Source organism: Capricornis sumatraensis, chromosome 4, assembly GCF_032405125.1.
Source record: "Capricornis sumatraensis isolate serow.1 chromosome 4, serow.2, whole genome shotgun sequence".
NCBI classification, from domain to species: Eukaryota; Metazoa; Chordata; class Mammalia; order Artiodactyla; family Bovidae; genus Capricornis; species Capricornis sumatraensis.
Window position 1 is genome coordinate 144,668,830 of NC_091072.1, and position 121,896 is coordinate 144,790,725.

General features: G+C 41.6%; 3 protein-coding genes and 1 pseudogene across 18 annotated transcripts; 2 read left to right on the forward strand and 2 right to left on the reverse strand.

Moving 5' to 3' along the window:
• Nucleotides 1-55,754: 55,754 nt before the first annotated feature.
• KLRG1 (killer cell lectin like receptor G1) lies at nucleotides 55,755-72,202 on the reverse strand. The gene is made up of 5 exons (XM_068971515.1): nucleotides 72,121-72,202; nucleotides 69,084-69,188; nucleotides 66,938-67,107; nucleotides 56,216-56,316; nucleotides 55,755-55,869 (listed from the first exon to the last, which is right to left on the reverse strand). Exons 1-5 carry the CDS (start codon nucleotides 72,200-72,202, stop codon nucleotides 55,755-55,757), a joined length of 573 nt encoding a protein of 190 aa, XP_068827616.1.
• An 18,171-nt stretch (nucleotides 72,203-90,373) lies between these two features.
• M6PR (mannose-6-phosphate receptor, cation dependent) lies at nucleotides 90,374-104,041 on the forward strand. 2 transcript variants are annotated; one of them, XM_068970766.1, is made up of 7 exons: nucleotides 90,374-90,425; nucleotides 97,660-97,839; nucleotides 98,873-99,039; nucleotides 100,043-100,152; nucleotides 100,575-100,705; nucleotides 101,962-102,088; nucleotides 102,519-104,041. In XM_068970766.1, the coding sequence occupies exons 2-7, from the start codon at nucleotides 97,661-97,663 to the stop codon at nucleotides 102,639-102,641; spliced, it is 837 nt and encodes a 278-aa protein (XP_068826867.1). In that variant the 5' UTR covers nucleotides 90,374-90,425; nucleotide 97,660; the 3' UTR covers nucleotides 102,642-104,041. The 2 variants fall into 2 exon arrangements, with proteins under 2 accessions (XP_068826867.1, XP_068826866.1); XM_068970765.1 differs by lacking the exon at nucleotides 90,374-90,425 and adding an exon at nucleotides 90,605-90,840.
• On the forward strand, nucleotides 93,584-94,290 carry LOC138079280 (small ribosomal subunit protein eS6-like; annotated as a pseudogene).
• A 133-nt stretch (nucleotides 104,042-104,174) lies between the features above and the next one.
• PHC1 (polyhomeotic homolog 1) lies at nucleotides 104,175-121,330 on the reverse strand. 15 transcript variants are annotated; one of them, XM_068970095.1, is made up of 15 exons: nucleotides 121,191-121,307; nucleotides 119,935-120,045; nucleotides 118,767-118,847; nucleotides 118,039-118,188; nucleotides 116,985-117,140; nucleotides 112,571-113,066; nucleotides 110,078-110,314; nucleotides 109,542-109,660; nucleotides 108,848-108,995; nucleotides 108,385-108,596; nucleotides 107,519-107,633; nucleotides 106,731-106,839; nucleotides 106,382-106,532; nucleotides 105,710-105,941; nucleotides 104,175-105,114 (listed from the first exon to the last, which is right to left on the reverse strand). In XM_068970095.1, the coding sequence occupies exons 1-15, from the start codon at nucleotides 121,302-121,304 to the stop codon at nucleotides 104,960-104,962; spliced, it is 2,586 nt and encodes an 861-aa protein (XP_068826196.1). In that variant the 5' UTR covers nucleotides 121,305-121,307; the 3' UTR covers nucleotides 104,175-104,959. The 15 variants fall into 15 exon arrangements, with proteins under 15 accessions (XP_068826196.1, XP_068826197.1, XP_068826195.1 ...); XM_068970096.1 differs by having other exon boundaries at nucleotides 109,542-109,637; nucleotides 110,061-110,314; XM_068970094.1 differs by having other exon boundaries at nucleotides 109,542-109,685; nucleotides 110,061-110,314.
• Nucleotides 121,331-121,896: the final 566 nt, after the last annotated feature.

Genomic DNA, 121,896 nt, shown 5'->3' on the forward strand with positions numbered 1-121,896 from the left:
ATTGCAGACAGATGTTTTACCATCTGAGCCACCAAGGACGCCCATACAATACTATATAACAGATAAAATAATTAACTGGCTCTGAATTAAAACATACAGAAACTCTTCTTCCACTAGATAAAATTCTTAATAATTTACGGATAAATGGCAGATTTTACCTAGTTGGGTCAAGGAAGGAGAGAATTGTAGCAAAATCAATGGAAGTTTATACAACCCTTTAGGCAATAAAAAATTGATTTTCATTTAAGCAGTTCAATGAGTCAATTTGCTTTACAATTTAGAAAAAAACGGTTTAAAAAATAGTAAAGCCTGCATTTGGATTCCAGTTTATTTTTTTCTTTAATCCCTCTATACTGGCTTTATGTTTATGACTGACTGTCTTAAAAGATGTCCTTCATGTATCCGTTTTAAAAATGCAGGATGGCAGAGATATCAGAATCCCCACAGAAAGAAATTTAGCAGGAAAATAAATGAGCCATTATTTTCACTGGACAATGAACTGGAGACCTTTCTGGAACAACATTAAAGGAAAAAGATTTTAATTTTCAGATGTTGACACTTATTATCAATGTATTTTATTCTTTAGGTCATTTTTCAAAATGAAAAAAATTATCTAAACTATGAAGTTCAGTTTAAAATAAGAAACAAATTATAACTTTATGGATAGTGATAGTTTTTAAAGTGTTTTATTATGTTTTTCACTTTGTGTATTCTGATTAGCTTCTGTTTAAAAACTAGTAAAAAGAGTTATGTCAAAACATAGTTGGGCTCAGATTCTGAGAAGAAAAAATTGGTCATATCCAGTAATTGGGCTTCCTGTACTTGAAGCAGGTTAATGTTTAAGCAAAGGAAATGTCCTCAGCAGGTGTGGGACTCAGGCAAAGTGCAGCTAAATGTACTCTTGTGTAATTTATTTGGATAGAGTGCAAATACAAGAAGGAGACTTGTGGGATGCAAAGGGAAGACAGGTGAGTTCTTCAGTCATACAGTAACTGTTATGGGAAATTAACATTTTATAAAATTGGTTCAAGCCTTCAGTTCATCATCCCTATTTTGTCTCCAACTGAAAACACTTTTGCTTTCTGTTTCATGTCCATCAATCATTCAACCATTATTTATTGAGCAACTACACTCTGGCCCACTAGGAAGTAAAACAGACAAAAATCCCCACCTTCAGAGAGCTTAATTAAAACGCTTAAGCTATGACAAACCTAGACAACATATTAAAAAGAAGAGACATCACTTTGCAAGCAAAGGTCTGTCTAGTCAAAGCTATGGTTTTTCCAGTAGTCATGCCCGAATGTGAGAGTCAGACCATAAAGAATGCTGAGCACCAAAGAATTGATGCTTTCAAATGGTAGTGCTGAAGAAGACTCTTGAGAGTCCCTTGGACTGCAAGGAAATCAAACCAGTCAATCCTAAAGGAAATCAACGCTGAATATTCATTAGAAGGGCTGATGTTGAAGCTGACGCTCCAGTACTTTGGTCACCTGATGTAAGAGCAGACTCATCGGAAAGGATACAGATGCTGGGAAAGATTGAGGGCAGGAGAAGTGGGTGACAGAGGATGAGATGGTTAGATATGATCACTGTCTCAATGGACATGAATCTGAGCAAACTCTGAGAGATAGTGAAGGACAGGGAAGCCTGACATCACAGAGTCAGAGAGACTTAGCAACTGAACAACTGAACAACAGAGAGCTTATGCTCTAGAGTGAGGAGAAAGATAAAAAGCAAGATAAATGAAGAAGCTAAATTGCATATAAGAAATGTTTCCCACTATGGGAAACAAAGCAGGGGAAGCAGGTGTGAGTACAAGTGGAAAGTGATTACATCTCTAAACAGGAAAGCCTCCAGGAGAGGCTCACTTTTATGCAGCAACTTGTAAAAGGTGAAAAAAATATTGTGCATTTTCCTGTCTCTGGTTTCCCTGCCTTCTTGTCTTTGATTTCCCTTTCTTCTTTCCTTCTACCTTTTCTCTCTCTTCCTCTTAACTACAGAAAGTACATGATGAAATAAGTATTGAAAAGCTGTAGAATCTGTATTAAAGTCATAGCAGCTCTGTTCCTCACAGAATCTTTACAAAGATAATCTAATAGCTGTATTGTCTAAAGATTGATAAATTTTTTCCCTACATCATTTATATCAGTAGCAGACTTATAACTGTTTCCCTTAACATATCTTGGGAGCAGTGATTATTATCATTGTTATTGTTTTATTATTATTATTAGAGGTGGGGAAAAGGAAGGTGCTCTAGCACTTACCCTTGTTCACCTTGCATCCTGCCCTGTCATGAACATATTACACAGCTTTCTTTCTGCACTTTCAGGTAATCCTATGAGCAGATACTATTAGTATCCACATTTTAAGGATGTAAAAGTGAAGCTTTGCAATCTTAAGTAAACCAGAGAACTCAGGATTTGAACCCTGGCATTCTAAATCCAGACATTCTCAATCATCATGCGAGTCTTGAACTCTTCAGTGTTTTTTCTAAGGCTTCTTCTCATGAAAATCTCCTTATCCCAGTGTTAGTGCTCAGAAAGCTGTAGCTTAGGTTAGAAGCAAAGGTGACTTCATCAGAAGCACACGAAAGAGGCAATGGTGCCTCGTGGTGAAGAAGAGCTGGGGCCCTGAGCCCAGAACACCTGAGTTCAGATTTTCTTGCTGTGCTTAGCAGCTGTGAATCCCCAGGAGGTGACCTAACCTCTGGGTACTCCATCTCTAAAGTGGGGGCAATAATAAGACCCACTTGGTGAGGTAATTGGAAGTGTTAAATTAGGTAACACAGCCTAGCATACCATAAGAGTTCAATAAACATTAGAGTTCAATAAACTACCCAGTGTAAAAACAGGACTAGAACTCCATTTGGACTTCCAGTTCAGTGTGGTACTCAGAGCAGTGTGTATTCAGGATCTGACTTGGTAGAGCAATATTCCAAGCAAGGAAATTTCCTGTTTCAGGAAAGTTTATAGTATTTTACCAAAATAATAAATAATAATAATGAACACTAGAATTAAAAATTAAAAGAACTATGGTGGCTCAGAAGGTAAAGAATCCTCTTGCAATGCAGGAGACCCAATTCGCTCCCTGGGTCAGGAAGCTCCCCTGGAGAAGGGAATATTACCCACTCCAGTGTTCTAGCCTGGAGAATCCCATGGACAGTGGAGGACTGGCGAGCTACAATCCATGGGGTTGCCTGAGAGTCAAACACAACTGAGTGACACAGAACTATATACTAAAGGACTAAGTTTCTATATGTAAATAATCCTTCATTAAATCTGACCCAAACTGAAAAGATAACAAATTTTACAATTGCCCAATTTTGTAAAAATCTTTATTTATTTTTATACCTTTTAAATTTTCATGCCTTGTTTTTCCTTTAATTTTCATGATACCACATTATCCTGATTTTTCTCTTACTACTCTGGCTCCTTCCTCTGCTGCTGCTGCTGCTGCTAAGTCGCTTCAGTCATGTCTGACTCTGTGGGACCCCATAGACAGCAGCCCACCAGGCTTCCCCATCCCTGGGATTCTCCAGGCAAGAACACTGGAGTGGGTTGCCATTTCCTTCTCCAATGCATGAAAGTGAAAAATGAAAGTGAAGTCGCTCAGTCGTGTCCGACTCTTCACGACCCCATGGGCTGCAGCCCACCAGGCTCCTCCGTTCTTGGGATTTTCCAGGCAAGAGTGCTGGAGTGGGGTGCCATCGCCTTCTCCGGACTCCTTCCTCTAGGTCTCCTTAAATGTGCTTGCTTCTCAGAACCCCTTTCTACACCTCTTCTTGTTCTGTGTTCTCTACATAGGGACTTTCATCTATTCCCACTGCTAAAAAATCCTCAAAATATCATGAAAATTCCAAAATGTATGTCTCTAGCATGAGGTCTTTCCTGTGACTTAGAGTTTCATGTCCAACTCAATAGTAGATACCTATAGGCACACCGTGTCTAAGCCACATTCATAATCACACACATACACACACACACCACACACACACACACACACACACACAATCTCCTTGCTGTGTCTCTTATCAGCAAAAAATTTAATAACTCACCCAACTAACTAAAGCAGACACCTGGACCTCACCCTTAACTTCTCCCTTTCCATCCTAAACATGCAGTCAATCAACAGGCAACATTGTTTTGTTTTGTTTTGTTTTTCTTTTAAATATCTCATGAGTCCTTCATCTTCTCTGTTCTTACAACCCCTCTCTTACTTAGTTCAGGACACCATCACAACAGATCTAGATAATCACACCAGCCTTCTTCCAAATCATCATACGAGTAGTAGTTCTAAATGTAAACCTGATTACACCCTTGTGTTGCTTTAATTTCCTCAGAGCTCCTCATTTCTCCCGTGATATGATCTAAACTCCTTCTCATAAGCCTCTTTATGATCAAGTTCTAACTTCTCTCTGCATCTTTAGTTTCATGAAATACTTCCCCTTCTCAGACTATACCAAGCTTTCTCTTATCTTTAAGCCTGTTTGTGTGTTTTTCCTAAGCAAAGACCTGCAGCCCAACCATCTGAAAAATTTTAAGTCATTCATTATAGCCCAGCTTTTTCTAACGTCCTAAAAGAAGTCTTCCCTGAGTTTTGAAGCCTGGATTATACACCCAACTCAGTGTTTTTTAGGAAGCTCTACATGTCCTCTGTTTTTATTCACTACACTGTGCTGTTCAAGGCTTGGTATCCATCACTCCCTCCAAAAGCAGTCCCCAGCTCTTTTGGCACCAGGAACCGGTTTTGTGGAAGACAATTTTTCCATGGACCAGAGCAGGAGGGTCGTTTGGGAATTATTCAAGGGGCATTACATTTATTGTGCACTTTTGTTCTGTTATTATTACATCAGCTCCACCTCAGATCATCAGGCATTAGATCCCAGAAGCTGAGGGTCCCTACTTAGACTTAAACAATGTCCATACTGTTCATTGATGTATTTTCAATGTATACTGCAGTATATTGATCTTAGCAATGTCCAATAAGTATTTGTTGAATGAATGGGTGAACAAATATAATTAGCATAAGAGCTGAAAGTGAAAGTCACTCAGTCCTGTCCGACTCAGTCCATGTAATTCTCTAGGCCAGAATACTGGAGTGGGTACCCTTTCCCTTCTTTTGGGGATCTTCCCAACCCAGGGATCGAACCAAGGTCTCCCACATTGCAGGTGGATACTTTGCCAGCTAAGCCACAAGGGAAGCCCAAGAATATTGGAGTGGATAGCCTATCCCTTCTCCAGTGGATCTTCTCAACCCAGGAATCAAACCGGGGTCTCCTGCATTGCAAGCGGATTCTTTACCAACTGAGCTATCAGGGAAGCCCAAGTTAGAAACAAATGGCAAGTTCAGGAGTTGGTAAGACATTTCTTACCAATGAGAGATTGGAGCTTTTAGAGGCAAAACTATGAACAACAGAAATTTTTATTTACTCTTTCATCCTCTTGACTCCCACCATAGACTCCCCCAGCATTGTCTTTCTTTTACCAGTATTGCTTGATTAATACCTCAATATTACAGTTGATATTAGCTTATTTCTCCTCTCTCAGGAATATTTTCATAGATTCTCTGCAAAAATGAAGAGCCCACATTATCTAAAAGAAAAATACTGAGCCAGTACAGTAATGTGGCACAAAGAGAATTAAGGTATGTCCCAAATATTAATCCCCTCAGCCCTCAAGAGGTCACCTTTAGCTGCAAGAAATCTCTTTGACTTCCCAGTGTACTGTGCAAATATTATTTTCCATGGGTGCTGCAATGTGAAAAATTTTGAGGTTTACTGTTCTAATGAGGAAGTTGAAAGCAGTGCCATGTGGCTAGTAACAGTTTTGGAATCTGCGCAGGAAAGCTGAAAATCTCTTACCAGAACTTTATAAGCCACTAGTTCTCAACTAGGAGAGAGGAGACGTTCAGTTGTCACAACAAGAAAATGCCATTGGCATCAGTGGGTATAAGCAAGAATGTTGCATGCTAAGTCACTTCAGTCATGTCCCACTCTTTGTGACCTTATGGAGTGTAGCCCAGCAGGCCCCTCTGTCCATGGGATTCTCCAGGCAGGAATACCAGCATGGGTTGCCATGCCCTCCTCCAGGTGATTTTCCAACCCAGGGATCAAACTCTCATCTCCTGTGACTCCTGCAATGCAGGAGGGAGCCACCTGGGAAGCCCTCTATCACAAGACAACCCTCCACAATACGAATTTATTTGCTCCAAACTGGCAATGGTTTTGAAGTTCAGAGCCTCTGTTCCCAGGCAAAGGAAGTGGATTCTAACTATAATGTGGGCTTCCACTCATGTGTTGGTGGTAACGTATTCTTTGCCACCAACAACTACTCTGACACCACTTCTTTTCTGCAGGGGAAGGGAGAGCTTATGATTTATTGCGTTATCATTTTAAGTCATCATTTCTTAATTTGGGGGATATTTGCTTTACAATATTGTGTTGGTTTCTGCTGTACAAGGTGAATCAGCCATAAATATACATATATCTCCTCCCTCTTGAGCCTCCCTCCCCCCACCACCCATTCCACCCCTCTAGGTCATCACAGAGCACCAAGCTGAGCTTCCTGTGTTATATAGCAGCTTCCCTCTAGCTATCTGTTGTACTCATGATAGTGGATATAGGCCAACACTCCTCTCGCAATTCATCCCACCCTTTCCTCCCCATGCTGCTGACACCGTTTCTGAGCCTATTGAGATTTATCCTTGAAGTGACATGAGGCCGCCACTGAGAGCAATAACTCCTTTGAGGAATTCTTGCCAAATTCTACAGTGTTGGGAAGCCTTGGAGTAGGCATTGCTGTGTGCACAGAGCACTCTCATAAATAAATTCCTGTGGACTGGGGAGTTTTTGAGGCCAGGAAGAGTGCAAGGAGGAGGACACTGTATTCCCTGATCCCCTGCTCTTTCTCCTGACACCATGAGGAAGTCAGACCTGCTCCACTGGGTCTTGCTCTAATCCTTGCTGCTCTCCTGCCTGTCCTGTCTCTGTCCAGGGGATACCGTGAGTACCACCCAAGGCCCTATTTCATTTCATCATTTCTTTTTTCCATCTTTCTCTCTCTCATATTTTTCCATTACCATTTTTCCCCTAAAATCTCAACTCCTTTCAACTTTAATATTATATAATTCTATGTAATTTTTTCACTCTAAAGTAATCTTTAGGGCTTCCCTAGTGGCTCAGTGGTAAAGAATTCACCTGCCAATGCAAGAGACACGGGTTCAATCCTTGATCCAGGAAGATCCCACATGCCACAGAGCAGCTAAGCCTGTGCACCACAACTATTGAGCCTGTACTCTAGAGCCCGACAGCTGCAACTACTGAGCCCACATGCTGCGACTACAGAAGCCTGCACGCCCTAGAACCCATGCTCCAAATCAAGAGAAGCCATTTGTCTATCTACCTGCCATCTGGGCTTCCCTTGTAGCTCAGCTGGTAAAGAATCTGCCTGCAATGCAGGAGACCCTGGTTTGATTCCTGGGTCAGGAAGATCCCCTATGATATCACTGTTATGTTCATCATGGCTCAAATGTATATTTTAGTTACTTTTGCCCTTAAGATACTCAGCATAGAGCCTATCAGAGTAACACTGGTCTTTGAGTACCAAAGTAAACTCTTTATAAAAACAGATCCTTATAAATTTCAAGAGCTCCTAAACTAGGGAGAAAATGAAATTAACAAAATAAAAATAAAGGAGGTTCTCAAATTTTTTTCAAAATTTTCAAAGCACAAATAAAGTAATGAACTAATTGCAGTAGTCTTACCTAGGCTAATTAAAGGGCTTCCCAGGTGGCTTAGATGGTAAAGACCCTGCCTGCAATGCAGAAGACCTGAGTTCGATCCCTGGGTTCGGAAATCCCCTGGAGAAGGGAATGGCAATCCACTCCAGTATTCTTGTGTCAAGAATCCCATGGACAGAGGAGCCTGGCAGGCTACAGTCCATGGGGTCACAAAGAGTCGGACATGACTGAGCAACTAACACTTACTTACTTAAGCTAATTAAAACGTAAAGTCTGGAGAATTCCCTGGCAGGTCAGTGTTCAGGGGTTGGTGCATTCACTGTCATGGCCTGAATTTAATCCCTGGAGGAAGAATTAAGATCCCACAAACCGTGAGGCATAGCCAAAATCAAACAAGCAAAAATGTAAACTCTCTTGGCTTTTATATTTACTTTTCATATTGGGTTAAAACAACATTTATGAAAAATAGTTATATATGTGTGCTCAGTCACATCCAACTCTTTGTGATCCCATGAACTGTAGCCCACCAGGCTTCTCTACCCGTGGGATTTCCCAGACAAGAATACTGGCAAAGGTTGCCATTTCCTTCTACAGGGGATCTTCCCGACCCAGGGATCAAACCCAAGTCTCTTGTATCTTCTGCATTGGCAGGTGGATTCTTTACCACTGAGCCACCAGGGAACCCCAGTTGTATGACAGTTCTAATTTTAAAAGAAATTTAAGAATTATTATTATTTGGCAGCATGATTTAAAACAGACTGTGTGCATAAATTTTTAACTTTATTGCGTTTCATTTAATTATTTTACTTATTAAAAGCTGTTTAATTATTTACAGAATTATTTAGCTAGGATAAGGCTAGGAACTTATCACTGTTTAATTCAAATGATGTTTAAATTAAATTAGTGCTTAAACTACAGTTTAAACAATGAGAATTTGTTTCATATGTAACAAATTCTTTGAAAAAATATTGCTAAAACTTGCCATTTATATTTTCACTTCATTAAAATATCCGTATAACAAGATATCTCTTGAGCAATTATTTTTATCTGAGACATACATATAAGCACTTAGTTTAAAAGTATAGTTAGTGTTAGAAGAGTTACAACCAAAAAACAATAACAGTTTTCTGTCTCCACATCTCCTTTCTTCATTACTTTCCTTGGAGGCACATACTATCAACCATTCTGGTTTTTTCCTCTGATATTTACTTCCATATTTCCAAATAAGAAAAATTTCCAACCTTTGTTCATGCTTCGTCTTTTTTAACATTTTCTATTAATTTCTATAACTCTGGGAGATAGTGAAGGACAGCGAAGCCTAGCATGTTGCAGTCCATGGGATCGAAAACAGTCAGACCTACTGAGCAACTGAACAATAACAACATGGCTTCCCAGGTGGCACCGTGGTAACGAATCCACCTGCCACTGCAGGTGACTCAAGAGACTCGAGTTTAATCCCTGGGTCAGGAAGATCCTGTGGAGGAGGAAATGGGAACCCGCTCCAGTATTCTTGCTGGGGAAATCCCATGAACAGAGGAACCTAGCAGGCTACAGTCAACAGTGTCACAGAATCGGACAGGACTCAGCATGCATGGATTGATTCTTACTATAATAAAGTAGCATTTAACTCTTACTATTCATTTCCTCTCACCTCATCTTACCAATACAGTTACATGATAATTTATCTTAAATCCTTTGTCAAATTTCCTTATTGTAACTATATATATACATATATATGTAGTTCAATCACTAAACCAAATTGTGTATTATTATTATATTTCCCCTCTTGCTTATTTTTATTTTTCCCGGAGTTTAATCATTGCCTTATTTTCACATTTGCTTAGGGTTTTTGTTCTCCCATTTTCTGTCTGTCTTTACACCTCTAATGATTCTGTAAACACTGTTGAATTCAGTTCTATTAACTCTACTTCCTTTTCTAATAAAAAGATCATATAAAGAGAAATTTGTAGACATTGCAGTTTTCAAAAGTAAAATGCAAACAATTTCAACTATTCTTTTTTTTTTTTTTTTACTTTATTTTACTTTACAATACTGTATTGGTTTTGCCATACATTGACATGAATCCACCACGGGTGTACATGTGATCCCAAACATGAACCACCCTCCCACCTCCCTCCCAACAACATCCGTCTGGGTCATTCACATGCACCAGCCCCAAGCATGCTGTATCCTGCACCGGACATAGACTGGTGATTCGATTCTTACATGATAGTATACATGTTTCAATGCCATTCTCCCAAATCATCCCACCCTCTCCCTCTCCCACTGAGTCCAAAAGTCCGCTATACACATCTGTGTCTTTTTTGCTGTCTTGCATACAGGGTCATCATTGCCATCTTTCTAAATTCCATATATATGTGTTAGTATACTGTATAGGTGTTTTTCTTTCTGGCTTACTTCACTCTGTATAATCGGCTCCAGTTTCATCCGTCTCATCAGAACTGATTCAAATGTATTCTTTTTAATGGCTGAGTAATACTCCATTGTGTATATGTACCACAGCTTTCTTATCCATTCATCTGCTGATGGACATCTAGGTTGTTTCCATGTCCTGGCTATTATAAACAGTGCTGCGATGAACATTGGGGTACATGTGTCTCTTTCAATTCTGGTTTCCTCGGTGTGTATGCCCAGCAGTGGGATTGCTGGGTCATATGGCAGTTCTATTTGCAACTTTGTAAGGAATCTCCACACTTTTCTCCATAGTGGTGGTACTAGTTTGCATTCCCACCAACGGTGTAGGAGGGTTCCCTTTTCTCCACATCCTCTCCAGCATTTATTGCTTGCAGATTTCTGGATCGCAGCCATTCTGACTGGTGTGAAGTGGTACCTCATTGTGGTTTTGATTTGCATTTCTCTGATAATGAGTGATGTTGAGCATCTTTTCATGTGTTTGTTAGCCATCTGTATGTCTTCTTTGGAGAAATGTCTATTTAGTTCTTTGGCCCATTTTTTGATTGGGTCATTTATTTTTCTGGAGTTGAGCTGCATAAGTTGCTTGTATATTTTTGAGATTAGTTGTTTGTCAGTTGTTTCATTTGCTATTATTTTCTCCCATTCAGAAGGCTGTCTTTTCACCTTGCTTATATTTTCCTTTGTTGTGCAGAAGCTTTTAATTTTAATTAGATCCCATTTGTTTATTTTTGCTTTTATTTCCAGAATTCTGGGAGGTGGATCATAGAGGATCCTGCTGTGATTTATGTCGGAGAGTGTTTTGCCTATGTTCTCCTCTAGGAGTTTTATAGTTTCTGGTCTTACATTTAGATCTTTAATCCATTTTGTGTTTATTTTCGTGTGCGGTGTTAGAAAGTGATCTAGTTGCATTCTTTTACAAGTGGTTGACCAGTTTTCCCAGCACCACTTGTTAAAAAGATTGTCTTTACTCCATTGTATATTCTTGCCTCCTTTGTCAAAGATAAGGTGTCCACATGTGTGTGGATTTATCTCTGGGCTTTCTATTTTGTTCCATTGATCTATATTTCTGTCTTTGTGCCAGTACCATACTGTCTTGATGACTGTGGCTTTGTAGTAGAGCCTGAAGTCAGGCAAGTTGATTCCTCCAGTTCCATTCTTCTTTCTCAAGATTGCTTTGGCTATTCGAGGTTTTTTGTATTTCCATACAAATCTTGAAATTATTTGTTCTAGTTCTGTGAAAAATATCGCTGGTAGCTTGATAGGGATTGCATTGAATTTGTAAATTGCTTTGGGTAGTATACTCATTTTCACTATATTGGTTCTTCCGATCCATGAACATGGTATATTTCTCCATCTATTAGTGTCCTCTTTGATTTCTTTCATCAGTGTTTTATAGTTTTCTATATATAGGTCTTTAGTTTCTTTAGGTAGATATATTCCTAAGTATTTTATTCTTTTCATTGCAATGGTGAATGGAATTTTTTCCTTAATTTCTTTTTCTACTTTCTCATTATTAGTGTATAGGAATGCAAGGGATTTCTGAGTGTTGATTTTATATCCTGCAACTTTACTATATTCGTTGATTAGCTCTAGTAATTTTCTGGTGGAGTCTTTAGGGTTTTCTATGTAGAGGATCATGTCATCTGCAAACAGCGAGAGTTTTACTTCTTCTTTTCCAATTTGGATTCCTTTTATTTCTTATTCTGCTCTGATTGCTGTGGCCAAAACTTCCAGAACTATGTTGAATAGTAGCAGTGAAAGTGGGCACCCTTGTCTTGTTCCTGACTTTAGGGGAAATGCTTTCAATTTTTCACCATTGAGGATAATGTTTGCTGTGGGTTTGTCATATATAGCTTTTATGATGTTGAGGTATGTTCCTTCTACTCCTGCTTTCTGGAGAGTTTTTATCATAAATGGATGTTGAATTCTGTCAAAGGCCTTCTCTGCATCTATTGAGATAATCATATGGCTTTTATTTTTCAATTTGTTAATGTGGTGAATTACATTGATTGATTTGCGGATATTGAAGAATCCTTGCATCCCTGGGATAAAGCCCACTTGGTCATAGTGTATGATCTTTTTAATGTGTTGTTGGATTCTGATTGCTAGAATTTTGTTGAGGATTTTTGCATATGTTCATCAGTGATATTGGCCTGTAGTTTTCTTTCTTTTGTAGTATCTTTGTCAGGTTTTGGTATTAGGGTGATGGTGGCCTCATAGAATGAGTTTGGAAGTTTACCTTCCTCTGCAATTTTCAACTATTCTTTATACTTGGGAAGTTTATATAACACTACTGGATCACCAACTAGACTGTTTAGTGAAATATGTGAAAAGCAATAAACAATTTTTGGTTGGTGGGTTTGGTTTGCATAACTCAAAGTTATTCAACAAATAGCTACATGTTTGAAGGGACCTTGAGAAAATTACTGCTTTACATGAAAGGTAAAAGTAAGTGGAGATATAAACTCATTGAATAGTGGCAAGATTACACACGCCTATTTAGATTACAAATCCAACTGAATTGATCTGCACCTTGAGAGTGAGACCTACAAAACTAATTTTATTCTTTCATGTAGTAAAGTTTTATTATTGAGATTGCTACTATATTGTAAGCATATATTAAGTTTATTTAATATATATTCTATATCAAATTATAAATATTCTCTCAGCATAAAGTCTATAATTTGTCTTTGAGCTCTCTCCTTTCTTTTCAATTTTATTTATTTTTGGCTGCACTGGGTCTTTGTTGCTTTGCATATGCTTCCTCTAGTTGTGGTTGGCAGGGGCTACTCTTGGTTGTGGTATGTGGGCTTTTAACTGTGGTGGCTTCTCATTGCAGAACACAGGCACCAGGCACACAGGCTTCAGGAGTTGGAGCACGTGGGCTCAGTAGTTGTGGGGCACAGGCTTAGCTACTTCTCAGCATGTGGAATCTTCCAAGACCAGTGATCAAACTCATGTCCCCTACATTGGCAGGTGAAGTTTTATCCACTGTGCCATCAAGAAGTCCTGAGCTCTCTTTTAATGCTCCTGTTAGTCTTAGGTACTTGGAATATTTTTAGTCTTTTCTTGAATATACAGCTTTAGAACAAAACACTATTCAAAACAAAATGTCTACAAAATCTCTTTTATAGATCATGAACACTCAAAAAATGATTGGTGTTGATCACAAAGGTTCTTTTCTTTTTGATGGGTATCATTCAAAAAAGAATAAGTTTTTCTCCTTTTTCCCCCTTTTTTATAGATATATAATCTGATACCTGGGAGGGACATGACAGACTTCATTCAGAGCTTCACTCAGTGGGAAAAAGACTGAGAACACTGTATCAGCCCTGATCTGCACAATACCCCTACTGATGAATTCATGGGCTCTCCAGTATCACACAGACAAGCAGAGGATGTTTATAGCTTCATGATGGCAACCCTAACCCTAACTGTAAAGCCCATATATCCATTAATCGTCTGTCTTATGAATTATTTAGGATTAGAACACTATATGAATAAAAAATACTAGAAAGTACCCAGTCTGGATCATTGTTTTTCTCCAGAGGAAACAGGGACATAAAGAGGTTAGTTCAGTTCAGTTCAGTTCAGTCACTCAGTCATGTCTGACTCTTTGTGACCCCATGAATCGTAGCACGCCAGGCCTCCCTATCCATCACCAACTCCCGGAGTTCACTCAGACTCACATCCATCGAGTCAGTGATGGCATCCAGCCATCTCATCCTCTGTCATCCCCTTCTTCTCCTGCCCCCAATCCCTCCCAGCATCACAGTCTTTTCCAATGAGTCAACTCTTCTCATGAGGTGGCCAAAGTACCGGAGTTTCAGCTTTAGCATCATCCCTTCCAAAGAAATCCCAGGGCTGATCTCCTTCAGAATGGACGGGTTGGATCTCCTTGCAGTCCAAGGGACTCTCAAGAATCTTCTCCAACACCACACTTCAAAAGCATCAATTCTTCAGCACTCAGCCTTCTTCACAGTCCAACTCTCAATCCATACATGACCACAGGAAAAACCATAGCCTTGCCTAGACGGACCTTAGTCGGCAAAGTAATGTCTCTGCTTTTGAATATGCTATCTAGGTTGGTCATAACTTTTCTTCCAAGGAGTAAGCGTCTTTTAATTTCATGGCTGCAGTCACCATCTGCAGTGATTTTAGAGCCCCCAAAAATAAAGTTTGACACTGTTTCCACTGTTTCCCCATCTATTTCCCATTAAGTGATGGGACCAGATGCCATGCTCTTCCTTTTTCTGAATGTTGAGCTTTAAGCCAACTTTGTCACTTTCCACTTTCACTTTCATCAAGAGGCTTTTAAGGGACTTGCTTATGGAACATAGCTCATTGTATCAGAGCCAAAACAGGACATAAGGCTGATTGTGAGTGTGCATTCACACAGCTGTGTTCCTTTAAACATGCTCTGTGGCTTTACAACTTTAACTTTACAATACTCAGCTTTGCTATGCAAAAGAATACACGGGAGAAATTTTGGAAAAATGTTATTATTCCACTGCTGCACTGAGTATTTTGAACTCTTCTTGGTTATGTAAAACAATAATGAAACTCACTTATTAGGTATTATGATTTGTAACACAAAGTGGGGTTTTTATATAATATTTAAATATTTGTGTTTGATTTGGTAATTATTTTCTTTCCAGGACATAGACTAAAGGCTCACCAACTTGAAGCTCAAACATCCCAAATTCTGTCCTGATCCTATAAGTTTCTATCATCCAGATAAAATAAAAACAGCCACGGCAGGAGCCACTTTTTTTTTTTTACTGCATTGGTCATTATGCTGTCATTCAATAAGCAAAAAAATAAACAGTAAGATAAAATATAATTATTCCTAAAGCAGGTGGATGAAGTGTACATCAGAAGAGAATAATTCTGAGAAGTCTGGATGTTTTTACATATACAAGATGTATCATATGGAATGAAGAGCATTTTAGCAACTGTGTGAGAGATAGAACAAAAGAAAAAAGACCCTTTAAGCAAAGGGAATACTATCAAAGAAAGAGAAATAATTTCTAAGTCAAATGATGGTTGGAAGGCATCATTGACTCAATCAGACATGACTTTGAGCAAACTCTGGGAAATAGTGAAGGACAGGGAAGCTTGGCATGCTGCAATCCATGGGGTCACAAAGAGTCAGAGGCAACTTAGCAACTGAACGACAACACTATAGATGAAGTATGGTCACTCTATTTCCTATATGCTATTGTTGTTTAGTAGCTAAGTTGTGTCCAAATTATTTGCAACCCAGGGATCAAACCCAAGTCTCTTCCACTGGCAGGCGGATACTTTACCACTGAGTCACCAGGGAAGCTCTACTGTACCTGCTAGATAAACTGGCCATGCAGACTGGCAGATGCTGAGTAGAGAACTGAGACCTTAGAAAGCTCTGAGGAATGAATGTTAAAAAGAAAGTCAGAGGCCAAGTTAAGAAGTCAGTGGCCATGGCAGAGAAAAACCCAGAAAAAATGAAACTGTATAAGTGCAGAAAAAAATCCACGAGGGAAGGATAAACAATTTCTGTATAGTCTCCTCATTTTATCAGTTCTTTGACAGTTATTTCTGAAATTAAGTCCACTTAAGAAGGGAACACTTTGTTACAAGCCTTAACTCTGAATCTGTTTGTATTCATATTCTAAGAAAATGCAGACCAAGAACTTCTGCTACTAGTTGTAAGATTTTTATTTCCTGCCACTTTAACTCCAAGAAAAAGCTATGATTCTTGTGTCCTGATTTTCCTTTGCCCCATCCAAAAATATATATATACATACCAGAGAGGGAATGTTCCTTTTCATCCCTTTCTAGTTCAGAAGTTTATATTTTTCCGTTTCTTGCCTTTTTTCACAAATTAAAAACAGGTAAGTCAAAACATTAAGTTTGCTTTATGGATTTATAAAACCCTGGTCTAACTATATCAATTCATCAATTGTAGATATGTATTTATTTCTGGCACTTCTAGAAAATAAAAGAGGTGACTAATTATGGAATTCTCAGGGCCATAATACTGGAGTGTGCAGCCTTTCTCTTCTCCAGGGGATCTTCCCAACCCAGGGATTGAAGCTGGGTCTCCCCCATTGCAGGCAGAGTCTTTATCAGCTGAGCCGCAAGGGAAGCCCAGGAATACAGGATAGGGTAGCCCATCCCTGCTCCAGTGGATCTTCCTGGCCCAGGAATCAAACTCGTGTCTTCTGCATTGCAGGTGGATTCTTTACCAACTCAGCTATCAGGGAAGCCAACTATAATCAAGTTTTCTAATGTTTACCAAGCACAAATGCCATATTGAAGAGCAAACCTGAATCAATCCTACAAGCAAGTGGAATAAACCACTTTTAGAATTATAAAGTTGTCAGAGAATATTTTAGAGAGGGAAGCTCAATGACAATTTCAATTCTATAGTCAGATTTTTTTTTAATTTTATTTATTTGGCTGCCCCAGGTCTTAGTTGTAGCATATAAGATCTAGTTCCCTGACCACGGATCGAACCTGGGGCCCCTGCACTGGCAGTTCAGAGTCTTAACACTGGACCAACAGGGGAGTCCCTATAGTCAGATTTCTAATGATTGTACAGACATTTGGGAGGCATGACCATGTTGGGGGAAGTTGAGTCACTGAAATGCCTTTTATTTTTCCATCTTAGGCCTTGATTATACTGTTAATTTCTATAATTCTTTTGAAAGTGAAAGTTGTTTAGTCATGTCCGACTCTTTGAGACCCCATGGACTATAGAGTCCATGGGATTCTCCAGACCAGAATACTGGAATGGGTAGCCTTTCCCTTCTCCAAGGGATCTTCCCAACTCAGGGATCAAACCCAGGTCTTCCATATTGCAGGCAGATTCTTTGCCAGCAGAGCCACCTGGGAAGCCCCTAACTCTTTTGAGAGAACTCAAAAGTATGATATTGGGTCACACTCATCAGTTATCAGCTTGTGTGTGAGTGCTCAGTCACTCAGCTGGATTCTTTACCACTGAGCCACCTGGGAAGCCCAGTTCCCATCTTAGAAATAACCAGTTCACTTGCTTGTTTTTTGTTCATCACATGGCTGTCCTCTGCAGCTCCTTGGGTGTAACTGAAATAGGAGTGAGTAACAGTCTCTGATACCATCACTGAGTGGAAGGCAGGGGTCCTGTGTCTGTCCAGTGACACTGGACTTGGTCTCTCTCTCAACTGCCTCTCTCTGAGCCTTCCAGCCCTTCTTCTTGGAGGTCACGATGCCCTACTCTGTGATCCACAGAGAAGCCTTCACACTAAGGCCATGGTGTTAACTACCTTCCCAAGTGTATTTGGGTAAGGACATTCCCAAATTAAGTGTGAATTTAAAATTGTTTTTTGCCCATAAGATTTCTTCCAGATCACTGAAGTAACCCATGACTCCAATCACATATATTACCATGCCACTAATAATCATGTCCTAGGTTAAGGGGCATAAGTAGCCTTTTTTTTTTTTTTTTTTCAAAAATATATAAAACATTGGCTGTGAAACTATAGCTTACACATTCTAGGTCTTCTTTCATTTCTCAAGCTTACAAAAACTATTTTATTATAACCTAGGCCAAGTGTCCAAAAATGACATTAGTCAGTACTATTCAATCTCATTATTTGGATTTTCTAGTGTGGATCACAATAAACTGTGGAAAATTCTGAAAGACATGGGAATACCAGACCACCTGACCTGCCTCTTGGGAAATCTGTATGCAGGCCAGGAAGCAACAGTTAGAACTGGACATGAAAAAACAGACTGGCTCCAAATAGGAAAAGGAGGACATCAAGGCTGTATACTGTCACCCTTCTTATTTAACTTATATGCAGAGTACATCAAGAGAAATGCTGGGCTGGAAGAAACACAAGCTGGAATCAAGATTGCCGGGAGAAATATCAATAACCTCAGATATGCAGATGACACCACCCTTATGGCAGAAAGTGAAGAGGAACTAAAAAGCCTCTTGATGAAGGTGAAAGAGGAGAGCGAAAAAGTTGGCTTAAAGCTCAACATTCAGAAAACGAAGATCATGGCATCAGTCCCATCACTTCAAGGGAAATGGATGGGGAAACAGTAGAAACAGTGTCAAACTTTATTTTTGGGGCTCCAAAATCACTGCAGATGGTGACTGCAGCCATGAAATTAAAAGACGCTTACTCCTTGGAAGAAAAGTTATGACCAACCTAGATAGCATATTCAAAAGCAGAGACGTTACTTTGCCGACTAAGGTCCGTCTAGGCAAGGCTATGGTTTTTCCTGTGGTCATGTATGGATTGAGAGTTGGACTGTGAAGAAGGCTGAGCACCGAAGAATTGATGCTTTTGAACTGTGGTGTTGGAGAAGACTCTTGAGAGTCCCTTGGACAGCAAGGAGATCCAACCAGTCCATTCTGAAGATCAGCCCTGGAATTTCTTTGGAAGGAATGATGCTAAAGCTGAAGCTCCAGAACTTTGGCCACCTCATGAAAAGAGTTGACTCATTGGAAAAGACTGTGATGCTGGGAGGGATTGGGGGCAGGAGGAGAAGGGGATGACCAAGGATGCGATGGCTGATGGCATCACCAACTCCATGGACGTGAGTCTGAGTGAACTCCGGGAGATGGTGATGGACAGGGAGGCCTGGCGTGCTGTGATTCATGGGGTCGCAAAGAGTCAGACATGACTGAGCAACTGAACTGAACTGAAGTCTTCCTCTAAATTCCTATGACTTACTTTGTACCTTTCTTCTAGCACACATTGCATTTAACCCTATGTAATGTAACTCTTCTGCTGGCATCATTTACGTCCTGCAACCAAAACCATATTGAGGAAAGGAGGCACTTATGTCATAGAAGTGCTTATTTGCATAAGTTTACCATAAAGAAATAAATGTTTTTAATTGAATGTGTAGATTACAGTGAGGATTAAAAAAAAAAAAATGAAGGAAGGAAAAAATTGAAAGAGGGAGCGCCAAATGGACTATCGCTACAAAGTTAGCCAGGAGAAGTCTCATGAGTCTAAGCCAGTACCTAAATTTCCTCAGGACAACATACTATTTTCACTTTCCTGTTCCTTCACTCAGTTCAGTTCAGCTCAGTTCAGTTGCTCAGTCGTGTCCTACTATTTGCGATCCCATGAGTTGCAGCATGCCAGGCCTCCCTGTTCATCACCAGCTCCTGGAGTTCACTCAGACTCATGTCCTTTGAGTCAGTGATGCCATCCAGCCATCTCATCCTTTTGTCGTCCCCTTCTCCTCCTGCCCTCAATCCCTCCCAGCATCAGAGTCTTTTCCAATAAGTCAACTCTTCGCATGAGGTGGCCAAAGTACTGGAGTTTCAGCTGTAGCATCATTCCTTCCAAAGAACACCCAGGACTGATCTCCTTTAGAATGGACTGGTTGGATCTCCTTGCAGTCCAAGGGACTCTCAAGAGTCTTCTCCAACACCACATGCAAAAAAATTAATAAACATAATACATATTTATATTAAGCATATTTAGAAATACATATGTTCTATGATACAAATTTTTTATGTAAATATGTTGTTGTTCAGTTGCTGTGTCTGACTCTTTGCAACCCAAAGGACTGCAGCACACCAGGCTTCCCTGTCCTTCACTATCAGAGAGATAGTGAAGTCATGTCCACTGAGTGAGTGATGTGATCCACCATCTCATTCTCTGTCGCCCTCTTCTCCTCCTGCCCTCAATCATCTCTATGTTCACATATATCCCCTCCTCTCGAGCCTCCATCCCATCCCACCCACAATCCCACCCCTCTAGGTCAACACAGAGCACTGAGCTGAATGCCCTGTGCTATGCAGCAGCTTCCCACATAGTCATTTGGTCGCTCAATCGTATTTTACTCTTTGTGACCCCATAGACTGCAGCCCACCAGGCTTCCCTGTCGTTCACCACCTCCCAGAGTTTGCTCAAAATCATGTCCATTGAGTTGAGGATGCCATCCAACCATATCATTCTCTGTCGTCCTCTCCTCCTGCCTTCAATCTTTCCCAGCATCAGGGTCTTTTCAAAGGAGTCAGCTCTTCGCATCAGATAGCCAAAGTATTGGAACTTCAGCTTCAACATCAGTCCTTTCATTGAAGTATTCAGGATTGATTTACTTTAGGATTGACTGGTCTGATCTCCTTGCAGTCCAAGAGACTCCCAAGAGTCTTCTCCAACACCACCGTTTAAAAGCATCAATTCTTTGGTGCCCAGGCTTCTTTATGGTGCAACTGTCACATCTGTACATGACTACTGGAAAAACCATAGCTTTGACCATACGGACCTTTGTAGGCAAAGCTTTTAATTCTTCTTATACATGTTAGTCTGTTTATGTCAATGCTACTCTATCAAGTCCATCTGTCTCTTTTTAACAACTCCAGGCTCTCTCACTTGCCCATCCCATGTGTCATCTAATTACCTTTCTAACCGTCTCTCTCATGTTGCTTTGCCCCCTGGGGGGCTACAGGTGGCTGTGCAGCTGGAAGCCTCCTGACTTCATGGCTGTCCCTGTGGAGAAAGATCAATATTCCTCCTGCCTCTAAGAAGATGGGAGGCAATCAGTATTCTGATTGGTTACTGCCAAATCACTAGGTGAGTGAGAGTTCTCTGAAGAGACCATTTCACTCAAAGACGGTGGAAATAGGAAGGTTCCTCAAATTGAGTTTGCCTCTTTGGACCCCACAAGTCAAAGACTTCAGTTGATGCTATACATGTCCCTGAACTTGCCAGCTCCTTAAAATCAGGAGCAAACTTTTCTCCTTGGAAAAGACCCTGATGCTGGGAAAGATAGGAGGTAGGAGGAGATGGTTGGATGGCATCACTGACTCAATGGACATGGGTTTGAGAAAGCTCTGTGAGATGGTGAAGGATAGGGAAGCCTCCCATGCTGCAGTCCATGGGGTCACAAGGAGTTGGACACAACTGAGCAACTGAACAACAAGAAAAGCTTTTGAATTGCTCACAAAATCTAGGACACCTTGTGGATTCTGGGGATTTCAAGAGCACCAGATTGGACATGATGTGCAGAGGTCCCTGGGACCGCTAAGCTCACATCAACACACTCTTTCTTTGAGGGAATGTGAATTTCTCACTGTGTGCAGAAATTGTGCACTCCTCAAAGTTGTGTGATACTCAGGTGGCTACAGTTCCTGAAATTGGGAGGAAAGACAGTTGTCAAACTTCTTTTAGTTGAGCTGAGTAAGCCTGACTTGCTTGACAGCTCTACAGAGTCCAGAGAATGGTAACAATATTGGCTGCCTGTAGTCCTCAGGTTTAAAAAAAAAAAAAAGCATTTTTAAATTAATTTTTATTGCAGTATAATTGTTTTGCCTGGAGAAGAAAATGGCAACCCTCTCCAGTATTCTTGCTTGGAAAATTCCATGGACAGAGGAGTCTGGTGGGCTACAGTCCATGGGGTCGCAAAGAGTTGGACACAACTGAATGATAAATATTACTTATTTATACTTGCTTTATAATGTTGTATTAGTTTCTACTATACAGCAAAATCTGTATGCAAGCCAGGAAGCAACAGTTAGAACTGGATATGGAACAACAGACTGGTTCCAAATAGGAAAAGGAGTATGTCAAGGCTGTCTATTGTCACCCTGCTTATTTACCTTATATGCAGAGTACATCATGAGAAACGCTGGACTGGAAGAAACACAAGCTGGAATCAAGATTGCCGGGAGAAATATCAATAACCTCAGATATGCAGATGACACCACCCTTATGGCAGAAAGTGAAGAGGAGCTAAAAAGCCTCTTGATGAAAGTGAAACAGGAGAGCGAAAAAGTTGGCTTAAAACTCAACATTCAGAAAACGAAGATCATGGCATCCAGTCCCATCACTTTGTGGGAAATAGATGGGGAAACAGTGGAAACAGTGTCAGACTTTATTTTGGGGGGCTCCAAAATCACTGCAGATGGTGACTGCAGCCATGAAATTAAAAGACGCTTACTCCTTGGAAGAAAAGTTATGACCAACCTAGATAGCATATTCAAAAGCAGAGACATTACTTTGCCGACTAAGGTCCTTCTAGTCTAGGCTATGGCTTTTCCTGTGGTCGTGTATGGATGTGAGAGTTGGACTGTGAAGAAGGCTGAGCACCGAAGAATTGATGCTTTTGAACTGTGGTGTTGGAGAAGACTCTTGAGAGTCCCTTGGACTGCAAGGAGATCCAACCAGTCCATTCTGAAGGAGATCAGCCCTGGGATTTCTCTGGAAGGAATGATGCTAAAGCTGAAGCTCCAGAACTTTGGCCACCTCATGCGAAAAGTTGACTCATTGAAAAGACCCTGATGCTGGGAGGGATTGGGGGCAGGAGGAGAAGGGGACGACCGAGGATGAGATGGCTGGATGGCATCACTGACTTGATGGACATGAATCTGAGTGAATTCCTGGAGTTGGTGATGGACAGGGAGGCCTGGCATGCTGCGATTCATGGGATCGCAAAGAGTTGGACACGACTGAGCAACTGAACTGAACTGATACAGCGAAATGAATGAGCCACACGCACAAATATATATATTCACTCCCTTTTGGGTTTCCTGCCCACTCAGGTCACCACAGTGCATTAAGTTGAGCTCCCTGTGCTATACAGTATGTTCTTATTAGTTATCTATTTTATACATAATGTAGCAGTGTATATGTGTCAATCACAATCTCTCAATTCCTGCCATCTCTTAAAAAATGTGAAGAATAATACATCGACTTAGTATATTTGACAACAAATGACGTCTATGCATTAAAATAAAGTCAGTATTTTGTTTTGTTTTTCCACTTGCCTTTTGGCTATTTTCCCATTCATTGAAAGTTGGGCTAATATATTTTGTGCCAATTTCTTTTTCTTTATTCTGCATCCCTCCCCTCCTTTCCCATCACCTCTTTCTCCTTTTCTCCTTGATTATCCTTCTTTATTCCTGTCTGTCTCACTTGGTCTTCTCTAAATTTCTCATACTTTCCAGTTCCAGTTCAGTCACTCAGTCGTGTTCGACACTTTGTGACCCCATGAACCACAGCACTCCAGGCTTACCCTGTCCATCACCAACTCCTGGAGCCTACCAAAACTCATGTCCATTGAGGTAGTGATGCCATCCAGTCAACTCATCCTCTGTCCTCTCCTTCTGCTCCTGCCCTCAATCTTTCCCAGCATCAGGGTCTTTTCCAATGAGTCACCTCTTCACATGAGGTGGCCAAAGTATTGGAGTTTCAGCTTCAACATCAGTCCTTCTAATGAACACCCAGGACTGATCTCCTTTAGGATGGACTTGTTGGATCTCCTTGAGGTTCAAGGGACTCTCAAGAGTCTTCTCCAACACCACAGTTCAAAAGCATCAATTCTTCAGCACTCAGCTTTCTTTATAGTCCAACTCTCACATCCATACATGACTGCTGGAAAAACCATAGCTTTGACTAGACAGATCTCTGTTCGCAAAGTAATGTCTCTGCTTTTTTATATGCTGTCTGAGTTGGTCATAATCTTCCTGCCAAGGAGTAAGCATCTTTAATTTCATGGCTGCAGTCACCATCTGCAGTGATTTTGGAGCCCAAAAGAATAAAGTCTGACACTGTTTCCACTGTTTCTCCATCTATTTGCCATGAAATGATGGGACTGATGCCATGATCTTCATTTTCTGAATGTTGAGCTCTAAGCCAACTTTTTCACTCTCCTCTCTCACTTTCATCAAGAGGCTCTTTAGTTCCTCTTCCCTTTCTGCCATAAGGGTGGTGTCATGTACATATCTGAGGTTATTGATATTTCTCCCGGCTATCTTGATTCCAGCTTGTGCTTCTTCCAGCCCAGCACTCCTCATGATGTACTCTGCATAGAAGTTAAATAAGCAGGGTGACAATATATAGCCTTGACGTACTCCTTTTCCTATTTGGAACCAGTCTGTTGTTCCATGTCCAGTTCTAACTGTTAATTCCTGACCTGCATACAGATTTCTCAAGAGGCAGGTCAGGTGGTCTGGTATTCCCATCTCTTTCAGAATTTTCCACAGTTTATTGTGATCCACACAGTCATACTTTAGGCCTTTCCTAATGTAATGGAAAGAAGAAAGCATCTAACTGAAGTTCATCACTTCACAAGTAAGGAGGCTGTAGATACCCTCTCAAAACTCACACTATTTTTAAGTTGAATACTCAGTCCCTTCTTATCTCTAACTTTCTTTTTTCCACAGAAGCCTGAAGGAATCAAGAAGGAATATACTTTCAACTCCTTATTTGTATATCAGGTAAGAGTCACTCAAAACAGCAATAAGCAAATAACATTTTTAAATTACAACAAATTTTTCCCCGTAAGTCCTCTCTTTTGACTTTTATAATATTACTATGAGAAAGCCAGGACACAAAGTAATTAATGCCCATTAAACAGACAAGACTATTACTCCTTGGAAGAAAAGAAACTTCTACTGATTTCCAAATAGCTTTTCTAGAATATTTTGGAGAGATTTCATTTCATTATCCTCCTAACAAGCTATGAAATTTCTTCAGAAATACTGAATTTATTATTTCCCCCATCATCAGCTCACAGCCAATACCTCAAGCTGAAGTTTTCTATATAGATGGGACTAACCATGCTCAAGTCTCATTCTGGTCTCTCAAAGAATATAAAGGTTTTTACACTAAATTCCATTCTGCTCAACGAAACGAATTATATGCTCTTATTCACATCACACACTAAAATTGCAAATAAAAAATTAAAAAAGGAGGAATACCCTGGAACATTGCTATCTTTCCTTTCTAAAGCACACTCTACTAGATTCCGACATAAGATATTATCTAAACCTATAACTATTGTTAATACAGCTTTGTTTTAAATTTTTTAAACTTATCACAAGGAGATATCTTTTGACAAGAGCAGAAAAACATTTCAAGGAATTGAAGGACACTTCTCTTCCTTTGCCCATTTGGTATCAAGACAGGTTCAATAAACAATGGAAGTCTGGAAAATTAATCTTATAGGGAAAGGGATATGCTTGTATTTCCAAAGATGGATTCAACAAACTCATATGGTTTCCTCTTCAGAAGATTCAACCCAAGGGGACCCCTGACATTCAAACTGGAGATGAAACAACAAAAACCCCAGGAGGAAGAAATTCCAATACGGGCCATGTAGGCTCTAAAGATATCCAGGAAGCACCACCCTCGGCGACATCAACCTTATGAACTCCCCTAATGGGGACAGATAAAAACCTTTACTAATCAAGCTGAAAATCTGGGGAATGCCTTGGAGTCCTGAAAACCTTCTTATCGCTATGGCTATGTTGGCCCTCACAACTCCACCCCACCCACCCACCCCCCACCACCACCCCCACCACTCCCACCCCCCCACCCCACCCCCCCACCCAATGCCCCACTCAAGCCGGATTAACTAATCATACTTACTGGGCTTACTTACCTACCCACCCCCCCTTTATTGCATAGAATGGACAGAGAAAGGACCGACTGTATCAACAAATGACTCCACCCATATGCCCCCTCCCTGGAACAAGAAAGGGCCCTCACACCCTGGGGAGGAGGGAAAACTAATTAACATTTTTTTAAGCTAGAAGTCCTCCCCTTGTGCCTGGGCCCAGGGGAATTATGCATAAATGTCAGCTGACAAAGAGGCTTTTGTCCTGCCTTCAAAAGAATACTTTCAGACATTGCTTGGATTATTTACTGCCCTTTCTTTGTCTGTGAACCATGTTTATACTACTAAAACCTTAGGGAAAGAGTTAGGGAAAGAACAAAGAACATTATATAAAGGGTTTACTTATAAGAACTTTAAATATACTCCTGTTCATTGGCACAAATGTCAAGCCAAATCAGGAAAACTAATGTTTGTGGCTAGCCACACCATTGTCAATTGGGGACCCCATGGTATGTGGTTATCTAACTGTTCAGATGATATTAATAGCACTGTATGTGATTATGCTACTCAAGTGGCTTGGAAAGCTACTAACACTACGATGGAACATTACAATGACAAAGGACTTCTTGGCTAGCTTGACAGTGGAATGGCACCCCCTCATCCTTGGATCATCCTCAGTAAACAAATTGGGCCTGAACAGTGGGATGTATGGAAACTTGCTGCAAGCACTGAAGAACTTGGAACATTGGACCAGACATTTCACAAGAACCAGTCGTAGTCATAGTAATTATTTCTTTCACTATAATCAATCATATTTCATACAAGCTTGTATTCCCCTTCCTTTTGTTTTAGCCATAGGAATCTTGCAATTCAATAAGTGTCGGGAGCCGCGTTAGACATTACTGACAAAATGAAGGCACGGCCCCAACCCCTTCTCCTCATCTTGCAGGCACGGTCCCAGGATGAAGGGGTTAGCTCTTGTGATTCTGACTTGTTTCTTCCTTTCTTCAGTTGAGTTGGCTGTAAAGAATGTTAAGGTGCTTATTGTTTTTGAGAGGAGCATGAGAAAGCACAAAGCCTCCTGTACTTGTGCCCAGAAAATAATCCATAAAGTTAACCACTGACATTTGTTCAAGGATCTTTACAAAGAATGTTCCAGGATGAGCACATAGGCTGCAGCTTGAGGCCATGGGAAGGATTGTTATCTGAGACCTGTTTGTGAGGGGAATGTTTATGGCAAAAGAAGTTTGCTGAGCTTAGGGTTTAGGAATAATTAAGAATAGCTAGAAGCCTTTTTAGGAGATAGTGATCTTAAGATGCTAGGGGCAAACAGGATTTAGAAAGATAAGAAATAAACTGAGGAATGTAGCATGAGTTACAATGTAATCATAAGTTAAGTATAGGACACATAAGAGGAAGTAGATAATAGTAAAGCCAATTCTGAGAGAATTGCTGAAGCAAGAACTCTGTTTGAAGGGCAACAATGATTTCTGGAGACAATAAATCTGGGTGAGGGAAACTAAAAATGTCAAATCTCTGACCTAATGCTTTTGTCAAAGTATAAAAGAAAACCTGAAGCTTGAAATAAACATGTAGTCCCGTACTTTGAGTCAGAGGCTACATCATCCCCTGCCGACACCACTCATCCCTTCAGGCTGATTCCCTGGCTGCTGGAGCTGGACTCCAGTAAATAAGACTTTACGTTCTGTAACTTGTATAAACTGCAAATTATATACCTGTCTTAACTCTTCCATTTCCTTAAGAAATGAATCCTTTTAGTTTCTTTGATCTTGACATAACTTGTGGTTACCGGTAAATCTCCAACGGCCCTGGGAAGAAGGTCCCATGGCTGGGCTTGCTTCCCAGTTACTTACTAAATTACTCAGACGATCTAAACGATTCATTGGATGGCTGATTTTTGGCATTTTGGGATTAATAGCTATTTGCACCACTGCTGCCGTTGCTGGCATTGCTTTACAAACCTCAGTTCAAACACATAATTTTATCCAAAATTGGACTAAAGATGCTCATATTATGCGGGCCACTCAGGCCCAGATAGATGAGGATATTCAAGATGAAATACAGGAACTAACAACAGCCATCAAATGGGTTGGAGATCAATTAATAGATGTACAAAACCAAGTGATACTAAAATGTGGTTGGAATTCTACTCAATTTTGTGTTACTCCTGTTCAATTCAATCATAGTGCCTATAACTGGGAGCAAATCAAATTTCATTTACAAAATATACATGATAATGCCTCTCTGAATGTACAATTATTGCAAAAATAAATCTTTGAAACCTCTAAAAGTCTGCCCTCATCCACCAATCTGGAAATTTTAGCTGAACAACTAGCTGATCAATTATCTGGGCTAGACCCACAAGGATGGTTTCAAAGTATCACCCACAGCACTGGGTCTGGAACTGTAACTCTGGCAATTGTCTTGGCAATTATATTTGTTGTTTACCATTGCCTTTCTGCAAAAATTGTTAAAACTAAACAAACTCAAATGGTCAGGACCTTTTTAACACATATGATAAAATAGGGGGAATTGTCAGGGAATGTTTAATAGTAGGATTCTTGTGTGCTGTTTCCTATCTCTCTTGAACCCTCTGTTCCTTATCAGTTCTTGATAGGAGTGGCTTGCCACTCCCAGGACTGAGGTCAAAGAGATGGGATTCTTGCATAGGATTTCCTTCATTTGCTTTTCCATATGATGAAAGGAATTATCTACGACCTTCTTTTGATATGGATTGCCTTTTGGCCTTGTGGTCTCTATTCTTCCTTGTTTCCTTGGTAACTTGTAAAGCCTGATCTTTTGATCTTTTTCTGAAGAAGCTACCCTGTAATATGGTATATATACTCACACAGAATTCAATAAAGCACCAGACTTGGGTTCCCTGTGTCCTTCCTTATCTCTCTCTATATATATCTTTTTATTTCTGGCTAATTCCCTGGAGCACAAAGGCCTGCTGCATAACCCAGGGAATATTAGCCTCTTTCTTTCTTTCACTTTCTTATTGTCGACTCTGGACCACCAGGTTCCAGTCCATTAAAGGACCCTGACATCCTTAAGTTATTTTCCAGTATCCAGAGATACTAGCAACTGAAACTCGAAAAGCTGCTGCCATTCTGCACCCTGTATCAAAAAGCACTGTCCCTCTGAGACAAAACACACAGGCAAACAAGAAGTAATTAATGAAAATGAGGTTGGTGGAAAGACAGGCAAGGAAGCTCAGGGGGAAGGTATTTCATTTTTTGAAGATACAGACATCACCAAGAAGTTAGTCCATACAGCAGGGGCTGCCAAAGAGAAGGCTTGTCTCCTCTGCAGTAGAAAAACAGAGAAAGGGAGAAAACCTAGCCTGAGTACAAATATCTGAGTCAACCACCTAAATAATGAACATGAAGCCTGAATCCTTGAAGCAATGAGAAAGTGGACAAGGAAGTAAGAACCCCTTAAAACCACTTAGTCCTGGAGGAACAACTAGAGAATCCCCAACTCAAAATACTCAGAACCCCACATACTGATGGGTGAGTCTGGAGGGGACCCAGGAAGCCTGTGCATCAAAGGTGCTCACCAGCCCACTCTTTCTTCCTCCCAGGCTCACAGCTTTTGTTCTCAAGACCTTCTTTGTCCAGGTTCGAGCCTTCATCTTCATCGACACCCCCCACATTACTGAAGCCCTCACCTGGCTCTCGGAGAAGCAGCAGAACAATAGCTGTTTCAGGAGTTCTGGGTCACCACTCAACAATGCCATCAAGGGGATCACTTTTGTGAGCTAGTCTGAAGCTCTTGATCTCACTGTTCCATGGCAGTCTGTCCAAGGGTGAAGGCATCTAAGAAGAAAGCACAAAGGAATTCCTAAAGGAAAAGACTGGGAATTATGGGAGGGCTTAGGAAGGGAGGGCTTCCCTGGTGGCTCAGATGGTAAAAAATCTGCCTACAATGTAGGAGACCCAGTTCGATCCCCTGGAGAATGGAATGGCAACCCACTCCAGTATTCCTGCCTGGAGAATTCCATGGACAGAGGAGCCTGGCAGGCTACATTCCAGGGGGTCACAAAGAGTCGGACATGACTTAGCAGCTAACACACTAGGGAGGGAGAGTGAATCCACATACCCCTGAGCTAAAAAGAATGGAATTTGTTTAGAGTCACACTTTGTGCCACAGGGAGAGATGTAGATGAGAACTTTCCAGGAACTATGCAAAAGAAAGGACTGACCACGAGAGGAGACATCTCTAAAGGGTTTTATGAAGTGGAAATAATCTCTCTGTCCGACCCTTGTACCTGCAGGATGAGGCAGAAGATAAATTGACCCTCTCTGCCAACATCTCCATCGCCCTTCTGGAAATGCCTCTCCTGGTCACCATAGGTGACCATCACCTCCTCAGCCTCCCAGACCACCATGAAACCGCTGCCCTGCAGTTCTAATGACACTCCTCTCAAAGCCCAGTGACAGCTCTCCATCTGTGCAATGCTGAGACATCTGCCAAAATGATAAAGAAACCAACTAGTTCATCATGAAGGATTCACTTGTCCAGTAGAGACCTGGACTATGTGCCAAAGCCAATCCTAAAACACACAGCTTCTAGCCCAACACTTATCAGTTTATTTTAGTTAGAAAGTAATTTTTTGAAGACTGATTTCTATTATGTTGTGTGTTTTTGACAATCAAAAAAAAGTGATTTCTAAACACATGGTCAGTGGATAGATAGATAGCTCCATTTGATATAAGTTTTTTGATCTGAGAAGCACTGGTACACTGGTTACACTGTGCCAGGACCTCTCTGCACAAAACTCTGGAGACTACCGCTCTCCTTTTACAACACCCTGTTGTCGACAAGGCCCTGGGCTGCCTGGAGTCAGCCTGGAAGAGAACACCAGAAGAGGCCCAAGGCAGCCACTTCCACACCAGAGCACTACTGGCCTATGCTTTTGCCCTGCCCAGTGACCAGGCCAAAAGGAGAGAGATACTGAAATCACTTGATGAGAAAGTTATAACAGAAGATGAAAGCACACATCAAGCTGTTCTCCCCACCCCCTTCCAGTGGGGAGAAAGAAAAGTAGAAGAATGCAGAATCCCTGAAAACTACCTCCCACAAATGCAGACATCTTGATGTAGACTAATTCATTAAGTTGGCATCATCAACTCAATGGACACGAGTTTGAGCAAACTCTGGGAGATAGTGAAGGACAGGGAAGCCTGGTGGACTGCAGTCCATGAGGTCACAAAGAGTTGGACACCATGAAGTGGACACCACTAACCAACTGAACAACAACAACTCATTACAGGATTAATATTCCTTTTATACCCAAACCTTCTCTGCAATTTTTTGTAATAGAGACAACAAGATAGATAAATATAATAACACAGAGTGAGTTGGGACAGTGGAAGGGGGAGTTCCAATCTTCCTTTATTTATAAAACAAACATAGTTAACATTTATACTTTTCTTTATGGTATGTGTGTGCTCAGTCATGTCCAACTCTTTGTGACCCCTATGGACTCTAACCTGCCAGGCTCCTCTGTTTTTGGGATTTTCCAGGCAAGAATACTGCAGGGGGTTGCCATTTCCTACCACATTTCTTTACACAAATGTATATCAGGGTGTGTGGAAGCACTGTAGCAAAGACAACGTCATCCACAATAACACCTTCCATGTTACTGTTTCCAGTACAACTCTCTGAAATAAATTGGAAGGTTTTATATCTCATTAAAAAAAAAAAAAAGCCTAAATTATAACCAAATCATTTTAGACTGCAAGCGAAGGAACTAACCAGTAAGGAAATCATATAAGGCCTTTTTTCACCCCAACTCTACAGGAACACTTGAAAAAGTTGTTCAGTTCAGCTCAGCTCAGTCGTGTCCGACTCTTTGCAACCCCATGAATCGCAGAATGCCAGGCCTCTCTGTCCATCATCATCTCTCGGAGTTCACTCAGACTCACGTCAATCGAGTCAGTGATGCCATCCAGCCATCTCATCCTCGGTCGTCCCCTTCTCCTCCTGCCCCCAATCCTTCCCGGCATTAGAGTCTTTTCCAATGAGTCAGCTCTTTGCATGAGGTGGCCAAAGTACTGGAGCTTCAGCTTTAGCATCATTCCTTTCAAAGAAATCCCAGGGCTGATCTCCTTCAGAATGGACTGGTTGGATCTCCTTGCAGTCCAAGGGACTCTCAAGAGTCTTCTCCAACACCACAGTTCAAAAGCATCAATTCTTCGGTGCTCAGCCTTCTTCACAGTCCAACTCTCACATCCATACATGACCACAGGAAAAACCATAGCCTTGACTAGATGGACTTTCTGCCATAACAGTGGTGTCATCTGCATATATGAGGTTATTGATATTTTTCCCGGCAATCTTGATTCCAGCTTGTGTTTCTTCCAGTCCAGCGTTTCTCATGATGTACTCTGCATAGAAGTTAAATAAGCAGGGTGACAATATATAGCCTTGATGTACTCCTTTTCCTATTTGGAACCAGTCTGTTGTTCCATGTCCAGTTCTAACTGTTACTTCCTGACCTGCATACAGATTTCTCAAGAGGCAGGTCAGGTGGTCTAGTATTCCCATCTCTTACAAAACTTTCCACAGTTTATTGTGATCCACACAGTCAAAGGCTTTGGCATAGTCAATGAAGCAGAAATAGATGTTTTTCTGGAACTCTTTTGCTTTCTCCATGATCCAGCAGATGTTGGCAATTTGATCTCTGGTTCCTCTGCCTTTTCTAAAACCAGCTTAAACATCAGAAAGACCATGAGAAAATACTTGAGGAGGTAGTAGTTTAAAACTTCCCTAAAATGGGGAAGGAAATAATCATCCAAGTCCAACAAACCCAGAGAGTCCCAGACAGGATAAACCCAAGGCAAAATACCCCAAGACACATATTAATCAAATTAACAAAGATCAAACACAAAGAACAAATATTAAAAGCAGCAAGGGAAAAACAACAAATAACACACAAGGGGATTCCCATAAGGATAACAGCTGATCTTTCAATAGAAACTCTTCAGGTCAGAATGGAATGACAAGACACACTTAAAGTGATGAAAGAAAATAACCTACAGCCCAGATTACTGTACCCAGCAAGGATCTCATTCAGATATGAAGGAGAAATCAAAAGCTTCACAGACAAACAGAAGCTGAGATAACTCAGCACCACCAAACCAGCTCTCCAACAAATGCTAAAGGATATTCTCTAGACAGAAAATGAAAAAAGGGTGTATAAACTCGAACCCAAAACAATAAAGTAAATGGCAACCAGATCATACTTATCAATAATTACCTTAAACATAAATGGGTTGAATGCCCCAACCAAAAGACAAAGACTGGCTGAATGAATACAAAAACAAAACCCCTATATATGTTGTCTACAAGAGACCCACCTCAAAACAGGGGACACATACAGACTGAAAGTGAAGGGCTGAAAAAAGATATTCCATGCAAATAGAGACCAAAAGAAAGCAAGAGTAGCAATATTCATATCAGATAAAATAGACTTTAAAACAAAGGCTGTGAAAAGAGACAAAGAAGGACACTACATAATGATCAAAGGATCAATCCAAGAAGAAGATATAACAATTATAAATATATATGCACCCAACATAGGAGCACCGCAATATGTAAGACAAATGCTAACAGGTATGAAAGGGGAAATTAACAATAACACAATAATAGTTGGAGACTTTAATACCCCACTCACACCTATGGATAGATCAACTAAACAGAAAATTAACAAGGAAACGCAAACTTTAAATGATACAATAGACCAGTTAGACCTAGTTGATATCTATAGGACATTTCACCCCAAAACAATGAATTTCACCTTTTTCTCAAGTGCATACGGAACCTTCTCCAGGATAGATCACATCCTGGGTCATAAGTCTAGCCTTGGTAAATTCAAAAAAATTGAAATCATTCCAAGTATCTTTTCTGACCACAATGCAGTAACATTAGATCTCAATTACAGGAGAAAAACTATTAAAATTGCAACATATGGAGGCTGAACAACACGCTTCTGAATAACCAACAAAACACAGAAGAAATCAAAATATGATAGAAACGAATGAAAATGAAAGCACAACAACCCAAAACCTGTGGGATACTGTAAAAGCAGTGCCAAGGGGAAAGTTCATAGCAATACAGGCATACCTCAAGAAACAAGAAAAAAGTCAAATAAATAATCTAACTCTACACCTAAAGCAACTAGAAAAGGAAGAAATGAGAACCTCAGGCTTAGTAGAAGGAAAGAAATCTTTAAAATTAGGGCAGAAATAAATGCAAAAGAAACAAAAGAGACCATAGCAAAAATGAACAAAACCATAAGCTGGTTCTTTGAAAGGATAAATAAAATTGACAAACCATTAGCCAGACTCATCAAGAAACAAAGAGAGAAAAATAAAATCCGTAAAATTAGAAGTGAAAATGGAGAGATCACAACAGACAACACAGAAATACAAAGGATCATAAGAGACTACTATCAGCAATTATATGCCAATAAAATGGACAACGTGGAAGAAATGGACAAATTCTTAGAAAAGTACAACTTTCCAAAACTGAACCAGGAAGGAATAGAAAATCTTAACAGACCTATCACAAGCACAGAAATTGAAACTGTAATCAGAAATCTTCCAGCAAACAAAAGCCCAGGTCCAGATGGCTTCACAGCTGAATTCTACCAAAAATTTAGAGAAGAGCTAACACGTATCCTACTCAAACTCTTCCAGAAAAGTGCAGAGGAAGGTAAACTTCCAAACTCATTCTATGAGGCCACCATCACCCTAATACCAAAACCTGACAAAGATGCCACACAAAAAAATAAAACTACAGGTCAACATCACTGATGAACATAGATGCAAAAATCCTTAACAAAATTCTAGCAATCAGAATCCAACAACACATTAAAAAGATCATACACCATGGCCAAGTGGGCTTTATCCCAGAGATGCAAGGATTCTTCAATATCTGCAAATCAATCAATGTAATACACCACATTAACAAATTGAAAAATAAAAGCCATATGATTATCTCAATAGATGCAAAGAAAGCCTTGACAAAATTCAACGTCCATTTATGATAAAAGCACTCCAGAAAGCAGGAATAGAAGGAACATACCTCAACATAATAAAAGCTATATATGACAAACCGACAGCAAATATTATCCTCAATGGTGAAAAATTGAAAGCATTTCCCCTAAAGTCAGGAACAAGACAAGGGTGTCCACTTTCACCACTACTGTTTAACATAGTTTTGGAAGTTTGGGCCACAGCAATCGGAGCAGAAAAAGAAATAAAACGAATCAAAATTGGAAAGAAGTAAAACTCTCGCTGTCTGCAGATGACATGATCCTCTACATAGAAAACCCTAAAGACTCCACCAGAAAATTACTAGAGCTAATCAATGAATATACTAAAGTTGCAGGATATAAAATCAAGACACAGAAATCCTTTGCATTCCTATACACTAATAACGAGAAAACAGGAAAAGAAATTAAGGAAACAATTCCATTCACCATTGCAACGAAAAGAATAAAATACTTAGGAATATATCTACCTAAAGAAACAAAAGACCTATATTTAGAAAACTATAAAACACTGGTGAAAGATATCAAAGAGGACACTAATAGATGGAGAAATATACCATGTTCATGGATTGGAAGAATCAATATAGTGAAAATGAGTATACTAGCCAAAGCAATCTATAGATTTAATGCAATCCCTATCAAGCTACCAACAGTATTTTTCACAGAGCTAGAACAAATAATTTCACAATTTGCATGGCAAAGCACTCGTGAGAAAGAAGAATGGAACTGGAGGAATCAACCTGCCTGACTTCAGGCTCTACTACAAAGCCACAGTCATCAAGACAGTATGGTCCTGGCACAAAGACAGAAATATAGACAAATGGAACAAAACAGAAAGCCCAGAGATAAATCCACGCACCTATGGACACCTTATCTTTGACAAAGGAGGCAAGAATATACAATGGAGAAAAGACAAACTCCTTAACAAGTGCTGCTGGGAAAACTGGTCAACCACTTTTAAAAGAATGAAACTAGAACACTTTCTAACACCATACACAAAAATAAACTCAAAATGGATTAAAGATCTAAATGTAAGACCAGAAACTATAAAACCCCTAGAGGAGAACATAGGCAAAACACTCTCTGACATAAATCATAGCAGGATCCTCTATGACCCACCTCCCAGAATATTGGAAATAAGAGCAAAAATAAACAAATGGGACCTAATTAAAATTATAAGTTTCTGCACAACAAAGGAAACTATAAACAAGGTGGAAAGACAGCCTTAAGAATGGGAGAAAATAATACCAAATGAAGCAAGTGACAAACAACTAATCTCAAAAATATACAAGCAACTCCTGCAGCTCGATTCCAGAAAAATAAACGACCCAATCAAAAAATGGGCCAAAGAACTAAATAGACATTTCTCCAAAGAAGACATACAGATGGCTAACAAACACATGAAAAGATGCTCAACATCACTCATTATCAGAGAAATGCAAATCAAAATCACAATAAGGTACCACTTCACGCCAGTCAGAATGTCTGTGATCCAAAAATCTGCAAGCAATAAATGCTGGAAAAGGTGTGGAGAAAAGGGAACCCTCTTACACTGTTGGAGGTAATGCAAACTAGTAAACTAGTACAGCCACTATGGAGAACAGTGTGGAGATTCCTTAAAAAACTGGAAATAGAACTGTATTATGACCCAACAATCCCACTGCTGGGCATACACACCAAAGAAACCAGAATTGAAATAGACATGTGTACCCCAATGTTCATCGCAGCACTGTTTATAATAGCCAGGACATGGAAACAACCTAGATGTCCATCAGCAGATGAATGGATAAGAAAGCTGTGGTACATATACACAATGGAGTATTACTCAGCCATTAAAAAGAATACATTTGAGTCAATGAGGTGGATGAAACTGGAGCCGATTATACAGAGTGAAGTAAGCCAGAAAGAAAAACACCAATACAGTATACTAACACATATATATGGACTTTAGAAATATGGTAATGATAACGTTGTATGCAAGACAGCATAAGAGACACAGATGTAAAGAACAGTCTTTTGGACTCTATGGGAGAGGGAGAGGGTGGGACGATTTGGGGGAATGGCACTGAAACATGTATAATATCATATAAGAAACAAATCACCAGTCCAGGTTCGATACAGGATGCTTGGGGCTGGTGCACTGGGCTGACTCGGAGGGATGGTACGGGGAGGGAGGTGGGAGGGGGGTTCAGGATGGGGAACACACATATGCCCATGGCGGATTCATGTTGATGTGTGGCAGAACCAATACAATATTGTAAAGTAAAAAAAAAAAATTTTTTTTTAAACTAATGATATAATGCTGGTGACCTGAAATAAATATACTTTCAGATATTTCTCCAGCATTAAAAAATAAGAATAAAAAAATAAAAATTTAGTTGGAAGATAGAGGGTGAGTACTATTCTGATTAGTGGAGAGGAACTTGCTGAATGTTGCAGACTTGGAAAGAAGGATGAGAAAATATCATGAAGGGAGAAAGAAGCAAATTTCAAAGCAGAACTGAAAGGACTCACACCACGGTTAGCCGCATCCTGTACTTTGCTTGAACAACTGCAGTGTGGGCACCCCTTCACTTTTCCCCCAGAGAAGGGGATTCCTTCAGTGATATCAAGGGAGGAAATCCCTCGACATTTTTGTTTATTTCCCCAGTGAGCTGGTATTTCTGCAATGATACAATTCCTGCTTCAGTCAAGTGTGCAGTTCTGATCTGTGAAAACCTTTCCATGAAAACCTGTCCCATTGAAGCTCCCGTTTATCAAGATTTTCCCCCATCGTGTCTTTCAGATGAACCAGCTTTTGCTGAGTACAGAACTCCCTGTAACACGGGTAAGCAGTCTGTGTTCCAAGTGTCATCTTTATTTTGTTCTGAAAGCCAGTCCTCCTAAATACAGAATTATCTAGATCTTTTTTCACTTGATCTCAGATTCCTCATGCCACATAATAACACAGAAGTATACACTAGGGGAGAAGAGTGCTAACTCTCTGAAAGATTTCTTTCTAATTTCTTTACCAGAAGAGTCTGTATTTTTTATACAGTGGATATTTGATGAATCCCAATCTCAGTCACAGCCAGTTTGGCTTCCTTTATCAAGACCTATCATTCATATCCAATTAGAAGTGCATTCACACCTGTAAACCCCTAAATCATCCTGTTTACTTTTTCCCTTTACAGAGGCAGAACTAGGAAATATTTGAAGCCCATTATCTATAGACAAGGCTTTGCTGGACTCGTCAGAACCAGGACTCTTTAAAAGGATTGTTTGCTGTCTGCAATACAGAAGCTAAACAAGTGTGCTAAACTCTCAATATATATTTCTAGAGAGTATCTATCATTGATTCCTTCTTCTTTTCATGCAAATTTACTCCAGGCTCACTTACTGCCTTGCACTGTACCCTATATTTCTAATGAACAAATAATGACATTCTCGGTGATGTGATAACATAATATAAAACTTGGAATAATTCAAAATAGCTTCATTCCAGCAGATCTTCAGAATATTCAAGATAACATAATGGCAATCAGAGAGAGAAAGACAAATACTATATAATGTCACACATATATGTGGAATCTAAAAAAATACAACAAACTAATAACTATAACAAAAAAGAAGCAGACACAGACATAGAGAACAAACTGGTGGCTACCAGTGGGGAGAGAGAAGGCGGAGGGGTCAGAGAGGCATGGGGATGTGAGAGGCACAAACTATTAGGTGGGTGTAAGTTTAGGCTCAAGGATGCGTTGTACAACCCTGGGGAATATAGCCAATATTTTTTAAAAAGCAATGAATGGAAAGTAACCTTCAAAATTATGTAAATTTTTTTAAAAAAAATTTTTTTAAGAGAGAAGCCCATTAGTATTCTGAAAGAACAAGTATTCTATAAGAACTACTAGTCCTTATAATATCACAAGATCCAAGATTCTTTGTCTGAATGATGACAATAGAAGGAGCAGTACCTCTGCCCTCAGACTGGATCTGGCCGTGCACACAGGCACTCATACAAGATACTATTATCCCTCTGTTATATGCCCCAGTCACAAGAGCTGCACCAGCCTAGAGCCCAAATTTGTAGAATCCTCCCAGCCACCACCCCCACCAAATGGACATAGGACTTAATAGGGAATCTCAACTTCATGCAATGTGTTAGAAGCACTACAATTAAGTAACAGAAAACCACTAGCATTGCGTTTGGTGGGGAAGAAAGGAATAGAGAAAATCCTGTTGACTGATCTCTGATTCTTGATGCTCTTAGAATGTGTAAGACCTAGGACAGATGGTGAAAGCAGCTTTCAGTTTTATTCTGCATTAAGAGAGTTAGTTAGACCAGGTTGAATCACATTCAATCAAAAGGCAGTGTTCATAGATGGCACTAGTGGTAAAGCATCCACCTGCCAGTGCAGGAGATCCAAGAGATGCATGTTTGATCCCTGGGTCGGGGAAGATTCCCTGGATAAGGAAATGGCAACCTAGTCCAGTGCTCTCACCTGGAAAATCTCATGGACAGAGGAGCCTGGTGGGATACAGTCCATGGTGAACAGAGTCAGACGAAGGCCCCATGGGAGTAATTAAAAGTGAAGCTTGACAGATCAGTTGAGGTTGATTTACCAAGGATGTTCCTGTAATAGGAAGCCAGTGAAATCTTTTAAAACAGAATAGTAGGGCTTTCCTGGTTGTCCAGTGGTTAAGAATCCACCTTGCAGTGCATGGGACACTGGTTCAATCCCTGGTCAGGGAAGATCCCACATGCTAGAAGGCCGCAACTAATGAGCCTGTGCTCTGGAGCCTGTGAGCTGCAACTACTGAGCCCACATGCCACAACTACTGAAACCCAAGCACGCTAGAGCCTGTGCTCTGCAACAAGAAAAGCTACCACAATGAGAAGCCCTCACAATGCAACTAGAGAGTAGCCCCCGCTTACCATAACTAAAGCCCAAGCATAGCAACGAAGATCCGACATAGCAAAATATACTTTTTAGAAAAAGATAGTAACATCAGTTCAGTTCAGTTCAGTCACTCAGTAGTGTCCGACTCTTTGCAACCCCATGAATCACAGCACACCAGGCCTCCCTGTCCATCACCAGCTCCCGGGGTCTAATCAAACTCATGTCCATTGAGTCGGTGATGCCAACCAGCCATCTCATCCTCTGTCATCCCCTTCTTCTCCCCTCCTTCAATCTTTCCCAGCATCAGGGTCTTTTCCAATGAGGCAGCTCTTCACATCAGGTGGCCAAAGTATTGGAGTTTCAGCTTCAGCATCAGTCTTTCCAATGAATATTCAGGACTGATTTCCTTTAGGATGAACTGGTTGGATCTCCTTACTGTCCAAGGAACACTTAAGAGTCTTCTCCAACACCAAAGTTCAAAAGCATCAATTTTTTGGCACTCAGATTTCTTTATAGTCCAACTGTCACATCCATACGTGACTACTAGAAACCATAGCTTTGACTAGATGGAGCTTTGTTGGCAAAGTCATGTCTTTGCTTTTTAATATGCTGTCTAGGTAGGTCATAACTTTTCTTCCAAGGAGTAAGCATCTTTGAATTTCATGGCTTCAGTCACTATCTGCAGTGATTTTGGAGTCCAAAAAATAAAATCTGTCACTGTTTCCATTGTTTGCCCATCTATTTGCCATGAAGTGATGGGACCAGATGCCATGTTCTTAGTTTTCTGAATGTTGAGTTTTAAGCCAACTTTTTCACTTTCTTCTTTCACTTTCATCAAGAGGCTCCTTAGTTCTTCTTAGTAGCATAATCAGATTTAATTTGAGATAGTAACAAGCAAGATAAAGGGGTGAGAGAGGTAAACATAGGTGACAAGGAGATTAATAGTCCTTATTCTCATGGAAAATGAGCTGTGAATATATTCTACTTCTTAAAAGTGATTCTTTCATTTTTGCCACTTAAAGAAAGCCAAAATTCTTTTGCACCAGTCTGACAAGTTCTAGACCAACATGAAAGTCTACAAAGATATTTTAATGTATGGGTCTACCATCAATAGGTTCAGCTTTCTATTCACTTCTTTTCCTAAGTCCATTAAAAGCCATAATTGACAGTCATGGCAAGGCAGTATCAACAATTAATGTGATTAATTATGCATCTTAGTTTGAACTCAGATAAGGAATGAGGAGTTACTACGTAAGGTTAGACATAAACTGAAAGGATTTTAAAGCATAAATACTGATACACTGGAGGCACATATATAGCATATACTAGATTCATGCCTCCGATCCTGAGCATTATATTGAAAAGACTGTCTTGGATGTTCTGCCAGTTTTTCTTTTTTTTTTTTTTTAAATGTGCTTCCGCTACACTTTGCCTGATCTGATACCTTAGCAGAAGCCCTAAGATGCCCTCTTTTCACGTACAGTAATGAAAGATAACCACAGGGTGGCAGCAGAGGTTAAAAAAAATATGAGAACTGCTGCTGTATTAATTGTAAAAAATTTGGCAAAAAAATTAAAAGTCAAGGGAAGAGAGAAGGAGAGGAATAAAATAATCACGGAAATTTATAGTAAGAAGATAACAAAGCAAGGTAACTAGCACACAGATTGTCCTTACTGGTCCACAGAATTGCATTCTGGGAGTAGTGATTGTGTGTGTGTGTGTGTGTGCATGTGTGTGCGTGTGCCCCTGCATATGGGGGGGTCACGTTTCTCACACCTTAACATCTCTGAAATTGGGACACATCCTACAGTGGATAATTTCTATTTTATTTTGTATTGTTGCATAACAAATCACTCCAAAATTCAATAAGCTTAAAAAGCAACAATTTTATTGTATTTTAGTTTCATGGGTTGACTGAGCTTCTCCAGGGGGTTCTTCAGATGGTCCTGCCAGGGGTCTCTCATGAAACTGCAGGCTGATAGGACCTGGGACTGGACTTTTCCAAAGGCTCCACTGGGATTCTTGGACAGCTGGGGTCTGCCCCCTCTCCATGTAGCTCAGGGCTCCTCCTTGTGTCTTCTCCAACAGGGTTCCTGGACCTGTTACAGGGCAATTCAGTGCTCCCAAGAAACAAAGCAGAAACCGAAACATTACTAATGAACAACCCCAGAAGTCACATAGAATCACTTTTATTACATTCCATTGATCAAGAGCATCACAGGGTCCAGCTTGTATTCAAGAGAAAGTGAAACAGACTCTGTCGTGAAGGAGTAGTAAGATCACGTTACAGAAGACCATGTAGATGAAGGAACTGTTGTAGCCACCTTTGGAAACATTTTGCTAAATCTGCCATTTGATTACAAAATCACTTTTTCCCCCACATAGAAAATATTTTTAGCCTCTCTCCGGAAATTCTCACCTTATTACGGATGCACTAGGATCTCAGCATCAAAATCAGGTGTGAATACGGTTTGTGGGTGAAGCTCCTTAAGCACTACTCTTCAAGTATAGATCCTGAAGAAATCTGGTGGGGTTTTTTTTTGGGGGGGTGGTTCTTTGTGAGGTTTTTGGGGCCATGCTACATGGCTTGCAGGATTTTAGTTCCCTAACTGCGGGTTGAATTCAGGCTCCCGCAGGGAAAGCACAAGGCCAATCGATAGGACCGCCAGGGAATCCCTAGTTGCTAAAAATCTGAACTTACAAGACATCTGTACACAAACTCAATAAATGATGAGGAGACAAAGAAAGGTGAGTGCAATAAATATTCAGTCCAGAATGAAGACTAGGGAAAATGGACTCTAGTTCTTGATGGGGGAGTGACAAGGACAAAAGAACCTGTGGTTCATTATTATATACACTTCAAATAGGTGTAGTTCATGGTTCATCAGCTATACACAATGAAGGCATTTGCTTCTTTGTTTTTAAAGATCATGTGCGATGGGAGACAGGCAGCCATCTTCGGAAACAAGTCTGACACAGCATTTTACACAATAGCTGTCAGGCAGTCAACATTCCTTCTTCATGTATGAACTTGGCTGCTTTCCCATTGACCTTCCCATTAAACAGCTTTAATCTCCCAGTGTTTTAGTCAGTGAGTCATTTGAAAAAGGAACTGGAATTCTGATTGTTGTTTGAAACCCTCCCATGACAACTCCTAGTCAGGTCAAAAAAGTATTAGCTTGAAGACTGACCAAATGGTTGTCAGCTTGGCAACCATCTCAGAGACAATGGTGCTGCTGCTGCTGCTAAGTCGCAAAGGTGAGGCACTCTTTTAGGAAATGCTGCATTGGCAGCAGTCACGTGATATACAAAAGGACACAGAGTATAAAAGGTGATTCAGATGAAATGCCCTCTAATGAAAGTAAGTTTTAGGAATATTGAATGCTGGATGTAGGCCTGGGAGGGAGGCACAGAACAGAAGAGCTAGCTAACATTCCAAATACCTCATTGCTACGTTTCAGGCAAATAGTGAAAAAGCTCTTGATTTCCAATCTAGTGTTCTCTGGAGAACACTAAGATTTCCTGACTTGGATAACCCAACACAGAAGGCACTTAGACAGGAAAATGGACAGCATGGCTTTTGTCTTTCCAAATGGGGTAGGGGATTAGATGACATTTGTTTATTAAGGACAGAAACAGCCTGGGGACCTAGCACTACATCAGGGGCTTTATGATAATTCTGTGCCATCTACTAGATGCACTTTTCTTCACCTTTTGGCCATGCCAAATGACATGTGGGATCTTAGTTCCCCAGCCAGGAATCAAACCTGGGCCCTCTGCATCGGGAGCACAGAGTCTTAACCAGTGGACCACCAGGAAAGTCCCTGTGCCATACAGTGAAATTACATAGTGTATGTGACTGTGAACCATTCCAAAATGATACCAAGATTAGCACTTGATTCTACCTGCATCTTCTCCTTTCTCTCTTAATTTTTGGAGAGCTTAATTTTCTGTAATCAGTTGTCACCTTTCTATTAAAAATATGATGTGTTTCTGTTTTATCCTCTTTTGCTCTTTTCTTCATTACTGACACATGCTACTGCTGATACTTTTACTTCCCTTGCCACTGAATGTTATGCTTTTTGTTCTTATTCACTCACTGTCATTCTAGGACTAGAGTCGATAACTGGCAGTGACCTGAATACAGTGTACAAGAGTCTGACTAATCAAATGATCCTAGATTTCTGTTTGAAAATGTCTTGTGACAAAGGGAATGATTCACCACAAATGAACTATTCGGGGATCTGAGTATAGTCAAAATGACATGAGAATTTTTCTAGAAACAAGATGAGTGATTGGATAATAGATTCTACTGATTCACTTCAGTTCAGTCGCTCAGTCGTGTCCGACTCTTTGCGACCCCATGAATCGCAGCATGCCAGGCCTCCCTGCTCATCACCATCTTCGGAGTTCACTCAGACTCACGTCCATCAAGTCCGTGATGCCATCCAGCCGTCTCATCCTCGGTCGTCCCCTTCTCCTCCTGCCCTCAATCCCTCCCAGCATCAGAGGTTTTTTCGAATGAGTCAACTATTCTCATGAGGTGGCCAAAGTACTGGAGTTTCAGCCTTAGCATCATTCCTTCCAAAGAAATCACAGGGTTGATCTCCTTCAGAATGGACTGGTTGGATCTCCTTGCAGTCCAAGACCCTCAAGAGTCTTCTCCAACACCACAGTTCAAAAGCATCAACTCTTTGGCACTCAGCCTTCTTCACAGTCCAAATCTCACATCCATACATGACCACAGGAAAAACCATAGCCTTGACTAGACGGACCTTAATCAGCAAAGTAATGTCTCTGCTTTTCAATATGCTATCTAGGTTGGAAATAACTTACCTTCCATGAAGTAAGCGTCTTTTAATTTCATGGCTGCAATCACCATCTGCAGTGATTCTGCAGCCCAAAACAATAAAGTCTGACACTGTTTCTACTGTTTCCCCATCTATTTCCCTTGAAGTGATGGGACCGGATGCCATGATCTTCGTTTTCTGAATGTTGAGCTTTAAGACAACTTTTTCGCTCTCCTCTTTCACTTTCATCAAGAGCCTTTTCAGCTCCTCTTCACTTTCTGCCATAAGGGTGGTGTCATCTGCATATCTGAGGTTATTGATATTTCTTCCGGCAATCTTGATTCCAGCTTGTGTTTCTTCCAGTTCAGCGTTTCTCATGATGTACTCTGCATATAAGTTAAATAAGCAGGGTAACAATATACAGCCTTGATGTACTCCTTTTCCTAATTGGAACCGGTCTGTTGTTCCATGTCCAGTTCTAACTGTTGCTTCCTGACCTCCATACTTATTTCTTAAGAGGCAGGTCAGGTGGTCTGGTATTCCCATCTCTTGCAGAATTTTTCACAGTTTATTGTGATCCACACAGTCAAAGGCTTTGGCATAGTCAATGAAGCAAAAATCAATGTTTTTCTGGAACTCTCTTGCTTTTTCCATGATCCAGTGGATGTTGGCAATTTGATCTCTGGTTCTTCTGCCTATTCTAAAACCTACTTGAACATCAGGGAGTTCACGGTTCACGTATTGCTGAAGCCTGGCTTGGAGAATTTTGAGCATTACTTTACTAGCATGTGAGATGAGTGCAATTGTGTGGTAGTTTGAGCATGCTTTGGTGTTGCCTTTCTTTGGAACTGGAATGAAAACTGAACTTTTCCAGTCCTGTGGCCACTGCTGAGTTTTCCAAATTTGCTGGCATATTGAGTGCAGTACTTACAGCATCATCTTTCAGGATTTGAAACAGCTCAATTGGAATTCCATCACCTCCACTAGCTTTGTTCATAGTGATGCTTTCTAAGGCCCACTTGACTTCACATTCCAAGATGTCTGGTTCTAGATTAGTGATCACATCATCATGACTATCTGGGTCGTGAAGATCTTTTTTGTACAGTTCTTCTGTGTATTCTTGCCACCTCTTCTTAATATCTTCTACTTCTGCTAGGTCCAGACCATTTCTGTCCTTTATCGAGCCCATCTTTGCATGAAATGTTCCCTTGATATCTCTAATTTTCTTGAAGAGATCTCTAGTCTTTCCCAATCTGTTGTTTTCCTCTATTTCTTTGCATTGATCGCTGAAGAAGGCTTTCTTATCTCTTCTTGCTATTCTTTGGAACTCTGCGTTTAGATGCCTACATCTTTCCTTTTCTCCTTTATTTTCGCCTCTCTTCTCTTCACAGCTATTTGTAAGGCCTCCCCAGACAGCCATTTTGCTTTTTTGCATTTCTTTTCCATGGGGATGATCTTGATCCCTGTCTCCTGCACAATGTCATGAACTTCATTCCATAGTTCATCAGGCACTCTATTGATCAGATCTAGGCCCTTAAATCTATTACTCACTTCCAATGTATAATCATAAGGGATTTGATTTAGATCAAACCTGAGTGGTCTAGTGGTTTTCCCTACTTTCTTCAATTTAAGTCTGAATTTGGTAATAAGGAGTTCATGATCTGAGCCACATTCTGCTCCTGGTCTTGTTTTTGTTAACTGTATAGAGCTCCATCTTTGGCTGCATAGAATATAATCAATCTGATTTTGGTGTTGACCATCTGGTGATGTCCATGTGTAGAGTCTTCTCTTGTGTTGTTGGAAGAGGGTGTTTGCTATGACCAGGGGTGGCGGCCGGGAGGAAACACCCCACGTCTGAGGTCAGGGGCAGCCTGGAGAAGCCACCTCGCGCCCGAGGCCAGGGGCAGTGACCCTGAGGAGCCACCCGGAGCCCAAGGCCAGGGGCAGCAGCTGGAAGGAGCCATCCATGCCCGAGGCCAGGGCCCACAGCCGGGAGGAGCAACCCGAGAAGCGGTGGCTGGGCAGGCGCAGGAGGGCCTAGAGGAGCTATCCCAAGTTGAAGGTCAGGAACGGTGGTGGTAAGGAGATACCCCTCGTCCAAGGTAAGGAGCAGCAGCAGTGCTTTGCTGGAACAGCCGTGAAGAGATACCCCCATGTCCAAGGTAAGAGAAACCCAAGTAAGATGGTAGGTGTTGCAAGAGGGCATCAGAGGGCAGACACACTGAAACCATACTCACAGAAAACTAGTCAATCTAATCACACTAGAACCACAGCCTTGTCTAACTCAATGAAACTAAGCCATGCCTGTGGGGCAACCCAAGACGGGCGGGTCATGGTGGAGAGGTCTGACAGAACGTGGTCCACTGGAGAAGGAATGGCAAGCCACTTCAGTATTCTTGCCTTGAGAACCCCATGAACAGTAGGAAAAGGCAAAATGACAGGATACCAAAACAGGAACTCCCCAGGTCATTAGGTGCCCAAAATGCTACTGGACATCAGAGATCAAATAACTACAGAAAGAACAAAGGGATGGAGCCAAAGCAAAAACAATACCCAGTTGTGGAAGTGACTGGTGATAGAAGCAAGATCCGATACTGTAAAGAGCAATATTGCATAGGAACCTGGAATGTCAGGTCCACGAATCAAGGCAAATTGGAAGTGGTCGAACAAGAGATGGCAAGGGTGAACGTCGACATTCTAGGAATCAGCGAACTAAAATGGACTGGAATGGGTGAATTTAACTCAGATGACCATTATATCTACTACTGTGGGCAGGAATCCCTCAGAAGAAATGGAGTAGCCATCATGGTCAACAAAAGAGTCCAAAGTGCAGTACCTGGATGCAATCTCAAAAACGCAGAATGATCTCTGTTCGTCTCCAAGGCAAACCATTCAATATCACAGTTATCCAAATCTATACCCCCAAGCAGTAATGCTGAAGAAGCTGAAGTTGAACAGTTTTATGAAGACTTACAAGACCTTTTAGAACTAACACCCAAAAAAGATGTGCTTTTCATTACAGGGGACTGGAATGCAAACGGAGGAAGTCAAGAAACACCTGGAGTAACAGGCAAATTTGGCCTTGAAATGAATTCTACCCATGATTGATCATTTAAAAATAAAACAGACAAAAACCTGAAAGAGCAGTCTTTAACTCAATACCCTCTGAATGACCTTGGACAGAGTACTTTAGCAATTCTTAGATCAGGGCAATCATCAACTTTGACCACAAGAGGGCAGTTAAAATCACAAGAGATCATCATACATGTTTGTTTGTTTTATTAAAAATCCAAAATCTGTGTATGTAAACTGAACTTGTTCAGATAAGCTAGTTCATTATATTTTTAGTTTGTTTTTTAATTTAAGGATGTTTCCCTTGCAGAATATTGCCGTTTTCTGCTACACATCAACAAGAATCATCCATAGGTACACCCATGTCCCCTCTCTTCTGAACCTCCCTCCCACCTCCCTCCCATCCCACCCTTCTAGATTCTCACAGAGCCCCTGCTTGAGTTCCCTGAGTCATACAGCAAATTCCCATTGGTATTGTAAATTCACATGTGGTATTGTAAATTTCCATGTTACTCTCTCCATACATCTCACCCTCTCCTTCCTCTCCTCTGCGCCCCGCCGCCCCCACCCCTGTGTCCATAGGTCTGTTCTCTATGTCTGCTTCTCCATTGCTGCCCTGAAAGTAAACTCCTCAGCACCATCTTTTTAAAGTGGATGGGAAAGAGAAGGAAGGAAGGAAAGGATTGTGGTTGTTGTTCAATCTCTAAATCATCTTTAACTCTTTGTGACCCCATGACCTGCAGCATGCCAGGCTTGCCTTTCCTTCATTATCTCCCTGAGTTTGCTCAAAGACATGTGATAGAAAAAAAAAATGAATTTTAATTTTTAAAAGAAAACTAAGTTTATACATGTGCAGAAACCAAATAAAATGTTTCTGTCACTCCTCAATATCTGAGTACACAAATTGATACAAAAAGTTTAATTCAATTTAAAACAAAATTTCAATCTTATAAAATTTCTGGCTACATTCCTCTGGCTTCTGAGTCTTGTTTTCACAAACCAGCAGTGGGGAAGTGAGGCAGCCCTCTGCCCTCTGGAGTTGGGGATTGGAAGAACAAAGTCTTTCTTACTGGTACTCTGTTAGCTAGCTATCACTTTGTGTGACTGATACCTGTGGTGGTCCTGTGATGTGTCATCTCAGCTAGGCAACAGTCCCCAGTCATTCAATCAAACACTGATTTTTTTTTTGTTTTTTTTTTGGGGGGGTGGGGGGGTGGCACCCTGCAGTATGTGGGATCTTGGTTCCCCGACCAGGGTTTAAATCGTCACCCCCAACACTGGAAGCGCAGTCTTAACCAGTGGACTGCCAGGGAAGTCCATCGCACTAGTCTAGTGTTGCTGTGAAGGTGTGCTTCCCAGGTGGCATTAGTGTTAAAGAACCCCCTGTCAATGCAGGAGATGCTGGAGACACCAGTTTGATCCCTGAGTCAGGAAGATCCCCTGGTGGAGGGCATGGCAACCCACTCCAGTATTTTTGCCTGGAGAATTCCATGGACAGAGGAGCCTGCCAGGCTATAGTCCATAGAGTCGCAAAGAGTTGTACACAACTGAAGTAACTCAGCACACACACACATATGCAAAGTCTATATAACCAGTTGACTTTAAGTAAGTGAGATTACCACAATCAAGATGGGATAGATTCAATCAGTTGACAGGCCTTAAGAGCAGAATTCAAGTTTCCCTGATGAAGAAGAAATTCCTCCTGGGGACAGCAGTGTCCCCAGTCTGCCCTTCCTCATAGCCTGCCCTTTGAGTTTTGGACTTGCCTAGTTGGCCCCACAATTGCCTGAACCAATTCCTTGTAATATATATATATATTTAAATGTATCTCCTACTGGCTCTGCTCCTTTTCTTGGACCTGCACTGATATGATCCCCAGATACTAGTGGGTTTCAGGAGATCCCACACACAGCCAGACACACCCCTGAGGAATTTCCACCCTGCACCATTTCCTGATACAGGTGATATGCTCTCTGGAGGGCCTCTTCACTCCTGGCCAAACATTCCACAGGACCTCTTTCTCCTGGCGTCCCCTTTGTAGACAACTCAAACCCCATTAACTTCTTCTGTTTCCTCTGGACCTGGGGTGCTCCTATACCCACTGAACAAATGGTGAAATTGAGCTGGCATCCACTGCACCTGCCCCTCCTTACCCTGGCATGAGGGGCAATTTCAGCTAGCTTCCCGCCACCAGACCTCTCCAGGCAACATTCAGATGGAAGTGTCTATGCCGTCCACAACAGGGCACTTAGGTCGAGTTCTTACAAGCACTCTCTTGCTCTCCAGTCAGCCCTGGGTCTACAAATTTCCAGAGCTGAGCCATACAGACTGGGAAGGACTGTGTCCACCTCCAGCAAGCAGAGGCCCTCCTAGTTCCTCCCCATCTTGGCCTGGGCTGAAGGAGGGGAAACATGCCAGCAATCTCATCATCCACAGATACCCTCAAAAAATTTGTCTCTGTAATTGGTTTTGAATTTTTCATTATATGTGCTGTGGGTAACTGTCCCCAGACCCATTTAGAAAGTCCTATGCGGTGTGTCCAAGGACTCTCTTTGGAACACAAGATTTCTTATCAACTACTATTCTTAGCTTGCCTATATGCAGGTCAGGAAGCAACAGTTAGAACTGGACATGGAACAACAGACTGGATCCAAATAGGAAAAGGAGTATGTCAAGGCTGTATAATGTCACCCTGCTTATTTAACTTATATGCAGCGAACATCATGAGAAACACTGGACTGGAAGAAACACAAGCTGGAATCAAGACTGCTGGGAGAAATATAAAAAACCTCAGATATGCAGATGACACCATCCTTATGGCAGAAAGTGAAGAGGAATTAAATTGATGAAAGTGAAAGAGGAGAGCGAAAAAGTTGGCTTAAAGCTCAACATTAAGGAAACGAAGATCATGGCATCTGGTCCCATCACTTCATGGGGAATAGATGGGGAAACAGTGGAAACAGTGTCAGACTTTATTTTTTTGGGCTCCAAAATCACTGCAGATAGTGATTGCAGCCATGAAATTAAAAGATGATTACTTCTTGGAAGGAAAGTTATGACCAACCTAGATAGCATATTCAAAAGCAGAGACATTACTTTGCCAGCAAAGGTCTGTTTAGTCAAGGATACGATTTTCCCAGTGGTCATGTATGGATGTGAAAGTTGGACTGTGAAGAAAACTGAGCACTGAAGAACTGATGCTTTTGAACTGTGGTGTTGGAGAAGACTCTTGAGAGTCCCTTGGACTGCAAGGAGATCTAACTATTCCATCCTAAAGGAGATCAGTCCTGGGTGTTCGTTGGAAGGACTGATGCTGAAGCTGAAACTCCAATACTTTGGCCACCTCATGTGAACAACTGACTCATTGGAAAGGCCCCTGATGCTGGGAGGGATTGGGGGCAGGAGAAGAAGGGGACAACAGAGGATGAGATGGCTGGATGGCATCACCGACTCGATGGGCATGAGTCTGAGTGAACTCCGGGGGTTGGTGATGGATAGGGAGGCCTGGCGTGCTGTGATTCATGGGGTCGCAAAGAGTCAGACATGACTGAGTGACTGAACTGAATTGAACTGAACTGATTCTCAGCTTTAGGTTTCAGCCAAAATTGTGAGACCACAGGAAAAAAAGTCTTGCTGATATTCTATTTCTCTCATCAATGGGGAAGTTCTTGCACTCTCAGAAAAAATCAATTATTCATAGGTGAGCTTCTATCTGGAATTTTGTGTCTTCAAAGAATATTCCCAGGTTGCTCTTGGCTCTCAACAGCATTGTCTACTACTGACTCTGTTCTTAGTCTAGAGATATTTCTTAAGTCCCCAAGTCTGTCAGTGAATGTATATAGTGCTGTACATTACAGATTCTTAAAGCCTCCTGGATGAGCCTTCACACATATAACTACTGCACTCATTCCCCTGTTTCTCTAGCAAATGTACCAATTTTCCATCCTTCTTGACACACAATGTCAATTCCAGTTAATTCCTGGTATTTCTATGATTATGCCTTTCACTGGAGGTCAGTTGTTTTATATTTCCTTTAACTAATTTAATCTTAGAATGGAGAATAAAGGATTTCAAAGGACATAAACAGAAAAATTACAAACTAAGACAAAATACTTTCAGCCTGTATTACACACAAATGGCTCATTTATTTAGTATATAAAGAACTTTTTCTCACACATTATTTAAGAAAAGATCAATCACCCAATCTCTTTTTTAAAAAAGGATATAGGCTATGAACTGTCAGATCATAGAAAAGGAAATACAAATGACTTGTAAGCATGTAAAAAGATAATTCTTAGTAAGAGAAATACAAATTAAAACCACAGTGAGAAACCGTTTTTCACCTCTCTAACTAGCAAAGATCAAAACGTTTGATGAAAAACTACATTGGTAAAGATGTAAAGGAAAATGAAACTTGTCATGCATTGCTGGAGAGAATACAAATCTGAAGATTTATGTACAATTGAAAGTGAAAACTGCTCTGTCGTGTCCAACTTTTTGCGACCCCATGGACTATACAGTCCATGGAATTCTCCAGGCCAGAATACTGGAGTGGGTAGCCTTTCCCTTCTCCAGGGGATCTTCCCAACGCAGGGATCGAACCCAGGTCTCCCACATTGCAGGCGGATTCTTTACCAGCTGAACCACCAGTACAATTGAGGAAGTCTACAAATACTCAAAAAGCAAGAAATTACATCTGTAGAAATATAGTCATTGCAGCATTGTTTGTAAAGGCAAAAGAAAGGAAATGATCTAAACTTCCATTAATAGATCAGTTACATAAATTGTTAAATCCATAACATAGAATTCTATCCTGCCACTAAAAAGAATAAGGCAGTTCTAATGAGTATATAAACATAGATTCAAGATACATTGTTAATTGGGGGTGGGAAGTACAGTTCAGAACAGTGTGCATAGTATGCTACAACTTGAGGTTTGTGTGCATGTGAGCATGCATGCTCAGTCATGTCCGATTCTTTGTAACCTCATAGACTATAGTCCGCTAGGTTCTTCTGTCCATGGACGTTTCCAGGCAAGAACACTGGAGAAGGTTGCCATTTACTACTCCAGGGGATCTACCGTCCCAGGGACTGAACCCGCGTCTCCTGCATCTCTTGCATTAGCAGACCGATTCTTTACTACTGAGCCATCTGGGAAGCCCGTGTGTGTGTGTGTATGTGTGTGTGTGTGTGTGTGTGTGTGTGTGTGTGTGCACTTGTGTACACAAATGCTTGTTTGTGAACAATTTATATCTGAGAAAGAATGTAAGGCAACAGTATTTTTCTCCAGGGCAAGAAACTGGTGAGCTTGCAATCAGAGGTGGAGCAGAGACTCTTTCAGGGCTACTGTGTGCATGTACATCTTCAAAACATGGTAAATAATAATTTGATAGAAGTAACACATAAAGAAAATAAGACTGTGACAAGAGCTTTGAAGAAACTAAACAAGCAGATGTCACAGAGACCTGGGAGACTGGCTGTTTTGGACAGAACAATCATATAGTATGCCTCAATATAAGCTCAGAGAAGTTAAGCATTTTTGCCTAAAGTCACACAGCAATTATTTGAAAAAGGATTTGAGGAAAGGTTACTCTTGGGGACTTCCCTGGCAATCCAGAAGTTAAGATTTCACCTTTCAATGCAGGGGGGGCAGGTTCAATCTCTGATCAGGAAGGTAAGATTCCCACATGCCTGACAGCCAGAAAACCAATTGTAAAATAGAAGCAATATTGTAACAAATTCAATAATGATTTTAAAAATGGTCTACGTCAAAAAAAATCCTTAAAAAGCTGGCCTTATTGATTCTAGCATCAGTGCTCTTCCCACTGCCTTCCCACGGCTCTCAAGAGGGGACAAGGCATTTTCTAAGGAAAAATATATAGAAGGAACCCCAGTGGCTCAGTGGTAAAGAATCCACCTGTAATGTGGGAGACACAGGTTCAATCCCTGGGTTAGGAAGATGCCCTGAAGAAGGAAATGGCTACCCACTCCAGTATTCTTGCCTGGAGAAACCTAGGGACAGAGGAGCCTAGGGGGCTCCATCCATGGAGTTACAAAAGAGGTGGACACAACTGAGCAACTGAGCACACACACACATACAAGGAACCAGTGTAACTAACAGTCTTCAGGAAAGCATTTGAGCATTCCATACCTGTCACAGCTAGCAGCATTTAGATGCAAATAGTTGCTTACAAGTCATGCAGGGCCTTGCAAGTCATGAAAAACTGTTTAAGCAGAAAATAGGAAGAACTAAGGGGAAAAAAACTTTTAGATCTTTACTGGTGATCTAGAGAGCACATTCTAGCCCATCTTTGGAGAGACATCACATACATAACATCTTGGGACATCACTGTAGCTAAGGCAAGAAAAGTCTAAGAGCAGTCTTGGCATCCATGACAAAATTTGTCCAGTGAGGTCACTGACCCTGTCTCCACGTAACCAAAGATGTGGCCCTTTTGAAGACAGGTAGGACTTGTTTTGAGGGGGCAGAGAAAGTGCAACTTTTTTAAAAGTGTGTGTGGTTTTTTTTAATTTATTTGGCTGCATTGGGTCTTAGTTGTACCATTTGGGCTCTAGCTATGGGGCACGTGGGATCTTAGTTCCTCAACCAGGGATCGAACCCACATTCCCTGCATTGGAAAGAAAGCCTCAGAAAATGCAACTTTTGAAAGTTGATCTAAAAGAGGGAAAAAAGAGCAGAAAGTGCATTAAGCAGGTCACTCAAAGCTCAAGTGGGACTACACAACTATTGCTAACTCTCCTTTTCCAGAGCAATAGAACCAAACTAGTCTTTCACCTGGGATGAGCTCAGAAAAGCCCTAGCCAGCGAACCCTTGAATGCACTGTCAAGGCCAAGCCACCTCACCAACATTAGAGCTCTACGGTGGTGTCAGAGGGTGAGGACTGGTTTCATTTTGTCTTAATTACTTTTGTTTTCAAGTTGTACAGGTAAAAGATAAAAGCATTCTCATTTTTTAAAGTTCGTCCTACAAAAGAAAAAATAAAGGAAGTAAGGTGGTTATTTATTTAATCATTTTAATATTGATAGATATTTAAATAGTTTCTAATTTTTTCCTGATGACTAGGTCTCTATACAGTATGTGTTCAGTGCCAAATAAAGGGTGCTATTCCCAAATATATTAATATATGTATGTAGCGTTCACCATTTCTAGATTAAACTAGTCCTCTGCTCAAATGTGTAGGATTAAGCGAAGATTCAGATATACCATGTTTCTTGCTCAATTCCTCTATTCGACTCATGAGCTAATAGAAACAACTAGAATGAGAAATTTTAAATTCCTTTTTTTTTTTTATTCAAGCATTGAATATTCACTGATACAAGCAAGCACTATTTTAGGTGTTTGGGATACAAGGTCAGATTTGATACAGTCTTTGTCCTAACAATAATACAAAAGGGAAATTTAAATAAACATCACAATCCATATCATCAACAGTACAGAATTACAATCTCCTCATCATTCCCTCCTGTATCTTTTCTTTCTCTTTGCTTTACTGACCTACAATAAGAAGTTGTTTTATTTCTAAGATTCTATTGACAATGCTGTGCCTTCTTTCCCTTTAATTTTATTTGTCATTATGTCCTACTAATCCCTCCTCTATCTCTAAACAACACCTTGTTTCTCATCTATGCCCAACCCTACTAAGGATAAATAATGTTTTTCTTATTTTTTAGTCATTTGTGCCAAAAATAATTGGGAGATCCACATAAACTGCTTCTATACATTTTCCTCTAAAATAATGGCTTACCAGACTGCCCACATTTCACATTGTGAAATTAATATGCAAATCACAGTCATAACAAGGAAAATATAGTCACACACTGGTTTATTCAGCCACAACTATGCATTTTCGAAAAAAACTAAATTCAGTCAAGGCCAGTCATTTACGGAAGTCTGAAGAGCTGAGACACAAAGCACCACCCTGCTCTCTCTCACTCACCTTCCACAACTTATTTCAAGTTTTACCTGCAAAGAGGCACTGTTAGGATAAAAACATATTATCGGGGAGGAGTAGCATGTCAACCCACTAGCACACAGAAAAACCCTGTAGTACACTGGCAATAGCACATATTTGCACAGATTTCATCAGCTCAGCTCAGAATATAACATTTTAAAGGTACATTTTTGACAGAGATGATGGGGATGACTAAGCCAACAACCTTAGTCACTAGAGAGAGGGATACTAAAAACCTTATCTATTTCACAAATTTGCCTACACTCTTTAAAGTGTTAAGATAACATCTAAGTTCTAGCAAAGAGAGTCCAGCAAGAAGCCATCAATCCCAGGGAGGCGGCATTAATTTCACATCTAATTTATGTGCTAGAAGGGCACCACTCACTAAAGGTGTACTCACGAGAGGTCATCTCCCTCTTTTTAGGGAGCCACAGGACAGAATGAACATTCATCCACGTCTGACCTTCTTACAGACCCACGGAAGAGGAACTTCACAGCTAGAGGCTTGGAGACCATCTTTGCTGATGGTACCACACTTCTGTACCAAGCTGTTTGAAGCAATTCTGTAAGGAACAAAAAAATCAATCACTTAAGATGACGTGCAGTAAAGGAGTTCTCAAGCATGAGGAAAAAAAAAGAGCAAATTCTTTCTCCCATTCAGACCTCACTTCTCTCAGCTCCCAAAACTGGAGAATAAAAATTACTCATTGTCCTCTTGAAAATGTCCTCTCTTTTTTTCTTGCCCTTACCAACTATTGATTTCCTTCCTTGTTTCCTTTTCCTTTCCTCTCCTCTCAATCCATTATCCTTGATCTATTTCCCCAGACATATAATTTCTTTTCCCCTTTTCTTTTCTCTTCTCCCTCTCTCTCTCTCTCTCTCTCTCTGCACTCTTTTGAAGCCCCTTACCTTGAGACATTTAAGGCTGATCCATCTTCCCACCTCCAGCCAGAACTGTTTCTCAGACCAATCCAGTAAAATTCCTGACTGAGGAGATTTTGGAGCCAGATCTAAATGAGAGGTTGCAGAAGATGAAAAAAGGTAGGAAAAAATGCAGAAAGTTTAAAAAGAGATGTAGGGTCATGGTAACACTGTTATTCCTTACACCCTCTCTCATCACTGTTATTTATGAACTGAATGTGTGTGTACCCTCCCTCCCCAGATTGCTATGTTGAAGCTCTGATATCACAAAGTGATGGCATTTGGAAGTAGCCTTTGGGCAGTAATTAGGTTTAGATGCGGTCTTCAGGGTGGGACCCACACTAAAAATGGGATTGAAAGTGAAAGTGAAGTCTCTCAGTAGTGTCCGGCTCCTTGCGACCCCATGGACTGTAACCTACCAGGCTCCTCCATCCATGGGATTCTCCAGGCAAGAATACTGGAGTGGGTTGCCATTTCCTTCTCCAGGGGATATTCCCAACCCAGGGATTGAACCCGGGTCTCCCGCCTTGCAGCCAAACGCTTTAACCTCTGAGCCACCAGGGAAGCCCCCCCCCCAAAAAAAAAGGGGTTAGTGCTCTTAAAGAAGAGGAGAAGGCTTCCCAGGTGGCTTAGTGGTAAAGAATCCACCTGCCAATGACATAAGACATAAGATATGTGGGTTTGATCCCTGGATCAGGAAGATCCACTGGAGGAGGGCATGGCAACCCTCTCCAGTATTCTTGTCTAGAGAATTTCATGGACAGAGGAGCCTGGCAGGCTACAGTCCATAGGATAACAAAAAGTCAGACATGACTGATGAGACTTAGCATGCAGTCTCTCACCACCACATGAGAGGGCAGCTGTCTGCAAGCCAGGAAGAAGTTTCTCACCAGAAACCAAGTCTACCAGCATCTTGATCTTGGACTTGGCCTCCAGAACTCTGAGAAAGAAATGTCTGCGGCCTTAGCTCTCCCACCTTGTCTTTGGTTTACAGCAGTCCTAGCGGACTGAAACACCACCTACTGCAAATAACTACTCTCTCTTTCAAACCTTCGTTCTAGAGATGTGTTGGTTGCAGAGTGCAATACTTCCTAGAATTGAACTTCACGCCTATAATTACATTCTTAGATCATGACAGATAAGATAGCTATTACATCTCTACCTTCCAACGCAACTTCTTCCTTGATTAGATGGAGCACCAAATAGGTATTCAGATAAATACCAGATAAATATATATTTAGATAACTTTGAAAGAAGAAAAGCTAAATACTGCTGTGAACACACTCATATTTCACATCATCATTTAACATATATGTTATTATTAAACTTGCAACAATGTATTTGCGTTGTAATTTTTTCCCGCACTAAACTCCCATTCTCCAAGTCCTCATCAATCTTGCATATGGCAAGAAAAAATAAACACAGTTCTTAGGGAAAAAGCTGATGGTAAGATTAAGTTGGTTATACTCTTTACATGTCCCAAGCTACCCACTAGAATAGAAATAAGATTCTTTGCTCTGTTGAGTCTGACCGGAAAATGAAGGAGTTTATATCCTAATGGAATTGTCTCTGGAAATAAAATGAACTAAAATATAGGTTAAATCCCAGAAGATTAATTTTGTATAGGATTTGGTGCTAGTGTAATAAATACATTTAGCAACAAGTAAACTACCACCTTGGATATGGCCCTATATTCCCAGCAAGTACTTCATTGTGTATGCTGGTGGTGGGACAGAGTCTGAAGTGTAAAGGAAGGGTAGGATAAATGAAATGACATCCTAATTTCCAGATTAGCTGGAAACCTTTTGTGCATTATTTAAACAATTTGCTTAAAATGATCATTTAAATTAGGAAAAAAGTGAGTTTATCCTCATTCTTCCAATGGGACTATAAGAAAAACTGTCCGTCTCTTTCTTCCTCGCATTTCATTGGGAAGGATGACAGCTAACGAAACACAGAAATGAATAGACTTCATTCATTAAATAAATAAATAGATATAAACACAGACCTCAATTAGAGTCTGAAGAGCTGGGATTCGATAATACTCACAAACTCCAATCCTACACTTGATCACTACTCTCAAGATCCATGCAATTCAAAGTCACATGATTCTGCCAGCTTACTACTTCTCCCTGATGAGGCTGGACAGGGCAAATGTTTACTGGATCACTCTCACTTGAAAATCAACATCCCGCTTGAAAGGAGCTTTTGGAACCAGAGTGCGATTATCTCTGGGTTCTACAGACTCATGAATGATGTGTGTGTGTTACTGTAGAAGCAGCATAAAAGCATAAACAAGAGTGTTTATTGCAAGGGTGTGACCTCAGAAGGCTTATCTTGGGGAGAAGGTGTGAACTAGAGCAATGAGGTGCTATGTCACTTTAGAACTAGTAATGTTTGGTTATACCTTAGAGAGGAAAAAGTACAAAACCTAAAAGCAAGATGAAGACAGAACACAAATGAAACCAGATACATTTTTTTCTTTCCTTTTCATTTTATTTTTAACGTCAATATTTATGTCTTACACATGCACACACATGCTTTTGCAGGCAATATTTTTAAATTGTAATTAAAATACTGCTAAGGTATAGAACATACTCCTTACACTGCCAAAATGAACATGGTTTACAGGATATAGCTAAGATATTTCAACCCGTATGGAGATAAACTACTAAAATACCAAAGCTACTAAATTGGACATATCTTTGATTGGCTAACTTAATTTCGGGGACTATATACTAAATAACTAACCTCAAGGAAATAATTCTTGGAAATCAGATTTTTTTCTAGAAACAGGAAAACAGTTAAGCAAAAATATAATAATATAGAATTTGTAAAGATAAGTATCTGTAATCATTTAACGTGTGGAAAAAGGAATGAAATTATGCTACGTTAGAAAAGCAAAACATAAACATATGGTATCCAAAAAGCCTAGATATTTACATAGGGTAAATATGTAATTTTAAATACCAGGTATGTTACATTTTCAAATAATATAATTTACATTTTTCTTCAATCTCCAGACACTTTTTCAGGTGAAGTACATAAAACAATACATGTAGTTCTCAATTTGAAAAAAAAAAAAAAGTACAATACGGTGCACCCGTAAAATTATTTAAATCTATTGTTTTCAATTTAGAGTTACTTCACTTGAAAATGTGTCTGGAAGGCTGAATAAACACACATTGAGCATGTTACGTGAAAGTTTAACAAATACACTATTTAAAAATAACTTTATCCTCTGTTTCCAGACTTTTCAAATATATCCTATAGAATGTAAGCACTGACTGCTGCTGCTGCTGCTGCTGCTGCTAAGTCGCTTCAGTCCTGTCCGACTCTGTGCGACCCCATAGACGGCAGCCCACCAGGCTCCCCCATCCCTGGGATTCTCCAAGCAAGAACACTGGAGTGGGTTGCCATTTCCTTCTCCAATGCATGAGAATGAAAAGTGAAAGTGAAGTCGCTCAGTCGTGTCCAACTCTTAGCGACCCCATGGACTGCAGCCTACCAGGCTCCTCCGCCCATAGGATTTTCCAGGCAAGAGTACTGGAGTGGGTTGCCATTGCGTTCTCCGAAGCTTTGACTACTAGCATATAAAAACATGCAGATACCTTAAGAGATTTAAGGGAAACTTGACAGGGTACAAAATTACTAGAATTTAATATTGACAAGAATTTCCCCTATAATTTTGTGTATGTGCACATTACTAAAAGTTAGTGAGCCTTGGTCGGGAAACCGAGCACTCTCTTTAAAAGAGTGAAACGCTGGGGTCCCACCAACTGGGGTGGCAGGAGGACCCGCACTCCCGCTTCCCTAAGTCTCCAGGGAGCACCTGCCCACAGGCACCGGGCATGTTCTTGCTCCCTGCAACGCCCAGGAGGGACGTCGGCTCCACCCAGGGAGAAACAAAGGAGGAACCCAAGAGATGAGGTTCTCGGCTAACCTGCTCCTGCAAAAGAGAGGAAATCAGAGTGGAAGCCAAAAAATGGCGGCAGGAAAGGATAAAATTTCAAAAAAAAAAAAAAAAAACAACCCCACAAACAAAAGGGGAAAAAGGAGAACGAGGGAAACAGGCTAACCAAGAGACAAGATTTACCTGCAGAAAACAGAAACTAAGAGCGAGGAGAACCCAGCCTCTGATGAAGCAGGAGACAAAAGAAGCCAAATCTGATTCAAATCACCGCCCTGTCTTAGTGGTCCCTCTCCTTTCTTGTACAATACAGGGCAATATGTTTATCAACTATTTTGTAAATGCAAAATTGTGAGTAGCTCTGGAAACATTTTTAAGAAGGAGGAAATTCAACGTTATTCCATTTTTTAAGTGCTAACTGCTTTTCTTTAAGAGGTGAAATCATTTACTGGTTTTTTTGTTTTTTGGTACAACCAGAAAATAGAGGGATATTGAATACAGAGGCTTTGATTGTCTTGGGTGTCAGCTTAACATTGCATAGAGGGGGTACATTTTACATCCTCCAATACAAAGCACACTAAATGGCAATTTGGAGTCAGTTGTGTGTTTAACATGTCTTGGACGCTTTGAATTACTTTTATTCCCATGTTGGTTTTGGTGAAATTGTTTCTTAAAGAAAAACCACCCCTTGATCTCCACTCTCCCTGTCAGAATAATGTGTACTCTGTAACATCTTTGTTCAGGTAGTCCCGTTTTCCTAGTAACTTTCTTCATCTGCTGTGAAAGATTAATGTCATATACACTACTAATGAATTTTCAAATTGTGAATCTGTGGGACATATGATATAACAGTGTATGAACACTTGAAGGCATTCATACTTAACATACTATTAAGACAAGTTTGCCTTCACATTTTAAACTGGAGAGTAACTTGGATAATTGTTCAGAAAAGAATTACAATTACATGGGGTTTTTCTTAGATTTTTGGTACAAATGTTAAGAATTATACACAAATTTAAACTTCTGTATACCGGTAAATCCTAAAGAAAATCAATCCTGAATATTCTTTGGAAGGACTGGTGCTGAAGCTGAAGCTCCAATACTTTGGCCACCTGATACAAAGAGCTGATTCACTGGAAAAGACCCTGATGCTGGGAAAGACTGAAGGCAGGAGAAGGGGATGACAGAGGATGAGATAGTTGGATGGCATCAGTGACTCAATGGACATAAGTTTGAGCAAGCTCTGGGAGATAGTAAAGGACAGGGAAGGTTGGCAGGCTACAGTCCATGGGTTCACAAAGAGTCAGACACGACTTATCGACTGAACAACACAGCAAAATACTGATCCTCAAAACCATCAGTACAGTTTCAATTATGAAAGAAAAAAAAATAGTAAAACACTGTCCATCAACAGGTGAATGGATAAACAAAATGTGGTCCTATCCATGTAACGGAATAGAATTCAGCCTTTAAAAGGAATGAAATTCTGATACCTGCTACAGCACAGATGTACCTTGGAAACATGCCAAACAAAAGAAGCCAGTGAAATGAAATAAGTCAGATACAAAAGGACATAAGAGGAAAATTCAGAGATAAAGATTAGACCAGTAGTCACCAGGGTCTGGGGGGTGGGGTTATGGGGAGTTACTGTTAAATGGGTGTGGAGTTTCTGTTTGGGGTGATATAAAAGGTTCTGGAAATGAACAGTGGTCACAGTTGTAAAACGATCTGAATATACTTAATTCCACTTAATTATATACTTGAAAATTGTCAAAATAGTAAGTTGTATGTTATTGATGCTTTACCACACTTTTTAAGTTAAAAAAAAAAAGGAGTGAGAAGTATCCTAACCTACCTACCAAAGGAATGCTTTGGGGCGAAGTTCATAATGGTTCCTTTATCTGGTTATGAAGAAAGGGTGACAAACACACACACATTACCAGACTACAAAGACCTCAAGTAAAACAATTCTCCTATCATCTACCATCTGCTTCCAGCCATTTAGTTCTATCTTCTAACACATCATTTCAGATTTCCTCAAAAGGGAAAAACTCGATTCAACAAATCATAATTTACTTTGTGATACATATTTTACTGAAATTTCACACTCTGGGAGACAGAAAAGAAAAACAAAAGTTATTTCAAATCTGGTCTTTATTTCAACTGTCAAGGAGAATTAAAGTGGAAAGAAGGAAAACTAAAATGAAGTCATTCCTCCTACGTCAAAAAAAAATTTCACATAGATTGTTCTCAATTAATACTTGTAACGATTCTGGGAAAAAAAATTTCTCCACTTGGTACATGAGGAAATTGAGAGTCAAAGATGTTAAGAAACTTGCTGAAGCTCACATAGCTAGTAAGCAATTTAGTAAAAACAAACTCATGTCTGTCTGAAAGAAATTAAGCTCTTTTCATTACCTGAATCTACTTTACATTATGGGGGAAAGTGACCATGTTATCATAGTGTTTGTAGTAACAGAAGGAAATTCGATATAATTAGATGGCTTCCCTGGTGGCTCAAAGGGTAAAGAGTCTGCCTGCAATGTGGGAGACCTGGTTTCAGTCCCTTGGTCGAGAATATCCCCTGGAGAAGGAAATGGCAAACCACTCCAGTACTCTTGCCTGGAAAATCCCATGGACAGACAAGCCTGGTAGGCTACAGTCCATGGGGTCGCAGAGTCGGACACGACTTCACTTTCACTTTCACTTTCACTTTCCTAAATACAAGAAAAGCCAATACTGAAATTTCAGGGAGAAGATAGGGACAATCCCAAAGTCATAAACTCTAACAGGGATGATAGTTCAAGTTGAACAAGAGATTGTTAAAGCAATAAAGTCTGAAGATATAACCTCAAATTATGATAATGAGGAAGAAAGACGTTGTGCAGCGAGGAGCATCAGGATAGATTGAAAGAAACCGAAGTATTTCCACAGGGAAAACTCTTTAGTCAATATATATTTTAAAATAACACACCAACAACTATAAGAAACAAAAGTTAACAATCAAAATAAACATCTATATGGAGAAAAAACACCAACAAAAATCAAAAATTTGAACATATCTAAAGATCAATTCTTCAGATGATGATTGCAGCCGTGAAATTAAACGATGCTTACTCCTTGGAAGAAAAGTTATGACCAACCTAGATACCATACTGAAAAGCAGAGACATTACTTTGCCAACAAAGGTCCGTCTAGTCAAGGCTATGGTTTTTCCAGTGGTCGTATGGATGTGAGAGTTGGACTGTGAAGAAGGCTGAGTGCCAAAGAATTGATGCTTTTGAACTGTGGTGTTGGAGAAGACTCTTGAGAGTCCCTTGGACTGCAAGGAGATCCAACCAGTCCATTCTGAAGGAGATCAGCCCTGGGATTTCTTAGGAGGGAATGATGCTAAAGCTGAAACTCCAGTACTTTGGACACCTCATGTGAAGAGTTGACTCATTGGAACAGACTCTGATGCTGGGAGGGATTGGGGGCAGGAGGAGAAGGGGACGACAGAGGATGAGATGGCTGGATGGCATCACTGACTCGATGGATGTGAGTCTGAAAGAACTCGGGAGTTGGTGATGGACAGAGAGGCCTGGCGTGCTGTGATTCATGGGGTCGCAGAGAGTCAGACACGACTGAGCAACTGAACTGACTGAACTGAAAGATAAATGCAAAGAACAGGAAGAGCAAAAAAAAGTAGTTGCCATAAGATAAACAGAACACTGAGGAAACAATAGAACAATCCAACTTCAATTTTTTTTTTATTTTCTCAAAAATAAAATAAATCTTGAAGTCCAAGACACAAAAAAGAGATACTAAGTGGACACATCAGCATATAATTTTCATGTAAATAAATTTTTAAGGATAGTAAAAAAAAAAATAAGTGAACACCTCACTATTTAAAAATATTTAAATCCCAAGGGCCATAAAATATACATCCTACATTCAAATTCAAATAATATTCTAAACACGTACAGCAAAGAAAAGGAACCAGAAGACAAATAACTGGAAAAGTGATTTCATTTTTCAGTGTGCACAAGATGGATTCTGAAAGCTGTCAAACACAATATTTCTGTAAGACTTTAAAAGTTAGGTTGGTATGGACTTTAAAATCTGGCTCTGTAAAGAAAGTTTGGCTCTGTCAGATTTGTAGCCTTGGACTTGCTCACTAACTCTTCTGAATTTTATTCGCTCAATGAAATAGAGTGGTTGAAGTCTACTTCATAGAATATGCTGTGAAGATTAAGAATAATAAAATAGAAGTGAATTCCTATCACATAGCAGGTGCTCAACACACAGTAGTTTCTATTTTTATTATTTTCATTATAAGCTTGGCTATCTATAACGGATCTAATAGAGGGACTGTAGTTACATATATTCCTGAAAAATAACTATTTACCAGTGTAAGAGGGACACTTCTGATAGCCTTGGAGCCTCTAGCATAGAGCAAACTAATTCCCTAGCAGTATTCTCCACCACTGGAATGTGAGAAAACTTTGGTTTTCATAGATTTTTATGCTGTTTTGGTAGCTGTTTAGACCTAAGTAGTGCTAGCGGTAAAGAATCTGCCTGCCATTCCAAGAGACCCAAGAGATGCAAGTTCAATCCCTGGGTTGGGAAGATCCCTTGGAGGAGGGCCATAGCAACCCACTGCAGTATTCTTGCCTGAAGAATTCCATGGGTAATGGAGCCTGGCGGGCTACAGTCCCTAGGGTCACAAAGAGTAGAACACAACTGAAGCAACTTGTCATGTGCAATACTAGGAAAAGCAAGCATCTATCTTAAATTAGTATATAAATATTGCCATGAGAATAAAAGAATGATGACACTGGTACAACAAAGTCAACAGACTAGATATAAGTCAAGTTGGTTTTACAAGATCTTACAAAAGCTGAGGGCAAGAAAAAGAATCAGGGCAGAGAACCAAGCAAAATTCCACAGGAAAATCGGATATAAGACTTATCTGTAGTTGCTATGCAATCTCTCAGGAATATTCTACTGAGAGCATAGAATATCCTTTCCAGGACTGGTCTGAATCAAGGGTCCTTAAAAGGAAATAAACCAGTTTTGGAAATGCAGCCAGTCTAACTCTGTTCAGCTTACTTAGCGGTAGATCAGGATTTACAGTAAGTAGAGAAAGAATGGAAAGATGAAATCCTTTAACACTCATCCATTCTTCCAGGGGACCTCAGAGAAACAGAACCACGCCCACCTCCCAGCTATCCTGGGCTGAAGCTGTCATTATCACACTGCAATTATGGTAGCTGCCTCTCTGCAATTCTCCAAGGCACTGTCTTGTATTATGATTCACTACTCTGTTTATCAGTGTTTGCTCAACAGTATTTCAAGCTGTCTGCTCACTTCTGCTATTGATTTCACCCAGCCTAAGAACTCAGATGCAGTTGTATCAGAATGAGAATAGGAGTTGCTGCAAAAAGGTCCAGAAAGCAAGGTTATTATTACTAGGTGCCATAAAACCACAATTCTGTAGGTCTAAAGAATACACCCCAGTGCATTCTGTCACCTAGTTTATGGAAGATAAAGGAAGAGTAAATCACAGAAGTGGACTGATTTGAAGTTAGAGTGTATGCAGAATTTCAAAGGAATGAGTATTCTTTTGACAGACAACAGGAAACCAGATGCTTTAGTCTTCTCTTAAAATAGGAAGTTACAGACTTTATAGACGATATGTTTTCTCCAACTGCTTCAGAGTAATTCATTTCCTGTCAGAATTTCCCCCAAGGGATGTTTAATATTGTTGAATTCTTAATAAACTCTTATCTGTGGATCTACCCCAAAAGGAAGATGTAAAACAATATCAAAACACAAAACTCAGCATGAAATTAGCACAAAATCCTAAGGAGGATTCCTTATTTTCTTTGCATATGTTATTTAAGTTGACTAGTTAGAATTTGATTGATTTTCATACCAGGTAACCTCAGGATGTCAACTCCTTGTGTTACTTTGAGATGCTCCGGGATTCATAAAGAACTCGCTTCCTGACAGTTAGGTGGACAGGAAGGATCTGAGAGGCCAGTAGGAAGTGGAGCCCAGCAGTTCAACTCTGCGAGGAGTGTAAAGTCACACACACATACTTCCCTTCCTTCTTTCTCAAGTTTCTGAAACTGCTTCTTCCTCATGCCCTCAACACAATCCCAACTGATTCCTCGTCTAGACCTTACTGAATTCAAATGAATGAAGGCAAAATATTATGAAGAAGGCATTAAATCCCCAAGCTACCTCTCTTTCCCTCCATCCCAAGTTCCACCAGCTCTTACTGGTGAGAGAGAGCTGGTGAAACTTGTAAAGTGAGTAAAGTGCCTCTTTACTGTTACACTCATATGTGTCTGGATCTAATGATTCCTTTTATTAGATTTGTGAAAGTGAAGTGAAAGTGAAAGTTGCTCAGTCGTGTCTAACTCTTTGAGACCCCATGGACTATACAGTCCTTGGAATTCTCCATGCTAGAATATTGGATTGGGTAGCCTTTCCCTTCTCCAGGGAATCTTCCCAACCCAAGGATCAAACCCAGGTCTCCAGCATTGCAGGCGGATTCTTCATTGGCAGAGCCACAACGGAAGCCCTGTATTTATGGTCTAATTCTTCTCTGTAATACTCACCATCTTGCCACTTCCAACACACGCACACACACATGCATACATACCAATTGGAGCATCTAGGTATATAAATGAGGGTTGGTGGGGGAGGAAAAGGAAAGAACATTCCTTTTGCTCCTCAAAAGAGGATACTTGATATATTTGAACAGCATTCTCCAACAAAACTGCCTACATTTACTAAATGTTTGCACTTACCATTTCCTTGCTGTCTTTAAACATAAGGAGATGCGCGTCTTTGGCTAAGCAGAATTCCAGGCTAGAATTCCAGCTCTTTTTTTCCACTGAAAAGTAATAACAGTGGTCACCATGCCCCATCCAGAGGTCTGGGCAGTGAGGACAGCCGACATAAGTGGGCAACTTGGAGCCTGGAAAAGAAGAGGTTTGGGTCACATGTTTATGGCAATGAAATTGGGGATAAACTGTCTTTCCTGCCCTCTACCTTTCAGATTAAGGTTTAGAGAAATGTACCACAATGCATGGTCTCAAATTAAATACCTCACAATGTCCAACTCTATTACTACTACTGAACATTCTGTTAAGCAAGGATGTGAAGGGGCAGGGAAGGAAATGGATACAAGCTGGCTGAGGACTGGGAAGAGAGTCCCTTGCTTGTGCTAGACATCAGTATGCACGTGTGACATATACACAACAGGTAACATAACAGTGTATCTGCATGAATGTATCTCTGTGCTATTTATATAGGCTCAGAGCATGCATTGTGTAACTGCATAATGCACATTGCTTAACTCAGGTAGAATCTTTCAGAATATGCAACCTCAGTCTGACACTCCATCATAGTGCAAAAGAAAAGGACAGAAACTAGAAAGAACAAACTTATCTAGAATGAAAGGCCGTTTGGGGTTTGTTTTTTTTAATCACAAATGCACTAAAAATTCACTGGAAATTGGATAAAAGACATACTTCATCAAAAAGAATTCATTCTAGATATTAAAAAAAAAAAGATTTTCTGACAGAGAAGGATATCAGCTGCTAAAGCAAAAAGTCATGCCATTCTCCTCGCTGAGCTCTTTCATATACAGACACTCTCATTCCTTTAAAATGGTTGTGCTATAGATCTGTGAAAATGAAAGGGAACTGAATACACTTTCGAGGTCATTTCAATGAAAATTCCAAAATTCTATTGATTTTCTATTCCACAAGACATATTTGTAGTTCTCCATAAACACAATCTCACAATAGGCATGTGTGAACCATTATATCCAGGGAGCATACGTGTGGATACATAATTGCAGAGTAGATTATATATCTATTCCAGATTTGAAGTTAAAAAGTGGAGGAAGTAGTCAACCTTTAGACAACCTTTCTGTAGGAAGGCCTGGCATGGGAACAGCATAGGGTTCTGGAGATCAAGCTATGAAGTCGACACCTTATAATTTGTGCTTTTTCCATACAACTGTGATGGTATCCAGCCTGAAGGAAAAATTCCTGACTTGCCTAGGAGTCTCCTTCTGTCAAAAGTTGAACTTGTATGTGACGTAGAGGTCCTAAGACTGAACCCTTAGTATCCCAATTAATAAAGTCTGTCTAACCTGTCACTTGGGGCTTCCCTAGTGGCTCAGTAAAGATCCACCTGAAATGCAGGAGACCTGGGTTCGATCCCTGGATTTGGAAGATCCCCTGGAGAAGGGAGTGGTTATCCACTCTAGTATTCTTGTCTGGGAAATCCCATGGACAGAGGAACCTGGCAGACTACAGCCCACAGGGTCTCAGAAAGAGTCAGACACAACTTAGTGACAAAACAACAGCAATAGCCTGTCACTAACAATCATGCTCAAATAACAAAAACTTAAGTTAGAACTCTGGATTGTGAAACAGAAACCGAAGGCTCTCTGGATCATCATATATAAGGACCTAGAACTAAATCTAGCAAAGTCCATTTTAGAAAATGGGAAAGCTCATTAAATGGGAAAAATTAGAATATGCTTAATTAAATTACAGTATATCTCATATGAAAAGTTAAACACAATATTAAAATTATAATTTTATTTTCATGCTAAATATGGTAGTAGGTAGGAAAATGTTTATGACACAATATCAAACCAAAAAGCAATACACAAAATTATAACCATATTGTGAGCAGAACTATATCCAGCCTTATTGAAAAAAAAAAAAAGTAAGGCAAGGGGGATTTTAGAGGACTTAACTGAAATCCTGTCAAAAGAATAAATACTTAACACAAAGTCATGTACTCAAAAACTAGAAGACTATGCCTGGGAGATACTCTTGTGTATGTTGGTTTATTTTGCTGGGACTATTTTTCAAGGTTTCCGTAACGTTATATTGCTTTTATACACAAATTTTGGTTTAAGTTAGCACTTACCCCGGTACAGAATCCACTGCAATAGCAGCATACTTGCTAGAATGGTCGACAGAAGCCCCAAAGCTATCGCCACATGGTAAGAGCGAGGGCATCTCGAGGAAGAAGCTGCAAGAATAGAATCCAAAAAATTATCCTGAGTCAGAATAAAAGTCTAAAGAGAAAAGGTCAGGGAAGGATAGCTGGGATCTGGAAGCAATTTGGCCCGGTTGGAACTGCAATCCAGGCCTTAAAGTTTCCTTTCCTAGAACTGTCAAGGTCCATGCTCTGAAGTTGAGGGTGGCCACCGTCAACTTTATCAAGGAACATATTTTACTTATCCAGTGAAAGATACTTTTTGTTTTGAAATTGTGGCTTGCACAGTCTCATGCTTTAGTGGTGAAAATATAAATTGGAACAACTTCTTTGGATAGCAGTTGGGCTGTGTCCCAAAATCACAAAGGCATTAATTTACCTTTTTACTCAGCAATTTCTCTTCAAGAAATTTTTCCTGCAGACATTCACGCATGTATAAAATGTCATATTTTTAAGACCACTCATAGCAACAATATTTGTAGGAGAAAAAGACTAAATTCAACCTGTCTATCAATAAAAGATAACTCAAATACATTTTGACATAGCCATAAAGTCAATATGCAGTTTCTAACAAAAAACAAAGACAAGCTTTTTTTTATAGATATGGAGTGATTTTTCAAGGAATATAAAGGGAAACAGTTAACAAAACAGTCTGTGAAACACTGTATGTTAATAGGCATTTCTGAAAATAGACACATGCATCTGATAAGGTTGCTTGCCTTGGGGAGGGGAAACAGGTCAATGGGGACAGAGATGGGAGAAAGACTTTTTCTTTTCTTCTGTACTTTTTAAATTTTGAACCATATAATGTATTATTTATTCAAAATTGAGATAAATAAAACTTAAATGAAAATAAAATGACACCTCACAAGTGCTTTGGAACCTGTCATAATTGGAAGAGTGATCAGTTTAGGTTGATAATTTGTTTAAGGATGGGACATTACTTCATATTAACTATGTTGTATACAATGTATACCTAACAATGGTATTATTTTCATTTGGAAAATAACAGATTTTTCACACCAATTTTTTATTTTAAAATGGTAGTGATCCCATAGTCTGCTAGTGTAGGACTGATAGTGTGAAAGGCAAAAATTTATAAAGTAAGGCATTTAAATTCTAGTTTTGACTCCTTTATTTGATAACCTTTAATTTGGAAATGGAGAAAATAATTCTGCTTATTTGGGCCTCACTTTCAAATTTAAATTTTAGGTAAATGATACTATAGATGTAGGTATCTATGATTTATTTTGAACTTCTTAAAGAAATTCATAGTGAAGATAGCTTAAAATGAGAGAGTTCTGTATTTTAACTATTTGGACTATTAAATCCAAAAGGATTTCATTTTTTAGTGACATAAAAAATACATTTGCACTATAAAAGAATATTTAATGAAATAAATGTTGATTTTAGATATTACACTAAGTGTAAAAAAAAGTACCAAAACATAATTGCATAAATAAATTGTATATGTGCAACCACAATTCAGTTTTTAAAAAATTAACTGAAATTTAATATTTTAATGTACTTTATATTAAAAGACTCTTAGTAAAGTACTTGTAGTAAAATCAGTATAAAAAAGCAAAAATATGTCAAAATAGTGATGATCACCATATTGTAAAATTATTAGTGATTTTATTTTATTATATCTGCTCTCATAGTTTCTCTAATTCCTATAATGAGCATGTAATGCTTTTTTAATTTCTCCTGGAGAAGGAAATGGCAACCCACTCCAGTATTCTTGCCTGGAGAATCCTATGGACAGAGGAGCCTGGCGGGCTACAATCTGTGGGGTCGCAAGAGTCTGACACGACAACTAAACCACCACCAATACTTTTCTAAAGAGATTTTTAATATTGTTTTAATGCTCTTAACCTATTTTCCCATTCCCAAGCAGAACACCCCAGAAAGCTGGTGTAGAAATAAACATACTGGCAATAAATAAGAATGTGCAGTGTCCACTGGATACAAATAAAAAACCACTTGCCTGGAAATTAAAATTATAGTCAAGTTTCAACTTATCATGAATTGTGTGATCATATACATAAACTTTAAAATGCACATTCTTTTTGATTTAACATTTCTATTCCTTAGAAATTAGCACAGATATAACCCCAAAGAAGGAAAAATAAGTACAAATAAAATATTAAATGCTCTATAATTTACAGTAATAGAAATAAATCAAATCTCTAAGTATAGTGGAATGATTTAGCAAATTATAGCAGTAATTTACTTGTAATAATAAGACTATGAGGCAAAAAAGAAAGCTTATGGAGCTACACTAAAAAATGCACCTCATGGAAGTTTGCTCCCCAAGATATAAAATCAAATATTAATTTTGGCACTTACACAGTTATCTGCCTTCTCAGAAAGTGTTTTCTCGGGGTTCTACGTAAGAATGGTTTGTTTCATCTTCAAATTCCCAGAGTCACAGGGTCTAGTATCTGTAATGCTCTTAATACCTTCTTCCTACACTTGTCACCATTCTGGCTCAAGGGTGTGGGGAGGACCTAGTTATATGAAATAACTTATTTTCTGACAAAATCTTAATATTACCCTGTGGCAAAATTATTGGTGTCCTTCTTTTCATTTCATAGCCAGAAAAACAGAGATGCCTAGAATTTGCACAGCTGGTCCACAGTTGCCCCAAACATTCACAAAGAGATTAAGTTCTCCCAACAAATTTCTTGCTTTAGGTCAGGAGCAATAAAGGCAAACAAAATTGCCCCAGCTTGTGTTTCATAGATAAAATGATAGAAGTGAAGGGTTAGAAAACAATTTAGCTGAAACCTAAGATCAGATCCTCAGCCACATACAAAATCTTCATATTCCAATTCTGGACTTCAAAATGAACCAAAAGCGTTTCTCCAAATGACCCTCTACTCCAAATGTATTCTCCATCTCATTCATTCACCTAGCCTATGGTGACTATGGACAGTTTTCCACACTTGATTGGTTAACTCACCTTTTTGCTGCCGTCGGTCATCCTTCAGAGCTTGGGGTGCAGCAGGAGACTTTATTATGGAATAAGTAACATTGTCAGTCATCTTTGTCTAATATCTTTCACATTCAGTTGAGAGAATAAAATTATACAAGCGTGAGTAGACAGGTGTAAGTGAGGAAACAGCCCAATCTCTAAACTGCTAGCAGGAAACTTGAAGGTTTTATTAAAAAAAAAAAAAAAAAAAGGCCAGTATGACAAAAGCAGAAGTAATTTTTCAGGAAATGGTTCAAACTCTGGGGCTGCCTATAGAAATTAATATTCTAAACTCTGGTTTTTTGATGTTTTATTTATTTAACCTCACCATACTCTCTAGATGCTCATTAAGTGCAAATTAAATTGACTCCCCATCTCACCTTTCTATTGACCGAGGAAACGTTGCCCTTAAATTCGGTAATTCAATTATGGAAACTGGAATAAAAATATGAGAGTGGTTCCTAGCTATGAATTTATCTCACATTTTATAGTTGCTTGTTCCCTTTTGAAGAAAACAGATGAAAAAATAAATAAATAAAAGGAAAACAGATGCATGCCAAATGGGACTGATCTCATTGTTCCTTGGAGCTTTGGGTAGTGGTATACAATAGAGAAATAGGAGGTTGGTTTGCATGTGGCTAGAATCATGGGAGAAATGAGCTCTTGCCCAGATATATGTTCTGTGAGTGTGTTATACCTCTGTGTTCCCCAAAACATTCTCTCAATTATGATTTAGTCTTTACCCTTCACAGGCAAGAAATTTCATTTCATTTTCTCTCCTTGTTCTCTTATTTTTATATGCTGAGACAACCACAAAAAGGAATAAATTAAGTAAATACATAGTAAGGTGTCAGTTGCCATTGTTCAGTCGCTCAGTCGTGTTCAACTCTTTGCGACCCCATGGACTGCAGCACACCAGCCTTCCCTGTCCTTCACTATTTCACAGAGTTTGCTTAAACTCATGTCCACTGAGTCAATGATGCCATTCAACAATCTCATCCTCTGTTACCCTCTTCTCCTCCTGCCTTCAGTCTTTCCCAAAATCAGGTTTTTTTCCAAAGGGTCGTCTCTTTGCATCAGGCGGCCAAAGTATTGGAGCTTCAGCTTCAGCATCAGTCCTTCAATAAATATTCAGTGTTGATTTCCTTTAGGATTGACCAGTATCAGTAATTTATTTCAAAGAGGTGAAATCGAAATAAAAAGTTAAAGAAAATAAAAGGGAATTGAAATTCCAGGAATAGATAAGATCACCAAGTCAGAATGTATAAAGACAGAAGAGAAGAAAGAGAAACAGGGAGAGCATAGTAATTAAAAACTAATAAAATTCTATTTCCAGCCGTGACAGAGTGATACTGGACTTGGCCTTCTCCCAAAACACCCAAATGACAAAATACATGAGGCAGCTGTTTTCAGGGACGACGGATCAGGCAGCACTGTGACCCTTGAGAGAACACAACACACAAAGGTAAGTGCTATGGTCACTGGTATTCTGCCTAGGACAACTTTCCAGCCCAAAACAGGATAATGAATCCTAAAATAGAGCAGGAGTCTCATGAAGCTGAGGGAGCAGAGATCCAAGTTTTGAGCTGCTTGTTTTTGTTCAGTCACTCAGTCGTGTCTGATTCTTTGTGACCCCATGGACTGCAGCACACCAGGCTTCCTGGTCCTTCACCATCTTCTGGAGCTTGCTCAAATTCAATGTCCATTGAGTCGGTGATGCCATCCAACCATCTCATCCTCTGTCGTCCCCTTCTCCTCCTGCCTTCAGTCTTTCACACACCTGGAATTTGCAGATCAGGGTGACTGACATGAGAGAGTGGCACAGAGAAAGGTGTCCAAAAGCCATCATGTGAGCTCACCCTCTAAGTCCCTGGCTGAGAGCCAGCTGCACAGATAGGACTCTGTGGTCCCTGCTGAGATGAACTGCTGTGGTCGTGCACCAGCGGCGGTGCAGTGTTGACCAGCGCAAACAAAGAAACAAAGCACAACCTGACAGAAAGATCCACCAATACTTCAGCTGCCTTCGAGAACAAATGTTGATGCCCTTAAAAGGAAGACAACATAAACAAAATGTGGTCTATGTTGGGGAGGAGGAAATCCCCCACACATACCCCTCTAGAGTACTTGTGGCTGGACTAATAATAAAATTGACACAAGACAGATTAACAGGAGAAAGAGAAACACATTTTAATTCATGAACATGGAGGATTCATAGAAATGGGACCTAAGAGGTGACTAAAGCAGGTAGCTTTTATACTTTGCAGACAAAGAAACAATAAATTTGTGAGGAGCTGACAAGGCAAAGAAACTTGGGTTTTGAGTGACCAATAAGTGAAGAATATAGACAGAGTTGGGCACTGGGGTAGTAAATTAAAAAAGTAACAAGGTTTGTTTATACAAGCTTCTTGGCCCCAAATTCTGTCTTTGGTGATAAGGGTGGACTTCTATTAATACCTCCAGAGGTGGGAAGCACTCCTTTCACAGAAGAGGCTTACTTCCTAGTTTCAGGGAGACAGAGAGGAAGGCCACAGAGTCACTCTTGAATAGGCCATTTCTTAAGTAACTTTAATTGAGAATAATCAATGTGCCACTGAGGCACATTTGGGGGTAGTCTACCCTGGGCCCCAACAAACACATACAGTGAAGTAATATTCAGTCTTTAAAATGAAGAAAATCCTGTCACATCCCATAACATGGATAAAACTTGAAGGCCTTAGTTTAGTTTCTGCTTCACTCCTGTCCAACTCTTTGCGACCTCAGGGACTATAGCCTGCCAGGCTCCTCTGTCCATGGAATTTTTCCAGGCAAGAAAAGTGGGTTGCCATTTCCTCCTCAGGGGGATCTTCCTGACCCAGAGATCGAACCCACATCTCCTGCCTCTCCTGCATTGTAGGCGGAAAGGAAACACACTGATTGCAAAAAGACAAACACTTTGTGATTCTTTCCACTTGTATGAAGTATCTCAAACATTCAAATTCATACAAACAGAAAGTAGACTGGTGATGGCCAGGAACTGGGGAGGGAGAGAAATGGGGTGTTGTTTAATGGCTAAAGAGTTTCAGTTTTGCAACATGAAAAACTTCTGGAGATTGGCTATGTGAATATACTTGTATTAGTCTGCCTAGGCTGTCATGGCAAAATGCCATAAATAATCGAAATTTATTTTCTCACTGTTACGGACACTGGAAATCCACAATTAACAGGCCTGAAGAACTGGGGTCTGGTGAGACCATACACCTTGGGTTGCAGCAGCTACCTTCTCACTGTGGTCTCACACGGCCTTTGCTCTGTGCAGGTATGCAAGAGAGACAGAGCTAGGGAGCTCTGTATTGTCTCTTCTGACAAAGACACTAAGCTGCTCAGATTAGGACCCCACCGTTATGAAGTCATTAACCTTAATTATTACTTCCTCACAGGCCCTTCTCCAATAGAGCCACACTGGAGGTTAAGCCTTCAGCATATGAACCTGGGGGTGGGAGGCGACACAAATATTCAGTCCATAACAATACTTAACACTACTGAACCAATAAACTTTAAAATGGTTAAGATTTTTTCAAAAAAAAGGAAGAAGGAAAAAAGGCAGGAAACATAGGAACCAGGGCTCCTTGAGGAAAGACTAATTCTAGGGCCAGGATGGAAAATACATAAGATGAGCCTGGAGCATCTTTTAGTCTTTTAGTGCTGGAAAAGCTCCTGAAATCCAAAATAAAACAATTAAGAGCAACAAAATTAATTGGATTATATTGTAAGTATTGGATGTATTGGATTATAACCCAGGAATTAAAAAAAGAAAAGAATTTATGAATCCATAGCAACTTATTTTTATTTATTCTCAACAAATAAAAATTGTATACATTTAAGATATACAATGTGAAAGTTTTAATATAAGTATTCATTGTGAAATAATTACCACAATAAAATTAATAAAAATATCCATCACCTTCAATAGTTACCATCTGTGTGTGTGTGTGTGTGTGTGTGTGTGTTATATGTACTGGTGGTAACACTTGAAATCTGCTCTCTTAGAAAATTTCAAGTAAATGGTCATCACTATGATATACATTAGGCCTCAAGAACTTATTCATCTTATAACTGAAAGTTTATACCCTTGATCAATATTTCCCATTTTCCTCCACCCATCAATCCCTGGTAACCTTTCTACCCTGTGTTACTATGAGTTCAACCTTTTTTGTTGTTTCAAATAGTGAGATCATGTGAGATTGGTCTTTCTGCAGACAGTTTCACTTAGATAATATCCTCTGGGTTTATCTATGTTGTGGCAAAATGGCAGAATTCCCTTCTTTCTAAAAGTTGAATAATTTTGCTTTTTATACATACATCTCACATTTTCTTTATTCATTCATCTGTCACCAGACACAAAGGCTGTTTCCATATCATAGTCATTTTGAGTAATGCTGCAAAGAACATAATAGTACGGGTATCTCTTTGAAATAGTGACTTTTTCTTGGATACATACCCAGAAGTGGAATTGCTGCATCATATGGTGGCTCTATTTTTCATTTTTTGAGGGGCCTCAATGTTCTTTCTCATAGTGATTATACAAATTTACGCTTCCATTCATTTTGGTTTTTCCTTTGCTCTGCAGAAACAGTTTATTAGCTGTGTGTATGTGTGTTATTTGCTTAGTCGTGTCCGACTCTGCAACCCCATAGACCACAGCCCCACCAGGCCCCTCTGTCCATGGGATTCTCCAGGCAAGAACACTGGAGTGGGTTACCATTTCCTTCTCCAAAAGGAACTATAGAAAGAAATAAAGTGAAGTCACTCAGTCGTGTCTGACTCTTTGCAACCCCATGGACTGTAGCCTCCCAGGCTCACCCATCCAGGGAATTTTCCAGGCAAGAGTACTGGAGTGAGTTGCCATTTCCTTCTCCAGGTAGATCTGCTGTAGTCCTACATATTTATTTTGGCTTAGTTGCCTGTGCTTTTGGTGTATATTCCAAAAAACTCATTGCGAAGACCAAGGTCAAGGAGGTTTTCCCCTATGTTTTCTACTAGGAGTTTCATGGTTTCAGATCTTACTTTTAATTTTTTAATCCATTTTGAGTTGTTTTTGTGCATGGTGTAAAAAAAAGGTGGGAAGGGCGGGCAATTTCATTATTTTGAATGTGGAAATCCCATGGACAGAGAAGCCTGGTAGGTTATAGTCCATGGGGTTGTAAAAAGTCAGACATGACTTAGCAGCTAACAATAAAAACAATCCAGTTTTCCCAATATCATTTATTTAAGAGACTATCCTTTCTGCATTGTACAGACTTGATTTCTTTGTCAGAAGTTAGTTGATTAATAAACATGAAGTTGACTTTCTTCATATACATAAAGAAGGAATGATGCAGGCAAAATGAAACTGTTCTTCCTACCTTTTTTTTTTTTTTTCGTGGTTATTCTCAAGTTTTTGGCTCTATTGTGTTGCTAATGCTTCTTAAATGAACTCCTGAGGTCTCCCAGAGCAATTTTTGTTAGTAGATACCTGTCTAATTGTTATTCTTTGTGGGAGGGACAGAGGTTGGACTCTCCTACTCTGCCATCATGCTGATGTCACTCCTCTAAATCTGTACTGATTTAAATAAATGACTGAATAAATACATAAATGGGGGGAGGGGAGAAGTTAAATTTTCCTTACAGAGATTCCAAACAATATATGGAGATATTCCTGCCTCATGATGTGCAATTTATTCCTTCTTCCCTTGAGTGTTGGTAAGACTTAGCGACTCACTTCTGAACAATAAGGTATGGATGTGTAATTTTATGTCAGAGAAACCTGGCAAATACAACTGAAACCCATGAACAGGGTTAAAAGTGTGAACTACTAGTGATGTCTTGTTGATATCATGCAACTGAACAAGATGCAATGAGAAAGACACCTAATTACTAAAGTATATTTCACCAAAACTCTTAACATCAGACAAACGTGAAAAATAATCAAATAACTCCAGTCTGAGAAGTATTCTCAGTTCAGTTCAGTTCAGTTCAGTCGCTCAGTCATGTCCAGCTCTTTGTGACCCCATGATCGCAGTACACCTGGCCTCCCTGTCCATCACCAACTCCTAGAGTTCACTCAAACTCATATCCATCAAGTCGGTGATACCATCCAGCCATCTTATCCTCTGTCATCCCCTTCTCCTCCTGCCCCCAATCCCTCCCAGCATCAGAGTCTTTTCCAATGAGTCAACTCTTTGCATGAGGTGGCCAAAGTATCGGAGTTTCAGCTTTAGCATCAGTCCTTCCAATGAACACCCAGGACTGATCTCTTTTAGAATGGACTGGTTGGATCTCCTTGCAGTCCAAGGGACTCTCAAAAGTCTTCCCCAACACCACAGTTTAAAAGCATCAATTCTTCAGTGCTCAGCTTTCTTCACAGCCCAACTTTTACATCCATACATGACCAATGGAAAAACCATAGCCTTGACTAGACAAACCTTTGTTGGCAAAGTAATGTCTCTGCTTTTCAATATGATATCTAGGTTGGTCATAACTTTCCTTCAAGGAGTAAGCATCTTTCAATTTCATGGCTGCAATCACCATCTGCAGTGATTTTGGAGCCCCAAAAAATAAAGTCTGACACTGTTTCCACTGTTTCCCCATCTATTTCCCAGGAAGAGTATTCTGAATATCTAATCACTACTCTTCAAATTCATCAAGTTCATAACACATAAAACACCAGAGAAAACTACAAAATAAGGAAAACTAAATGCAAATATAAAAAACTAAATGTAAATGGGTTACATCCTAGAACAGAAAAAAATAATAATAATGGAAAACTGGTGACATTCAAAGACAACCTGGAGTTAGTTAATAATAATGTAGCAATGTTTATTTCTTGGCTTTGACAAATGTACCATAATTATTTAAGATGCTGACATTGGGGGAGTGGGGTGAAGGGTATAAAGGAATGCTTTCTACTATCTTTGAAACTTTGAAGAATTTCAGCAGAGAAGTAGAAACTATAAAATAGAACCAAGTGAATATTCTAAAACAGAAAAAAAAATCCACAAATTTTTACTTTAACATTTTTTTTTAATGAGATTAACAGCAAATTCGAGAGAACAAAAGAAAAAGTCAGTGAATGTGAAGATCTATTGCTAGGAATTATCTAATATGAAGAAAAGAGGAAGAAATGAACTTCTCTTGAGTTCACAGAGTTTTAGTGACCTGTAGGATAATGTCAAGTAGTGTAACGTACGTGCTATATGTGTGAGGTTCTAGAAATACAGGAGAAATAATGGAGGAGCACAAGAATTTGAAGAATTAATGGTCAAATAATCCCCAAATATAGTGCAAAACTTAACATCTATGAGAAAATGAATGCCAATGAGGATAAAAGGAATATCACACATAAAGAATAATGTGATAAAACTGCTGAAAACCAAGGAAAAAGAGAAAAGTTTGCAAGCAGTCAGACAAAAATAACACATTAACAAAGGAGAACACTGACATGAATGGTAGCTGAATTTTCATCAGAAACCAAAAAGGAGAAAGACAACAGAATGACATTTTTAGAAAGGTAACAGAATAGCAGTATTGGTTCAGCCACTACGAAAAACAGTATGGAGGATCCTCAAAAAATTAAACATAAAACTACCATATGATCCAGAAATTCCATTTCTGGGGACATATCCAAAGGAAATAAAGCCACATTCTCAAAGAGATACTGTGCCTCCATGTTCACTGCAGCATTATTTTTAAGTTAGGATATGGAAATAACGTGTCCATCAATTAATGAATGGTTAAAGAAAATATAAGACATATATATCTGTCTCACATTTATATATACATATATGTAATCATGCATGTATGTTCAGTTCACTTCAGTTTAGTCCCTCAGTCCTGTCTGACTCTTTGTGACCCCATGAACCACAGCATGCCAGGCCTCCCTGTCCATCACCAACTCCCGGAGTTTACCCAAACTCATGTCCATTGAGTCGGTGATGCCATCCAACCATCTCATCCTCTGTTGTCCCCTTCTCCTTGTGCCTTCAATCTTTCCCAGCACCCGGGTCTTTTCAACTGAGTCAGCTCTTCGCATCAGGTAGCCAAAGTATTGGAGTTTCAGCTTCAACATCAGTCCTTCCAATGAACACCCAGGACTCATCTCCTTTAGGATGGACTGGTTGGATCTCCTTGCAGTCAAACGGACTCTCAAGAGTCTTCTCCAATACCACAGTTGAAAAGCATCAATTCTTTGGCACTCAGCTTTCTTTATAGTCCAACTCTCACATTCATACATGACTACTGGAAAAACCATAGCCTTAACTAGACAGATCTCTGTTGGCAAAGTAATGTCTCTGCTTTTTCATATGCTGTCTAGGTTGGTCATAACTTTCCTTCCAAGGAGTAAGTGTCTTCTAATTTCATGGCTGCAATCACCAACTGCAGTGATTTTGGAGCCTAGAAAAATAAAGTCAGCCACTGTTTCCACTGTTTCCCCATCTATTTGCCATGAAGTGATGGGACTCGATGCCATGATCTTAGTTTTCTGAATGCTGAGTTTTAAGACAACTTTTTCACTCTCTTCTTTCACTTTCATCAAGAAGCTCTTGAGTTCTTCTTCCCTTTCTGCCATAAGGGTGGTGTCATCTGCATATCTGAGGTTATTAGTATTTCTCCCGGCAATCTTGATTCCAGCTTGTGCTTCTTCCAGCCCAGCGTTTCTCATGTACTCTGTATATAAGTTAAATAAACAGGGTGACAATATACAGCCTTGACATACTCCTTTTCCTATTCGGAACCAGTCTGTTCTAACTGGTGCTTCCTGACCTGCATACAGGTTTATCAAGAGGCAGGTCAGGTGGTCTGGTATTCCCATCTCTTTCAGAATTTTCCACAGTTTATCAGGATCCACACAGGCAAAGGCTTTGGCATAGTCAATAAAGCAGAAATAGATGTTTTTCTGGAACTCTCTTGCTTTCTCAGTGATCCAGCGGATGATGGCAATTTGATCTCTGGTTCCTCTGCCTTTTCTAAAACCAGCTTGAACATCTGGAAGTTCACAGTTCATGTATTTCTGAAGCCTGGCTTGGAGAATTTTGAGTATTACTTTGCTAGCGTGTGAGATGAGTGCAATTATGTGGTAGTTTGAGCATTCTTTGGCATTGCCTTTCTTTGGGATCGGAATGAAAACTGACCTTTTCCAATCCTGTGGTCACTGCTGAGTTTTCCAAATTTGCTGGCATATTGAGTGTAGCACTTTCACAGCTAAAACACAGGCTTAGAGGGAATTCTAAAGCTATAAGTGAATACAGAGCAGAAAGATTTTAAACAAATAATCAAGTATAAGAAAATAGAAAAAGAAGGGCAAATGAAAACCAAAGTAAGCAGAAGAAAGGTCAAAATTTTTAAATCTGAAATCAAGCAGCAGTAGAAACCAAGCAATAGAAATTTTAAAAACCAATCAACAGAAAAACTAACAAAACCAAAATTTGGTTCTTTGATAAGATTATTGACTGATAAACTTTTTTCCTTAATATATATATTTTATTGAAGTATAGTTAACTTATAATGCTTCGGGTGCACAGCAAGGTGATTCAATTAAACATATACACATATATTATTTTTAAGATCATTTTCCACTACAGGTTATTGTAAGAGATTGACTATAGTTCCCTGTACTATATAGTAAATCTTTGTTGATTCTTGCATATATTTTTTGAATTAGAAATCTAGCATTCTATTCATACTAAGTCAAATAAGTGGAATCAAAATATCATAAATTTTTTAGTTAGGCAAAAATTCATAAGTTTTCTAAAATATATCTTATACATACTATTTATATATATGTATACAAAAGCTTTTCTACTATGCTTCATAAAGTCTTGAGAAAGAACATCAAAACAAAAAAAATAGATGGAGAAACTGGAAAACATAAACAAAAATGGGATTACTGAATATGAAATAAAAAAGCAAAATAAGCTAGATAAAAATAAAGATCATCATACAGTCCTATTGTTTTTAAACATGGCTGCTCATTAGAAACATATCTGGAATTTGGGAGGAAAAAAGCTATAATACCTGGGCATTTGTATTTTTTAAAAAAATTCCAAGGTAATTCTGATATACATATGGATTACAGATTTTTCTATTAAATGGTAGTTTGGTGATATAGAATTCTATTATATTTCTGTATCTTGAAATAAAAGGAAGATTTACACTAACTTACTTCAAGACTTATAAAACTAGAAGAATCAAGACAGTATATTGTTGGCATAATAATAAACAAGGAGATCAATGGAACAGAATTAAGTACAGCAATAGAAACACATTTATACAGTGAACTGATTTTCAACAAAGTTCTAAAGCAACTTAAGGAGAAAGAAAAGTCAACAAATGTTACTTGAAGACCTATATATCAACATGGGAAAAAAAAAACTAACCTTGACCCAACTATACAAAAAAAAAATTAATTTAAAATTGGCTTAAATTGAAGAAAGTAGGGAAAACCACTAGACCATTCAGGTATAACCTAAATCAAATCTCTTATGATTATACAGTGGAAGGGACAGATTCAAAGGATAAGATCTGATAGACACGGAGGTTCGTGATATTATACAGGAGGCAGTGATCAAGATTATCCCCAAGAAAAAGAAATGCAAAAAGGCAAAGTGGTTTTCTGACAAGGCCTTACAAATAGCTGAGAAAAGAAGAGAAGCTAAAGCCAAAGGAGAAAAGGAAAGATACACCCATTTGAATGCAGAGTTCCAAAGAATAGCAAGAAGAGATAAGAAAGCCTCCCTCAGCAATCAATGCAAAGAAATAGAGGGAAACAATAGAATGGGAAAGACCAGAGATCTCTTCAAGAAAATTAGAGATACCAAGGGAACAATTCATGCAAAGATGGGCTCGATAAAGGACAGAAATAGTAGGGACCTAACAGAAGCAGAAGATATTAAGAAAAGGTGGCAAGAATACACCGAAGAACTGTACAAAAAAGATCTTCATGACCCAGATAACCATGATGGTGTGATCACTCACCTAGAGCCAGCATCCTGGAATGTGAAGTCAAGTGGGCCTTGGGAAGCATCACTACGAACAAAGCTAGTGGAGGTGATGGAATTCCAGTTGAGCTATTTCAAATCCTGAAGGATGATGCTGTGAAAGTGCTGCACTCAGTATGCCAGCAAATTTGGAAAACTCACCAGTGGCCACAGGACTGGAAAAGGTCAGTTTTCATTCTAATCCCAAAGAAAGGCAATGCCAAAGAATGTTCAAACTACTGCACAATTGCACTCATCTCACACGCTAGTAAAGTAATGCTCAAAATTCTCCAAGCCAGGCTTCAGCAATACATGAACCATGAACTTCCAGATGTTCAGGCTGGTTTTAGAAAAGGCAGAGGAACCAGAGATCAAATTGCCAATATCTGCTGGATCATCGAAAAAGCAAGAGAGTTCCAGAAAAACATCTATTTCTGCTTTATTGACTATGCCAAAGCCTTTGACTGTGTGGATCACAATAAACTGTGGAAAATTCTGAAAGAGATGGGAATACCAGACCACCTGACCTGCCTCTTGAGAAACCTGTATGCAGATCAGGAAGCAACAGTTAGAACTGGACATGGAACAACAGACTGGTTCCGAATAGGAAAAGGAGTATGTCAAGGCTGTATATTGTCACCCTGCTTATTAAACTTCTATGCAGAGTACATCATGAGAAACACTGGGCTGCAAGAAGCACAAGCTGCAACCAAGACTGCCGGGAGAAATATCAATAACCTCAGATATGCAGATGACACCACCCTTATGGCAGACAGTGAGGAAGAACTAAAAAGCCTCTTGATGAAAGTGAAAGAGGAGAGTGAAAAAGTTGGCTTAAAGCTCAGCATTCAGAAAACGAAGATCATGGCATCTGGTCCCATCACTTCATGGGAAATAGATGGGGAAACAGTGGAAACAGTGTCAGACTTTATTTTGGGGGGCTCCAAAATCATTGCAGATGGTGATTGCAGCCATGAAATCAAAAGATGCTTACTCCTTGGAAGGAAAGTTATGACCAACCTAGATATCATATTAAAAAGCAGAGATATTACTTTGCAAACACAGGTCTGTCTAGTCAAGGCTATGGTTTTTCCAGTGGTCATGTATGGATGTGAGAGTTGGACTGTGAAGAAAGCTTAGCGCCGAAGAATTGGTGCTTTTCAACTGTGGTGCTGGAGAAGACTCTTGCAAGTTCATTGACCTCAAGGAGATCCAGCCAGTCCATCCTAAAAGAGACTAGTCCTGGGTGTTCATTGGAAGGACTGATGCTGAGGCTGAAACTCCAATACTTTGGCCACCTCATGCGAAGAGCTGACTCACTGGAAAAGACCCTGATGCTGGGAGGGATTGGGGGCAGGAGGACAAGGGGACAACAGAGGATGAGATGGCTGGATGGCATCACTGAATCTATGCACATGAGTTTGAGTGAACTCCGGGAGTTGGTGATGGACAGAGAGGCCTGACATGCTGCGATTCATGGGGTCGCAGAGTCGGACATGACTGAGAGACTAAACTGAACTGAACTGAAGTGCTACTACAGCCATCTTACAGAAAAAAAAATAAATGAAACTTTTGGCCAATCCAGTATATAATTTCAATTTCATACGAAATTCTGGAATAGACAAAATTAATCTATGGTAAAAAGTTCAGAGCCTCTAGCGCTAGGAGAAATGACTGGAAAGGGGCATGAAGAAATTATCTTGAGTGAGGAAATTTTGCTAAATATTGATTAGAGGGTGTTATAGTTTTCCAGTGGTCATGTATGGATGTGAGAGTTGGACTGCGAAGAAAGCTGAGCGCTGAAGAATTGATGCTTTTGAACTGTGTTGTTGGAGAAGATTCTTGAGAGTCCCTTGGACTGCAAGAAAATCCAACCAATCCATCCTAAAGGAGATCAGCCCTGGGATTTCTTTGGAAGGATTGATGCTAAAGCTGAAACTCTAGTACTTTGGCCACATCATGAGAAGAGTTGACTCACTGGAAAAAAATCCTGATGCTGGGAGGGATTGGGGGCAGGAGGAGAAGGGGACAACAGAGGATGAGATGGTTGGATGGCATCACTGACTCTGAGTAAACTCCGGAAGTTGGTGATGGACAGGGAGGCCTGGCATGCTGCGATTCATGGGGTTGCAAAGAGTGGACACGACTGACCGACTGAACTAAACCGATAGTTATGATGCACTTATCAAGATTCACTGAATTATATACTTAACAGTTGTGAATTTCATGATTTATACATTTTACTGCAACAACAAAAAATAAAACTTTAAACAAATATTGAACTCTAATTAGCAGGCTTTCTTTACCAGCTATAAAACTACTTCCTGTATTTTTCTCATGTATGAACAAACATATAAATATACTGAATATAATTGGGGATAATTTCTCACCTTTGGCAAAATATATAGATTTCCAGTCTGCTGAGAAAGGCAAAACCAATGATCACAAGTAACAATAAGCATACACTGTAATCAGATCTCAGTTTCTCAATACCCTTCTCCACTAAAGGAACCAGGCCCCCTTTGAGATATGACTGATACTAGGGTAAGAAAAGTTCAAGACCCACATGGAACATCTATATACCCAAAAGTAAAAAAAAAAAAAACTGCTCAAAAAATTACAGGGACCAGTCGAAAGGACAAAGAAGCCATCATAAAGAGGCTCCCACTGACAGTTCACCTAGTGACCCAAGCTCTCTGGCAATTCTTCTGTCATATCATCAGTCACCTGCAAGTTCCTGTGGCAGGAACCACACTCTTTCTTCAAAGGTCTGAATCTCTCCCATGTGGTTGGCAAGGCAGCACTTACTTTAGGTTTCTAAGTCGCCTTCTTGTTAACTCAATTTCAGCCCTCAAGGCTGTAGCTATATTTTGTAGTTCCGACTTCTGCACAACTTATTAGAGTCCTCTCTTACCCCTTTTAGTAATTATTTTTTACTAAGAAACAATTCTTTATACTAAATTCTTCCTTAAAAATCCCTTATGTGGTATCTGTCTTCTGATTGGATCCTGAGTGGGACACAACATTTCTCTCTTAGTCCTATCAAGCAATGCATACCTAAATCATGAGGCAATATCAGACCAAACCAAAATGAGAGACATTCTACAAAATAAGTGACCTCTACTTTTCAAAATGTCAAGGTCAAATACGATAAAGAAAAATGACAACTAATTGCAATGTGTGACTCTGACTTGGTTTCCATGGTTGGGAAAGGGAAAAAAGTGCTATAGATCCTAATTTTGATAATTATACTGTAGTAATATAAGAATGTCTTTATTCTTAGGAAATACACACTGATGTACTTAGCAGTAATACTTAGTGGTAATGGGGAACTTACCCTCATATTGTTCAAAATAAACGTGTATGCCTGTGTGTGAGGGAGGATGGAAGAGCACGAGAGAGACTAACAAAGCAAATGGGGCAACATGTAAACACTTGGTGAATCTGGTAGTCTATGCAAGAGTTCTTTGTACTATTTTTGCATCTTTTCTAAAAATTTTAAGTTATATTAAAGTTGAAAATTACCAAAGACAAAAATATATTTAGTTCTTGAAATATATTAAATATGATCACTTTTAAAAGGATAGCATCAATAAAAGTTCAAGATTGAAATCTGGTTCAAGATGGCAAATTAAATACATGATGTATAATGGGACTGAGAAACTACCAAACAAATTTTGAAAGATTGCTGAGCAGATCAGAAAATATAACAGAGTATATTTGACAGTGAAACCACAGCAAAATCCATTACACAGAATTCATACAGAACAAAGCTGTTGAGAGCTTAAAAAAAGGGATTCCCAGTGAAGCTCCCATCTCAATTTACTTTGTTTAGAAAGCAGTTCTATTGACATATACACACGACCTCAAAGCAATGAATTGAAGGAAGGATTCAGAATACCTAGCTCTTTCAAGCATCCTTCCCTTTTCTGCATATAGGAAAGAAGAGGCATCCTTAGCATTTGATTTTAAGACCCTACTGGAATCATTTTCTTAATATTTTTTACCAGAGTATTGTTGATTTACAATGTGTTAGTTTCTGCTATATAGCAAAGTGTCAGTTATACATACACATATATCCACTTTTTTTAGATTCTTTTCCCATATAGGTCATTCAGTTCAGTTCACTTCAGTTCAGTCACTCAGTCGTGTCCGACTCTTTGCGGCCCCACGAACCGCAGCATGCCAGGCCTCCCTGTCCATCACCAACTCCCGGAGTTTACCCAAACTCATGTCCATTGAGTCGGTGATGCCATCCAACCATGTCATTTTCTGTTGTCCCCTTCTCCTCCTGCCCTCAATCTTTCCCAGCATCAGAGTCTTTTCCAATGAGTCAGCTCTTCGCATCAGGTAGCCAAAGTATTGGAGTTTCAGCTTCAACATCAGTCCTTCCAATGAACACCCAGGACTCATCTCCTTTAGGATGGACTGGTTGGATCTCCTTGCAGTCCAACGGACTCTCAAGAGTCTTCTCCAACACCACAGTTCAAAAGCATCAATTCTTTGGTGCTCAGCTTTCCTTATAGTCCAACTCTCACATTCATACATGACTACTGGAAAAACCATAGCCTTGACTAGACAGACCTTTGTTGGCAAAGTAATGTCTCTGCTTTTTCATATGCTGTCTAGGTTGGTCATAACTTTCCTTCCAAGGAACAAGTGTCTTTTAATTTCATGGCTGCAATCACCACCTGCAGTGATTTTGGAGCCCAAAAAATAAAGTCAGCCACTGTTTCCACTGTTTCCCCATCTATTTGCCATGAAGTGATGGGACTCGATGCCATGATCTTAGTTTTCTGAATTTTGAGCTTTAAGAAAACTTTTTCACTCTCTTCTTTCAACTTTCATCAAGAGGCTCTTTAGTTCTTCTTCCCTTTCTGCCATAAGGGTGTTGTCATCTGCATATATAGGGAATTACAGAGTGCTGAGTAGAGCTTCCTGTGCTATTCAGTAGGTTATTATTAGTAATCTATTCTATATATAGTCATGTGTACATGTGAATAGAACCACTTTCTAAACAAAGTAAACTAGTTTACTATTATCAGTAAACTAATAATAGTTTACTGGTTTAGACCCCATTACTTTGCATGTGGGAGGAGGGGATGGATGGTGCAGTGTGGGGAGCATCCTTGCTAATGAAGAGGCTAGAGGCCCAGAACAGGAAAGCAAAAAATAACCTCTAACTTCAACTTTTACCTCTGACAAGAACCTTGAGATCAGTTCTGACAGATGGCTCCCAGAAAGGGCCCTGAGCCCGAGAAGCAGGGAGTGACCCAGGTCACTTGCAACTAGATGGAAAAGGAAGTTCTCCCTTGCCCCCACTCCTGAAGAAGAAATTATTCCACTTTTGTTGTTGTTTAATTCCTAAGTTCTGTCCAGCTCTTTTGCAATCCCATAGACTGTAGTCTGCCAGGCTCCTCTGTCCATGGGATTTTCCAGGCAAGAATATCAGAGTGGGTTGCCATTTCTTTCTCAGGGGATCTTGCCGACCAGGGATTGAACCCATGTCCTCCGCATTGGCAGGCGGATTCTTTACTCTACTGGGAAGCCCTACTCAATTGCATTTCAGTACCTTTCTCCACCTCCCACATGTACACTTCTCTCCCTCCACCCCAACACTACTCTGGGAAATGACCAAGAGGAAGACTTCTGAAATGACCAACAAATGAACATCAATTTTAGAATGAAAGTTCATTGTAAAAGGGATTTTTGCCTTTTTTTTCCCTGCTGTATCCCCCAAACGTAACAGTATCATTGCTCAATAAATATCTTGTTGAATAAATTGATGAGGTCAAATCAATAGAAATGACTTAAATGACTGGCAATCCATGCAGCTAATTATACAACCATTTTAAAATGTATTTGTAAATTTCATGATATGGAGAAATAGTTGACTTAAGGGTTTGTGTTTTTTTTTTTTTTTAAGAGGAAAGGAATAACCCTCATGAAAGAAATACACAACCTCGTGGTAACTTTATGGATTTTTGATTAATAGTTCTCTCTGGTTTCTGATTACAAGTCACTTTTATTGCCAGAAAATAACTCATCTTTCAACTGTTTTTTTTTAAAGACACATCCAAACCCAACCCAATTATGCCACCTAGCCTGAACTGAATGCCCAGTTAATTGAAAAAAAAAAAAAAAAAAAAAACTCAGGATGGATTCTATACACCTATACAACTAATTAACCCCTAACGATGAAAACTGAATGCTAACTCCACAAGTTAAGAGGAGCTGGGGAGCCCAGGGTAAGTCAGTTAACCTCCATCGCCTTTAATTTACTCATCTGTAAGCTTGGGATAAGGTACTTCCTCAGTAAGGTGAACTTGGAGGTGAATTCATTCTCGTCTAAAGCACTTCCAACAGTGCCAGGCACCGCGGGGCTACGCAAGTGCTGGCTTCTTTTATTTCATTCAAAATGCTGTTCAAGCTCCGGTGAGTATAACAACTCAAAATCTAGTCCCCATCCGCCAAGACGGAGGGAGGCAAATGCAGCGGAGGAATCCGAGCAGAAGGAAGCCAGCCTGAAGCTGATCGGAGCAACCAGCGGGCACTCGAAAGTGAAGTCGCTCAGTCGTGTCCGACTCTTTGCGATCCCATGGACTGTAGTCTACTAGACTTCTCTGTCCATGGGATTTTCCAGGCAAGAGTACTGGAGTGGGTTACCATTTCCTTCTCCAGGGTATCTTCCTGACCCAGGGACGACGGGATTCCTTCTCAAGAAGGTGAGGCCCAGAGTCACTGGGGATCCGAACCGAGTTCTCACAACGGGTAGGACTTCAACACGCGGCTAAGACGTGAGGGACACCGCAAAGGCTCTCGGCCAAGGCGCAAAAACCGAAAGGGAATTGCTCGGGTCAGAACTGGTTACAGTGTTCATCACACAAAATGCCACAGGGGTGACAAGGTTAAGTCAAATAATAACCGTCACACTTCAGAGTACTAAACCGTAGACAGGACGTAAAGTGACGTTAAGAAAGTCAGGAAACGACCCAGTCATTGCTCTCCACTATCTTCTAGGTGCCGACGTGGGACACCAAGCGACTAGCGGCTGGCACACGGCGAACCAGCGTCCCCTTCAGGCGGCAGACGTTCTGAGCCAGCACCAGAGAGAAGCGGTCGCGCGCGAAAACTACAGCTCCCGCCGCGGCCTGGGGGGCAGGCCCCGCCCCGCACTTCCGCTTCCGCCACCGCTCTCTAGTGCCGCCACCGCTCTCACGTGCCCCCTCCTTCCAACCTACCAGGGAGCGTGACCGCGCGTGACCCCGCGTGACTGGGGGCCCGAGCCGAAGAAGCCTGGAGGTGGGACTCTGGGACCCCCGATAGTAGAAAGGCAACCCGAAAAGGTGGAACTAAACTTGCAACTCTCGATAGGGATTGGAGTTGTTACGGTGGAGGGGGAGCCTAACGCCCACGACCGTGGCCAATCAGCATCCGGGATGAACTGCAAGGCCGGAAAGGGGAAAGGGGCCAAATGGTTCTGCGGTCACATGCCGCGGGGGTCTAGTGGGAGGAGCAGTTGCCCAGCGGCCGCCCAGAGCTTCCTGTTTCCGGTTCCCAGAGTGGCGGTCAGCTAGTCGCTAGGAGGGACGCTGGCTCCGCCACGAGCTCTGGGACCGGGGTCTGTGGCCGGCCCCTCGCTGGCCCTGTCTCCCAGCGACGGGCAGCTACTGGGCCGGGGATTCTGAGCTTTGCCTACTCTCTTTGCACGTGACATGTGAGTATGAGGGGCGTGGAGGAGGAGGGGCTGGAGAGTGCTCACCCCTCGTGGCTGTGACGGGGTCCGGGATCTCTTAAGTCTCGCTTGACCGGGTTTTAGCCCAAAACTCCATATAAGGAGCCCGAGGGCAGAAAAACGGAGGCTTGAGGTTGGGGAGTCACAGAGTGCCCAAGGGTGTGAGGGAGAAAGGATCTCCAAGACTGGTGAGGGGATTTAAGTGTTTGGAAGGCAGGGAAAGGAAGATCGCTGGAGTCTGGAGTCCGCTCTAGGTGTTACCGCACATCCGTAGACTGGGTTTTGGCCCGCATCGTGGAGAGAGGTTAAGGGGCATCATTTGTAAAGGGTATGGCCCTCAGCAGTTGGAAAGTCGGGAGATTAGACGCAACGCGATTGTCTGGAGCCCTCGAAGAAGTTTGAGGGAGATGAATCGTGTTCCTCTTTGTAGGGAGCTTCCGCCCTTGGTCCATAAAGCTGATTTTCTAAGGCTTTTCAACGTTGAGCCGTTCAGCTAGTTAGGGCTACTCTTCCAGAAGTGTGAGCTGCTAGAGACTGGAGATAAGGCCGCCGTATCAAAAATGAGCCAAAGAGAAGAAAGTAGAAATTCCATTTACAAACGGAAAATGTTCATGGCTAATCTTAAAGGACTGAGAAAAGTGAGTACAGGGGCCCAGCGATGTAAAGTTCTTTCCAATTCCTGGCTCCATCATTGGTCATCCCATTGAAGGAGAATTTTTTAGCATTAACCCAAATGAATCTATCATTATAGAACAAGAAAATTGAAAGGGATGCTTCAAAATCTTTAAGCCTTGCTGCTTAAACTTGCACCTTGAGAATCTTAATTGTAGCACATTAAAAAGAGACTCGGAGAAAGCGATAGCCCCCCACTCCAGTACTCTTGCCTTGAAAATCCCATGGAGGGAGGAGCCTGGTAGGCTGCAGTCCATGGGGTCTCGAGGAGTTGGACACGACTGAGCGACTTCACTTTCACTTTTCACTTGCATGCATTGGAGAAGGAAATGACAACCCACTCCAGTGTTCTTGCCTGGAGAATCCCAGGGACCGGGGAGCCTGATGGGCTGCCGTTTCTGGGGTCGCACAGAGTCGGACACGACTGAAGCGACTTAGCAGCAGCAGCAAAAAGAGACTACCCAGCCCTTGGATTTCATTTCCTTGTGTGTACTTGCTTAAATGCTCAGTCGTGTGCGACCCTTTGGGACCCTGCCGGGCTCCTCTGTCCATGGGGTTTTCCTGGCAGGAATACTGGAGTGGCTTGCGATTTCCTTCTCTAATTCATCCCCTTACTGATACATTGTTGCACTCCTTTTTTAATCAGGAAGTTTTCAGAAAATATCGTTATGCCATGATTCATTCCAGTTGCCTTACTAATAACTTTACACACCTTTTAATACTTGTATAACCTAAAGCAAGTAACTTCAGCTCTATAAGAATCAGTTTCCTCATCTGTAAAGTGGGGGAAATTATACCTGATTTTCTGGGTTGTGAAGATTAATAAACATAATCTAGATAAAGCTCTTAGTGCATACACCACAAAACCAAAGAGAAGCAGCTCAAATGTAGCCAAACCTTAAGCAAGAAAGAGAAGACTATAAGTTTGTTCTTATCCTATCTTTTTGAACCAATGAGCAAATAAAAGATAGCTCAACTCAACTAATGCTGACTGCAGGGTGTTTAGCTGTTCATCTTTTCCTAATTGTGTGAGTCTTTGTTCTAATTTGGGAAAAGAAATCCTCAACTGTCAACAGATTAGGAACTAACTTTGGAGCCAGACAACACAGCCTTCTGTGTGAGCATCCCTCCAGAAAACTGGTCCTAGAAAAAAAGAATATCAATCTAATAAAGGAGCTTCATTTCATTTTAGTCAGTTGGTCACGTTGTGTTGTGAGTTGAGCAGTGAGTTAATTTAGGGAAGATAGGAATTGGAGGTCTGGGTTCTTCATTCTGCCTTCTATTCTGTGAATTGTGAGAGGTCACTTCCCCTTCTTGCTTTGTCAAAAAGAAAGCAAGACTTTGGCTGCCTGCTCTGATTATCCCAAAAAGTTAATGTGAAAGAAGATGTACATATAGTGGTTAAGTGTAGACAATGAGCTCAGAGCCTGACTACCTGGTTCACACTGCTCGCTTACTATGTCTAGTTTTCTCATCTGTAAAATAAGAATAATTGTATTTGCTGCATAGGGTTTTGGTAAGGCTTAACTGGTTAATGTATGTTAAATTCCTAGCAAAAAGCAAGCACTCTGTTAAGTATTTTCTATTGATGCTTTAAATGTGTTTATGAGAGTCTTAAATTTGAGGGGCTCCTCAGGTGGTACTAGTGGTAGAGAACCTGCCTACCAATGCAGGAGACTTAATAAGAGTCTTGGGTTCGATTGCTGGGTTGAGAAGATCCCCTGGAGAATGGCATGGCAACGACTACAGTACTCTTGCCCAGAGACTTCCATGGACAGAGGAGCCTGGCGGGCCACCATCCATAGGATCACAGAGTTGGACAAGACTGAAACGACTTAGGACACATGCATGCTCAGACTTTGGGGTTAGCTATACTTACTCTCTGCAGACACTTTAATATTACTACAATGAATTGATGTTTGGATAACACCAAGTCAGGGAGATGACTTCCCAAGTATTGGTTGCCCTAGTGAATGTGGGAAACAGAACATCAAGTGTAATTTTGTATAACTCTTTCTTGTGGCGCCTTGGAGGTATGGTGACCCACTTCAGGATGAAGCTGAACATCTCTTTCCCAGCCACTGGTTGTCAGAAACTCATTGAAATGGATGATGAACAAAAACTTCGTATCTTTTCTGAGAAGCGTATGGACACAGAAGTTGCTATTGACGCTCTGGGTGAAGACTGGAAGAGTTGTGTGGTCCAAATCAGTGGTGGGACCAGCAAACAAGGTTTCCTCATGAAGGAGATGTCTGGACCCATGGCAGAGCCTGCACCTGCTACTGAGTAAGGGGCATTTCTGTTACAGACCAAGGAGGACTGGAGAAAGTACAAATCTATACATGGATGCCAGTCTGAGTGTTCTCAATTTGGTCATCGTAAAAGAGAGAGAAAAGGATATGCCTGGCCTCACTGATACAACTGTGGCTCATCACTTGGGGTTAGCAGAAGAGCTAGCAGAATCCACTGTGGTCTCTCTGTGTGGCCGCCAGTATGCTGTGAGATAGCCCCTAAACAAAGAAGGTGAGAAACCTAGGACCAAAGTTCCCAAGATTCAGCATCTTGTTATTCCAGTATTGTGCAACACAAATGTCAATGTATTGTCAGAAGAAACAGCATACTAAGAAAACTGAAGAACAGGCTCCAGAAGATGCTCAACTTTTGGCCAAGAGAATGAAGTGGGCCAAAGAAAGACTCCAGGAACAGATTGCTAAGAGATAAAAGCTGTCCTCTCTCAGAGCTTCTATCTCTGAGTCTTGAGTCCAGTCAAAAATCAGATGTTCTTAAAAAAAAAAAAAGAAAAGAAATGGTCTCAAAGTAACAAATAAGTAAGATCAGACATCAAAAAGAAAAGTATGTTTAGGATAGTGGACAAAATTTATTCAGGTACCTATTAGTACCTATTAAATTCTGCTTATTTTAAGTTTTAAATAGAATCAATGGAATCAGTGGACCAGCATGAAGAAGAATTAGAGGACTTGCCAAAGAATTGATGCTTTTGAACTGTGGTATTGGAGAAGACTCTTGAGAGTCCCTTGGACTGCAAGGAGATCCAACCAGTCCATTCTAAAGGAGATCAGTCCTGGGTGTTGTTTGGAAGGAATGATGCTAAAGCTGAAACTCCAATACTTTGGCTACCTCATGCGAAGAGTTAACTCATTGGAAAAGATTCTGATGCTGGGAGGGATTGGAGGCAGGAGGAGAAGGGGATGACAGAGGATGAGATGGCTGGATGGCATCACTGACTTGATGGACATGAGTTTGAGTGAACTCCGGGAGTTGGTGATGGACAGGGAGGCCTGGCGTGCTGCAGTTCATAGAGTCGCAAAGAGTCAGACATGACTGAGCAACTGAACTGAAAGAGTATTTAAGCCAAAGTCTAGACTTGTAGTATGAAAATATTTTATGGTAAGCGAGAAAAAGTTGGAAGAATCGAATCTTTGTATCAGGAAAATTGTTGATACTTTATAAAATTAACACGTAGCAATGGCCTGAGAGATGATTAATGAATACCAAAGTGAATTCTTACCAAAGTAAATCAGTGTATCTTAGGTGTATAAAGGGGCTTCCCAGGTGGCGCTTGTGGTAAAGAGCCTGCCTGCTTGTGCAGGAGACATAAGAGACGTGGGTTCGATCCCTGGGTCGGGAAGATTCCCCAAGAGGAGGTCATGGCAACCCATTCCAGTATTCTTGGTTGGAGAATCCTGTGGACAGAGTAGCCTGACGGGCTTCCCTGGTAGCTCAGCTGGTAAAGAATCCACCTTCAATGAAGGAGACCCCCATTTAATTCCTGGGTTGAGAATATCCCCTGGAGAAGGGAAAGACTACCCACTCCAGTATTCTGGCCTGGAGAATTCCATAGAAAGAGGAGTGGCAGGCTACAGTCCGTGGGGTCTCAAAGAGTCGGACATGACTGAGCGACTTTCACTTTCACTACAGTCCGTGCATAGGTGTACAAATGAGATTAGAGAAAAGAAAATGAGTTTGGAAAAGAGCCACATGTTTCCATGCCTAAAACAGTTCAAGCATCATATGAATTGGGTGCGTTAATTGAAAGTGATTTGGTGATTCTCAAGAGTAATCAGCAACTGGAATGTAGGAAGACAGTTATACTTAGTAGAAATCAAGAAACTCTTGAATTTCATGGCTTGAAGTGGGTTTTAGAATACTCACTCAGACCACTGATCTGGACCTCATGAAGTTTGTTCATCCTATCATTTAAATGGTTGAATGGTTTTTTCAGAGATGAGACAGAACAGATAGATGTCAAATCTTAGGTGCTGTGGTTATGTTAATCTCTGTTCATCATTTTTGTGGTAAGTATGAACAAAGACTGTTAGATGCTTCTGAATATTAAAACAAGGATGTAGGGCCCAAAGTATTCAGATCTCTTTCTCTGTTTTACATCTTTCTTAATAACTTTAAACTAGAAGCGTCTGACTCCAATGCAGGAGACCCAGGTTCGATCCCTGGGTCGGGAAGATCCCCTGGAGAAGGAAATGGCAAACCACTCCAGTATTCTTGCCTGGAGAACCTCATAGACAGAGAAGGCTACAGTCCATGGGGTTGCAAAGAGTCGGACACGACTGAGTGACTTCACTTTCACTTTCAGCCCTTATCAAGTGTTCATTGTAATTCAAGTATTATCTTAGGGGGAGGATTTAAGTAGTATTAATGAACTAGTGTTAAACTTTAAATAATGAGACATCTCAACCTAACTTCTAACCAAATGGTGGAGGCAAGGATATCTCCATCAGGCTGTTGTAAGTAATTCTTTTATGTTCTCTGCTTTCCCTTTTCTCAGCCCTATAGTTATGTTCTGAAGGACTTACCTATGAATTAGACTGAAAGTGATTGATTTATATAGTTTCTTGACACAGGTGATAGGTAACTATTAATATATGTTTTTGTGTATATATACAGATGTATGGGTTTTCTGATACAGATATTAATATGTGTGTGTGTGTTTATGTATAGATGTATGGGTTTCCTGACACAGGTGATAGGTAGATACTAATATCTGTGTGAGAGAGTGTGTGTGTGTGTGTAGTTATATGGGTTTCCTGACACAGGTGATAGGTAGATATTAGTGTGTGTATGTGTTTTTGGGTTTCCTGATACAAGTAATGGATATTAATATGTGTATATGTATGTATGTATGTGTGTGTATATAGATGTATAGATGTATGGGTTTCCTGACACAGGTGCTTTGGCACAGAGATACTGAAAGGTACTATTTGTCGTAGGTGCCAAAGAATCTTACTGTTCAGCAAGATCAAAATACTCTTCATTGGTGACACTTAAGTATTTTCTAAACCATTGATTGATTCTTCTGACAATTTCTAGGACCAAAAATATATTCTTGTTTTATGCACACATTGCAGAAATCTCAACAACTGCCTGTATACACTAACTCTGCCCCACTAACTCTGCTGTCCACTTTGTTGATTGCACAGGAAAGGAGCACAGTAAGGACAGGAAATTAGAGTGGTGTCAGGTGAGGGAGTTGCATAGAAAGAGTCTTTTAAAATATGTTCTAAGGCTTCCCTAGTTTGCTCACTGATAAAGACTCCACTTGCCAATGCAGGAGACACAGGTTCTATTTGTGGTCCAGGAAGATTCTCCCATGCCCTGGAGCAGCTCATCCCATGTGCCACGACTGCTGAGCCTGTGCTCTAGAGGCCAGGAGGCGCAACTACTGAAGCCCACAAGCCCTAGAACATGTGCTCCACAACAAGAGGAGCCTACGCACCACAACTAGAGAGTAACCCCCGCTTGCTGCAACTAGAGAGAAGTCCATGCAGCAATGAAAACCCAGCACAGCCAAAAATAAATAAATGAAATTGTTTTTAAAAATAAAAGTTTTGAAAAGAAAAAGAAACCTGGAGACTTAAACATCCAATTCTGAATATTAGATAATGGGGAAAAAAGAACTTGAAACAGAGACAAGAAAATAAAGCCCAGCATCATCATAATGAAGAAAACTGGCCAGTGTAAAGTAATAGGTGGTGAGTGGAAGACTAACGGGTTAAAAAAAAAATGCTATTCATTTATTACACATTGATGTGCTCTGTTTCTTTCCCTGATCCTCTCCCTCTTCCCTGAAACACACACTCCCTGTCCCAAAAGGATGTCCCCCCTCCACAGCTCCTGGAGGACTGGCCTGCTCCTGCTGCTGCTCTTCTCCATGGCAGTCAGAGAATCTTGGCAGACTGAAGAGAAAACATGCGACCTGGTGGGAGAAAAGGGTAAAGAATCAGAGAAAGAGTTGGCTCTCCTGAAGAGGCTGACACCGCTATTTAACAAAAGGTAAATGAGAAGAACCTTAAAGGCCTTGAGAAAACAACTTTATTAAAGAATCTTCTCTTACTAACTGTATTAATTTTTTTATATATTACTACTGAATATAGAGGGGATACATGTATCATAACCTCCTCTGAGAGGTGGTTCTAATCTGTACTTTAACAATATTGGCCTTATTTGGCCATGCTGTCTCTCTTTCCTCTGTGATGGAGAGCATGTGCTTAGCCCAGTGTTCAGCAGTGATGTGCAGGTACTTTATGCAGAAGAGTAGCTGTTTGTAAGATTGGACCCAAGAGACCAGCTTTATATTCAGAAGTATCAGATGAACATATTTAGGCCTACTACAGCATCATCGTAAGGGCTTCCCAAGATGGTTCAGTGGTAAAGAATCTGCCTGCCAAGCAGAAGATGCGGGTTCAGCCCCTGGGTTGGAAAGAACCCCCTGGAGAAGGAAATGGCAGCCTACTCCAGTATTCTTGCCTGGAGAATCTCAGGACAGAGGAGCCTGAAGAATACAGTCCATGGGGTCACAAAGAGCTGGACACTGAAAATGGAAGTGAAGGGGGCTTTCTTGGTGGCTCAGACGGTCAAGAATCTGCCTGCAATGCAGGAAACCTGAGTTTGATCCCTGGGTTAAACATGACTAAACAACAACAACAACACGTCATCATAAGTGTCAAGAATCTTCAGATATATAAATCTGAAGATAATCTTTAAGGAACTAGGATATATACCATGAACGTACACCCTTATTCACAGGGAGGTACTAGCTAATACTTTAGCATAGTCTAGAACAATTATTCTAGAAATATCTAGAATACTACCTGTCTTGGAGGCTGTATTTTCATCAGTCATCATCAACAGTTAGTCTGTCTGGGTCATAGTTAACCTCATGATGCAAAAGATACTATTCACTAGGACATTTAGCCATGATGTTTGATAAATAAGTTGAACACACCGTTGTTTGAACAGAGGCTGCTGTTTCTAAGGCTGACCACTCTAATTGTCGTTTTCCTCCTCTCTGCATTTCTGCTTTCAGCTTTGAGAGCACCGTGGGCCAGAGCCCAGATATGTACAGCTATGTGTTCCGGGTGTGCCGAGAAGCTGGCAACCACTCCTCTGGGGCAGGCCTGGTGCAGATCAACAAAAGTAACGGGAAGGAGACAGTAGTTGGGAGATTCAACGAGACTCAGATCTTCAATGGAAGTAAGAGTCTCCCTGTTGATCAGCTCACTGAATCCCTCTGATAACCCTGTATGTCTCAGCACTAACCAGGCTGTGTCATATGGGTGTGTGTGGTTCAGCTCATCTGAGATACCTGCAAGCCACGGAACACCCAGCTCCACCACTCCTCCACAGCCAGGGCGCAGGACATTTATATGTTTGTGTTAAAGTGAGATTAAGCTTTCTTGAAAGCCAATCAGTCTATAATCCCCACCAACTTGAGTTACGTTGATAATATTTCTCAAAAATCATAAAATCATTGCTGGAAAGGACTATGTGAGCAACTATGGTTTATTTTATACCCTTAAGCAGATAAATAAGTGCAGATTGTTGTTCCTGTAAATAACATAATAAAAAACAATGTCAAGAGTTTGGGGCTGGGGTCAGAAGACGAGATTTTTGATCCAGATCATATTTACTTATCCTGTGACTTTGAACAATCATTTGACACTTTGTTTTCTCATACACAAAATTGGAAGCATAATCCTTACCTTGGTCACCTCACATGATTATTAATCAAATGATATTTTGCAAAGAAATTTGAACAAGTAAATACTGAAGAAGGGAGTGTCCCCAGTCTTCAGAGTCATCCACTTTGAATTTATCTGTGGTTAATTTAAGATCTTAGGCTTTCCCTTGCCACCCAGTAATTGAATGGAGCCTCTCCATATTAGCAGGTGTTCAGAGAACGTGAGTCATGACTAAGTGTGGATCATAATTGTATTTGCACTATCGGTTGCCTACCTTTAGTGTGGGAAATCAAGATTATTCTTGTATGCATATCTGGTTCTTAGTTGTCTTAACACGAGAACTCAAGCTGTTGTAAAGGGGCGGGTTTTAGTTGGTGTTTCTGGTACACCAGAGCTCATCCTGAGGGGTTAACTAAAACCAACTTCATTGAACTTGGTTCCATGCCTCCACAGTGCCCAGGTCTGTCTCTGCTTTTCCCCCACCCCAAAGCTCCTTTTTCCTTGTTCGTCCTCAGGTAATTGGATCATGCTGATCTATAAAGGGGGTGATGAATATGACAACCACTGTGGCAGGGAGCAGCGGCGGGCAGTGGTGATGATCTCCTGCAATCGACACACTCTAGCGGTGAGGCACCCCAGGGCCTGGGAGCCTAGAGAGGAGATGAAAAGACTGGTCTGAGGTGGGACAGAATGTCCAGAGGGAACAAGATAATTGGGGTGGATGGGAGAAAACTAGACATTCAGGGACTTCCCTGGCAGTCCGGTGGTTGACTCCCCACCTCCAGTGCAGGGGACGTGAGTTCGACCCCTGGTTGGGGAACTAGGATCCCACATGCCATTTGGTAGCAGCCAAAAAATTTAAAAAACCAGAAGTTCAGTTTTTTCCTGAGTCATAGGCATCCGTCTTCCATCATACATGGAAAATAAGTTCTTAAACCAGGAGGAAGCAAATGTTTAGGGGGAGGTTTGTGGGTTTGTGCTCCTTTTCAGACGGGCGTCAGAAGCAAACACCTTACCACATAAATGTGTCTGTCCTCTTGCCATCAGGACAATTTTAACCCTGTGTCTGAGGAGCGAGGCAAAGTCCAAGATTGTTTCTACCTCTTTGAGATGGACAGCAGCCTGGCGTGTTCCCCAGAGATCTCCCATCTTAGCGTGGGTTCTATCTTACTTGTCACGTGAGTCCCCCTTCCTTTATCAGTCCAGACCTTTTTTCTTTTTCAAACCTTTTTTTTAACTCAGCAATCAGTTGGAAGTATATGGGTCCACATAGTGTGTGTGCATTTGCATGCTATATTATAATTTGAGGGGAAAGAAGTCTGTGAATATCCTCTTTAAACTCTGCAAGTTTAAAAAAATGAGACTTAATGTTATATTCCCAATAAATATATGCATTTGGAGATGGGGTTTTTTCCCTACTGGAGTACTAGACAGTTTTTATTCAGTTCAGTTCAGTTCAGTTCAGTCGCTGAGTCGTGTCCGACTCTTTGCGACCCCATGAATCGCAGCACACCAGGCCTCCCTGTCCATCACCAACTCCTGGAGTTCACTCAGACTCACGTCCATCGAGTCCATGATGCCATCCAGCCATCTCATCCTCTGTCGTCCCTTGTCCTCCTGCCCCCAATTCCTCCCAGCGTCAGAGTCCTTTCCAATGAGTCAACTTTTCGCATGAGGTGGCCAAAGTACCGGAGTTTCAGCTTCAGCATCATTCCTTCCAAAGAAATCCCAGGGCTGATCTCCATCAGAATGGACTGGTTGGGTCTCCTTGCAGTCCAAGAGACTCAAGAATCTTCTCCAACACACAGTTCAAAAGCATCAATTCTTCAGCGCTCTGCCTTCTTCACAGTCCAAATCTCACATCCATACATGACCACAGGAAAAACCACAGCCTTGACTAGACGGACCTTAGTTGGCAAAGTAATGTCTCTGCTTTTGAATATGCTATCTAGGTTGGTCATAACTTTTCTTCCAGGGAGTAAGCGTCTTTTAATTTCATGGCTGCAGTCACCATCTGCAGTGATTTTGGAGCCCAACAAAATAAAGGCTGACACTGTTTCCACTGTTTCCCCATCTATTTTCCATGAAGTGATGGGACCAGATGCCATGATCTTCATTTTCTGAATGTTGAGCTTTAAGCGAACTTACTCTCCCATTATTAGAACTTTTGAAGAAATTGGACTGTTTATCTAATGGTGACTGTTCTCAACCCTAAATGAGTCACACACTGTCTTACTTTTTTCTGATCCAAAGGTTTTCTTAGGCAGACAGCACTCTAATTGGTTTTCTCAGGCTCTACCAGCCCCTTTTTTTTCAACTGACTACCCCTTTTATGTTTTTCCATTTTTATGGAACAGAGCTTAGGAAACAGGCAACAATGAATGAGCTTTACTGATTCTCAGTTTTTGAGTATGGGTGTCTTTCTCCCTCACAGGTTTGCATCACTGGTCGCAGTCTATATCATCGGGGGGTTCCTGTACCAGCGACTGGTGGTCGGAGCCAAAGGAATGGAGCAGTTTCCTCATTTGGCCTTCTGGCAGGATCTTGGAAACCTGGTAGCAGTAAGTAACAGGGCAGGCTGGGAGACAAAACAGATGACCGACCATCTGTCCTGGTTTGCCCAGACTTGAGGGTTTCCTGAGATAAAGGACTTTTGGGTGCTAAAACCACCCCAAGTTCCAGCAAACCAAGACAATTGGTTGCCCTAATACAGGGTAATAACCAACATAGCACCTAATGTCTGACCTTCCAGACTGACTGGAAGAACGGTACTGTTGCTTAGATTTATGAATCTGATCCAGCTATTTGGGGGCTTACATGAGGAGAGGGTGTTTCCCCAAATTCAGTTTAGGCCAATCACTGGAGCTTTGGGGTTTTCTCTTCATTATCCCTGGAGACAGTTCTTGCCACCTTCTTAGACCATAAACACACTGTGCCCACCTGAAAGTTGCTGATTTCACATGATCACTTCTTTTGCTCTTTCCTCTATAGGATGGCTGTGACTTTGTATGCCGCTCTAAACCCCGAAATGTGCCTGCTGCCTACCGTGGTGTGGGGGATGATCAGCTGGGGGAGGAGTCAGAAGAAAGGGATGATCATTTGTTACCAATGTGATTGCACTTTAGATGTCCAGCTTCTTCAGCCCCCAAACCAAAGCGTCCTCCGGCAGATATCTGAAGCAGTCTCTCATCTCACCCTCAATCTCACTCTTGCTTTCTGGCTTGCTTTTGGTTTGCATCCACCTGTCAGTAGAAGAAATGCCTTTCCCTTTGTTCCCTGTTTGGTTTTCCCTCCTGAGAGGTACAGCTGCAGGACAGAGATAATATAATAGGGCCAATCACAACAGAGGCTGTTGCACTGTCTTCATAACCAGAAAGTACAAGTAGAGGAGTTACTGTGAGCAAAAGGGTGCGGCAGGCTCCCTGACTCTTTTTTAAACACGTTTTCATAAGTTTTTGAGACACTGGATTTCTTTAATTAAAAAAAAAACATTATTTATAGGTTTGATTGCTTTCATGCTATTACTCTGCCCTACAGTAGTCTCCATGAGAGTCTGGATGTAACTTGCTGCTGGGAACTGTTTTGCAGTGATAACTTGGTCACAATCCAAGGACTGCCATTTGGTCTGAGCCGGAGAGGTTGTAGACTTAACTTCTCCCACCTCGGGTCAGGATGGAAACTGAAATTTCCCAGGATTACAAGGTACCAAACATCATTGGCTGGCCCTAGAGTGACCTTACAGCTGGAACTGGGCCCTGGGTCGTCATCTTGGGTTACTGGTCCATCTGCAGCTTAAATACCTAATCCAGAAGTGCAGTCCATTGGAAGGGACACTGAAATGGACCTCTTGTGCCACCAGGGTTGCAGAAGCAGGAAGTCTCTTTACCTTGTAGTGGGATATCCTTGACAGCTTGCTTCTCCTGCTTGCAGTCAAAGCTGGCAGAGCTTTTCTAACTCCTAAAATGTTCCCTCTACCAGTATTTCTAAACATGTTGAACTTTCCTTCACAGGCATTTGTGTGTGTGTGTGTGCGCCCTTTCTCCTGAAAAGGGAATGGAAGCAGAAGTGGGACACGCAGGGCTCTGCCATCTTCGGCCCTGGGTGCAGGCTCCTGCCACACCTGTCCTTGCTTCTGGCTCAGGGATGTGTCTTCTTGCCCAGCCTATCTCCGTAGGGAGAGGGCCTTAAACCGCTGATGCTTCCGCCCTTCCATTTAGGCCACGTGCCCAGAAAACTGGCCTGATCTTTGAGAGACAGGGAGCCTGGGGCACTGAAGAGGAATGTGGCTCCCCTGGCCACATGAGGACAGAATCAATAAGCAGGGGGCTTTTTAAGCCTTTAGGCAAGAAAATGAAATTATTTCATCTTTGGACTTTTAGATACTATTGGAATGGTATTTTTTCTTTTCTAAGCAGGGAAAATGGTGTTATAAAAGCATTTTTCTGTTACATGTTTGCATTCCTCCGCACACTCTGGTGTTTTAAAAATGCGAAAAATATACATTTTTTGTACAAAAACTTAAAATAAGATTAAAAAAAAAAATGGCCTAGTCATTTGTGTGGAAGAAGCCTGTAACATACACTGGAATGATGGATTAAGAGACAACTGAGACCAATTTTCATCCTTTTACTGAGGAGGAAAAAAAAATACTTAATATTGTTGTTGTATAAGGAATAGCGCCCAAGGCAGGTCCTTCTACTCCTGACCTCAGCCCCATGCGCTCCTGCTTTATAAAGCTATAGGACAGAGCAGAGTTGGAATGGAAAAAAAAGTAGAGTAGAAGACAACAAATTGGAAGGGAGCAGGGGGTGCAGAAAGAATGACGACAGCCACACGTGTACCCAACACTTTCAGTTCCTGCAGCAAATCAGAATGATGGCAACCCAGTCCCTACACTGGCCAGTGAGGATGCAGGAGAAAATGTTCAACACTAAAGGAGTGACAACAGAAGTCGGCCACAGCTACAGTCAGGAGGAGCCGGAGGGAAGAGGGAGGACCAGGTTTCGCTTGTGTCACACAAGCTGGAAAATTCCCCCGCCACCGCTGCTGAGGCACACCTACAGTCCACCCATTTTCTTGTCTCACCACACTGTACATCCCTCCTCCTCCTGGAGAATTCAGACCCTGCTAGACACTCCACTCCGGGATAAGGCCAAGCAGTCCTAGCTCTCTAGACTGCCTCTTTTCACAAAGATTGGATTAGGGTAGGTGAGAATTGTGGAGATTTTAAAAATAAAACCCAGAGAAACGTCAAAGCTGCCACCATGTAGCACCAGCGACCAGTTCTTGCACGGTTCTTCCCTGTCTCATTGATCCCCTCCTGCAGAAGACAGCACAGCTCTGTCTTCCTCGTGGAGTCTCTGCTGGCACCAGGTTATAACCTGGACGGTGGGGAGTGTCTGCCTTAGGCTAATTTGTGCAAGAGGGCCACCTTAGGTCTCCTTGAGGACATTTATCTTAGCACAGATCTTGAGGGCAGGACCCAGCTTGATGTTCATGGCACTCATGAGATGTTCCTCTTTAAGTAATAAGAGGGCCTGTCCATCAATCTCCTGGGAACGAAACTCCTCTGCAATCTCTTGGCAACCTAGGAGGAAACGGTGGGGTATGTATGAGAAGCTACATGGTAGCACCAAAAGTACTTGTCCTAAATCCAGTGATACAGTGGCCCGAGATGGCAAGACATGGAAGCAAAATGAAACCAGAGCAACTATTTTTTTTTTTTAAGCCAAGATAAAAGAACTAAGGTGTTCCACCAACTAAACTGTTCAATTCAGATAACTTGAGGAAGAGAAGAGAGAGAGCAAAATATAGTGTTTTCTTTGACACTGGCAAGAAAATCAGCATTCATGCCATCTTTAAGGGCCCAAAATTCAGACAAAATAGCAAGGAGGGTAGGATGGTTTTCCTTTCTGGAGAAAACTACCCCTTGTCAAGTGCATGCATATATATATGTTCAGTCCCATCTGTCCCCATGGACCATAGCCCACCAGGGTCCTCTGTCCATGGGATTCTCCAGGCAAGAATAGTGGAGTGCGTTGCCTCTGGTTCTCTGGAGGACCTTCATCATACCATACTTAAGCCTCTACGTTTCCATTTACAAAGCTCTGTAGGATGGCCTCACGAAAACCATAGGAAAGCAATACAGATGACCCAGGTTCTGGTGGACAGGCCCTCGATACCTTGTAGAGAAGCAATGAACTCATAGACCTCCTCTACGCTCCAGCGGCTAGGATTACTGGATAGGAACACAGGGTTGATGCCATGTAATTCCGGGGTGGGTGGAGCTGTGTTGGGATTCCCCAGGTCACGTTCTCCATGCCCTGCTCTCACGGATAAAGGCCCGGGAGATGTTGGAGAGAGTGCTTCATCGTAACTGGAATTATCTGAACCCCGGCTAGAGTCCTCTTGACCCTACAGGAAAAACAGTGAGGTCATAAGTAAGCGTCATGAGGTCTCCCTCTCTCCCTCGACCCTGGGTTTGAGGCACAGAGGAAAAACTAATCCCAGCACAAGTAAAGCACTCTGTACTTCATGTGCAAATGCCCGAAGTCACGAGTCTGCTCTCAAGTGCCCTTCAAGTGTGAACTGTGTCCCTCTCTTGGGTTCCCTCTTCTGCCAACAACTCCCCTAGATTTTTCCTCCTCTAACAAGGCATAAGGATTAACAGAAACAGCAGGTAAATCAGATGAGAAGAGACAAAAAGATCAGGATTTTGGAATCTGGAGTGATGTGATCCACATGAAACCAGAGTTCTGGTCTCACACTTTTTTCCCAGGGGAAAAGAGCTGCCCTGCGGGGGAGCAGAAGGAAACGCCCAGTTTGCAGCATCACGCCCCACACTGGTGGCTCACTCGGTGGCGCTTGCCCTGGATCTTGGCACGGGCGATGTCCGAGGAGCCACGGCGGGGTCCACGCCGGCGAACACGGGCGTAGTTGGCTTCCTGAAATTCTTTCATTTTTTTCCTCTTCAGCCGGAATTGGTGGCTACAGCTCACATTATACCTGTGGGTCAGGGAATGTACGGGAGGTCAGGGGTTCTGCTATGCAAAATTGCCTTGCTCCCCTGCTCTACATGTGAACTAGGATTTTAGGGGCCAATTTGGGGAAGAGAATGAAGGCGGAGACGTTATCTCTGAGTCTCGAGCAGATCCTGGGCAAGGGGTGTCCGAGGGAGGAGGGCGAGACGGGGGCCTACTGTACCTCTTAGCGCAAGTCATGGAGCAGAATCTCTTGGAGCCGCGGAACTGCTCGGCGGGGGCGTACTTCCCACAGTACTCGCACTTCAGGAGGTTTGCCTTCTTATCTAGCTCTGAAAACAAGGCAGGGCTGCGTGGGTTCCTGCTGCTACTCAGGCCACCCTCAGGCCCAGCGCTGGACTCTAATTACTCTCAGCGTTCCCCCCAAAGACCTACTCAGCCTAACTGAGAATCCCGAAAACAAAGTTCAAAATCCAAAACCATAAAGACCTGTCCCTCGAGACGTCACAGTCTTCCTAACCTTAAGCCAGATGATCTCCACTTTAAGTGACTAATTTCTTCATAATTCGTAGTCTCAGATTTGACTGCACTTTTCCACAGGAGAGAGGAACTAATTACTAATGCCTGGAAAGATACGAGATTTCTCCCTCCCCCACCCCCCACCACACACACAGACACAGAAGTTTTCAAAAGCAGGGGAGGGGGAATGTAAACAAGACTCCTTAACATATATTACAGAATCTAAAATAAGGAGAACTGGAAATTAAGAAACAGCCTATTTCAGATTATCCTTTGAAAAATATATCCTTATAGTAAATAATCCAACAGATCAACTTGATAAAATTCCCCTTAACCCTATGGAACAACTTCAGTGTGATTCTACGTATTCTGATGTAGATGGACTTCATACAATTCCAACTTGAAAGAGCTAATTCCTATTTTACGCTAAGTCCTCAAACACATCTCCAGCAGCCTCGTCCCTAGATGGGTCTCTTCTAAATGAATACTCACCAGCAGATGGGCTGTCCCCACCCAAGGGACCACCTGACTGATTCTCATTCAGTCCTGTGGTGAGGCCAGTCTGCAGGGGCTTCTCAGACTCTTTCAATAACTGAGAACAACCCACCTGTTCCAGGAAAAGGTGAATTACATTAGCCTCACTCCTTTTCTACAGCTTTCCCCACCACTTCTCTCCACCAAGTCTTTGCCTGGATCTCAGAGTTAATGGCCAAGTCCGACGCAGACAGAACCATTTTCAATATGGCAATCTAGAGTCTCTTAACTGGCTCTTTTCAGATTAGCCGCTGGAGAAGGGGCTCCTACCCCAGCTCCCTATTTTGTCCTTTTCCTTCCTAAACTGCAGGGACCACACTTGGAAGCAAGAGACCTGTGTTCTAAGTCCTGGCTCTGCAACTCATGGTATCCAGAAAAGTCTCTCAACTTCTCCACCACAATTTTGTTCACTATGAAAACAACCTAATTAGAGACTTCCCTGGTGGTCTAGTGGTTGAGACTCCAAGCTCCTAATGCAGGAGGCCCAGGTTTAGTCCCTAGTCAGGGAACTAGGATCCCAAGTGCTGTACAATGCCCGAATGCTGTACAAAGAGGCCCAAAAACAAACAAAGACCCACCACGACAGCCTTAAAGGTCACTTTTTTCCTTTGCTTCTCCTCTCCCCACTATTTTCAGTTCCTGGTCTACATAGTCTTTCTTCTTCGTTTCCCTTCCTTCTTCATAGCTAATCCTACAAACAACAGAACTGAACCGTTCTCTAATAATTAAATAGTTCTGAGCCTTCTGAGTCTCTGGAGTTTGAAAAGACAGCCCACCAGACCAAGTCCCCACGTGAAAACCCCACCTTCTGGCCGTGCCCTCACCGGGAAAGGCTCTGCTCCTTCCTGGATAACGAAGCCTTCGATTATGTGGGTGAGGATCTGGGGCTTCACAATGGCCTGGGGGGGCTTGGAGTCCCCCATCTGTCTGGACACCATGGCCAGCGAAGGAGGGGGCGCTGATGGGGCGGGAGCCAAAGCTACAATGTCACTGCTCAGGGTGTTAGCGTTCGTGCTGGTCACTGGCTCAGCTTTCTCTAGAAAATAAACACGAGATTAAGGAATGGGGAGAGGATGACCTAAGAGATCCAACGATGAGCCAAGCCAGCCTGATCCTCCACAGTAACACATGTTCCTCTCTGATCAGTCATCCTGGCTTCCCTGTGTCCAGCTCTCCTCCACCACATTCAGGCCCACATTCTAATGAATCAGACTAAACTCTTAGCTCACTCAGAGCTTTCATCTCATTTCTGTGCACTCAGCAGTCCTGCAGAAGTCCGTTCCTCACCTCCAAGACCGCCCTTCTCCTCCATGGCCTTCGGGCTCTCTACCACTGGAGATGTCTTCGCGGGAATCATTGAACTCAGTGTGGAGATGTCATCTCGCTCCTCCTCAGACTCAGCCTTGCGCTTTACAGCCAGTGTCTGGGGTTTGCCCTATAAAGTGAAGAATAGGAAGGAAAACAAGATCTATGAGCAAAGGATAATGAGGAAACGCAATTACTCCCACACTGTCCAAGAAAATTTTCTTAGTTCTAGATTCCCCAGTGTGTCTATGTCCCATGGTACAGTAAAATTTCTGGTTATTACCAACAAGCGTAATTTCTACATCAAGACAAAAGAACATACAACATTATTTAGTCCTGACCTAGAACTGGAGACCCGGGTTCATCACAGCCCAACCAAGAATTGTTTTTTTAAAGATTGATTTTGGTGGTTAAAGCTGTATCTTAATATAACTTAGTATAGATCCAAAAATACAGAATTCCATGTAGGAGTACGAGATTCAGGTATTATATACGTTGATGTCTCTTCTCTTATGAAAGACTGAATGAATACACGCCAGGATCTTAACCTTCCATTAAACTCTCTTACAAAAGAAGCACTAATATCCTAACCTTCTCAACCCTTTATTCCCTTCCGAAATTAAGCTCAGGTCCTCTTGAGAATGACGTGTGCTCACAATCACAGAGCAACACTCACCGGCAGGTGCACAGACTGCATGTAGAAGGCGGCAGGGACCTGCGCGACCACCGGTGAGGAGGTGGTTGCCCCTCCCTTCACCACATGCGCCGTCCCCTGCACGGGGGCCAGGGTCATCCCTGAGGCCAGCGTGGGCGGGCACTCCTGCAGCGCGCCCGGGGCCTGGGATGAAGGCGGCGAGGAGGCCAAGTGGGCCTGGCCCGGCGGCACTGTGCCTGGCATCCCCCGGGAAGTGGGGACGGCAGCTGCCAGCTGGGCCAGCCCCAAAGCCTGGGCCTGGGCTGTACCCGGCTGCCGGGTGCCCACCACCTGCACAGGGATGTGGGGTGGGGGCTGCTGGGCGGCAGACATCTTGGCAGCCCCTAGCTGAGGGGGCTTGAGAGGGGCTGCCGGCGGTTTGGACTGGATGGGGATGGGGGGCTTGGGGGCGGGGTCTGGCGGCAGGGACAGGGGTGAAGACTGCAGCATGGGCTGGACAACCAGGGTCTGGGCTGGCTGCTGGGACGGGGACGGCGGAACCGGCTGGGTCGGGGGACCCGGCGGAGGCTGCGGGGCAGTGAGGGTGGTGGCCTGCTGTTGCTGCTGCTGCTGCTGCTGCTGCTGCTGGGCCAGCTGGAGGTGCGTGGCCGTGTGCAGAAGCTGGGACTGGCGGTGCGGGAACTGCTGCTGGTGGTGGATAGCGATCTGCTGCTGGATCACCACCTGCTTCTGCTGGAGGTGGATCTGCTGCTGCTGCTGAATCAGGGAGTGGGGCTGGATCTGCGTGTAGGTAGCTGCAGGAACGAGCCCCCAGAGGCACAAAGGAAAGGGAGAGCAGACGTGAGCAACATCATCAAAGGCGCCAGTCAAAGCAGCCTTCCATGGTGTACCTAGTTGTAGACTCAAACTACAAATGGAAAGCGAGCTGGAGGGGCCTGACAGGCCGCCTGGTTTACACTCTTTCCTCTGAGTCGGACATTAACAACCATCTCAAGCCTTAAAGATGTCAGGGAAAGACCACCTTTGCTCAAGCATGTAACAATCCTCAGTAATTTCTTGCATTATTTTTTTTCTTTACTTAAATCCTGTTACTTGGCACTCAGCAAGGACAATGGCGGGCCCAATCTCATATTCATGATTAGATTCTGCTCCTCAAGCGCAAAGTCCACATTTCATTCGTTTTTGCATCCCTAGAACCCAGCCCAGGGCCTGATACACGAGAAACACTTAACAGGTTGTCACTGAAAGACTAAATATCCACAGAGATAAAGATACCAACATCTTCCCATGATTGCCTCGGGTCTCCATGATTCATCAGTTTAGGTCACCACCCATGAGAAATTTAAAGAGTCAGCCACTGTGGGCTCAGACATGACCGAGTTCCCTCCACTGTAAACTGGAGATGTGATCTCCCCTGCTTCACACCCTACCAGAGTGCCCAGAGACTATATGTGACATGAAAGCACTTTGGTATTACAAGTGCCATAGTTTGTAAAGTGCCATACTAGGTGTTAGTAAAACAACTGATAGTAGTGAAGTCACTCAGTCATGTCCGACTCTTTGCGACCCCATGGACTGCAGCCTACCAGACTCCTCTGTCCATGGGATTTTTCAGGCAATAGTCCTGGAGTGGATTGCCATTTCCTTCTCCAGGGGATCTTCCCAATCCAGGGCTCGAACCCAGGTCTCCCACATTGTAGACAGATGCTTTACCGTCTGAGCCACAGGGAAGTCCAAACATTTTTTTTTTTTTAAGTCATTCAGTCATATCTGACTCTTTGTGACCCCATGGACTACATAAAGTCCATGGAATTCTCCAAGTCAGAATACTGGAGTGGGTAGCCTTTCCCTTCTCCAGGGGACCTTCCCAACCCAGGGATTGAGCCCAGGTCTCCCACACTGCAGGTAGATTCTTTATAAATTTGGGGAGTACATTATTCAAACATACAACACTTCAAGTACTAGAAACAAGGAAGCAAAAATAAACACTACCAGATAGGGTACACACATCTAACTCTATCCACAGCGTAAAAGCAAGCACTACCCTGGGTTATTACTATTATTTTTTTTAATCCTTACCATCCTTGAGTGAGTGAGTGAAGTCGCTCAGTCGTGCCCGACTCTTTGCGACCCCAGGGACTGTAGCCTACCAGGCTCCTCTGTCCATGGGATTTTCCAGGCAATAGTACTGGAGTGGATTGCCATTTCCTTCTCCAGGGGATCTTCCCAACCCAGGGACTGAACCCAGGTCTCCTGCATTGTAGACAGACGCTTTACCGTCTGAGCCACCAGGGAAGTCCTTACCATCATAAAGATGATCACAAGTTGGACCATATTTAAGCAGGGCTCTATCTGCTTACCCTAAGCACTCGAAGGCACAGTCTTTGCTCTACACTGCCAACTGACCAACAGTAAATGTGTGAGGAGAGAAGTCATCCCTTATGATACACTGCAAGCTCCATAAGCAGAAGAGTCTGTTTTTCAATGATGTATTCCAGTACCATCCCTAGAACACAGCAAGCTATTCAAAAAGAACTGAGTGGGAACTTCCCCGGTGGTCTAGTAGTTAAGATTCCACCTTCCAATGCAGGGGACAGGGGTCTGATCCCTGATCGGGAAACTAAAATCCCACATGCCTGGGACAATTAAGACTGCACCACAACTAGAGAAGCCTGTGCACAGCAGTGAAGAACCAAATGCTACAACGAAGACTGTAGCGCTTAGTTGTGTGCTACAACTAAGACGCAGAACAACCAAATTTAAAAAAGAGAAAGAAAAGACCCTAGTGAATGAACACGTAGAGGGAGTAAATTGAAGAAGTCAGGACCTAAGAAGGAGACAAGGCAACTTGTAAACTGACTGCTGCCTGGCAGAAACAGACAGGATCCCTCTCTGCTACCTGTCATCCTGTCTCCTGGACTAATACGAACAAGGTTTATGTGATTCTTTCCTTCCACTATTTCAGGACCAAAACGAGCAAGGGCAAAGACATACCCTGAAGACTTCAAGCTAGCCCTGAGGGAATAAGAACATTATGGGAGACAGAGTACCTGAGCTAATGAGGGTCTGGCTGGGAGCAGGAGTGGCGGTCCGGGTGAGGTTCATGCCCACGTTCTGCTGACCAGTTCCGTCTGCTTCTGCTTTCTTGGCTGCTGCGCTTTCTGCTTCTGTCTGGCTGCCCTGACTCACAGTCACTGCCTGGGCTGCAGGCAAAGGCTGCACCACTCCGGTGCCCTTCCTGGGGCAGCTCCCACCACCACCCATTCCTGAGGAAGGCAACTGCCCCAATCCCCCAGGAGCCTGGCCACCTCCTCCAGGACCCATGGACCCTGGGATGTTAGTCCCACTGCCTCCACCAGCTTGACTGAGGTTGAGGGACTGGCCTGAGGCCCCAGAGGAAGCCTGAGCCACCGCAAGGGCCTGGCTAGAGGCCTGGGAGAGGCTGGAGACAGAGGAGGCCCCAGGAGGGATGGCCTTCTGAGCAGAGCCTTGCATTTGGGGTCCTTGGGCGGAGGCCTGCTGGTTCCTGACGGCCAAGTTCTGCACCTGAAAGATATGAAGCAAAAGGCAGATTGAGAAACCGGGGGAGCAAGGGCCACTAAAGCGAAAGACTACTGAGTCAGAAGCAGTGACGACAGCTACAGATACTCCACGGCCCCCCTCAGCTGTACCCTCACCTGTACAAACACAGAGAAGGCCTTCCCAGAGAGGAGCTCTCAAGTCATATCTGATTCTCAGTCTCCTTCATTGTGTATAAAATCTGTCATCAAGTTTGGTAACTTTATTCCTTCCAAATGTCTCAGACTTTCCCTTTCTTCCCCATTAATTCATTCAACATCTACCAACTACCAACTATGCTGCAGGTACCGCACTGGATACTGGGAATGCAGAGATGAAAGACACAAGCCCCCGCTTTTAATGAGTACTTTCTACTCGAGAAGACAAGAAAACCAAGTTACACCATGCACAGATATGCACCCAGTGCTAGGGGAGTGCAGAGGAGGAACAGTAGTAACTCAGACAAAGCGCATGAGGGAAGACATTCTAACACAGGCAATGTCTGAGCTGAGAACCAACAGGGTGTGAAGACACAGGTAACAACAGTGCAGGACCACCAAGCCAAGAAAGAGCACCGTGTTTTTGGAAATGATAACTATTTCATTAAGCTTGGGGCAGGCTGGAGGGAGTGGCCAGAAATGAAGCTGGGCAGGTAGGTGGAGGCTAGAAAGAGGCCAGATCTTGAAGGGCTTGGAATGTTAAGATGAGAAATTCCCAGCACCGAGCACAGTGCCTGACAGACCACAAGTGCTCCAGTGTATCAATGGAGAGAAGGGATGACAAGCTCTTAATAAATCACAGGAAGCCACTGAAGAATATTCATCAGAAAGACCATGATCAACTCTATCGTCGAAACCATTCTTTGAGCGCAGCCACTCTGGAAAACAGTTGGCATTTTGTCCTAAAGTTGAAATATTCACACATGCTCTAACCCAGGAGCCCCACAAGGGAAGTGCATGTGTAAGAACGGTCACAGCAGCACTAGTCATCCTAACAAAAGCCTAAAAACCAACCAAATGGCCACCGCCAGAAGCGAGAATGAATGAACTGTAGTATATTCACACACTGGAATATTACATGGAAATCAAAACCAAGTACAATGACACATGCAACAATACAGATGGATTCTGACTATAAGTCATTTAATGAAGGCATTCCCCAAAGGATTATATACAATGTAAGTACCTTACAGATTTAAATACAAATTTATATTTGTTATATATATATCCACATGGTATCTGGAACTTGCTTCTAAATAATCCACAGATGAAGGGAAAGGGCCTGGAGAAACTGACCACATGTCAATAAATGCTAAAGTTGGACGGTTAAGCACTTACAGATCCATATTTCTTTCTGTTTTTATATCTGTTTGAAATGTTCCATATTAAAGAGAACATTTCAGAAATATAGTAAAGGCAGTAAAGCTATACAAAAAGGGTTACAGGGAAGAATGAATCAGAATGAACATCACCATGGAAGAGCAGGGGCAGGCAGGGGAGCTCCATCTGGAGCTGGGGGTGGCTTATTACATGATTAAAACTTACAGAGTAAATGTTTTAAAAAGTGGACCATGAATGAACCATTGATGAGAGGATGCCATGAGTCAAGGATTATTATGATTCATCAAATTCTATAGGCCAGAGGTATAATTAAAAATGTTAGGGAAGTTTGTGAGAGAATGAATATATGTATGTGAATGCCTGAGTCCCTCTGCTGCTCACCTGGAATTATCACAACAAATGTTAATAGGCTGTACTCCAATACAAAATGTAAAATTTTTTTTTAAAGTAACAATGCATATTTTCTTATTAAAAAAACTTATCCTGATAGCAATATGGGAGAGGATTAGAGGCAGAAGCAAATAAGGCTGAAATTAAGAGGCCAGTTAGGAAACTAGTAGAGTAATTCAGGTGAAAAATAAAAAGAACCCAAATTCAGATAATAGTAATAAAGTAGAGAAATAATAGCTTTTGGGAGAGATTTACAAAAATCATCAGGACTGGGTACTGGGCCACTTACATATTACCTGGCAATCATGAAGATTCTTCCTAACAGCTTCCTTCCCGTTATAGCTATTTAAAACTTTCCTCCTCTCCCTGTACCTCTGAACCACTTCCTCTTTCCCCTCTCACTGTTCACTCCCAGAAATGATAACACCACCTCTGGTCCCACCGCAAACCTGGCCTTGTACCTCCGTCAGCCCCCATCGTTCTCCCCTCACCTCAGCCACCTTCTCTCCTTCCTCCTATCAAAGGCTCACTAGGCTCAGGATCTCATTCCCTCCTCCTCAATTCTTTCCTGTCCCTTCATTCACCTCTCCTCTGCTGGCTCCCTCCCAACGCCAAGCCTGAACCCCCTCCCCAGGCCCAGCTTCACCCTCCTCTCCTGTTCCTACATTCAAGGCTGAGGAATGTCGCCTGTCTGATCACAAAGAAAGCCAAACTCAAACACTCACTGTGTCCAGGCACTGTTCAAACACTTACACACATCAACTCACTGAGTCCTCACAACATGCCCTGGGACAAGTATTTTATAACGGCTATTTAATAGACAAAGAAATTGTGGCAAGAAGATGCTGGGCCATTTGCAGACGTCACAGTAAGTCACAGAGTTGGAATTGACCCCAACGAAGGTTCACACTTTCAACCACTACTCTGTCCGTCCACAGACCAACACACAAACATCTGATGAATAGATGTATAACTGAAAGAACCGCTATGGAAGCAGGTTCTGCCTCATCCTGACCCCACCACTCCTACTGTAATCTAAACCAAAGGCCGTATCTGTAACTGACCCCAACAGTTTCTCAGCAGGTTCCCTCATTTCTCTTCCTTCTCCAGGCAGAGGCCCCAAAATCAGTCTTTCTCAAGTAGTTTCCTGACCCTCTTAATCTGCTGTTCAAGTCAGCAGTGCCACTGCTACCTACGAAGTCACGTGGCTTTCAGATTTGTCCTTAACAATGCCCTTTCCTGCCACAGGCTTGTCTCCACTTTATTCACTCATCTCCAACTCACAGTCACGTAGCTGAGTAGTCAGGCTTTGACACATGCTATTCTCTCTCTCTAGTGTTCATGCTACTCCAAATCAAATGCCACCCATCCTTTCAGAATCTGCTCAAGTTCACTGAAATGCAGAGCTCAATGTTTACTTGCTGACTGATAAAAACTAGAAGAATGAAAGAAGTACCATGAGACTCCAGTTTGTATGCCATGCAAAAGAAGCTAAAACATTGCTCTCTCTATATATTTTTTTTTGTTTGAGATAAGGCACAGAAAACACACTGGTGAGGAAGATTATACTGGGAACACCTTTGAGCGAAACAGGCTGTTGAAGGTTGAAAGCTATAGTAACTCATAGAGAAGAAATCAAGTGTTCTGCCAGCAACTCAGCTTGATGTCTGTCTAACCAGAATTCCCTCCACCATCCCTTATCTTCCAGAGAGTACTGCAAGGACAGGGAACTAGGACTTCCTGAATAAAACTGAGCTACGGAGGGCTAAAAGGAGGGCAGCAACACCAGTCCTGTGTTAAGAATAAGGCTTCCCTGGATAAGGGGAGTTTGGAGGGTAAATGGATACACATATATGTATGGCTGAGTCCCTCTGCTGTCCACCTGAAATTACCACACCATTATCAGCTATACTCCAATATAAAATAAAAAGTTTTTTTTTAAAAAAAGGAGGTGGCTTCCCATATCCCCAGGGCTGTTTTCAGTTAAGTCTACTTCCCTTCCTAATTCAAACAGCTAAAAGGTGTAAGGGATTCAAGTTCTACAGAAATTGAGAGGGGCGGGGGGGGGGGGGAGGATTCTGAAAAATGTAATGGGGTGGAAGGGTGATCCCTGGTCCGAGGCCACTCCATTCGCCCTCCCCAGGGCCCGTCCGCAGGTCAAGTGGTCACCACTGACCTGATCGGCATCTGTGTGGACTCCAGGAGACTGAGCAGATGGCGCCTCCTGCTGGACTGCAGCCACTGCCCCGTTAGGCATCAGGATAAGTTGGGAGGCTAGAGGCACATTCCGGCCCAGGGTCCGGTTTACCTGCAATAGGTTTCCCAGCTGTGGCTGGCAAGGAGAGGAGGAAGAACAGAGGAAACAGAACAAGAGAAAGGGGAGAGAGACAGAAGAAACGGAAGGAAAGGACCACAAGACAAAATAAACAGAAGATACGAAACCACTAGGCCCTGCCCCTTTCCACACCAACCCAGGAGACCCTCATCCTCCACGTGCGATGAACCGTCCGAAGAAAACCTGGAACGTGTATAAACTATACGCTGACAACAAAGAGTCAAACATCAATGAGGCTGAGACAATGAGTTGGGAACAAGGGTTTATATATATTAAGCAGACAGGCCAAGCGGTAACACTTAGGATTTGTGCACGTGAGCCATGGCTTTAAAGATTAGACTATATCTGGTGCAAATTTCTTTAAAACTGAGGTGAAATCTTCTAACTTAGGATCTCAATTGTTTGTAAGCTACCTGTGAACACTGAGCATCACATCTAGAGGTAAGTCAGGCACAGGAAGCAGATCAGCTTGTCCTAAAACATCTGGGTAACCATGATGACACAGGCTTCCCTTGTGGCTCAGCTGGTAAAGAATCCGCCTGCAGTGCGGGAGACGTGGGTTTGATCCCTGGGCTGGGGAGATGCCCTGGAGAACGGAAAGGCTACCCACTCCAGTATTCTGGCCTAGAGAATTCCATGGACTGTAGAGCCCATGGGATCACAAAGAGTCAGACACAACTGAGCAACTTTCACTTTCAACCATGATGACATAAAACAGCTTTCACTTTGGGAAATTCCCTGGTGGTCCAGTGGTTAAGACTTGAGCCTGGGCTCAATCCCTAGTTGGGGAACTAACACCCCAAAAGGTGCACAGTGCAGCCAGAAAAAAAAAAGGCTTTCACTCAATAAGTCAGAGAACAATTATGTCCCTGGGACAATGGTGGCTGTGGCTTACCCGTAGATACATCTGGGCCTGGGACTGGTTGAGGGGTGGGGAGGTGGTGTTCCCCAGTAACACAGACTGGGTCAAAGTGGTAGCACTGGGAGAGCTCACACTCTGGGACCGGCTGATGAGCTGGGCGGCCGATGTGGTGGCCAGATTGATCTGTGTGGTACAGAAGGGAACCAGGACTAAGGATGGGGGAAGAGACACAAGGAAATACACATGACTGACAAACTCAGAGTGACACCAGCAAAAGCAAAGTATCTCACTTTCACAGAGTCAGGAGGAAATGAACACCTTACCATCCACACCTGTCATCCTGGCCTCTGAAGGCTATCAGCAAAGTACAGAAACCAGGCCCTAATCAACAGTGTAAGAGCTGAGGAGCAAAGGACGAAATGGAATAGATTCTACTTCTCAGTCAAGGATCCAGCGATTAGCCCTTGGGACCCTTTGATTCCTCCTGCCCAGGATTTTCTTCCTCCTTAAGACACCTCTACAGATCCACGCTGGTTATTCTCCCTTTTACTGATATTCTCTACACACTATCAGTAAATATCATCAATGGTGAAATAAACACTCTCAGATCAATGGCACAAAATATTGGGTTGGCTAAAAAGTGCACTCAGGTTTCCTGAAATATCTTACAGAAAAATCTGAATGTTGGCAAAGCCAAGAATTTAACTGAAAGACCCAGACCCAGGGAGGAAAGCCCCTCAGTGGGGACAGGCAGTACTCACAGAGGCCTGGGTGGTGGTGGTCTGCTGCTGTGCAGTGCTGGTGTTTGGGGAGCTGGCCTGCCGACTGGCAGCAATTGTGGCCTGTTAGGGGGCAAAGAAGACAAGGGCGAGCAGAAACAACGAAGGCAAAGGCTCTGAATCTTCCAGGGACAAATCACAGGCACAAAATATAACTGAGATTTCAGGTAAGAGCAGTGAGCCTCTACTATGGAGCAAGGACAAGTGTGCTCACCATGTCAATCACCCTCATATTACTACATATGCTAACCCCACGACTCCCACATAACCCGCCCAGGGCAGCTGGCAGCCCGTGCTCCTTCTCCCGCTTTCTTTTAGCTGGAAGAACCTTTGGTCAGGTCACATCAGAAGTCACTGCTAAGTCCAGCCCAGAGCTGCCCTATCGATACAAATGTAAGGTGAGCCACCTATATCATTTTCTAATATGAACATTTTTCAAAGAGTAAAAAGAAACAGGAGAAGTAAACTTTAAAAATTTACTTTATTCAAGCTGATCTGTCTCATTTTAATACATGCCAACATAAACGAACTACTGAGCTTTTTCAAAGTAAAAAGTCTCTGAAATCCAAAATCTTCTCCCATACCTCCATCTGGACTAGCTGCATTTGTTGTTGTTGTTGTTTTTTAAGGAGATGAATTTTCTAAAATATTTGGCTGGGTCCCGTCTTAGGTGCGGTACTCATAGTCCTCATTGTGTCACGTGGGATCTTTCGTTGCAGCCCAGACTCTCTAGTGGTGGCATGTGGTATCAGTAAACTACAGCATGGGCTTAGCTGCTGCAAGGGGTATGATATCTTACTTCCCCGACCAGGGACTGAACCCTCGTCTCTTGCACTACAAGGCAGATTCTCAACCACTACACCACCAGGGAAGTCCTAGCTGTATTTTAAGTGCTCAACAGCTGCCTGTGGCTAACAGCTACTACACTGGACAGTGCAGGGCTAGCACACAGCCTTGCTACCTCTAAAAGGCAGTTCTCCCACGGTTCTTACTGTGAGCCCACACGCCGAGGTCCACTCATCCTCTTGCAGGAGGACAGGAGGCATGGGACACTGTTCCCAGCGTGGCTCAGTGGAGGGTGTGGTGTGTCCCGACCCACCTGTACTGCCTGTCCCCTCCCTCCTGGGCCAGCTGGCTGCTGACCTCTCACCTGCTGGACGGCAGCCAGGCTATGCAGCTGGGCATTGCTGAGCTGCTGCTGGAGCATGAACTGGTGGAAATACTGAGCCGCGTTGGGCTGACGCTGCAGTGCCTGCAGAGCCTAGGGAGAAACAGAAGGGAATCAATCCACTTGGGATGAACCACTCCTAACTTCTATGCTGTAGAAATCACTGGGATCCTGGGAAAGGGACACATGGGGAGGAGAGAAACAAAGGAAAAGATGGGTATCTGGTTAGCCTGTCGACATCTGATATGTCCATTTTTATATTAGAACCAGTGAGTTCATGTAGTCCTTAAAAAGTAGGGACACAATTAATTGAAAAATACAGCATTATAATCTCACATAAACTTGTATCTCCCAAAATGGAATCTGGAAATATCTGATATAACGAAGAAGTAGGACTAAACTGGCTGAAAATAAATGGAATGTTGATTAATGTAAAGAGAAGAAAATAAAAGACCATATTCTAGGGATACAGTAAAGGAGATAGAGCCCTGCCTGTGTGCGTGCTCAGTCGTATCCAACTCTTTTCGACCCCATGGACTACAACCTTCCAGGCTCCCCTGTCCATAGAATTCTCCAGGCAAGAATACTGGAGTGGGCTGCTATTTCCTTCTCCAGGGGATCAACTCAGGGATCAAACCCATGTCTCTTGCATCTCTTACACTGGAAGGCTGATTCTTTATCACTGAGCCACCTAGGAAGCCCGACAGGGCCTTAAAGCGTTGAAAATAATGAAAAATAAAATAAACAGTGACTATGAAAGGCTGTATCAGGTAAACTTTTCAAGTAACTGGAATTTTTAAGCATCTACAGTATAATGCTAACAGGTGTTTATAAAGACAGTATCAGTAATTCAGTTTTGGCATTAACTTCAAAGCCAAAACTACATTTCTTTTTTTTCTTTCCAGGAGCCGAAATAGTTGAGGTTCTTAACTTCCACTACCCAGGGTGATTTTCAAGAAAGACCCAAAAATAAAAACCTGACAATCCTTGAAGAGAAATGGTTAGTGAGAATCTAGCAACACGAACTGAATGATATAAAAACCTTAAAGATTGATATCTTGTTCTGCCTGCTTGCTCAAACTGTTGTAAACCCCAAAGGTTCTCAGACCTGCAAGGGACCTTTGTCATCACCTGATCGTACTTGCCCAGTTTGCAGGAAAGAAACCAAGAATGATTATCTTCCTGCATCTTTGCACACCCCAAGCCAATGCTCACAGCCCCTCAGTGCTGAGCCTCACCTGCACGGCCTGCCGTTCATACAGTGACATTTGAGCGATCTGGGGCCGAGAGCTGCTCCCAGAGCCAGAACTCCCATTGGTGGAGTTGGAGTTCTGTTCACTCTCAGTCTCCATGATAGAGGTCCAGGGTCCCCACAGCTGGCGCTCTGACTCCAGACCTAGATGGAAGTAGCAACGGGTTAAAATGTGCACCTGATCTCCAATGACTATTTCATGTTACTATTTATTCAAGTTACCTAAGAACCTTCCTTTTCTTCCAGAAGCCATGATTGCTCTGTTTTAATAATCACCAAATCTTCAATACACTTATAACCATATCTTCCCCACACCATCTTTTGAAACTAAGGGATGTCTCTAAAAAAACAACTTTTACATATTCCCTCCTGGCTGTCATTAAAAGAAAACGGCCTGAATGTAAGATGGTTCCTTATAAGAGTAAGGCTATTTTATATCCCCATCACACTTTTAAACAGTTTAAAATCATCCCATTTAAAACTTACTGTTTCTTCATTTTTATCTGCACATGCAACATCATTATCAGCCTCACTTTAACAATGGCCACCATGTACTGAGAAGTCACTAGGGGCCTCCTCTCACTGGGCTAGGCCCTTCACCTCCATTATTTATCAGTGATTTATGGTAAATATAATTATCTTCACTTTACAATTGTGGAAATGAGGTTTTCAGAGGTTAAGGAAGTAGTCCT

Bases quoted from the DNA above. Each gene is read 5' to 3' on its own strand.
- KLRG1 (XM_068971515.1), bottom strand. From the start codon at position 72,202: ATGACTGACAATGTTACTTATTCCATAATAAAGTCTCCTGCTGCACCC. The intron at 69,189-72,120 runs GTGAGTTAACCA...CTATTCTTGCAG, and splicing joins TGACCGACGGCAGCAAAAAG to CTTCTTCCTCGAGATGCCCT. The intron at 56,317-66,937 runs GTAAGTGCAAAC...CCTCTCATTTAG, and splicing joins TTAAAGACAGCAAGGAAATG to ATCTGGCTCCAAAATCTCCT.
- M6PR (XM_068970765.1), top strand. The intron at 100,153-100,574 runs GTGAGGCACCCC...TCTTGCCATCAG, and splicing joins GCAATCGACACACTCTAGCG to GACAATTTTAACCCTGTGTC. The intron at 100,706-101,961 runs GTGAGTCCCCCT...TCTCCCTCACAG, and splicing joins GGTTCTATCTTACTTGTCAC to GTTTGCATCACTGGTCGCAG.
- PHC1 (XM_068970093.1), bottom strand. From the start codon at position 121,304: ATGGAGACTGAGAGTGAACAGAACTCCAACTCCACCAATGGGAGTTCT. The intron at 118,848-119,934 runs GTGAGAGGTCAG...GCCCCCTAACAG, and splicing joins GCCTGGCTGCCGTCCAGCAG to GCCACAATTGCTGCCAGTCG. The intron at 106,533-106,730 runs GTACAGTAGGCC...CCTGACCCACAG, and splicing joins TCCATGACTTGCGCTAAGAG to GTATAATGTGAGCTGTAGCC.